This window comes from Chironomus tepperi, unplaced genomic scaffold (genome assembly GCF_022539635.2).
Source record: "Chironomus tepperi strain 1889 unplaced genomic scaffold, CSIRO-AGI_Ctep_v1 contig_74, whole genome shotgun sequence".
Classification (NCBI taxonomy): Eukaryota; Metazoa; Arthropoda; class Insecta; order Diptera; family Chironomidae; genus Chironomus; species Chironomus tepperi.
In genome coordinates, this window is record NW_027226196.1 from 1,258,175 (window position 1) to 1,386,699 (window position 128,525).

Consider the following 128,525-nt stretch of genomic DNA (forward strand, 5'->3'; position numbering starts at 1 on the left):
GTGAAAAGATAAAAGAAAATTTTTGGAAAAAATCTACACGTGCCTTAATACTACTCGAATAAATTTATATGCATAGCACAAGAGCACGTGGATGAATAAAATCGTTGATCTCATTCATAATTTTATGAATGAATACATCTGAATGCTTTTTATGAATTCGTCTGACCATAGTGGACAGAGATCAACAGATGTATTCATAATTCATTGAATATTATGGGGAGAAAAAAAAGAAACAAAAATCTGAGGAATTTCATTAAATCTCGCTGCATGATACATTGAGCTTTATGGGATTTTCTTGTAAACTTTAAGTCTGCAGTTTACCAAGGCAACGACACTCGGTAGGAAATTGAGATTTTTGACTTTTCTCAAATTATGTTCCTTTATGTTATTTTGGTTCCTACAGTCTACGGCAATATTGAATTATAATTGAATCGTCACAAAAAGCCAAAGTTTTGAGAATGGTCTACAGGACAGAAAAATTCAAAGATTCAAGGAACGGGGCATTTATTACATTAAAAAGACGAATTTACTGTCTATACCCCACCTTACAGAACCGTAGACTCTCACTCTCCATTTTAAAAGCGATAAAAATGCTAAAATCTCTGTAGTTTCACAATTAATCTGTTCTGACAGGAAAGTAAGTAAGTAAATAAAATGTGACCGACCCATATATTGGCAGAGCATCAGGCTTAAAGCTCTGGGCAGAGTCGAGTTGATTTCAACTGCTTTGATTTGTTTAGTCGACTTCGAGTTGATTTGAATCGTGTCGAGTCGACTTCCCCGCCAGAAGATGAGGATGTCGACTCAAGTAGACTTCGAGCTCTGAGTCAGGGTATAGCTAAAAGGATTTTTGATGGCTATCTCCTCCAAAGCATTTAAATCTGTTTAATTTGATAGAAATTTGAAACAATAAAGCTCAGACATTCACCTGAAAATTGTTAAATATGTTACAACTTTCAGAACTTTTTGGACTAAACTTGTAAAGAATACTAAAATTCAATAAAATTTATTTTTATTACTGACCAAAGGCGTGGTGCAATTAAAACAATTACACATAATATACCCTTATTAACAAAATCTGCAAAATAATGAAAATAGTAATTAAAATTTATTGAAATTATGTATCAAATACCTCATTAAATTTGATATGGGTACATTCATAAATTACGTAATTAGAGAATGAAATCAGAGTTGCGAAACGGCCTGATTTTATCGGCCGGCCAAAAACGGCGAGCGATAAAAACGGCGGGCCGATTGTTTTTTTAAAACGGCGGCCGATAAAAAACGGCGGCCGATAAAAAACGGCGAGCGATAAAAACGGCGAGCCGTTTATTTTTTCAAAATGGCGGCCGGTAAAAAACGGCGGCCGATAAAAACGGCGAGCGATAAAATCGGCGGGCCGTTTATTTTTTAAAACGGCGGCCGATAAAAAACGGCGTTTAAAAGTTTCAAATCAACGCATATATGCTATAATTAACAATTTTTCATTTTCATAAACAACAACAACAAAAACAATAACACGAATTTTCATTGTTTTTCAGTGTTTTTCAATGTTTTCGATTTTTTTACATTGTTTACTGATCAAAGTTTGAAGTGACTTAAATCTTACTGGATCTTGTTATTTAGGTCTGAAAGTGATCTGGATCCTACTGGATCATGTTTTTAAGGGTCTGGATGTTATATGAATCCTACTGGATCTTGTTTTTAGGTCTGAAAGTAAACTGGATCCTACTGGATCATGTTTTTAAGGGTCTGGATGTTATATGGATCCTACTGGATCTTGTTTTTAGGTCTGAAAGTAAACTGGATCCTACTGGATCATGTTTTTAAGGGTCTGGATGTTATATGGATCCTACTGGATCTTGTTTTTATGTGTCTGGAAGTAAACTGGATCATACTGGATCATGTTTTTAAGGGTCTGGATGTTATATGGATCCTACTGGATCTTGTTTTTAGGTCTGAAAGTAAACTGGATCCTACTGGATCTTGTTTTTAGGTCTGAAAGTAAACTGGATCCTACTGGGACTTATATTTTAAGTCTGGAAGTGATCTGATTCTTACAGGATCTTGTTTTTAAGATTTGGAAGTGACCTGGATCCTACTGGATCTCGTTTTGTGGACCGGAAAGTGAACTGGATCCTACTGGATTTCGTTTTGTGAGTTAGGAAGTGACTTGGATCCTACTGAATTTCATTTTGTAGATCTTAAAGTGAATTTTTAATCAATTACTGATTGCTGGGTCAAAAATGCGCTTAAGTCGCTCGATCAATAACACGAGGACTTTTGTAATTTTTAAAAAACGTTAGTTAATAAAAAACGGCGGCCGATAAAAATGGCGGGCCGTTTATTTTTTCAAAACGGCGGCCGATAAAAACGGCGGGCCGTTTATTTTTCAAAACGGCGGCCGATAAAAAACGGCGGCCGATAAAAACGGCGAGCGATAAAAACGGCGGGCCGTTTATTTTTTCAAAATGGCGGCCGATAAAAAACGGCGGCCGATAAAAAACGATGGCCGATAAAAACGGCGAACGACTGGCCGATTCTCTCGGCCGCCGACATCGGCCTTCGCAACTCTGAATGAAATAGTCAATTTTGACTATTTTGATTCGAACAAATCAGATGTTGTTGCAAAGCTTTACGGTAGGAGGCAAGGGAAGCTGAAATTGCAATTGTCAGCGTTCTACAATTGTCAAACCATCCCTAACATAATGACACCCATCATTAAATTGTTTTTCATTTAATTACTAAAATCTATTCAATTATTCATATTGCCTGACAGATTTATTCAACAAGTTTTCTCAATTAACAAAAGCTTGCTTTTACAGCTACTAAATTTTTAATTTGTATCAAACCAGATCGTCTTCAACTGTCACATTATCCACATTCTTACTCTCAATACTCCCACTTTCATCATCATCATTGTCATTAAATGCGGTTGTTATATTGTCATCCTCATCATTTATGTTTAAAATTTTCGTCTCCTTTATCTGTTGAGTGTGCCTTATTTCAGGCAATAGCATCGACGATGGTAATTTAACAAGAACATTTTCAGCAATTTGCATGTACTATAAATGAGAATATTCGAATAAAAGGTGAAATATCTGTTAATAATAGCACATTCATTAAAGCACTTACTTCATTGGGAACCTTCATTGTCTCGCACAGATTGTAAAAATTGTTTAAATATTGTTGTGACTCTTCGACATTTTTCAAGCACTCGAGGCAAAATATTGAATAATTTAAGTAGATTAATGGGTTTTTAATGGCATCACTCGATAAAATTGATTTGCGAAATGCCACTTGGGAATTTTCTGTGTCACTTAAATAGTACAGACATACTTTTTGATTGCAATTGATGTTTATTTTAATTACAAAATCGCAGAGATAAAAAATAGTGTTATTTAATGTAAAAGTGGAAGTAAATGTGTGTAGGGCTTGTTGAACAATCGGTAGAATCAAGGGCGTATTCAGAACCCCCCTTAAGAATTCAAAACCCAAATTCATGCGATCCATCCACAAAGCGTTCAAACCCCAACCACCCCCACCCTTCATTCAGCCAATCCCCTGACTACACCCCTGAATACGCACCAGACTATGCTCCTCACTACGCCCCTGACTACCATCATCCGATTGACACAAGCCCTACCCACAATCAAGTCTATTTATCTTACTTGCAAGCATCATGAAGCTTTCAGCACTATCAGGACGTAAAGTGACGGCACTAACAAAACATTGAAAAGCTGATGCAAATTGTCGTGCTGTCATCAAAACCACTCCTAGATTATACAATATATTGTAATTCAAAGGGCACAACCACAAAGCTTTTTTGAGGCATGAAACAGCCTAGAAAGATGAAATGAAAATCAATCAATGTTTTGACCATGTTGTACATAATTCTCAGTTTGATATCTTTATAGTTCCAAAAAAAAAGAATTACCGCAATCAATTTATTCTTCCTATAGAAGCATAAGCCAATGTTACTCCATATCTCGAATCCCTCATTTTGGATGTTAGGCATGTTTTTGTATGTATTGAGTGCTAAATCAATGTCATTTCGTGTCTGTTGTATAGCACCGACAGCTAGAATGCAATTTGTATGCTTCGCCTCTGAGGCTAATGCCTCTTGGAGCTTCTCGTATGCACGATCAACCTCATTAATTTTTAAATACATTATTCCCAAATCTGTCAATATATCGACATTGCCTGGTGCAACACTGTTGATTTTAATGTTAATAATATAAATGGATATAACAAACACAAATCAAAAGTACCTCAAACTTCCCTCAAGTAGTTCAATTGCCTTTGTATAATCCTTTTCCTTTCGGTAAATATTTGCTAGGGTTTTGTATGTTTGAATCTGTTTGCCACACATTATTGAACGACGAAAGTACTCCTTTACATCAAGAATGTTTGCTTTTGAATGTTTCGCATTTAAACGCAATAAGTCAGCGATGTAATGGTATACTTCATAATCAGGGGCTTCTAAATATGATTCGGCTTTCAAGAAGATTTCTAAACTTTGATTGTATTTTTTGAGCTTGAAGCTGGAAAATGTGAGGATTTATTTTTTTTTTTGTCAATTTAATGTATTAAGTCAAGATTCTTTGTATTGTGAAGAATTGATGGACAATTTTCAATTTTGAAGGATAATCTAAAGCCAATGTAATTTTAGGACAGCACTGTTTTTGGAGAATATTTGGAATTCGGAGAAGAAAATAAAGAAGATTTGGAATTTCATGGAATTTGGGTTAATTAAGACCAGTGGTGAGTGATCTCCAGTTTTGCACAGCACACCTTGGTGGTAAATCTCGACGAAAACTGTACGTGTCATACGGTTCATAGAGCTATGCTATCTCGCTATTGTGATCTAAATTGAGATTGTCCCAAATTTCGAGAAAGTATAACCGTGGCATTTAGGTTGTCCACCACTGATTTAGACTCTTTTGAAGCAATATTTACGTGTGGTCTTGATATGAATACTTTAAGACACGTGTGACAATGATTAATGCTTGAACCATATGATGCACATATTCCTAGATATTCTTATACAAATTATTCACAACCATACGAAATTTCGTATACTACCTAATGTAAAGAATAGAATTTATAAAATTACATTCTAAAATTTTGTGTGAGACCCGATCAGCACAAATTATTCAAAGCACTCAAGCTGCTGCATTATGACATCTAAGTCGCTACCATATGGCATCCAAGTCACTACCATATGGCATCCTAGTCACTACCATATGGAACCCAAGTCACTCCTATATGGCATCCAAGTTACTGCCATATGACATCCAAATCGCTGCCATATGGCGTCCAAGTCGGTGTCATATAGCATCCAATTTGTTGCCATATGGCATCCAAGTGGCAGCTTTTATGCCAATTTACTTTAAAATTGTTACTTAGATGACATTTGTCCGCCAACTGGTTACCGTATTAATTGATTAAATGATTACTATATTGGAAAAACGTGTGCAGATCAATAAAATATCAATATATCTTGTTTAAATGAATGGAATAAATCAACAAGACCTAAATTGTCAACACAAGCAATAAATTCAAAGTAATAGTCTTGAAAATCATCCAAACCTTCCAATAAGAATCTCATTGAATCTGTTAAGCATAAATTCTTGATATTTATCTAGAATCTTTTATCTTTTTCGCATTTAAACGCTCACTTAACTCTACTTGGAATTAAGGTTCGATTTATTTTTACGTCTTAAACAAAACAAAATTGCTCCACATGTCAGGAAGCTTATCACAAAGTTGAGAATGTAACATGATACTCACAGAGTCTTTCCAATCTCTTTATAATGATTGGCATTTTTCGTATCGAATTCAATTGTGCGTTTAAAACATTTTAATGCTTCTTGGAATTGACCTTCCTCTCTTAGAATTTTACCCTTCAAATAAATGGAAATGGAACATTATTTTAACATTATTATTCATGAATGGCTCGTGTACCTTCATATGAAGTAGAAATTCTTGATTTAATGTCATTTGCATTTGCTGTTCAATGAGCTTCTTACAGAATGTAAAATCACCAATTAAGTACATTTTATGCAATAGCCAATTGAGATTGCTTCCAGACGACGTGATTTCTGTTATAAAAAATTACAAATTAATTTATTCTTTTAATTCATCATTAATTTTATTGTTACCTTTCGTCTTGGGTTTTTCAGCTATTGTTGTTAATGTGTAATTAACAGCATTCTGCTTCGTATTTCCATTTACTGAAAAGTGAACTGAATTCATTGTAATGTCACTTACAAATGCTGCAAATTTTTACTTTATTTTGATTTAATTTATTTTTGTTTCTTTTAATTTTGTTGCCATGGAAACGACTGTAAGGAAGTTTTGGTCATTGATGTATATTTTGATAGAATTTGCTAATGATGTCTAGTATTTGTGTACCCGAAAGGCATACGTCAACGAAAAAGGCGGCATAATCCCGCCCCACGCTGGTCTGTCACGCTGTGTGCCTTTCGGGATATTTGAAGAGCATAGTATAAACATAGCTAGACAATGTAATGGCATAATGAGGTTGTTCAACCAAGACAGCAACACGGTGTCACTAACAGTAATCAAATTGAGTGGACACACATTTTCAAATTAAATTCTAAGTGATAAGCTCTTGTTTTGGATACCAAAATATTTTACTTTATCTAATGAAGTTAAGGGAATGTACGTAAATTACGATACGGTTTTGTAGAACCCAACTCTATGTGTGGTTGAAGTACGTCGGTATTTTTGTCCAAAATTGGACATGCTGTAACTCGTCAAGGAAGCCTTGACAAAATTCGAGAATAAGTTGACGAAATTTGACGATATCATGACTAAATTATAGACAACTTTTTATTTCGATTTGCGATATCATGCCTACGTACTTCAGCCACACCAACTCCATTGCCACTGTCATGCTTTGTACCAAAGTCACGACCCCCTCCATCCCCCAAAGTGCTATGCAATTTACAAACGTTTCTTAAGTAAAAAATGTGGAATTTCGATGAGCGTCACTTATGAATAGACCCATTCATGTTGTTTGATGCATAGGTGCCTCTTCCCCTCTCTAAGTGCGTTACCTAATAACCGAACATCCCCTAATCAAAATTGGTAATAATTAATTAACAATTCAAATAAACTCCTTCAAATCACAAGCATTCTAAAAAGAACAACAATTAATTCAAAAGTGTCCAGAACTAGACATGACTTGACAGATAAAATATTAATTGAATTGCATTCGTGCTCTTAATGCAATCTGCTAATCAAAAAGGTCGAGTGAAATCGTATTATAGCACCTGAGGAAAATATAGTCATAAATAAGTTATTCAATTATAACAAGTGTTGATGGATGCATGGAATTATGTGAAATGAAGAAGTGATTTATTAAAAATGCAGTGTAAGGAGCTTAAGGGTTATTTGAATCTGTTGGAAGGATCATGGACATGTGCAAAATAGTTCTTACTAAGCATGATTTGTAATGGTGAAATTCAATAAAAATTGCATATTCATGAAATGTTTGAATAATTTTCGATGGATTTTCTTAACGGAATATTCGAAAAATTTTTATTTCCGAAAACTTCTGTTTACAAATTTTCTCATGGACATCCTTAGTAAACTTCTTATCAAAATGACTGAAAATTTGAATGATTTTGAAATTTTAATTAAAATTATTCAAATTTATAATTTTTTAAGCAAATCCACATCAACACTTCATTCATAATATTCAAAATTAAATCTCTATAACTCATCAGAATTTCCATCACTAACGTTGGATTAAATAAGATTAGATTAAAGTTGAGATTTACCAAATGAACAATAAAAAGGTTTTTAAAAATCATAAACCTTAAGCAAATAAATTAATTTCTTTGTAATGTCAGCTTCATAAATCATAGTCTAACGTGTATCTGGAACTAACAAAGTGTGTGTAAGTGATAAAGTGATAAAAACATTAAATATTATTGTGAAATTAAATCAAAAGAAAAAAGAAAAATCTTTTATTATGTTTTTCATCAAAGAAACTTGTAAAATGACCTTGCTATAATTCGGTATATGTGAATTAGTTCTAATACAAATCTCAGTCTAGTACAATCATCTCGTGATATGATGATTAGGAAAGAATATGTCACATCTTTTGAATTGAATTGCACGGAAGCCATATAATTACAAAAATTGAATTTTTTTTCAACAATATGCAAATTTGATTCCGAACAATATGAAATTTATCAGCATTTATTCTGCCTTTATTTTCAGCTTTTTTTTCATTATGATTGTGAGGTGAATTGAATGTTTCTTTTTTGACAATAGAACTACGACTTTTTTGAATCAAACTACACCAATACGATAACAACAATATAAAATTTTAACAAAAAAATAAATAAAAATTAGATACAGCAATAGTGTACAGACAAGAAAGAAAAAATGCTGAATAAGCCGCAAAAATTAGGACTTGGAATTTCCTTACTTCTTATTGTCGACATTATATGGGTAGCATCAAGTGAGCTAACAAAGGTGATTGTCCTCATTATGTCATATTATATGTATTTTATATCAATTCATTGCACTTTCAGTATTTGTACAAGGATGAGAATTTCGATAAGCCATTCTTCTGTACGTTTTTTAAGACTTCAATGTTTACAATTTACTTGGTAGTGATGGGAATGATAGCACCATGGCGAGAGGCATGCATGAGAAATGGCAATTATCAGCTTGTGGAACCACAAGATGATAATGAAGGATTTTTTCCAAATGGACTTGGCGATTCAACTTTCGTTCCAATTAAAACACCAGAAACCGAAAGTGACGATTCCAGCATACGAAGTGTTCGTTTCAGTAAACTTGCTGAAGTGCGTGAAATGAACGCAGCTGAAGCAACAGAGGCTCTAATGTCACGACTTTCATATGCTGCATCAATTCGAATTCGTCGTCAAAGAACGCACCATAAAACAGCAAGAACAGCTTTAATTTTTTGTATTTTATGGTTCATTGCTAATTACATGTTTCAATTAGCATTAGATCCAAGCGAAGCAGCACTCGTTACTCTCCTCAGCACCACATCTAGTATATTTACATTAGTTTTAGCTGCCTCATTTCCATCATCATCCGGTGATCGTTTTACACTTTCAAAATTAATTGCAGTATCATTAACAATATGCGGTGCTACAATGGTCACAATGTCAGAAATTAATGAGCCTCAAAGTTCACGTGGAATAATTTTGAGTGTATTAAGTGCTTTCTTTTATGCATGTTATTTGGTGCTTGTGAAACAAAAGAATGACACCGATGAGAAGATTGATATAATTGAATTTTTTGGATTTGTTGGATTATGGAATACATTACTATTATGGCCATTATTTATTGTCCTTAATTTCTCGCAATTAGAATCATTCGAGATGCCCAACAAAAAGCAATTTCTTATACTTTTTATAAATGGATTAATTGGGACTGTTATCTCAGAGGCTTTATGGCTATGGTAAGTGTTATAAATTGGACAATTTTTTGATAATCTTGACGAATTTCATCACGACATCAAACCTTAATCTAATCTCATTTCTCTTTTTTTTCAGGGGATGTTTTCTTACATCATCGTTAATTGCTACAGTTGCAATAACTCTCACGATACCCTTCTCAATGATTCTTGACGTAATCCTAAGAAATAAAGTTTATCCACTCAATTTTTATCTCGGCTCGATTCCAATGTTTTTATCTTTAATATTTATCGCATTTTTAATGAAATATGAGGACAGTGATCCTATTATGAAGGGATTAAAAGTCGTTTACAGAAAACTATGGAATTGTAGACGAACAAATATTGTAAGGTGAGATTCAAGCTTCAATTTTACTTTTTTTAAACTAACTAAATGGCAAATTTCATTTCAGAATACAAGATGACGAGCAAAACGAGTCATTGATTGACAATAGTCATGATAATTAGGAGCATTTGATGGAATAAGGTTGATGAAGAATAAATAAAAACTATTGTGATAAGCGTTCGTTCGCTGAAAAAAAAATTAATTCGCGTACTTCAAAATTTATAAACAAAAAAAAAACATTCTAAGTCGGGTAAATGAAGTCGTGTTGGATTTCTTCATATTAATTTTTATGTTATCGTTTAGAGTTTATTTAAACTGACTAATTAAGATTGTGTGTTTAAATTGAAAATTATTGAGATTTGTTAGTGACAAAATTGATGGAGAATCTTTTAAAGAAGTAGCTTAGATCTGTGGTTGCTTGGGTCAAGGTTCAAACATTCCAATTTACAGCACTAACTATAAGTAAAGTACTGTCCTTTTGGATTGTCCGACCCTTGGCTTGGGTATGTAGATGACAATACTGTCGATGACAATACTAGGTTCCCGATCCTGACTTCCCGGTTTCGATCACGAGATTTGTTCAAAACCGAGAATTTCCATGTTTTATTCTGTCCGATGTCGGAGTCGGATTGAGTCTCGGTCTCTTTATTGGTCTTTGTCTCAGTCTCAGTCTCGAGATTCGTCGGAAACAAAGACTTCGGGAAACCCAATTTCTCACAAAAGTTAATATGAACAAAAGTAGGGTTTCTGACAGCGGTTAACCGTTAACAGCATAACAGCGGTTTTTTACCTGAAAATGCGGTTAACGCAAAACAGCGGTTATTGAAAATTAACCGCTGTTAACAGCATTATTATATGTAAAGGCTTTAAATAAGAAAATTTTGAAGGCTTTTAATAAAAAATTTTAAATTTCTTTCTGAAATCTCTCTTCTTTTGTAAGAAAATGCGAGTTTTGGATCAAAATTTTAGGCTAAAATTCCTTTGAAAAACTTGAAAGATTTTGTGATTTTTTTTTCAAAATCTCGCCATTGTCTTGGAGTTAAGGGCAATTTCTGTCCAGCTTGTCTAGAAAAATTCACTAAAATTTCGGTCTAAGTTGCTACGAAGAGAGTGTTCTTAACTTTTGAATATTTTTGTACAAAATAAACATTATTGCTTTCAAATATATCATCAAACGCCTTATGTTTATGAATTTTTAATAGAAAAAAAATAATTTTGGAGTTTAATCATTAAAAGTTATTATTTTTTTTTCAATTTTGATTAATTTCTTTACTTTTGTAGGTTTACGCAACCTAATTTAACCATACGAGCCAAACAAAAAGAAAATATATCAATGAAAAGCTCATTAATATAGTAAAATTGTGATATTATTAAAAATTCTTAATAACCGCTGTTAACCGCGTTAACAGCTGTTTTGAGTTTTTTCATAACAGCGGTTATGAGAAAACGCGGTTAATCAGAAACCCTAAACAAAAGTTCTTTCTGTAAATTAGCTTGTGATCCTAGTCTAATGACTGTTCTTAAGCTCAACTAAAATGGCACCAACTAAGAATTCCAAACTAACATCAAATCTCAATAATTCTCAAATCATTTTATTATTCAAAATTTTTGTATATCTTACTCCAGTGGTGGACAACCTTTTTATTTTTGACGTCACCCCTTGGTTGTAAGCCTCGAACTGGAACCGAACACGGCATACGGTTCATGGCATTTCTAAAAACATTTGTCGGCACACCAGTGTGCCACAGCACACAAGTTGTTCACCACTGTCTTATTCTCACATAAATTTTTATTATTTATCATATGCAGTATTATCCATGCATTCCTTTTACATTCTGTACTATTACTTTTAAACTTTGAGTGATTAACCTAATTTGTAGTAAAAAGTGTCTTCGTTATTCAAAATTCAGGACAAGTAAATAAAATTGCGCAAATTTACAATCAAAATTTATAGAAAAAAAAAAAATTAAAAAAATTGCTAATAAAATAAATAGATTTAAATTGGAAATGATGCACACCCTTATGTAAAATCGAGGATATATATTTTAGCATTATTATATGTAAAGGCTTTAAATAAGAAAATTTTGAAGGCTTTTAATAAAAAATTTTAAATTTCTTTCTGAAATCTCTCTTCTTTTGTAAGAAAATGCGAGTTTTGGATCAAAATTATAGGCCAAAATTCCTTTCAAAAACTTGAAAGTTTTTGGAAAATTTTTTTCAACATCTCGGTATTGTCGTTTAGTTAAGGGCAATTTCCGTCCAGCTTGTCTTGAAAAATTCAGGAAAATTGCGGCCTAAGTTGCTACGAAAAGAGTGTTCTTAACTTTTGCACATTTTTGTGCAAAATTTACAGCATTGCTTACAAATATATCATTAAACGCCTTTTTGTTTATGAATTTTTAATAGATAAAAAAAATTTTGGAGTTTAATCATTAAAAGTTATTATTTTTCTTCGATTTTGATTAATTTCTTTACTTTTATAGGTATACCCAACCTAATACAGCCATACGAGGCAAATAAAAAGAAAATATATCAATGAAAAGCTCATTAATATAGTAAAATTGTGATATTATTAAAAATTCTTAATAACCGCTGTTAACCGCGTTAACAGCTGTTTTGAGTTTTTTCATAACAGCGGTTATGAGAAAACGCGGTTAATCAGAAACCCTAAACAAAAGTTCTTTCTGTAAATTAGCTTGTGATCCTAGTCTAATGACTGTTCTTAAGCTCAACTAAAATGGCACCAACTAAGAATTCCAAACTAACATCAAATCTCAATAATTCTCAAATCATTTTATTATTCAAAATTTTTGTATATCTTACTCCAGTGGTGGACAACCTTTTTATTTTTGACGTCACCCCTTGGTTGTAAGCCTCGAACTGGAACCGAACACGGCATACGGTTCATGGCATTTCTAAAAACATTTGTCGGCACACCAGTGTGCCACAGCACACAAGTTGTTCACCACTGTCTTATTCTCACATAAATTTTTATTATTTATCATATGCAGTATTATCCATGCATTCCTTTTACATTCTGTACTATTACTTTTAAACTTTGAGTGATTAACCTAATTTGTAGTAAAAAGTGTCTTCGTTATTCAAAATTCAGGACAAGTAAATAAAATTGCGCAAATTTACAATCAAAATTTATAGAAAAAAAAAAAATTAAAAAAATTGCTAATAAAATAAATAGATTTAAATTGGAAATGATGCACACCCTTATGTAAAATCGAGGATATATATTTTAAAAAAACAAAATTGTACAAAAAATAATAAGATTGATAAAGTATATTTTTATGAAGGAACAATAGCGGATATACAACAACAACAACAAAAAAATTGGAAATTAATGATTAATGTACATGTTTTAGAATAATTAATGTTGATGTTTAGTCTTTACGTCATTACTATTCCTTATTTTTACATTGAGAAACAGCTCAATGAATAAAAAGAAATTGGACTTCCGTATTCTAAATCAGAAAATTTCCAGCATATTGACTTTATTACAACAACAAAGAAAATTATTCGATAGCCTTTTTGCAACCAAATGTTATGACTTGGGATTCTCGAAGTCTCGGCTTCGATCAGAGCTTGAAATCGACTACGATTTTGTAAGAAGTCGAGTCAAGTTGAATCGACATTTCCACACAAAATCCGAGTTGACTTTAAGCTCTGGTTTCGACAAATTCTCGAGACTGAGACCGAAATCGGCCAATTTTACTGAAGTCTCGAGATTTGTCTAGACCGGGAAGCCTCAAACTAGGTTTCGAGAATCCCTTAATTATGACCGAATACTAAAATATATTTGGATGATCTCATAATATACAAAAAACTGCGAGATGAAAGTTAAATAATGAGAAATTTATCCTAGCCATAAAAAAATTTCCATATTCCACCCTTAAAAGGACGCTTAAAATTTTTTAATGTAAAGCGTACACTTAAGTTTCTTTATTTTTTAATAACAAACAAGTATATTAATAAAAAGACTCTTTTTGCCAGAGTTATAGTATTAATACCTAACTTAATGTTGATTTATGAATGGTTTTTGGAATTTTTAAGATTTATATTATTTTTCAGTGTCTTCAAAAATGGATAAAATCTCGATCGGCACAAATTATTCATGACAGTCAAGTCAAGTAACTGCAATATCCAAGTGGCAATTTACATGTTAACTTCCATAAAAACTGTCACTTGGACGCCTTGTGTCTGCCATTGCGCTACTGTTTTGCTGATAGTTCACTTAATATACCCAAATATTGAGTAAATTGGAGTATGGAACATGGAGGGGAATAAACTTGAAGCAATACACGGAAAACTTAGAGTTTGTCAAAAGCTGCTGTAGACAGATTTTCAAAAATTTGATGTACTGGGAACCAAATTCGTGGTTTATGCAACAGCATCGAATTTACTGCCTTAGGATGTAATCCACAAGAAGACTCCCTGGAGCTTCAAAATCAGCATGACGTAAAGCGGTTCTAAAAGAATGTCAGCTAGATGTGAGAACGGATAATTTGCACTAAGATTGTGATAAGGCCAGCAATAGATTCAGAACAAAGTCTTTTGTAGTAACATGGACTATACACCAAAACATTGCTCGAGTAGGTAAGTCAGTACACCAACATGGGATCCCAAAAGTATTACTAATAAGCTAGCAACCTTAAACCTACCTTAAAATATCCATACTGCAATTATAACCCACTGGGAAAATCATATTGAAAATTCAAAATATTCTGCTTCAATATAAAGCTTCAATAAGTCTCACTGATCCAAATACATTTTATCATTCATAACCACTTACGATACACTTTTCTCGGTATTAACAATAACTTTATTTATTATTATTTATTTGACACTTGAGTTTCTTTGTATAATAAATACATATTGTACCGTTCTTTACAACCACGTGTAAGAAAATTTGTGAGTAAATATTGGAACTTGATGAAATTTAAATCCAGATAATAAAGATTGTTTGTGTAACTGTTCCCCCTAATTGTTACGATTTCAAGGCACGACGATGTGAAAGAAGTACATTGTCAAGTCTTGAATTGGTAAAGGAAGTCAATTTTCTGTTTATTTACATTTACCGGGAAGCATAAACGTTTAAATAACTTGATGTTTTGCTGACCAATACAACAATCATGCTACACACATGTGTGTTAATGCAAACAAAGATGCAATTCAACTTTATGTCTATATATTGTGGTTTAATATAAAGCCATTATTTTTTTATCATTTTAATTCTGTTTACTTTGGCTGCAAATGTTATTTTTAACCATTTAGTGTTGAAAATTGCAGCAATTTGTCGCTCTGTAGGGTATTGTAAAATTTCTACCGCTTCATATTTAAATTGGAAGTCAGATAATTTATTAAGTTTTATGTTTGATGTATCACATGACTTAATAAATTTAAATTTTGGCTGTTTCTAACCTGTTTCATCAAAATTTTATATTGAAGTGCTGCACAGTGACTAAATTCAATGGCTGAAGTACTTTTAAATGATTTAAGATGAGATTGTATTGTACCATTTACTGATTGATATATCCGAGGAGCACAAGTCGGTTAATCGATCAAAAATTCGGCATCAGGCCGACATGACACTGACTTGGTACTGGATTTGAACCGAAGTGCTCTGATTTGGTGTCGGATTTGAACCGAAGTAACAAGTCAGACTAACGTCGGCGGCCTAGTGATTTTAGATTGATTGCCCGACTAATTCCATTTAAAATACTACAAACTTAACGATCTTTTGGCAATTTTGACATCATTCAAGCCTGCATAAATCAGATGAGATTACTGTAGATTTATTAGAATTCCTACTCAGGAACAATGTTTCAAATGAAAGTTGTTCATAAAATTAGTCGTTTCCTCAATAAAATCCTCATCCGATTAGATTGTTTTCCTTTTAGTGGGCATTTCCAGTTAGCAATAACTTATTTGATGTGACTCAGAAATTGAAATGACACTTTGATATAAAATCAAGTAAGTAACTACTAAATGAAGCTCCAAAAAATTTTTTACATCAATTAGACACAAAAAAGATTAAACTTTCAAGTGCAGACTGATAAAAAAAATTATCAAAATTTACGCAATTATCATTTCAAACACTCATTCTAATTTTCTCAGTATCAAATTTTTACTTTTTACAATCTTTACACTTTACATGCCTAAATGAAGTAATTATTAAGCATTTACGTTCTTGAAATCTAAAAAGTTATTTACATAATTTTACTTAAACTGATTATTCTGTGTGGGGAATTTTCTCTTTGTACATAATGAAGTCACTTGTTTACGAGAATCTTCGTAAAAATAGCTTCACATAGTTAAAAACAGATTCATATTTTGTTTATAGATAATTGCCTCACATAGAGGCTTGCACTTGAAATTGATAGTGATAATATACCCGAAAAGCACACGACATAGAAATACCGAAAAAAATCTTGCGCCTGGCTAATATGACTAAGGGTTGGTATTTGCGACATTCTATGAAATCAGGCTATACATACGTCAGGGTAACGATGGAATGTTGCCAGATTATTTGAGTTTTTTTCACGATATGCATTCCGGAACATGAAATGACGAACATATCAAGTCAAATTAACTCTAGCATAGTGCTGGATGTAAGTACCATAGTGCTGAATGTAAGCTAAATCCGAATCCAAGTCAGAATCGCACCAAGGGGCCGAGGACCATTCACGTTCACTATGGACCATTCACATTCACTATCCATCGCTCTTAGAAATTACCAGAGTTCAAAATCGATTCGGATTTTGTATAGAGGGTCGACTAGAGTCGACTTGATTCCATATGAAATTGAAGTCAACTTCGAGCTCTAGTAATTACATCAAATCAATCAAAAAGTGAATTTTTCGCTTTATGTACAATTTTAACGACTCACAGGGTGGTGTCGGGTTGTTGATCGATTAACCGATTTGTGCTATTCGGGATATTACTATTAAGACTCAAACGACCTTTATAATAGACGGAGCATGGGTACCTAATAGAACTCAATCAATGATATATATCATCAAAATCATTAAACCAATATAAAGTTTAATAGAAAAGTCAAGGCCGCTGATTTCGTTATGACTATTTCTAATATTTATTTATTTTCATCAAACATGTTGCTGAGATGAATCACTGGAAAAAATTGAATTGATAAGCGCCAAGCACTGGGGAGTCATAGTTTTCCACTCGCGCTAATTGTACTTACTTAATGAATCATTAAAAGCCTTTTATCACATTAAAAACAAAAAAAAATTGCAAGAATATTATACAAAAAAAAGTGATAATTTTCACGAGCCTTATCAGATAAGTTTGAAGTCAGGTTGTAAATCAATAAATTTTACACATGTATGCTAGCTGTCAATTCTCTCACTATTTAACGTACTTACCTGAAATGAGTCACAGCAATCACGCAAACATCCATAAAAAAATATGAATTTTTACTTATCATCAACCGCCCCAAAAGCTTGACGCGTGTGAGTGTTGGCAATACATTAACACATGATAATAGTGGTTGTTAGACTGTTACTTCATGTGAAAAATAAATTAAAGCACATTACGTTCAAGCGAGTATTCTCATTCTGATTCGAAAAAGTAACCATTCAAGACGTATTTTTCTGTCTCATATTAATCGGTGATCTGTCATTTAGCAGCTATACCTTAAAAGTGATAAATATATTAATTTTCTTTGTAAATCAAGAATTAATTTAATTAACCATGGGATTATCATGTGGTGCATCCGTTGTTAAATATGGAATTTTTATCTTCAACTTACTTTGTGCTGTAAGTGAAATTTTTTATTTATTTTTTGTGTTTATGGTGCAACAAGTTTGTTGCTGTACATAAAATGAGCCTTACACATGCAAATTGGAAGTGAATTTTTATGCCGGCTTTAAAAAATCTTTTGAACATGCAAAGGATTTTATTGTGATTAAAATGGATTTTTCTAGAACGAATTACTGTAATTAAATGGAAGGAAATTGTAAAAGTTCAAGGAAAAGTGTGCCTAGTTACCGTGACTTAAGAGAAATAATCGTAAAAAAATATAATTAAAATGGGTGGGGTGATGGATGTAATCTTTCTAATGTGGTTATCTGGTTGTGGCTTTAATAAGAAGAAGCATAGGTAATTGGGGTCTATAGAAGTATTTAGAAGAACTTGAAGTCGACATGGATTTTGTGTGAAGTTAAGTCGACTTGATCGGACTGTTCCAAGCAAAATCTGAGTCGACTTCCAACTCTGGAATTTAATTAAGGGAATTAAATTCAATGTATCGTCTTAAAAATGGGTTCAATAGCTCTCACGGTGCTGTCAGAGCACCTCAACCTCTTGACATCATTGGGTCGACGCATCTGTGCCCTACCGATTATATTATGTTGCTAGGGCAAAAATTTGAATCAGGAACCAACCTGAATATCACAAATTGGCTAATCTATCAAAAATCTGGCTCCATACCGGCATAACTCTGGGATGGTGACGGATTTAACTCAGATTCGTCTCCAAGTAAGGGTCATATTGGCTTCTGCCGACCTGATGCCTGCCTTTAATTTAATTAACCGACTTGTCCTATTCCAACAAGACCAAAACTTCATAATTCATTCCTTATAGTCACCCTACGAGGCTTTATACTTTATAACAAATATTATTACAATAAAATTGACAATTAGCCAGTACATAATACAATACATTACAATATATGGGAAACGGACAAGCGATAATCACAAATTTATTGTTATTGCAACGCTTTTAAGCGAATTTTGTAATATTTTTCACATATAAACTGTAAAAACATGACATCAGTGACTTTCTTATCAAGTTTAATGATTTTTGCACTTTTTTTACAGTTTATAAAATGAAAACATTGTGCGCAAAAAAGAGTTACTTTTTCGACAGAATCCAGAAAAATATTTTTCCCAAACTTGTTTTGAGGCTATTGGCCTTTGAGTAAATATTTTATTGGATATAAACTGAAAATGATGTTCAGCGTTCAAGTTCATGATCGTAATTATTTAACGATATGAGGTTAAATTGAGTTTTGTTATTGAATTTTGGACAAAGACTGAGATTTTGTATAGAAAATCGACTTGAATTCATATTCTAAGCTTTTAAGGCTCTACTAGAGCTCATTAATTAGCACCAAATAGAACACACCTTCTTGTAACTCCAACAACTCAAACTTTTATTCCAAATAATTCATAAAACGACCTAAAATTGTCCATTAATGTCAAAACTTTTCTGTATTCTAATCCATAAAAGTGATTGTCCAATTAATTCTAGGAAGACATTTTTCATATTCCTTGTTCTAGTTTGTCATCATTAATATTTGAATCTAAAACTTTCAACATAGGTTAGTTATCAATCGATTTGTACTAATCAACTTAAATGCTTATCGATGCGATGATATCTGCCTTGTCAATAATTCTAGTTTTTGAATATTTAACTATGGGAAAATCCAAGTTAAATTCAAGTCTTTGTTGTTTCTAAGGCACAATAATGGATGAGTTGGGAAAGTTGAGAATGCTGTTTTGCAAGTTGTTGCGTGAAGGAATTTATCCGGAAACTCATGGGGTAGAAAAATCCAAAAATTAGGCGACAGACCTTGTTAAGTCTAGCCTGAAGCTGGTTTTCTGCGAATTCTGAGTTAGTACTAGTTCTGTTAGTAATACTTCATCTAAATTGGCCTGGAATTAGAGTCACGCTGACATGAAGCAGAATTTCATAGAATCTGGTCTAGAGTGAAAGTCATGCTGATCAGAAACCAGATTTTCATGCATTTCTACGCAGTATGCTATCCAGGTTATTCCTGGCAAAGACTCCTATTAGAGGTCATTTGCCAAAAAGCCAAAATTATCATTTTACATTTCTACACTTGACAAAGGATTTTCCTGATTTTTATGCATTTTAATAACATTATTACATCAAGTTCATACTTAGAATCTCTAAATTAATTCAACAAAATTCAATTTTAATTCCAATCAGCTGAAACTCAAACATGACTCATTATTGATCTGTTTGATTGATACACAAACTGATTCATCCAATTAATACAAACAATAACATTTTCAGATTTAAAAAAATTATATCCAGAACAAATTTAATTGACTCCTTTGTTCTTCATTCACAACTTTAAAAGGTGAATCACATTGATCATTTTCCGATTCCATAAAAAGTATGTCATGTCCATCTAACTGGCATAATTTGAAAGCAATCATAAATTCAATAGAAAGGGTGGAAATTCAAACATAAGCGAAATGGAATCTCCAAGGATACTTTCACTATCACATGTGTATGCTTAATTTATAGATTTTTAATGAGCGTTTCCTGGACAATATTTTTTTTTATTCCACCCCACGCTTATAACCTTTTTATATCCATAATTTAAGGCAGGGGTGGTAAACCTTTGAATTTTCTGGGTCTACATTGTCTCGTACAGTGATAAGTCTCGGCCGAAACCGTACACAGCAAGAACCGTTGACAAGATATGTCAAAATTAATCTTGCAGCCCACAGGTTGCCCACAACTGTAATTTAATGCATGAATGAAAATGAAATCGAGTTTGAAAAAATTGTCCTTCTAATGAAAAATTCATTCACTTCCAGTTGACAGACGGGTCAATTCTATTATGCTGACTTAATCGATTGAAATTTTATGATTCATTAATAAATTGTCGACGATTTTTTTACGTTAAAATTCCATTTTGTTCACGAATTAGTCCACCTATATTTATTACTATAAGACCATGATTCATGATCTTATCAGCAGTTCTAGTCAAATATGAGATAAGATAAAAGAAAATATAATTTTTTCAGTTGTTATTTCACCATTAAGACAAATTTTTTATTTATGCTAACAAAGTTATTAATTCAAATTATATTCTTTATAGGTTGCCGGTATTGCGCTTATTGTTGTTGGAGCAATTCCATTGTTTAAACTTGATGACATAAGAGATGCCTTCCCTGAAAACGAGCCAGCCATTGTGCCGATTATTGTTGTCGTTCTTGGTTCAGTCATCTTCATAATTAGCTTCTTTGGATGTTGGTGAGTAGCTGCATGAACATTTTTTATAGGTTCATAAACTTATGACTACTTATTTCCATTACAGCGGTGCCATTCGTGAGAATCAATGCATGGTCTCAACGGTAATTAACACATATAAATTAATTAACCTCCTTAATATGCTAATTTATCATTTAACCCCAACAGTATGCCTTCTTCTTACTTATCCTCGTTATTCTTCAAATTGTCGTTGCCGTATTTGCCTTCATGTACACCGCCGATCTCGCAAATGCTGCAAAAGATGGATTCGGTAGATTATTTGATGACAGAAATAATCCATCAACAGGTGCAGCTATCGATCAAATTCAACGTGGACTTCAATGTTGTGGAACAACCGGACCAGCTACATGGGGATCAGCAATTCCACAATCGTGTTGTGCTGAAGCTACTTGCACATTAGCTAATTCACATCCAAGTGGATGTTCGACAATGCTTTACGATATTGTTAATGGATCAGGACTTTTGATTGCATGGTTTGCAATTATTTTTGCTGGTATTGAACTTGTTGGTGTCATCTTTGCTTGTTGTCGTAAGTATATTTGAAGTTTTGACGGATCAGTTAAAGGTTGATGGATTTTGATGGATTTTTACATGCATTTTTGATGGAATCGAATGATTTACATGCTTTAAATCAGTCCCTTAGTAGAAAGGATGATGGTAGGGTCAGTTCTAGGGGTGTAGTCCTGGCTCAGGGAGGGTCTAAGCTTCTGACATCTCTAATCTCATGCCTCTGGTCAGTTCCTATGTTGTCTGTTTTAAGAGCACAGCCAAAAACAGAGGTTTGGAGCAACAATTTGTTAAAAAATTGGGATTGAAATTGCAAATTGAAGGATTTTGACCTTAAAAAGGGGGTTTGACACAAAAACCCACTCCACTTACCCTGGATATACACTTATTATGGGACATTAAGTCTGATTCATTTTGTCATTCAGCTTTAAACTTGGTGTGAACATGCAAGTTAGCAACATGTTAGTCATCATTCGATCCTATCGTGATTAGATAGATAACAACTCGAAATCCAAAGTCACAACTTTTACTGCCTTAATTTATGTTTGAACCTCGATATTAATGAGCATATCCATTTCTATTTTCAGTTGCTAACTCAATCCGTAATGCAGACAGAAGACAGTATGCTTAAATTAATTCGCAAATCAAAACCAAAGCTAAATAAGAGAATCGAGACAAGAGTTTTAGATTTATGTACAAATTATACATTCTTTATGTCATTTATCAGATAGTATTCGATGGATGTGAACAAAAAAATAATATTGACGACTATTTTGCTGTGTGTTATCATTCCTGAAAACAAAGATACCTATGATATAAAAAATATGTCACCAGACTATTATCTCCATCAATTTTTCTTTTATCATGACTTTTTTTTTGTTTACTTGAATACACGCGAAGCAGCAGTTACGATAATGAAAGTTAAAAAATCATTTATTTAACAAAAAAGTATCAAAAATTAAATTTCATAGTTTTTAAGGCACAAAATAGATTTTTTTTTCAATAAATGTTTCGAAAACTTAACAAAAAAATTAAAATCTTATCGATGTTGTCCTAATCTCTAAATATCAGAATTTCAGGTTCCTTCATCAAAATAATTAAGCCTGTTTCATAGGCACAAGATCATCAGCTATTCTAAATGGACAGCCTGTTGATGCAACAAGTTGTTCCATATTAACATCTGGTGCTAATTCCATAAGGGTCAATCCTTTATCTTGATCAACTGAAAAGACTGCTTTCTCTGTGATTATCATGTCTACACAATTTTTTCCCGTCAATGGAAGTGAGCATTGACTTAAAATCTTTGGTGCACCGTTTTTGCTGTTGTGTTCCTGTAAATGGAATTGAAATTTTGAGTGAGGACGTTAGAAAGAATGGCATTGGAAATAAAACTGAAGGCCTGAGCATCTAAAATGCATAAACTGAAGGCCTTTTGAGTTTGGCAATCAAGTTCTGTCATAGAGTTGGAAAACGGCTGTTTATTGCTTTTCGGCGCTGGACGGTACCGGCATGCCAACTCTGTGACCCGAACATCATTGCAATTGCTGTCTTATACAGTGGCTCATCGCTGTCATGAAGCATGTCTGTGGGTGCCATTGAACAGCCAATGGCATAAAAAGCCGCTCGGTTCCAACTCGGTTCAAAAACAGAAAATGTCTTAAAAGTGATGAAGCTTTTAGGTACGACTGTCATTTCAACCTAATGACATGTCGTATGACACAATTTAAGAGCCACTGGATCATGAGGTTCATCAACAATTATTAAAGAGCAAATAAGTCTTACCATAGTGATAATAGTCTTAGTTCCAGGTGCAGCAACTAAATCCATGGCACCTCCCATTCCCTTCACTAACTTTCCTGAAAAGACATAAGATTTCATTCAATTAAAGCTCTTAATTCCTTTTGGTCAACGAGTCATTGACATGTAGACAGTCTAAAATTATTTCTTGATGTCCACACCTTGCAAACAACTACTCAACTCAGGTAATTCACTCTAAAATATTAAATTCCTACCTGGAATCATCCAGTTAGCTAAATCACCAAACTGTGATACTTCCATAGCTCCTAAAACTGTAATATCAATATGTCCTCCACGAATCATTGCAAATGAGTCGTCACTCGAGAAGTAAGATGCTCCAGGGATCACAGTTACTGTTTCTTTTCCAGCATTAATCAAATCAGCATCAACTTGATATTCTTCTGGATATGGACCAAGACCAAGAATTCCATTTTCTGACTGTAAATGTACTGTAATATCTTTTGGTATGAAATTGCTCGAAAGCATTGGAATTCCAATTCCTAAATTGATATTCATTCCGTCTTTGTATTCGCATGCAACACGTCGGACGATTCTTTCGCGAAGTTGTGCTGCTTTTGACAGTTCCTTCTTGCTGCCATCACTGCTAGGTTTTGTGACTGTCTTTCTTTCGATTCTTTTCTGGAATTTACTACGAATCAGACGATGAACAAAAATGCCAGGAACATGAATCTCATCAGGCTGTAAATCTCCAACTGGAACTATTTCCTCAACCTCAGCAATTGTGATTTTTGCAGCTTTACACATTGGTGGATTAAAATTTCTTGCTGCCTTTCTGAATATCAAGTTACCAAGCTCATCAGCCTTATAAGCACGAACAAGTGCAAAGTCACCAGTTATGGCTTCCTCCATGATATAATGACGTCCATTAAAAAGTCTCATTTCCCTCTTACTGCTTGTAATTTCAACATCTTTGCCCTTTCCGCTGTACTTAATAGGACTTCCTCCTTCATGAATTAATGTAAATGCTCCTGTTGGTGTGAAAAATGCTGGAATTCCCGCACCACCAGCACGTATTCTCTCCGCTAACGTTCCCTATTAACATAATATAAATATGAATGACTTAAAGCTGTTTAGAATATTAAATTAATTCAACAAACCTGTGGAGTAAGTTCAAGTTCCAATTCACCAGATAAATATTGTCTTTCAAATTCCGCATTTTCGCCAACATAAGATGCAATCATACGCTTGATACGGCGATCTTTTAAAAGAAGTCCAAGACCAAAGTCATCAACTCCTTAATAGATAAAAAAATATGAAGGTTTTAAAATAGAAATAGATAAATGTTTAAAATGTCAAATGTACACAATCTCTCGTTCGCTTTTACCTGCATTGTTGCTTACAGCTATGAAATCTTTTCTGCCAGTCTCTAACAGAGCTTGAATAAGATTCTCGGGAATGCCGCATAATCCTGTAAAAAATACAAATTTGTAAGATAAGAAAGTAAATTAAAAACTGCATGTCAACAAACCGAAACCACCGACGAGAAGTTTGGCACCGTCGGGAATGTCGGCAACAGCATCTGCAGCCGATGCATAAATTTTAGACTTCTTAGACTGGTTATGAGAACTGGCTGAAAAATTGCATCCAAAAACCTGTCAAAAAAGAAGATAATTTTAAAAATTTTGCTAACTCATGTGACCTTGGGTCGATGCAAATAAATGCAAATGGAGATGAATTGGAACTGATTTATTTACTTTTACATGATGTTTTGCTGCAAGTCCAACAGAATTTCTCGCTAAAACTGCACTAACACATCTCGATAATAACATATTTTAATTTTTAAAATATTTTGTACTAAATATAAAGAAATTATTTCTTAAAGAATAAGCGAAGACGTATTCACTATACAAACCGGAATGAATAAATGAATGAAAAATGTTCAAAACAAAAATAAAGAATTAATGAAAACAACTTGTTGAAAGCATTGCTGAACGTATGGGCTGGAATAGGAAATTTGTGGCAGAAATTGAGAATTGATAACATTCATATCATGTCATGCATCATATCACAAAGAGAGTTGGATTTAGGTTCCTCTAATAGCACAAAACGGTTAATCGATCAAAAATTCGTCAATAGACCGGCTTGACTATGACTTGGAATCGAATCCGAATTAATCTCGACACCATGTCAACCTGGCCGTCACTCCGACCTGGTATCACATTTCAGATCTAACAACTGTGCTGTTCGGATCCCAAAGAACTCAAACATTCCTTATAGCATTAAATTCTGAAAAACCCCTAATGTGTCTATGATAATTCAAAATTGTTAAGCCATCAATTACTAACTTCTGCAGTAAAATTAGCTAATCAGTACAATAACTGATAAAACAAAAGCATGCAAACATTGACAAAACATTAAAGAAAACATTGAAAAAAACATTGATGAGTTTACAATCATTAAGCTACATTGAATCAACATCTTCTTTTATGTCAAGATGATGTTGTTTATTCCCTGGCGATGCAAGGCTCTTTTTTGGCTGTTTTTTGGAAGTTACATGGAGTTTGGAGTCTATTTGAAATCCATGAACAGATCTTGGCCAATATTTAAATAATTTTTGAGAATTTTTGACATATTTTTGAATTTTATTGAAGTTAGAAACATTTGAATAAACATTACAAATTCATTGCTCTAGAATACCCTACAAACTATTAAGACTACCAGAACAGAGTTGAAACTATGGTACAAAATTCATATTTTTAAATTAAATTAAAAGACTTTAGTAAACAAATTGTTTGTAAACAGACTGAAAATTTGCAGTGCATCATTATCTAAGGATTGCGATCGATTGCCACTAATGACCGATCTATCAATCACAATTCCACTTGTTGAATGTAAAAACTCAATGTTTCAATGTTTTCTCAACATCAAAGCTCATTCAAAATTCCACAAAACGTTACAAAAAGCTTTCTCCAAATTTATTTCCACTTTCTTTTGTCTTTAAATTTGCAAGTGTTTTTATCACATTTAATTATTCAAATTTACACAATTGGCAAAAAATGCAGTAGAACTCAACATTGACAACTTGTTGCTCTATTTTAATAACACAATTTCGATAACAAATTGCATAAAAGTAAAAAGCACATCCACTGCATCTGTATGTGTGTTGAAAACAAAAGTCATGATCAGCACAACTTCTCTTCATACGTAGTCAATCACACACAATACAGAAGTAAAGTTCTGCGGCTCTCACAATGGAAGTTAAATCGCATCAAATCACAAAATGAAAAAAATAAAACTTTTCGCTCAATTTATCAGTGTATTTCATTCAGTTTAGTTTTTCAGTTCGGCCTGTCCACACATAAAACGTTTTGTTAAACTATCGTCCGTCCGGATTTTTTGATTGAATATTAAATTATACTTTTGTTGTCGTTATAAAAAAAAAATAAAGAGTTTACAAAAGGAGAAGTTTGATTAATCGTGAAATAGGAAGCGACACGGTTAGTTGACGAGCATAAACAAAGAAATTCTATCGGATCTCAAATTGAGATTGATTTAAATTCTTTTATAATTTTTTTGTGAGATGAATAAATATTGGCACATTAAACAGATTCTCTGATTGAGGATTAGTGAAGCTGAGCAAGTTGACCTTCAAAAAAAACGAAAATTTTTGACGTATTGAATCCAGTTTGGATAGAATTTCTGCGGAAAGATACAAAAAAAGAATGTTCTGTGTTGTGCATATTTTAAACAGAAATAAAGTGCTTTAAAATTCAAGAATCACAGAACTGTGAAGAGATTCGCTTGACAGAATTATACAGTAGTGCTGTAAACTGTGTATTTAGTGAAATTATTATTATTGATTAATTTGTGAATACGTTCGTACGAAACAATAAATATATATATTAATAAATCTCGATTATATGGATATTTTGTAGGTGCACGGGAAATACTTTAATAATTTATCACAGCTAGCTGTGTATCGATTCGATCTAATAATGCATAACAATTTAGTACGTAGAGGAAAAAAAAAGGCTATCATTGTCGCTTTTAATTGTTGTTACTTGATGTTATTTTTATACTAAGCAATTAACTTGATTCACATGTGCTTGTACAACATGGATTTTTGTTAATTGTTTATTTACATCTTTATTATAATGTAAAAATGCTGATTTTTATTCTAAATTAATATAATGTATTCATACATCACAAGATAGATATAAATAGATATACATCAGAAGTAAAAATAGGCTAATTAGCTAGAAAATCTTGAATTTTAAGATGAAATTAAATTCCTTGATTTCAATAAAATCATAATTTTAGAGCTTTTGTTGCCAAAAAGGACAGAGAAGAGTTCGTTTCAATGCTGTAATTTAGTAGGAAAACAACCAAATTTTCTAATTGGTCGTCACTTGAATTTCAATATACAAACCCCTAGTTTCCGTGGTAACAATATTTCACTATGTGCCGATCGGACTTCATACAAAGTCTGCCAGAAATCAGAAATTTATGGATATTGACTTAGATCGAATTTCCAACTAAAACGTCATTCAAAGCAGAATCCAACATTTCAATAAAAAAATGACAAAATTTGTGTGAATATCAAGTTATTCCTTTAAAGATGTTAGTTAAATTAAGGCAGTTTAATCAAAGACATAAACTGGAATGATACGACAAAACAAACCCAACGACACAAAGTAGATACAAAGGAATTAATTCAGATTCTATATGAAATCCATTTCAACTCTAAACTTCCTGTGATTTCTTAATGACTAATAAATGGAGCCTTATCTCGTTAGGACAAAGATCGCTCGATGTCTATTCATTGTATAGAATCCCTAAACTAATTGCTAAGGCAATATGAATTTTATTCCATTTGATCATGTTGGTTAATATGAGATCGTTTGCTAAAGACAGACGAATTAAGGATTACAAGGGAATGTGGCCCGAACAGATTTCGCTAGGGCACCATTACGTCGCTGGATTTTCATTAAGACGCTTGGTTGCTCTGACAGCATCTTGACGACACCTCGATGGCTTATTTGTTTTCTATGACAATTGCCGTAACTCAGGACATTCAATCAAAGCTCATCTGAAAATTGAGAAGTCTCAGTTATTCTAATTTTCTGAAGAGTGTCTGAACCATTGTCCCTTATATGTTACTGCATTTTTACACATTTTTTATTGCCTTGTTAAGTTTTAAAGATATTTTAAATTCATCAAAACAAAGAAAATAAAAGTGAATTAGACATTGTTTGAATCTCCTCTTTAATTAACGTCAAAAAATATTATTATCTAAAACCCAGCTTTATTTTGAACGATAAAAGAACCCACAAAGCAACCTTGAAGTTATCAATACTTAAAAACAATCCCCAGCAAAGCCCAATTTAATACATTTTGTGCTGATGAAAATGAAATTTCATTTCCAGTGCAAATCCCGCAAAACATCTCTAAAACTGCTTAGTTGACTAAAAAGTCTCAATTCCGGCAAGATTTGCTCAAAATTAAAACAATTCAAATGTATGCAAAGAACGAGTTTAAAAAACGTAAACATTTCTCGCATATGAGTAATAAACATGACCTTTGGAAGAAGAATGAAAAAAAAAGCAAAAACAAAAAATTAAGCTGAGAAGAGGAACTTCATGATAAGAAAAGAATCGTGAGCATTAAGGCATCTCAATTTAAAAAATTAAACGAGAATTTTGATTAATCTAGCATTGACTGTTTGTAGGAGATGTTTGGGGTAATTAATATTAATCAACAGTTTCAGTTTGACGGAGACTCCTGAATCATTACATGCTGAATTTTCGAAATAATTTAGATGTAAATTTCAATGTTAAAAGTGCTATGTTATTCAACATTCTATTGGGGATTTAGCTTGGGGACTGTTCATGACAAATGTCTAATGATGAAATTGGATGTGCTACGAGTGTATCTAAGTGATATTAAGGTCTAATTAATCAACCCAACTAGCATCAAAATTGCCAAATTAACATTTACATGCGTGTCTAGTTGGCAACTGCTATCCGATTATATAGACTTTGATTCAACTGATTAGTCAAGTCAATATTAGTCGTCTTTAGAACTAGACATACAGCTGGTCAAATAATGGTCTATCTACTCAAGTTAGCTTAATCATTTAGTATGGAACTGTCTAATACTATAGAGTAACTCTTGAATACATTAAAAATTTTCGAGAATGAGGCAAAGACTTTCCGGTCTTTGAGATTTGGTAAGACCTAGACATGGAAGCAATTCTTTGGAGTCTTAATCTCGGTTCCAGTCTCAGTTTCAGTTTCGGTTTCAGTCTCAGTCCTGGACTCGGCTCAAAATACTTGTCGAAAATGAGACTTTAGGAAATTTTATTAATTCAGCCATACTCCTAGGATACTCAATCTATATTCTAGAACTCTATGCTCTTTAAGAAGTGCTTACAATGAAACATGTTTTTTGCCTATGAATAGACATGCTTATCCATAGATATAACCCAGTCTAAGTCAAAAACACCCATAATACTGCTCGGCTTCTATCTGACAACTTTGGTATAAAATAATCGACTTCTAAATGAGTGGACAAAAATACGTTAATAGAAGAGATCAACTAGTTAGAAAGGTACAATGTGTAGAAATTACTGAAAATTTGCCCCTAGATCATCTTGAATCTGCCCTGAGGCTGGATTGCGGCGAATCTGACATGACTAGAGTCACTGTGGGTTGGATCGGATTTTTTGGCACTTTCTATGTCATGTACCTTGTGTGCTAGATAATCTTTAACAAATTTTTGTCCACTCGAGTTAAAATTGAAGAATTCAAAACTTAACATCAAGTATCTAAAATCACATTTAATGACCGACATCATTTAAGTATAGCCCTATAAATTTCTCTATTTGTATTACAATATTTTGCATACAAACTAGTGTAATATAGTCAATGACTTAATATGATTATTATAATTAAGATTTAAAATATAAAAATTTCATTAAATAATATTTCGTACATCCAAAGATGAATCATGTTTGAATCATACGAAAGTGAACAGTCAGTGATGAAAAATTATTATTTTTTGTTGTTAGATAACTCTGTACAATTTGATTCAATTTTCCTATTTTTTTTTTTTTGTGAATTTGCTACTTCTTATTTTCGTGTGCTTGCTGTGTTATTTCGGAAAGAGAGAGATGCTCATTAAATAACTGACATAAAAGTGCTTTTTTTTTCTTCATCGCTTTCAAAAAATCAACGAATTTTTTTGGTGAAATTTCTTTTTTTCTTTCTTTCATTCGTTATAGCCGTGGAAGAAGCCGAAGGTTGTTCACAAAAAAAGTAAAATAATAATCGTAACTGAAGAAGAAAATAAAAGTTTACGTCTGTGAAGTTTATATTATTGTATTTCAATGAATCTTGTGATTGTTGTGTAAACTTAACACTAATATGCCGGCGTTAAAGCTTTTTGGACGTAAATGGTAAGTTGATGATTTTGCAGTTTTTCATTTTAGAACATGCTAGAGACTTATTTTTATGGAATTGTAGAAATTTTTAGTGCTTTGTTCTGTTAACCAGTCGTGAATACATATATGAGCACAATGAAAGCTTTATGAACAGTAATTCATGAAATTTGGAGATGAATATTCATATTTTATTAATGAAATTATACGAAACGACTAGCTTGAGCGACCTGACACTCCTATTTGTAGTTTGTATAAATTTCATATGACTGCCTTTGTGCTTTCTTTATCGCTCGAGTTTCTAGAATTCAAGCAATAAATATTCAATTTTCTATAGACTTACTGGCCCTCGATTCATGGCCTCTCTCAGTTGGCATCTAAAACTGGATCTTTCACTGGATGCCCTTTGACTATTTCTACTACCAAGTTTCTATAGACAAGTCATGCTTTATCCGCAAATCACATGACTTAGAAATGGAAAAAAATCCGGCCCAGAACAACTTGTGTGTAGCCTAACGCCAGACTTCGATAAATCCCAGTCATTTGACTCATCACCGTCACGCTGAAAAGGAGTCGGATTTTCCACGATTCCTACACTGTGTGCTTTCCGGGTTAGCATCACATTTTTCACAGTTTTTTCAGAAAATCCAGCACAAAATTGAGTCATAAATTAGCATCATATTTCCTACACTAAGGTGAAATTTCCGATTAAACTTATTGCTATTAATGACTGTCAATTGTATAGATTTTATGGCTGTATATTCAAATTCAATTGAAAAATTCAAATGTTAAGTAATTCTATTGAGTATGGAAAAATTCAAACTTTGACTCATTTCACCGACATCACCTTGTAATAGTCAATGACTGTTTATTGTATCAAGATTTTCTTGAGTCAATTAATTTTCATGACAAGTTTGCAAAGTTGTAAGGATTATTATCGATTATTAATATTACAAACTTGATGCTGCATGTACAGTAGCTTTCTTTGTGCTTCGTAAAATCTTTAGAATAATAACGCCTTGAGGGCTGCAATTTGAGAATTACTGATTTATGAGATATCTAGAACTCGACAGCATAACTTGTTGGCTTGGACAACGTGAGGTGTACGCATTTATGGAAAGACGCAAGGTTGCCCTAGCGGTTGATTTCAATCCATTTTCACGGTGAACAATGCGGTTGCGTGCTGTCTGGGGAATAAAGCTAAAATAAAACAAAGGATACTATTAAGGCTCTTTAAGAGAGCTAGTTTGCTTCTTTGCTTAGTGCATCAGGTGTATATCTAGCGGGGGATCACGGAATATTGAGACAAAAACCCTTAAATTTGAAAATTTTCATAAAAATCTCTTTTAATGCCCAAAGTACATCTATAAATAAAAGTTCATGATCATGAAATTATCAAACTCAATCTCATGGCTCTTACCATGTTCCAGCCTTCTACACAAAAAAAGTGATAAGCAAGATAATTACAATGTCAATATAATTTTTCATTATCATGTAGGCTCGTAGCATCAGATGACATTGTATTTCCATGCATCTTCGAGGTGGTATGGCGAGTAATATAGTAAGCATAAGAACAAAAGTTCAATATTCCAACTCAATATCAAGTCTCATTGTCTTTAATGATTTACAGCATAATATTTACACTGATTGCATTTCAACGCTATTGGGAGTTTTTTCAATCGAATGTAACAACTGACATCGATAGCATCAGCAACAGTAGCAGTAACAGTGATATTGGAGATAATCTCACAGTCAGTCATCACATAAATGATCTACAATATTGTCAACACATCGATGTAGCATTCGTAAAGACTTATTTAGTTGGTATCAATATTATTGTTGCCTTGAACATCCCACTACTTATTGTCATGATATGTAAAGCATCTCGCGGTGCAATTTGTGATGTTCAAGCTAGACGCCATGTCACACCTCTCCTTTATTTGAAGTATGAATCTTAAATGACCTTTACAGCTACAGAAGTAACAAAATTGATGTTTTACATTTACAGGTTGTTCCTAATTTTACCTGAAATCGGAATTAATATTATGGGAACAATGTGGGCATTTACAAGTTGTGTATATTGTACGAATGCAGATGATATGTTCTCAAATACTGTTGTGGAAGGTGAGAAAAATGACACAAAACATAAACAGCTGCGACTTTGCAAAAATTAGTTATTTCATTACCGCGACATTTTGTGAACTTTAGAAACCGCAAGTCATGTGTGATACAATGTGTGATGACTATCAATTTTATTATTGACATAAAAGATATTAGGAACAAGAAGGAATGAATTATTTATTGTCGTGTTATCTGCATATTGCCACCGCCCAGAAATATTTTGAAATGGATTCTTTTATCAAGACAAGATTAATATTATAGCTGAATTATATGTAAACTGGACAGAGGCTTGACAGAGGCTTGACAGAGACCTATTTGTCATACAATGACATTTAGGCTTTCAAAGAAGCTTTTTAAGCGAGTAGCAACTGAATTTTGACAGTTTTGATCCGTTTTGATTAAGTTATGTTAGAAACTTCTAAGCTTGTTCTAGGCCGATAATAAATTGCACAATTTGTTATGAATCTATGCTTTAATTGCTTGTCAGGAATGATATATAGATACATATTTCATTGCTATCCTTAGTTACTCTAGTCACTTTCTGGTACGCCGTTGTAGTTCGTTTCAACCGTGCTACAAGGATCCATTCTGGACATCTTAACAAATGTCAAATGGAAACGAACTCAGTGCGAATAAATGGCTGCATTTTCATTGAATTCATGTAGCTCTGAGTAATATGCAGAAAGTATACCAATCAAATAATGACCAAATGACATCCAAGTGCCAATTTTTATGACAAATAACATGAAAATTGACAATTGCAAGTCTCATAAAATCCACTTGGCTGTCATGAATAATTTGTACATCTCAGTTAAGAAGCCACCATACGTAAAACCACAACCCATGAAATTTCAGCCTACAGAAATATCAAGCAATACCTACCTACTTCTCTTCACTTAAAATTTTACACTGTTTGAACTTTTCAAACTGCTACATATCCCCAAAAATATTTCAAATTTATTCAGTTCTACGCCTTTAGTTCTTGTGCGTCATTACTGGTTGGCTCTGTAAATTACCGTCTTTAGGTAATAAAATGAGATTCTTAATTGGACAACTTAATGAGTTGTTTTTCGGTATGAAATTTTCTAAAAATATAAATCAACAAAATAAGAGTCATTTCCTTTGCAAAAATTATTGAGTTTTTATAAAAACTGGAAATATCCAAAATAAATTACTTAAATATTGATTTGAGGATCGATAAATTCTGAACAGAAAGTGCAAATACAGAGAGAAAATTTTGAATGAAACTTCAATTAGCGTCTCGTGATTCATTCAATCGTATGATGTAACTAATTACTTTTGAAAGTTATTAAAGTTATCGATCAATCTATCGATGGATCATAATAGAAGATTCATCTTGAATTCTTAGATACAGAGGCAAATGATTTGACAGCTGAGGCCATCCCTAAATTTGAATTTGAATTGCTTTGTCAGGGGCGTAGCTTAAAATTGAGAGGGAAAGGAGTAAAGTTTGAATATTCAATGAAAACCGTGGACAAATTGAAGAAAAATGTGTGAAGGAGTTCGGGCTCTATTCTGTATATGTCCAAGCTTTCTGCCCTTGGTTGCTGCGCGGAATGAACGGTTTAAGACGATTCTTCGAAATCTTCTGTCAGTTTGGATTGTTCAGGACTTTAGGGCTCTTTTCTACACATTCAGTCCTGAAATTCTTTGATATTCTTTGTCTCAAACTAAATGCCTCTTTTTACAAATCAACCCAACCTGCTTCCCTCCATTTCCTACCCATTTTACAAAACATTTGCCATAATCTGATTGAAAATCATCATAATTGAATCATAAAAGTGATAAAGCTTAAAATAATTGAGGAGCAGCACTTAAAAAATCCAACTTATTAAGCGCTTTAAATATTCAAAACAGTCATTGCTGATAATCACAAATCACATTGTATTCCAAAAAGTTTGTTTGCAAAATTTTCAATTTGTTTTACACTCTAGGGGATTTTGATTGTAGACTTGCTTAATGCTAATTTTATCATTATAATGAAGTGAACTAATTATTGTCTAAAAAATGATATACGCGCAGTTATTTCCCAATTACTCACATGCAATGTATGTTTAATACTTCCTCTAATAAAATCTCATCTCATTCAGTGACGACAATTTTCTATTGGATTGTACTGAGTCTTATAGTATTTGCAATCATCATCGCTTATGATCCATTAGGTAAGAATTGTAAAGTCATCCTTATTACTCAAACTTATAAGACTTTCTTTAAAACATTAGGTGCCAAAAAATACAGAAAAGTCAAAGATTCAAACGGAAATGAAAATGATCCTACGACTCATCACGAATTTATGCAGTTAAAAGTGTCAAAGCTCTGGCTGCGACGATTCAAACTGCTGTTTTGTTGCATCAATAAGGATGAAGACGGTGACGAAGCCTTTTTACAGTCTGCTGAGTTATTATCGAATTTGTTTACGGGGACTGATTTGGTGCCGTCAGGTAAGAAGCGTTCATGACATATAATATGTAAAATGCATGGGAATTTGATAGGGTTTGTGAAAAACTGCATGCTTGATGCCTTGGACGAACTATAAGCTGAAGTGCGTGTAAAATGCAGATCTGCGATTCATGGTCTAGACCTAGAATCTAAAGCTGCAATAGTTGGTCTAGGGTTTATTCCTTGTCTGGACTCCCATTGTTGCTATACGTCACTTCCCAACCACTCTAGACACACTCATCACCCATTGATTCATCCATTATATTGCATTATATAACAACTTATTTCATTTTTCATCATCTAGACATGATTGCCGGATCAATTTTGATGAGAGTCCGTCAAAAGAAAGAAAATCGAGAGTTTCGTCGAATGCAGATGCTGAATGACATGTCCTGTCCCCGTTATTCAACAGACATATCGCGAGTCTTTAGTACACAATGTCCAACATGGATGACAATTAGAAATGCACAACATTATCTTCGTTTTGCTATATCAAGCTATGGATGGCCAATGGTTTGTGCAATTGCACCTTGTCGGGCTTGCTGTGGAATAATCAGAAAAGTCACATGTTGTGCTGGATTAAGGTGAGTTGGAACTAGATATTAAATAATTATTTTCCTTTAAAATATTCAATTTGGATTGTTGCACAATTATTACTTATGATGTAAATTGCCATTGACCTATATACGTAAGTTGGAGATTAATTGCAATGCTAACATGTAATTTAATTATTTAGAAGTAAATCCAATCACATTGTCGACGACAATTGCTGTAATTGTAATGAAGCAGGAACAAGAGTTTCGTCGAGAGTCAGTGCTGAGGATGTTATTTATGCGTCATTTAAGAATCAAGTTTTTGAGGTAAGCTGGAAATGAAGTTTAAAGACTTAATTTTATTTAATTTAGGCATTTTATTAAATTTGACATTGACATTTTATTCGTCCAAAAACTGTGCACCGTGGAACTTAGAATTGTCTGGCGTATCTTTGATCTTCTCATCCATTTTGTTCTTTTGTATGCTTAATGTATGAATTAGGCTTTTGTCACCAAGTGCTTCACGCTTATCTCTACTTGGAAAAACCAAATTCTCTTCAACTGGATCTTCATTTTTGTCAAAATCTGTTTCTCTTTTTATTGGAGCACTGTCTGAATTGCTATCCACTTCATTATTGTTTAGTTCTCCATCCTGTTCATCATTTGATAATATTGGGAATGGTGGATTGCTTCTTAGTGCATTGAAAGCGCTTCTACTTTCAAATGGTATGGATTGCGGTGCTGCAAATTATGATAAAAGATTGAGACATTTATATTAAAATTTGAAAATCAAAAGCTTGTAAAACCAGACAAAAAGCAACAAAAAGTCTCGTGATTTAAACTATAATTTTTAATTCCCCGTTTTCGCTTGGAAATTCCAAGAATAATTCTAGACTGTTCTATTTTTAACATTAAAATTCCTAAGTCGAGACTAAGCACGACCGACACAAACCAAACGGAATCAAACAATAGCGTCGTTTCCTGTAAGGATTCTTAAATAATTCCTAATATAACACCAAGTAAGCTTCTTGATTCTGGATAAAATATTAATTGCTTTTAGAAGAGTAAAAAATATTGAATATATGCCTTCATATCTCATACGTCTGTCCAAAAATTAATGATCTTCAAGCATTTTAATACCCAAAAAAATTAATCAAACTTCAAAAAGTTATCACGAGTTAAAACTTCACTGACATTCCGTTCATCGATCAACAACATTTTCCCATTTTTCCCCGAAACAAACCTGGATGCACAAAAGCTCGTACGTCCTCATCCTCATGTACGCCATCATCGCCTTTCAATATTTTAAAATCATCAATATCTTCACCAACATTCCTCGACAATGACTTGCCGAAAATTATACAGCAAATAAATGAAAGAAGCAAAAATTTCATTGTGACTTATTCGTACGTTGTTGACAAACTAACTAAATGTAAATAGTAGCAACAAATGACTTAAGTCGAAAGTTCTGTTGATGAATTTATATAGAAATTCTACATTAATTAATTAACAGACAAGTTGTTTAAAACAATTGACACTAATTTTATTATATGAATTAATTCTCGGCGATAAGCGTAAGCCTGACTTAAAGTACACAAAATACTTTCATTCCACCGCACAGTCAAGCATTATCAAAAAGTCATTTAATTCCTTTCCACTTTTTTATTTTTATGTCGCATTTAGATTCCATTTTGTATTCTTGCGGATCATAAAATGAAAAGCATTGTGCTATCAATTCGCGGCAGTTGGTCATTGAGTGACATTTTTACTGATTTAGCTGCAAAACCAGATGAGTTTGTCGCACCGGGATTTCCACCAAATACTTATGTACATTATGGAATGGCAAAATGTTGTAATCAAATTTTAAAGAATCTTGAAGCTGACAAGTTGCTGGATAAAATTATGCAAATGCATCCGGGTTATGAATTAGTCATTACAGGACATTCACTTGGTGCTGGATTATCAATATTAGTTGGTGCTAAATTAAGAGCAAAATATCCTCATCTTAAAGTGTTTGGCTTTGCAACACCGTCTGGTATGTTGACAAGGGAAGCAGCTAAATTTACAGAACAATTTGCATTTACTGTAGTCATTGGTGATGACTGTATAGCAAGAATTAGTGTTGATGCTGTTGAATATTTGAGAACTAGTATTTTAGAATCACTGCAGAGTTGTAGACTTCCTAAGGTATGTAGAATATGTGATTTATTAGCCTGAGTTGAGGATGAAAATGAGGGCTTGATGAGAGTTGACATTTTGGGATGTTTAGTCTGGAATCTGGGTCAGATGGAAAGCATTTTGTAGCAACCTAGACTCCAAGTCGGAGCATGGTTCCAGCAAGTAAGTAAGTAAGTCCGGAATCTGGATTAGGATTTAGTGTTAAAAAGTTAGTCTTAAATCTCGAAGGAACTATGTTCAGTTCGAAGGCCCAGGAAGGATTGTTTCTACTTTAAGATATCCCGAATGGCAAGATGACGAAATCAGCCATTAAATAACAGTCAGAGCGCCCTCACGTCTTACCGTCAACACGGTAACATAGCGGTGACCTAACGACTTCATTGTGCTTCTCGGGATAGAGAATCTGAGAAATCCAACCAAGCGACATTCAGTCCACATTCAGAATTAATTGGATCCTCGCTGTTCATTTAACTGATCTACTCGCGAAGCTCAACTCGTGAACTGTGTGATTAATTGAAGTCTTTGGGCATTCAATGTGTATGTGCTACGAGGTATACGTAACATACCTACAGTTGGATGACTTGTTCGTGCCATTAGGTTCATTACCAGCAACACTAAACAAAATAATACATAAAATTCTATTTTAAAATTCATTCAGCCGGCTTATAGACTTAATGTCAAACTCTCATTCATCTTATTTCAATTGTGCAGCTCAGGTTACTCACATTAGAGTAATTCATTCAAAATATCAGATATTAATCTCTTTTATTTCATTCAATCATTAAGTACCGAGTAATTCTAAATGGATTCGCATATGCTCTACTGGGAATTCCATCTCGAGATTTGGAAAAGACTTGGTATAACGTTAATGAAGTTTCAACACAGTCAAATCATTCATCAACATTGCTTGATCCGCAAATAATTGCGACAATCACTAATGTAAGACGATATTAATCTCCAACTTCATAAAAAAAAAGTAAATTTAATGAATCAATTTTTTTTGCTGATTCATTCAGGAAGCATCGCAGCTTTATGGAAGTTCATCGGACAAATCACGGCCAAAATTATTTATAAGTGGTAAAATTTTGCACATTATGAAGAAGAAAAAGTCAGAAATTGAGAAGAAAACATCACCGACTGTGTATGAAATGAGATGGGCACAACCTGAAGATTTTACGGAGCTTAAAGGTGAGATTTCATGACTGCATAGTTATTAATTTATTTACTTTTTACGTAACACAACTTTTTGTTTCTACTAGTCATGCCCCGAATGATGCTCGATCACTTCCCACAAAATATTATGCATATACTTACGAAAGTTCTGAACGAGAGGAAGAATGGATCAACTTTGTCTGTGGATTGTATCTAGTTATTGAAATTGTGTGACAATTTTTAAGTGAAAAACTGTGATATTTGTAATCTCCAATTTTCTAAGCACATATCGATATTATTTGTATTACTCATTTAACGTACTTAATCATAAGGATTGGTCTTTAATGTTTAACCGACTTTTAGAATTTAAATTTTTAACTGACTTTTAGGATTTAAAATTTTAACTAAATTTTAGAATTTTAATTTTCAACTGACTTTTAGGATTTAAATTTTTCAAACCCAATTTTTAACATTCAAATTTTTTAACGAACTCTTAAAATTTAAAATGTGATTTTTTACAACAAATTTTTCAAATTTTAAAAATCCGTTACATTTTTAAAATTCAAAAAGATTCAAAATAGTGAAATTCCAGACAATTTAACTATCAAAAATCAACAGACAGAACAACTAGAATTCTAGTATGATGATTCCATCATTCCAAAAAGTATTTAATGAGACAAGGCAAGTTTTATTTTGACATCATTAAAAAAATTATAAAAATAAATTTGTTGTGCTGCGTTAGCCTCTTCAACTATATAATCTTGCAGTTAATATCAAATTTCAATGATCTTCGACAAATTTCAATGATTTTTTTGCAAATAAATTCTTGCCTTGATAGAACTACACAATCTAAAATACATAGTATTATGACTTTTAAGTTATTTTTTTTAAAATGGGTCATGTGGATTAAAATAATTATTTTTAATTTTATTATGAAAAAATCTCAGCCAAGTGACAATAAAATGTAAAATTTATGATGAATAAGTTTTTTTTGAAATTTTTGATGATTTATCGTTTTAGGAGCTTCGAAGTTGGGGAATTTTCGTCGTTTTCGAGTTCTTCTTCTGAAGATCCACTGGAATGGTTTTAGAAAATGAATGTTTATGTGTATTAAGGTCCAATTAGATCTTTAACAGAAAAAATAATCGCGACAGTTAAATGTTTAAAAGAGTTTGAACCTTCCATACCAATTTAAGTCCAAAAATTGAAGGCTATAGCCCAAAAAACCCTCTCCTGTGCAATATTTAATCCTCTGAATGCACAGCTTCTCACATACGTCCCGTCCAACACAAATCTACATAGATTCTTCAATTTTTGTGATTCTAACTCCATTTGTGTTATACCGGTCATTTAAGATTTGAATACTATTTATTTTACATAGTTGAAGGCCCCTTTTTGTCTAAAAAAGCTCAGTTTGTTTTTGAACTCCAAAGAATAAACATCAATATAAACAAATAAAATCCGTAAGAAGTTCTTAATTACATCTACATCCAACCACAGTTACAAAACGTTAATCTCCAAAAAGAACCTAGTGCCACCCGGTCTTCAAAATCTATACAGTCAATTTGATACTTACACTTCCTCATCAATATCACTTGCATCACTATATCCAAGTAAATTTCTACATAACGGACATGTGTCTCTCAAATTATTGAAACATTCAATACAATAAGCACCAATACATCCATCAGTTTCGCATCTTATGAGATCATCGTTGCTGGTTTTAAAAGTATTTTTAGATTTATCAATTTACATAAATTAATTAAATTTTTGCATCAAGTCTACTTACTGCTTCATCATTTTACTGCACACCAGACACGAAAGACTTTCGTTATATCCAAAAAGTTTACGAAATATCCAAAATCTGAAAAAATGACTCAGCAGGAATGAATGATCAAATTAAAGCATTAAGTTTTAATGAATTACCGACTAAATTTTGATCTTAAAATTTGCATGCACGTGGATGGACTTTCCCTTGATCTTCCATCACTAAACAGCTTTTCTTTTAATTGCTTTCTTGCAAATTTCGTAAATCCAGTTCGTTTTTTTAATATCTCATGATATAACCAATTGACTCGATCATCAGATCTTTTTGGATAATAATGTTCCATAATAACATTCCTGAGTCTCAAAGAGTATGGCTCAAAAAATAAAATAATCCATGAACTTGCAACAAGCATCGCTATAGCTTCATATTTCTTGAAATTTGGAGTTTCACCGTGTGGGAGGCATGTCACAAAATCAACGTCATTAATATGTGTTAATGGTCGCATTACATTAACAAGTTCTTTACAGAAATCCGCCATAATTCCATGACCAGACACATTGACTGACATTAAATCAACTGAAATGAGAGTGTGAATGAAGTTGATTGTTATGGACTAAATGGGAATGGAGATGCAATTTATGCTGAATAGCATTGAACTTGGCATTGTAAGAAGATTGACTTTAAAAAAAATTGAAATTTAACGGATTTTTGAAATTTAAATTTTAACGATTTTTCAAAATTTGAAATTTTCATCCGAAATGCTACAAAAACACATGCTCAGCAATTCAGATTGTCTAAACAACATGACAATTCTCAAAAAACGTTTTAAAAAAATAGTAAACAAAAACAACAAAACAAAACCAGTTTTCACCATCATTTTCAGCATTTTTTGATGCCAAACTGCCTTGACTTCCGTAAAAGCGTATCATTGTCACAATCCAAAAAAGTGAATAATCAGCCATCACAATGCCACACAAATGCAACGTTGAGAACAACAAGAAAACAGTCGATTTTAGTAAATGACGCCATTCATAACGTGCAAGCTTAATTGATGTCATTTGAATTAAATACTTTCGCTCATTGTGTGTTAATGGCATAACTTGATCCATGCCTAATTCGCAACGATATTTGTCGATTTTTAGAAATTGATTTGATATGAAAATATTTTTATATCTTAGACTTGTCATGTAGCTATTGTGAAATCGTATTGCCCTAAATTATTGGTTATTTTGGATAGAAAGAATGTGTGATGAAGGCAGAGTTGGGAAACAGGCACCTGTCACAAGTAAAAACCGTACAATTGCTTGATAATTTGTATGGTTTTGTTAGAAAAACCGTACAAATTCTTACAAAACCATACAAATTATTAAGAAATTGTACGGTTTTTGTCTGTGACAGATGCCTGTATTCCAACTCTGGATGAAAATGACAAAACATTAAGCAAATGTTGCAGACATACTTAAAATAAATCATGATGAAGTAAAAGCTGAGAAAAAAATTGATATAATCAATAAATTTCAATGCATGGCTTGTTCTGGCTTTTATCTCTTGACTAATTTCAGAATGAATTTCATCAATCGATTTCGACGAATTTGTGTGAAAGTCGAAGTCGTGGTCGATGCTTACAGAAACATAAAACATTTCTTCAACTTTTGCTATGAAATTTTTCATTTCTGTAAAACATAAAAATGGAATTAAATTTACATAGAATATTTATCGAGTGACAAAAACATGCTAGGTTATGTGGTTTTGGATTTTGTTTTTTGATATTATTGCTAGATGTGATATTTGAGGTTGTTTTGAAGGTCATATTTGGTGAATCTATGATATTCTATTTCTAGATTGTTCGGGAAGTATGTTATGCTTTTTGTTCATTATAAAAGTGTCTAGACATGTGTAAAGAAGATGAATGGGATCGAATATGATCAAAAATAATCTCGAAACTTGTTAGACTTAAATATTACCGAGACTTTTAAGAAGTGCAACTCCCCTTGGAGTCTCGATTTCGGTTTCGATCTCGCTCACGTTTTGTCCACTCGGGTAAGGTTCTATTCTGCAGAGTTACAAAACAGGTACCTGTCACGGGCAAAAATCATACAAAAAAACGGCTTTTCTTACAAAACAATACAAATTATTAAGAAATTGTACAGTTTTTGTCTGTGACAGGTGTCTGTTTTGCAACTTTGCTGCTCTTTTTAAGAAGATACTAACTTTTTTCAATAGCTTGAAGAACATCATCGCTTATAAAGTCAATCATTTCACAGAAATATTCAATAGGCTTGAGAAGATAGCAAAAACCTTTCACGACGTTCGTTGATTCACACAGAAAGCTGAATGGTCCAAATTTATCCCTAATAAAAAAGAATCAAAAATATTTATTAAAACCTTACAACAGTTTTTGATTCCTCCACAGAAACCATACAACAGTTTTTGATTCCTCAACAAAAACCATACAATTGTTCTTTAATAAGTTGTAAGGTTTTCATTGACATTACCGGCAACTTTTGATAGATTCATCTAGAGCAGCTTCGCATTTTGCAAACGGAGAACCTTCTTTTTCGTTGCATACATTAACGATGTTTTCCAACCATAAAAATGCCTTTTTAATGCTTCTCACTGTTGATATTATATGCTCAATTTAAGGTTAATTCTGAAATTTAAGCTGATGATTGGAATGCTTACCAACATTGACGATGTTTTGCTTCATTTCTAACAGATTTCCCTTAATTCTTTCAATATTCCTTTTAATAACTGGAAGTAATTTTGCGACCATTTTTTTGGCCACTTTGTATGGCTCTTTTGCAGCATCGAAGAGATTTTTGAGTGCCATTCTTACTTGGTCCTAAATATTAATAAACATTAGCTTTATACAGCTCCTAATAAATCCGAGACATTACCTGCGAGCAGCTCAAACTTTCCGCCAATATTTCACCATTCCTAATCAAATTCTTTGTTGGACCTGACAATGCAATTAAAAATGCAGCAGCAATCAAAAACATTCTTCCCCTTTTGCTGACAATTTGAGGAATAGTCAGCATAAAAATACATTGTGAATATGTATGAAAAGTAATTAGAATTGCCAATGGAGTGATGACGGAGAATATTATAATCCAAGTTTTCAGCAACGAATATTCGAAAAAGTCTTGAAATATCTTGTTAAGGGAAAATGTCAGGATGGCCAATGCTTTTAGACATGATAGGAAAATTACGAATTTCCATTTTTTCTTGTTTTCTTTCTTCATTTTGAAGATGATTACTGTGATGAATTTTGTTGAATTACATTTGAGATCATGGATTTGGAATATTGACGCTCTTGAAAAGGATTGGTCTTCTATTTAGTGACTTACCCGAAAAGACAAGGAGTATGCACTTGAGTATGATAACTAAATTGAGGTGATTATGTGCATTTCCGATACTATCATCTTCTTCTAGTCAACTCTGTGTTAACAAGGACACTCCAGTGTTGGAATCGGATCCTAATAATGGAATTTTAATAGTCTATCATAGGGAGAGCAGCATTAAGAAGGATATAGAACATGCTTAATTTATATATGGCACTTTGTCATATAGTCGATTAACCAGACAGCTTAGAGGCGGGAGCAAGCAAACGGAAACTGTAGAACGTCGGTTCGAGTCCTGAATAGGGATCCGTTGTTCAGAATTATGCAGAAGAGATACATGAACCCCTTTGAGAAATAACCAATAAACTGGTTTTAAATCTGGTTTAATCTAGTATTCCTCAGTAAACCCTCAGTTAACCTCTGCTGTTGCAACAATTTCAATGTTGAATTAACCACTCCATATCACAGACTTCAACCCATCCATCTCCAAAACAAATCCCATATCAAGCTTTCAAAAAAGCATCTGATGTCGAAATTCCCAGCATAATCAAATAATAAACAAATCAATTTTTGAGAGACCCAAAAGTTCATGAACTTGAGTGAATTGAGTATTGATAAGGAGCCATAAATCCCCTCAGTCTCTTAGAGATTCTCATCAAGTGAAGACTTAAAGATGAATGTGAAAATCAAATTTTTATTAATTTTCTTAATTCTAAAATTTTCCACTGCCCAAAAGTGCTCAATTGTGTCAGGAAGACCAAATGAACCAGAATCAGTGCTTTGTCAAAATGTCAATTCCATGAACGATATCGCAGATGAGATAAAGAACACACCAGCATGGCTAAATGTCAAAATAATCAATAAGGCACCAGTTGTGGAATTTACAAACAGTGCAGGTAATTGATTGTCTTATCAGCTGAAATGCTAATTGATTCTAAAGTAGTCAGGCAAGCTTTAAAATAATTTCAATATTTTTGTGTCTATTCAAGTCAATGTTCCTTATCTTCATCTTATACAATCACTCGACTTATGTCGTGCGGGAACACTGAATTTTAGTGACAACGGATTTACTTCGTATGACTCATTGAGGGAACTCGACATATCAAATACAGGAATAAAAACGTTTAAGAACAGCTGGTTCACGAAGAAAAATATTGAGAGTCTTGATATCAGCCGTAACAAAATGACAGAGTTGAGACGCGATAATATGAAGTATTTTCCTAAATTAAAGTTCTTTAATGCATCGAATAATGATTTGGTGTTTTTGGAAGCACATACGTTTTTGGATTCAAAGAAAATTGAAACAATTGCATTGACTAATAATCATATACAGTCGGTGCATTTTGAAAATCTCGATCAATTGAGGACGTTGAATTTGAAAGGAAATGCTTTGAATAATGTAAGTTACATAATATAAATGATGAACTGTTGGAGTTCCAATCCCTCTCCTTTCCTGAATACACTCCTGAGCTTCAGCACCTGATAGTCATTAAGGATCTATCTCATGAAATCTGTTTGAAAATTCGTTCAATTTCTCGATGTTCACCTTAGAGTTTGCTGAAACAAGTTCTGGATCTAAGCTAAGCATCAGCAGAGTCAAGCTTATTTCACTTAAGTTCAGGTATATGCAGACGAATCTGCCAGGTCGAAAATACTATCTATAAGGCAACAGACAGAAATTATACTTTCGCATATGCAGCAAGGACTAAGTTTGATTCCTATATCAGTTAATTGATTAAAAATCCAGACCCACACGCATAAGTCATGCTGACCTATTGCAAGTGGGTTAATCAATTCATAATCCGGCACCAGGATCACGCTGTCCTGTTTGACATGGTACCGAATTTTGGATCAATTAATTCGACATGTGCTATTTGAGTCTGCATCTCAGCTTAGTAATCCCTTCTAATCTCCTTTTTCACTAAGTCTTAAAGACATTATCATTAATCAATTAATATCCAGCGCTTTTGCGTCGTTGCGCTTAATGCTGTTTCATTAGAATCCCCTCAGTTGCACAAAAATAATAATATCTTCTTAATTTTAGATTGGTGGAAATTACGTTCGAATGCCTAAATTAGAGTTCATTAACTTGGCAGAAAATGTTATTCATGGTATTGGTGACCGATGGCTTGAGACACTCGAAAGTCTGAAATATGTCAATCTTAGCAACAACAAGATACCTCATATTGGTGATTGGGTAATCTATAGCTTTAATTTTTATTTATGACATGATAATTTAATTATGGTCATTAATATTTTAGACATTTGGAGGTATGTTAGATTCTTTGGAATTTAGATTGGATTTTTGATGAATTCTGATGCTAATTTATAGGTGGCGAGAAGACAAAACTCGTCGAACTGGACTTGTCGTATAATGCAATTGGAATTTTATATCAAAGTTGCTTTACGTGAGTATTAAAGGATTCCCAAGTGGCACAATGCGAGGAGTCGTCCCGGATCATTGGAGCAACTTCGTGTCTTCCAACACGTTGTGCTGTTCAGGACTTCTATAATTACACTGCATGGCTACTCATATCTTGCTTTAAGTCAAATCGACTCGAATCCCGTTCTCAGTACTTAATACATTAGTGACATAATAACCTTGCTCTTTACAGTCACCTGCCGCTTCTCACTTTTCTTGACCTTTGTAACAACAAAATACCGGAAATTTATCAGAAAACTTTTATGAAGCAGACCTTGCTGCAGACATTGTACCTCGATAATAATAAAATTGCAAAAATACATCCAAATGCTTTTGAGAATAATCTACAGTTGAGGAATCTGGACTTGTCAGTCAATAAAATTAAGACATTTACGGCCGAATATTTTGGAACTAAATTTGGTGGAAATAGATTGAGGAAGTTGAATTTGGCACAAAATGAGATTTCGACAGTTGATGCTAATCTGTTTGCAATCCTTAAGAATTTGGTGATGTTGAATTTGTCGTCGGTAAGTAAGTGGTTAGGTCCAAACATACCTAAATCAGTGCTATCCACTTAGTATGTCGCGGCACAGTGATATACCGTAGAACAAATGCAGACGTGCCGCGTGATAGTTTGAACAACACAGCTTAAGATGAACTAACTTCCTTCTTCTTTCATTCCAGAACAAGCTAAAAGAATTATCCCCAGATGCTTTAAAGAACAATATCAACCTCCAAGAACTTTACTTAGATGACAACGAAATTGAATTCTTGCAGCCAACTTTCTTCAAGAATTTCAATGCTTTGGAGGACTTTAGCATTCAAAACAATCGGATATCCTTTATTCCGGACACTACAAACCTGAAAAAGTATGTGATACTCAAATTCCTTTAGCACTTTATTCCCTTATTATTTAAATTCCAGACTCCAAAGAATATCAATAGGCAAAAATCCACTCCAATGCATCTGCATGAAGGAAATTCTCATTTGGGCACGTACCAACAAATGCAAATTCGTTAATGTCAAGGAAAATATTAAGAATCCAGACTGTGTTGTCATACCTGAAACAACATGTATTAAGGAGCAAGCAAAGATTGAAAATTATGGAATGTATGATCGATTCTTAGATGGAATGCCTATCGAAGTAGGTGATCGATCAAGTTTTGCATTTGAAATGTAATTAAGTTGTTAATAAAGTGTACTGGATGTACAATTTGAGATTACAATTAGATTTTTGAGTTTTGGAAGAGAAGATTGTTGCTTGATTTTATGTTACAGCAGTGATATTCTAGCTTCAGGTTGCAAGAGTGGCGCATCTACTCTTATGCAACTTGATTCGACACCATTGTCCAGCTAGCGTCTATTTAAGTCATTGTCACAACTTGGTGATGAGCCACGATCGACATAACACAGTTGCAGCACACTAGTGTGTCGTGACATCACATAGTGACACCACACTGTGTTGCGACACACAGTTTTAACAACACTGATCTAGAGAGTTAAATCTTGAAGTTGTACGTCCTTAGACCACTGCTAATGCTTCCATGCTCTAATATTTACTTAAATAAGCATTGTATACTTGAAAATCCTAAATAGTAGCCATTCATATCCTTTTCAAAATCGAGAATGTCCAGTAAAAGCTCCGGAGTTGCTCAGAACATCTATTAACCCTAATTAATCCTGCAAGAAATATTGAATTATAGTAAAAAGCTGCAATTGATTTTAGAAAAATATATTTTAATTATTAGCAAATTACAGAATGTATATTTTCTATTAATTTATGGATTCCATGTTGCATTACAAACTTAAAATTTTGATCATTTTTTTTATATACTCGCAGACTTGCAACAAATTATTGTAATAATAATAATAATAATAATAATTATAATATAAAGAATAATAATTTATGTATAAATTGAATTGACTACATTAAATTAATATGTATATACTTCATTTTCAATAAAGTACTTGATCAAGTTTGATGAGCATGCCAATTTGTACTCAATGTGGTACACTATGAACATGCTCATCATCTGACCTTCGTAGATGACATTAAAGTAGAATTAAAATATTAATAATCTGAAAGGGAGTTAATGGTAAAATTTTACACTCATTACAACTCTCTACATGCTGTTCAGGAAGTTCCAAACAAAAAAGTTCCATTTTAAATTAATATTTCCGACAAAAATTACAAAAGTCGCACAGTGTACACGATTCATGGAATTTCTTTGCAAATACCACTATGCAATGTTAATTAAAAAACAACAAAAATGGTGTACAACGTACGACTTTTGATACAAAAGGGGAAACAACATTTTGAATTATGGTCGATTTAAGGGAAGATTGAGGTGTGACCTGAACACACCCATTCACTCCTGTAACTCGATTCCATTACAATAATACTAACAATTTTCTCAAAAAAAGTCAATTTTGTCGGATATACAATTAAGTTAGAACTTTTTTCTCTCATTCCTAAACGCATTAGTAAATTAATTACTGAGGTAATTAACAATGCACAATTTACAGACACAACGTGGATATTTAATCTTTCAAACATTCATTGATTACTGATTTGTTGTGTTTTTTTTGTGTATTAGGTAATTAGTTATTATAATCCCATGCTTGATAGAAACTTAGTAAGTTCATTACATCATTGTTGCTGATTGTTGGAAGTGACTGAATAGCATTTAATGCCGATTTTATGAATCATCGATAATAAAGTTCTTGATTACTATTTATACAGTCACCAAAAAGTTCACAAACTTTTTTACGACTCAAATGACACTCAAATGTCTTCATTCTATGTAACCGTTATGCGACACACAATGTGACACTTTTAGAAATAAATTTGTGATAAAAAAAAACAACTTTATGGGTTTCTAACTTGACGGCGGAAATTCGATGACAGTTATGTGACAGTCACGCAACATTTTATTACTTTTTCGCACTGGATTAATCTTGCGTTTTTTTTTGGGGTGAACTTGATTTGAAAGTATTTTTAGTTAATTTATTCTGAGGAAAATCGATTGGAAATTGTGTTTGTTGTGATATTATTGAACATTGATACTATTTTTATCAAGATGCATAATAATTTAGAGAACATATATTAGTCTAGGAATCTACGTTTCATAGAGCATTAGCATCTAAACATTATAATCAATCCAAACATATCTGGACAGCAGATTGCATTCTTGACTCTGTGTTTTAAGTAGATGAATCGTTAGCATATATCTTGGTCTTCATGACATTCACTTCGGGCAGCATAAAATAGTTGCAAAGACACCGACACGTCGTCGCGTGGCAAGATGTGAAGTTGTCTCGACTGTTGTTTTCAACGAATAATTAAGTTTGTCACATTCAATACCATTCGGTTACATCATGAAGTTGACAAATGTAATTTATCACGACTAAGTCCAACTTTAGCTTTAACTGCTTGTTTATTATCTTTATCTCTTTATTATATTTTATCTAAGTTTATTTGAATCTTCACATTCCAAACTGCGCCCTAGCCATGGAAGTTAGTAGTCCATAATTTGAGGTCGACTCCAATTACGCCGACTCGATCCTAAAATTAGCTCTACACTTGTTCTACTTTAGTCTAACAGAAAATAACTAATCAAACCAAAATACCCCAAAGAACCTCACCAAAAAATCAAATAAGTCCCAGTCACTATCCACAACCAGCAAGTCTTTACGTCACATTATTTTCCCTTAATTAAATAAATTTTTTACTTTTTTTTGCACATAGTTTTTTATCGACATAATTTCTATCATTTTTCCACAGTGAAGTATACATAAGATTTAAACAAAAAAAATAAAAGATGAATGCAAAAAGGTAGACAATAGAAAAATCTCAAATGATCAATTATCATCTAAATTAGTGCAAATTGATTGATTGATTGAATAAGAAAATGATTATTCATTCAGTAATTATTGCTGAGTCGTTGTACAATGAAGAGTTTCTAACTCGATTTACATAAAAAAATGACATAAAGAACATATGAAAAAAAAAACACGGAAGTAATTGAGGCTTAACATGTTTTGTTATGCATTGAGTTGCAATGACTGAAGCTTCTTTTATGTAAAGAATTTAAAAAATGATTTTTTTCATCCACTTATGTTTTTGCTGAAGCTATGAATTGCATATTTATGTCCAAAAACTATCTAAATACAGTTGTATAATCATCTTCGCTTTATAATTATTATAATTATAAATTTGAATAGCAAAATGTTTCATTAAAAAGTTTTCTTTTTTTATCCTTTTTTTCATCCTAATATAATACATACTTTCTATAGTTATCCAAAAAGTTTTCATTCATCATCAAAACTTTATGATTTTTTTGTTTTTTGTATTTTTTTTTTTTTACCATCAAAATAGAAAAAAGCAGTTAAAATCCAGTTTAGAATTCCACAGAATTACAGAAATGGATTTGATTGATTTGGATTCCATCCAATATTATTATTATTTATGGTGTTCTGAAATGAAAATAGAAGAAAATTTGATTAACGATTTGATGCAGTATTTGAATTGAGTTTTGGGTCATAAATATTGCAGTCTTTTTAAGGAATATTAATATTACTTTATAAAACCTTATTTTAAGAAGCTTGATGCCGATTCGGATTTTATACTCAAAATTTTGAGTCAAATTTCCATATAATATCCAAATTGACATCAATCTCTACTTTTTGTTCAATTTTTGTATTAGTCAAAAAGTTCCAAAGCTTTCAAGTTCAAAATTTGAAGCTTTTACACCGAAAACCCACATTAAGTACTTATTCATAGCCCATTGATGAACATGAATGTAAGAATTTTGCATATGAATGACTTGAAAAGTGGAAGTGTGCTGTTATGTGCTTAAAAATTCAACAAAACTAATTTTAGAATCTTAAAAAGTGTAAAGCTGCTTTGCAATGAATGATTTTGTAATTCTTTGCATGTTCACACGTTGTGCATAATCCTTAAGTCTTTGCTGATCATGTGTGATTATATCTAACTTAAATGCTAAGCTGTCTTAAAACCCTTTGAAAATATGCCTTTGATTGGATAAGTGTATTTGGAAATAATCCAAATCCGCAACTACATCACACACATGTTCTATATCTTATTTAAACTTTCATGTCTATATAAAATTTTTCATTGACTTTTTCTAACTTTAAAATTGTTGAAAGCAATTCTAATGAAGGTCATGTGCAGCGTACAAGTTCAAGGTAGAATATATCAAGTTTGTTTGAATTTAGAGTTGGGATGAGTCACTCTCTTAGGTTAATGACAGACTGGACTGTCATTTATACGCAAAGTTCGAAGTTGACTCGAATCTTGTATTGAATTGTCAACTAAACTAAAATCAAGTTGACTTCAAGCTCTGAATCACTCTCAACAAGGAAGTAGCTAGAAAATCCTAATCGCCTAAATTTGTTCCTGACTCTGAGCAATTGTCAACATTGCACATCACTCAGAAGTTGAATCATTTCAAATTCAGCTTAGCTGATCGATTTTAACACGCACAATATATGTCAAATTCATTACTTTTTAATAACTGTAACTATGTAAGGTCAGGAACACAATTCTCAAATTCTAATACAGTTCTAATACAGTTCCTCGTTTTCAGTCATCAAGTGATACTTTCAGGCATATTCCATTCATTTAATGCTTGTTTCCCTCCATACTCCTAACTTTTATCTTCATATACTTCTGTGAGGCTGCAAAGTTGAGTCTTATGTCGTCTTGTGCTGCTATCAAAAATGTATCAATACATTTTATGGGAATTGTTATCAATTAAGCCCTAGTTTCTGATTAACCGCGTTTTTTCATAACCGCTGTTATGCTGTTACGAAAAAACTCAAAACAGCTGTTAACGCGGTTAACAGCGGTTATTAAGAATTTTTAATAATATCACAATTTTACATGTTAATGAGCTTTTTATTGATATATTTTCTTTTTATTTGGCTCATATGGTTGAATTAGGTTACGTAAACCTACAAAAGTAAAGATATTTATCAAAATCAAAGAAAAAAGAATAACTTTTAATAATTGATGAACTCCAAAATTATTTTTTCTATTGAAAATTCATAAACATTAAGCCGTTTGTATGATATATTTGAAAGCAATGCTGTTTTTTTGCACAAAAATGTGCGAAAGTTAAGAACACTCTCTACGCAGCAATTTGGACCGAAATTTTCCTGATTTTTTAAAGGCAAGCAAGACGGAAATTGCCCTTAACTCCAAGACAATCGCGAGATTTTGAAAAAAAAATTCCCAAAATCTTTCAAGTTTTTCAAAGGAATTCTAGCATAAAATCTTTATCCAAAACTCACATTTTCTTACAAAAAAGGAGAGATTTACGAAAAAAATTAAATTTTTTTTTATTAAAATTCAAAATTTCCGTTAAATTTTTCTTATTTAAAGCCTTTTCAGATAAAAATGATGTTAACAGCGGTTAATTTTCTATAACCGCTGTTTTGCGTTAACCGCATTTTCAGGTAAAAAACCGCTGTTATGCTGTTAACGGTTAACCGCTGTCAGAAACCCTAATTAAGCCAAAATAACTTCATTAAAGACTTCATAAAGTAATACGCAATATTTCCATTAAAAATAAATTAATGTAACAAAGTTTATGACCCAAACAGCTTATCAATTATACTAAAAATATTTGCCAAAATTAAAAATAATATTTCCGAAAAAATATTCAACATAATAATCAAAAATAAATTCATATCTTACAATAGAACAAAACATTTTGCATTATAATAAGTAAAGTAAATAAAATAGTAAAAATTCCATGTGAAAATAAAATATGAAATAAACATGTGACGGTGCTGTAACTACTTAAATAAGAAATTAGCGATAATAATAACACTTCGAGAATAAATATTTGTGGAAGGTCTGATAATTTAATTAAAACAAGTGAATAAAAAGGAAAAGAAGAAAAATTATGTAAAATACAAGAAAGTAAATTTTTATGTAATGTGAAGGAAAAAGTATACAAAGGTCATTACCAGATTAATAACCAACAATAATACTATTATCGATTATTTAAGCATCCAACCGCTTCGTATTGCTGGCTATAAGAATAGTAGTAGGGTTGAAAATTTAATTATACATTAAACATGTAAAACTGTTGTTTTGTAATCAATTTGAATTTTAGCGCACTTTTTGGATCATAATTTTCAAATTTTACAAATACGTTGAAGGTTTGAATTTTTAAAAGCTGTTAAAAATTTTAAATATTTAAAAGCCGGTAAAAAATTTGAATCTCAAAAAGTCGTTCAAAATTCAGTATTTTAACATCCGTTGGTAATTCAAATTTTTGAAAGCCGGTAAAAATTTAAAATTTTGACAGCCATTCATAATTCAAATTTTTGAAAGCCGCTAAAAAATCTAAATTTTGACTATCATTCAAATTTCAAATTTTTTAAAACCGTTAAAAATTTAAAATTTTGACAACCGTTAGAAAATTCAATATTTTAAAACTCAATAAACGTTTAAAATTTTGAAAGCCGTTAAAAAAATTTACTTCCCAATCAATCTTATGATCTTCATAAGTGCGCTAGAAATGAATATTTAATATCCAATTTCAATAGCAGTTTTCCCCAATCGAATAGATATTGGAGAAACAATATTGTTTACATGTCCGATGGTGATTATAAAAAAACTTCAAAAGTGATAATGAGCTGAGAATGAATAAGCCATAAAACAAGATACATAATGATAAGTACATTATAGCGACTACTCGCACAACTACTATAATATAAAATAACTTGAAATATGAAAATTCATTTTGAGCAATTATTGCAAAAATGTTTGTTGGACGAGATTTTTTTGCTTTGAAGTACTCACATCATTATCATTGATAAAACATTTAGTATTGTCATTATTATTATTATTACTGTACATGAAATGGTCATCTGTTATAGCGAGTGAATTAGGTCGCATTGGAACATTTTCATGTGTCATACGAATGTCATTTAAGCTTTTGCTATAATTCGTAGCTAATGCAATTGAATTGTCTACGTAATTTGTATTGAAAACTTCGTCATCGTCTGCTGTTATGTTATTAATGTTATTCAATTCATCTGTATTATCGATTGTCATAATAAAATTATTATTATTTAAATCACCATTATCAATATCCTCATAAACATTCGACTTGATCATAGAATTTATTTTAAATAAAGAAATGACGATTTTAAGTAAATTTTCATTGAAGACATTAGTTCCTTTTTATCATAATTAACTTACCTGATTGTTATCATTACTATTGTTTACTGGTGCCCAAGGATCTTTTGATTGAAGTGGCGCAACTGGAAACTGTTGTTGCTGTTTTAATTGATTCATGGACGGATTCTACGAAAAATTACAAAAATTGTTTTAAAATTATTATCTTTTAAATCCATCATCGTGAGTCATATCATTTTACGTCATACCTGAGGCTGATTCTGTTGGAATAAATTCCTTTTCATCGCCGGTGAGTCACTGAATGGATTGTATGCATTATTGTTACTCGATGGATTTATTGGCTTTATCAAATTATCTAGATTAACAAGAGCTGAATTTTCACCGAGAAAAGCTGCAGGATTTTGAGTCTTGGATTGTGGTGTCGTTTTCTTTTGGGCAAGTGGATCTAAATCGAGTAAATCATTAAGATTATTATTTTCACGATTCATCATCATGTCATTTGCAGGCGACGATGATGTCTGCTGCGCTGATTTACTACGATTTGTAATTATATCAAACTCATCCAAATCTGAACCAGGCGTAAGACCAGCTAGAGCACTATTTGTTTGACGTGAAGGTGCTGGAAACTAAATACAAAATAACAGCTTATTAGCAATGATTTTCCAAGAAATTTTAAGGATATACTTACGCCACTAGCTAAATCACCACCACCAGCAAGTGGGGCCCAAGGATCGAGTGGATCAGTTGAAGTCTTTGAATTCCATGGATCAGGCACTTGTTGTGGTGGCTTATTATTAGTTGCCCAAGGATCAGCTTTAACTGGCCACGAATTTAATTCGTTTAATTCGTTTGAAAGTGGTTTTGCAGGCAACACTGGAACTGCATTTGATGTTGGTGGAGGAACATTTTGCAGCCATCCCTCAATTGAGGAACTAGAATTCGCAGCAGGCGATTTCATCCTTGCTTCAGATGTTAAAGGAAATGCTGAAGCTGTGTTATTCATTGGAGGTGGAGGCAGCCATGGATCTGGTTTTGGCGCCGACCATATATCTATATTATTGCCCTGTTATGATTTATAGCAGATATAAAGTAATGTTAATGTCAATAAAATGTATTTTTTTATTACCAATGAACGAGCTGCTGGCTGTGGTGGTTGTTGAGATGATTGAGGTAATCCCCAAGCATCAGTTGAATGTGGTGGACTGGAAATACCAGCAGCACCAAAGGAAATGTCTAACAAGTCTACTAATGCACCTTCACTCTTTTTATCGCCATCCTGTTTCTTAAAGTCTTGTTCGCTTTGGCTAAGAGCAAGCTGCAATCTCACATCATCAGAACGTCTCTTTGATTCCTCCTGATCAGCTTCCTCTTTTGACATTGCAATAGCTAATTGTAATTGCAATTCCTCTTCGCCGACAGTCTGTGGTCTAACAAATTCCATATCATTATAACTTCGTCTATCAGACTCTGGCCAAACTGGCGTATCTCTACTTGGACCATCAATTGAACCATCACTTCCAAATCCACTTGCAGTTCTTGCAAATCTCTCTTTTGCCTTTAATGCTCTCGCACGTTCAGCCTTTAATCGTTCGTCATCTTTCAATAGAATTACTAACTGCTTTGCTTTCTCACGTACATGAACTCCTTGGTCTTTTCCTTCCTCCAAATGCTGAAAGTCTTTAAGTGTCTGAATCGAGAAGATATTCTCCTTACATTGTTGTGCTACTTTTTCTGATCCCGTCTTAATAAGATATTCCAGCAATAATAATGCTTTATAAACATGACGCCAATTCTTTCCATGATCATTTGTTCGTTTCCATATCATTTGCATGATTTCAGAGAAGGCAACAACATTATATGTCAAATCGGCTATTTCAGCCATAATTGTTGACGATGGACCCCATGGATCATTACTTGTCGCTTCTCTCACTTTTACCTAAACATCGCGAAGAGTCGAGAAAAAAACAAAAAAAAATTAAGTTATCAGCCCGTATTTGGCTATCTTATCAGTTCACTCACCTGAGCGTCAGAGTAATTGTGTGCTAAATTCTTTATATTTCTTCGCAGTCCTGCTACGTTCATCTGCATTTTGAATGTTTATTTTCAATTTTTTTTTATTCTGCAACAAAGAAGAGACGAAAAAAGGTTCCATTAGTACACATTTGTGATATATTGGGTGTTGATATAAAAGAAGAAGAATAATCGTAGAAAATTCGCGATAGGTAGTGAATTTGGGCGCATTATACATGACAAAGTAAATATGAAATATTGAGATGTTATCAAGATCGATGACTTCGGGTACTATTATTATTGAATGACACGATCGATTGAGATTATTGGACAATTTTTCCTTTCTTATGTGCCTGTCGCTGTCGTTTTTCCTTTATTATTAATTCAATTAGGAATTGAAAGACAAACATGATACAAAGCGACGTATAACATGTGCAGTACAAGCGGTATAAATGCATGAAGCCACAGAAATTTTCCACATATCGATTTTTCCATATTTAACTAACTACACAAACGCAATTTCTTTTATATTTTTTTCACATGCCATTAACTAATTGCACACCAAAAATAAGCTCTTATATTCCTTATTTTTTTACACACATATTGCTATAGTATTTTTGTTTTTGTATGTGAATATGATTCTGTGTTTTATTGCAGATTATTAACAGGAAAGTAAAGTGGAAACGGCATTTCATCTAGGTAGGTCTCTTTTTTCTCTCGCATATTCTGTGCTTATGAATGAAAGTCGAATAAAAATAAAAACAGAACAGAAAGAAAAAAAATGTTTGTGCGTAAAAACATTCTCTCTGTGCTGTGACTGCTTATGAGTCGTTCCAACTGTAAATATGTAAATCATTTGTAGAATACTTGTAGATATAGACACAATTAATGCACAAGGAATTAATCAGAAATTGTGTAAAATATAAAAAAAGTTTATCTTTGTTTTTCTTTCACGATAATGGTCTCTGTCGACGGGCGCTTTGTTGCCATTTAATACACTTTTTTGTACGTATAGTACAAATGATTCATAGATGTGTGGGAGAAGGAGAAAGAGACACAGAGGAATTATTATATGTGAATGTTGATGAACTTTTGACTCGGAATTTTCACGCAATATTTTTTATGCAATCATCACAAATTCTCATTCTACACATCACTAATTAAGCATATTTACTTATTTACATGTTATTAGCATTAGATTCACTAAATTTATATACCTTTCACAACTTTTTTTTTCTAATCCAAGATGAAATTTTTTTTATTTCGAATGATGACAGGAAATAAATTTTAAGGTCAGAAAAAACTTGAATTTAATGGCTCGTCAATGAAATTTTTATTACGGCTGCTATTTCCTGGACTTTATGAATACTTTCAGACTTTTTAAACAAATAGATTTGATCTGCTTTAACTAGAATTTAGAAATGAATTTTTTAACTTGAATTTCTTGGAGGATTTTTTTACCCGCAACCTGCACGAACTGACTCTTGACTACCCCTGTAATTTATTCATTTGAATTTTCTAAAACCGTTGATTTTTTTCAAAAACTATTTGCGAAATTTTTTGGGATATTCCCAGATTCCTTTGTATTTTTGTGCCAAATTCCTTGTATTTCCCATGATGAATTGAATTTTGAGAAGATTCACTTTGTAAATATTTGAAAAATTATTAAGAAAGGTCCAAAAGGTTTAGTCCGAACGGAATGAACACAGAACTTGAAATTCGAGTAGCCACTGATTGATAAAAACCAATCCGGCAAGTCTAATGATGATAAATATATAAATTTTTAAATCAATTCCGTTATAAAGAGTGTAATTTGTGCAGAAAAAAGAGTAACATAAACCAATTTCATGCCATAACATCTCGTAATAAAGATATAATCACTTGATGAAGAGATTTCACCTGGATAACAAGAAGAAGATTGCAAAAATAATAATCCATGTTAATTGAAATTTTCTAAATAATTTTTTTTTATTTAATGCTTCAGTAGAATTTTCACTATTATTTAAATAGTTTTCATCTTTATCCAGATTGTATTTAATCTAATTTTTTTTTATCAAGACATCATTTTTCTTATATCTTAGACACTTTCATTTTTTCATAACATTTTAAAAAGATTTATTTTTTTTTCTTTTAAATATCTAATATTCTATCAATAATTTCAATAGTAAAGAATTATATCATTCATCTCTCATTTTTTTTTACTTTACTTTTTTTTGCTAAAAACAGAAAATAAAAAAGTTCAATAAAAGCTATAGCGAAGAAGAGATACAATTGCATTAATACACATTAAAATGCGCAATGTGGGGAGGCATTTTTTTTTTATTTGCACGGGATTATCACTTTGAGTACTTGGCTGACTGGTTTAGTTTGATGGAAATCATTAAAAATCATTCAGTCAATTCAAAATATTTCAGTTCAGATCATAATTTTTGAATTTCAAAAAACCGTTATAATACTCAAGCTAATATACTGATTGATCCGGCAAAATTGATGCGCTTTTAAGTCATCCGTCCGTGCGAGGAGACTACTTCCTATTATCCTTGTTGAGATATTCATGTTCCATAAAATCTTTCATTTAATGTTTTTTTTTTTCTTGTTTAAACTTAAGCCTTAACTATTAATTATTAAGTTGTGGTAAATTTAATTTCGATGATATGCCACTTGCGGCTGAAGATCCACTATGATTATTAGTGCTATTATGAGAAGAAACTAATGATAATGTTGATGCTGAATGAACTGATGAAGACATTAAACGATTTAAAGTCATTGTCGATTTACGATTTGGATTCGTTAAATCTTGATAGCTTTCACATTGATACTTATCACCCAATTTTGTTGCTGAACTGTGCATGTGTGCATGAAATGTTGCATTTCCCGGTAAGGATTTTGACTCATCACTGTGTTGATACTGATTATTATTAATATTTAATTGATGTAATGTGTTGTCATAATAAAAGCAATTTGTTGCAATTCCTTTATTATTACTACTTCCACCAGCTGCAACAATTGATGATGATGATGATATATCCTTACCATCATTATTTGCAAGCGTATTATTGGACGTTGTTAATGAATGAGTTTGCTTTGATGCATTATAACTATTACTACTGCTTGTTCCGCTACTTGGAAGTTTCGGTAATCTACGCTTAAACCACGAGTGATGAAGTGCTTGCTCTGGTGTGAGTCTCTTTTCTGGTACCCATTCTAAACATTCATTTATAAATTGTAAAAAATACACATCTTCACATCCATTTAAAGCATTTTTTAATTTTCGTGTCCCTGGCGGACCTCTAACTATTCCACGTCGCGAAAAGCCTTCCGTCATTATCACGGAACCATCATCCAAAGTTTTTGTCGTACAATATCGTGGATATCCTTTTGCATTAAAAAATATTTTAGCACGTTTAGAATTTTCTAAAATGAAAAACAGAAGGAAATGAAAATTTTTAAGTTCATGTTTTTTGCTCATTTTTAATGATTTTTTTTTTTTTGTGTCATTCTTAGCTAGAATAACTATTTTAGGTATGAAAGCACTTAGACTACAGAGACATTGATTTTTTGTGAGGAGGAAAAAAAAAGTCCGCATAACATTTCGTGCCTAAGGCTGACTCTCGATAATTTGCATAATCTTGATTTCATGCAAACAATCAGGTTACTTTGGGTTACTTGTTGATGTAAAGTCAAGCCAGTTACTCTTGTGTTAACAAGGTAGAACTCAATGAGAAGTTTATCTACTTCTATGTGTACATCACATAGCTGGATGTGGTGAAGGAGCAAAGAAGAATTTGAAAAATTAAGTCACAGATTTACCTATAATCTACTGGTTTTAAAGGTTTAACTCTCACTGGATTCTTATAACTCAGTCAACAAACCCTTTTACGCCTTAGCTCCTAAATGTATCATAAACAAGACTGCATTATCCCTAGCTTATCTCACAATTGCACAATACTAGGGTAACAAGCATTTAAGTGCCTCTGTGGAGCCACTGGTAAGTTACTTCACTCGAATTCGGTGTGGTTCCGATTGCCATTAGTTCAAATTCTATCCCACTTCCAAATTCGTGCTTCTCCAGAAGCTTTGATACATCACCAAAGCTTAATATACACGAGATCAAGACGAGCATAAAGCTTTGGGCAACGTTAGATTAAGGAGCTTGTCAAACATTGTAAATCGAAATCAGTTTGGCAAGTTCCGAATCAACACACAATAATGCCATTCTTAAGGATAAGCCATAACATATAAAACCCACGAATTCAGTATCCGAATTGAGCACTTATCCTTGATAAAAATCAAAAAGGACATAAAACTAATTTCTTCCGTTGCTTGCACACCCACACATCATTGATTGATCAATTGCAGACATACAATATTATTATTATTTTCCTTCTCTATGCGTCGATGGCATACATAGTGTTCATAGCAGAATGTTTGCTTGTTTTTTTTTTTTTTTCATGTTTCAAAAATAAACAAATATTTACCTAGCACTTGCTTGGGCGGCATACCAAGCAATTCTATTATACATGCAAGCTGATCTGATTCATCTTCGCCCGGTAATATTGCATAGCCTGTATATAGTTCTGCCAAAATGCACCCTTAATTATGGAATATAATAAAATTTGAGATTTTTTGTAAGATATGACATAAATTTCATTATGATTATTTATTATTGTATTTACCTAGACTCCACATATCAATTGGCATTCCATATTTTCCACCCAAGATCACTATTATTAGTTTTGTGGATGATTGAATTGAGTATATATATGAAAAGAAGATAGAAAAAAAAATCGAAATGAAATATTCAGAAAGGAATATGTGTGTGATGCAAAGTGTACAAACCTTCTGGAGCTCTATAAAATCTTGATTGTATGTATGTATAAACTCGCTGATTCTCATAACATGAACTACCAAAATCGATTACCTACAATGTTTTAAGAGTGAGGTATAAAAAAAAAGAGCGAATGAAGAAAAAGAAGAAATTTAGGAATGGAAAAAAAAGAAAAACATAATTTTTGTGTAAATAAGGAAGTTGCCAAAAATATATACGATATTATTTTGTTTATGGTCAATAAGTGTCTTAGTTATAGCCTACCTTAATTCCCGATCGACCTTGCTGCTTCAGTAATATATTTTCGGGCTTCATATCGCAGTGAATTATTTTGAATTTATTGAGAGCATCTAAACATTGCAATAATGAGTGAGCGAATTTACGTACAAGTTGTAGACTAAATCCTTGAAACTTGTTCTTCTTTATCAATTCATATAAATTTATATGTAGAAGTTCAAAAATTATGCACATGTGATTACGAAATACAAAATAGTCAAACCTTAAAATATAATAAAGATAATAAGAAAAATAAGAACATGAATAATAAGGAAATGAAATGAAGTGAGTCAGCTGATATGAGGCGCAAATATTGAATGAAATTGAGCCCCAAACGAAATTCCCATTATCGACAATTATGTCACGTTCTCTCAACCATTTTTTTAATGCTTTCTAAATTTCAAGCCGTTTTTTGAGAAAAATTTTTGAATTTTAATTTGCGAATGTTTACAAAAATAAAAATTTTAAAAATCACTCTAAATCATCTTATCATTACAATCTTGAGTGTTTATACGTCTGTATAATGATAGTACAAAGTGTAAATACAATAATGAAACTATTTGTGTCACGAATGAATGATTAAATTCTAGAATTTAATTTCAAATCATTTTGTAAACAAAAATTCAAAACAAAAGAACATAAAATTCAAAAATAATATGACAGTTGATGATAATCTGCGCATTATTTCGTTGAGGCTCACGGAGTAGTAACATAAAATAAATGAACCAAATATGATGATGCATAATTAAAAATTAAAAACAACATCAATCAAGTAATAACAATGATAATGAATTTTAAAACATTACTCACATGTGAATTATATTAAAAGTATTCTCCTTATCTTGTGCTCGTAAATGCTTTAAAATGCGAATTTCTTCTTGTGCTTGTCGATGGAATCGCTTCTCATTACGCACCATTTTCAGTGCAACATGCTCGAGTGTTTTGTGGTCATATGCTTTAACTACTTGTCCGAAGCTACCTTTACCAATAATTTTGAGCACTTCATAGCGATATGCAATATGATCGTGTGGTATGTGAATGTATGAGCCATTTTCGTTGTCATAATCATTTGGGCCCGTACCTGAGCGCTTCTTTGCATTAGCACCGATAAAATATATATGCGGATATTTATAAATCTCATGATGCTCATATGGTGTTAATTTATTCATATAGAGCATCATAACTTGATGAGGAGAGGCAACAACTGGGCATTTCATTGGCTGTGATTTACTTTGTTGTTGCTGCTGCTGCTGCTGTTGTTGCTGTTGAGTCTGTAGATCTGTACATTGATTAGTTCCATTTTGTTGATGGAGTAAACTCTCAACGGTACCCGTACCCGTTGCTACCTGTATACACGACGATGTTGTCGATGATTGATTGAGTTTTGTATTTTGTTTTGTTACACCATTATTTAAATCACTACTGTTGCTATTTGTTGTATGATTATTATTAATTAAATTGCTACTATGTGGTAGTGAGTTCTTTCTGCTGCATAACATTTGCATTTGCTCATCTTGCTGCTGCTGTTGTTGCTGCTGATGATGGTGCTGCTGCTGCTGTTGCTGAGTGGACGACGAAGATGATGTTGAGCCAAGAGATTTCATAACTGGCTGTGCCTGTGGCTGATTAAATTGAAATTTTTGTGGGATCACTAAAGGAATTGTCGTTGATGATGATGATGATGATGACTGATTTGTCTGATTATCAGCTGCATAACTTAAATTATTGAGTGTTAGATTCGATGATGAGACAGTATTTCGCAAGTTAGTACTTGATGATGTAGGCAGCGAGGAGACACCAGGTTTAGTAAAATCCCAGAACACAGCAGAAGAAGCGGAAGAATTATCACTATTATTATTAAATTTGAGACTTTTAACAGAGCTCAATTGCTGCGTATCTAACGTATTATATGTGGAAGAGCCCCCAGATAGGAAATCAAATGAGTCTATATATGATGACTTTGTGGCCAAGAATCTATTGTTGTTGTTATTATTTCCTACTAGTGAAAATTTCTCCAAATTTTTATCATTTAATGATGATATTGAATTGATTTTCGATATTATTTTCATATTGGGTGTGTTTTGTAAACTGTTTAAATTGTCAAATGAATGTTTGGAAATGCGAGAACTCTTTTTAAGTGTAGATGCATTTGACGATGACGATAAATATATACCACCCTCATTATTCTTATTATTTTCGCTTGAATTTCCATTCTGTGGCTCACAGATTAGCGATATTTTCTATTAAAAATGAAATAAAAAATAAAAATACATTATTAATTATTAAAACAATATTGCAGCATTATAATTGATTATTTTCGTCCACAAATAGATCTATTTTTTCAAAACTCTTTTTTTTTCTCTTCTCTTTCTCCTTACATTTTCCATTTTCCTTTAAATGAGCTCTTTTGATCACATTTTTATATTAAATTTACATATATGTTTAGCTCAAACATAGCTTAATCTAATGAATTTCATTATTCACTTATAATAATGGCTTTTTAATTGAGAAATATTGCAATTTTACATTTTTTCCATTTTCACTTTTTAAGATTTAAAGCAAATTTTATACTTCGAAATATAAGGTCTACAAAAATATTTAAGGGGTATACGTTTATGCTCAATTATTTTTATGTCTACTTATGTACGAGTCGCATAAACGAATTCAACTAATATTCATGTTTTTAACTTTTATCTATTTTATTGTATGAAACTCTATGAGATTCTTATTTGTAATTATTTAGTTTATCACTTAGATTTCGAAACTTTATGTTGCAAATGTTTACTCTGTTAAATTTTGCATAAATTTTGAATCTTGTTGTAACGGTCAAAATAAATTCAAAAGTGAAAAATATTAATCATCATTATTTTGTCGTGAAAGATTTTGTGATTATTTTAAAATATTCAATTATTTGATAATGCAGTGGTATTCAGGAGATATAGGAGCAGCTGTTAATTTAGCAAGGACCAATAATGCAATTTTTGTTGTTTACTGTGAAGGTATGCTCGTAAATACATTAAAATATTGAGATGAGAAAATTTTTCACAATTTTCTTTATGATTTCTCTTTAGGAAAAGATGAAAATTCACAAACTTTAACTAGTTACATCAATTCAGAAGCTGTTTCATCAAGGCTGCAGTCAAAATCATTTGTCGCTATTAAGATTGAAAGCGATAAGCCTGAATATATTCAGTTCTGCAAAATCTGTAAGTTATATCCAATAAGAATTACGTGTAAAAATTTATTTGTTTTTGTTTTCATTATTCATGCAACAGATCAGTTAGTGCCTGTTCCTTCATTATTTTTCATCAAAAATGGCATTCCTATTAAAGTTGTTACAAGTGCAGTAAAGTCATCTGATGAAATTGTTGAAGCTATTGATGCAATCATTAAATCTCAAAATGATGTTGTTAAAGGCACAACGACAGAAAGTCCCGTAAGTCAGGAAGTTCCAACAACAAGTCAAGAAACAAAGCCTGAGCCTAAATCATCACCAGAAATTGTATGTGAAGATGGAGTTTGTTATAAAAAGGAACCGGAAAAGTTACCAGAAACATCAAGTGACGTGAAACCAGCTGAAAAAGTAGAAACGGAAGCGGAAAAGCAAGAGAAAATAAAACGAGCTATGAAACTAATAGAAGAGAAACGAATTGAAAAAATCAAAGAGGAACAAAGACTCGAAAAAGAAAGAGAAATAAAGCGTCGACAAGAAGGCAAAGAAATACAGAATCTAAAGAAATGGCAAGATGAACAAGAGCTACAGCAATTAAGAGATGAAAGAAAGAAAGAAAAGATGGAAGCTATGGAGGCAAGAAGAAGAGTTTTAGAGCAGATTGAAGACGACAAAAAGGAACGAGCACGTAGATTTAATTCATCAGCAGCATCACCAGAAACCAAGGAGCCTGAAAAGCCAATTCAAACACCAACAACTCCAACAACAAATTCAGATTCCGCAAAAATTCAGTTTAAGAAGCCAGATGGTGAAGCTGAAATTGTCACATTTGACGTCACAATGCTCTTTGGAGACCTATTTTCGTTTGTCAAATCTGACATTTTACAAGGAACTAACATAAAAGATTTTACTCTGGCTACCGTATTTCCACGACGTGAATTTAATTCAGATGATTTTGGCAAGACATTACTAGACTTAAATTTAGCACCATCGTCAGTTCTTTTAATCATTCCCGGAAAAAAGACCTCAAATAATTTTACTCAAAATAGAAGCACCGTCTTGCCGACAAACACAGACGGCAGTTTCTTTGACATGATAAGTGCTTTAATTATGGGTCTCTTTTCGCCAATATTTGCTTTGTTTGCGTACGTTAAAGGCTTTGTGTTTAGAAGTGGAGAGGAGAATGCTGAGAGTGATGTTGGGAAGCGTAAAAGAGATGAAGAAAGTTTGGTAGCTAACGATGCGTAAGTATTAATAGAGGTCACTAGCATACGGTCTCAAAAACTCTAATTTCATATAAATTAATTCACTAATTATCTTCACAGAGCAAAGAAAAGAAACATGAATGCATACAATCAGCCCGAACCATCAACATCAACTTTCCAAACGGGCGCAATACCTAAATCATCCACATATAAAAGAGTTAATCCATCTAGCAATATTCATAGACTACAACAAGACAGCGATTCAGAAGAGGAAAGAAAAACATATAACGGAAATTCAACACAACAAATGTAAAGCATTAGATAGTCAACGTCAGTTACTTTATTGTGCATTTTTAATGATGATTTGTTAAATTTCTGTCTAATCTTTATTATAATATATTTTAATTGTATTTGATTTAGGAATTAAAAATAAAATTAATTCATTTAAAATTTATAAACTATTGTGTAAATAAGAAGCAACAACTATTCAAAAATCGATACATCATGGAAAATCCATATAATGTTGATGGAAAATTAAAACCATAACTAAACAAATTAAGCAGTTATCATAGAGTCAACAAAACACACAAAATATGGTAATAATTCTGACACTTAATATTTGAACAGTAACAGCAGTAGTAATAAATTTATGATAAAGAGCCAATATACACGAATATCATGACTAACAATAATAGGCAACAACCAAACTACCTTTTCAATAATCATATTAAATTATTATTATTATTTTTTTATGTGTGATATATTTATTTTTTTTTATTTTTGTACGTTCGTCAAACACAACTGCTTATTGATTGCTCATTGATGTCTTTATGATTATGTGTATGCCACACACAGTATGCAAAACAGCCACTCTCTTTTTTTTATGTGAAATCAATTTTTAGCTTCCTCAATTTAGCAGTGTCAATAGTCACATTGCTCGCTTATTCATTATTTTTTCGACAATTGGAATATATCACGAAAGTTAATGACGGAGACAACTAGTATAGATGTGTTGAGTGGGCTAGTGTATGATGAAACGCATTTTTGAGGTTTTTTCTTCAATGTTTGTGGATGAATGTTCAACTACGTGACAATTGTGTGGCTTAAGATTCATCAATGTAATGGACGGACATAGACATAATTAGAGTGCATACACAGAAATGCAAAGCTGTGTAATTGTGGACAGTCTAGACTACCCTAGTCGACTGGTTGACGAAAATACGTTAGAACTAGTCATCAACAGAAAATTACCTTATGGCAAGATATAACGACTAATTGTAACGATTTTGGACCACTTGCGGTCATTTCCTGGAAATGAATGTGAGTCAACTGATTTTCAACTAGAAGTTAGCGTTGCGGTTTGATTTACAAATGACGCCAAATTCAACATTGTGTTGTACAACAACAAAGTGTGCGCAACATTCTAACGACACAAGCGCCCGTGATAAGATTTGAATCTACGCTCTGTGCTTCCTGGTCTCATATTCTTACTACTGAGCTATCAGAATCTCATCGACTATAAAGCCAAATGTTGCACAGCCCGAAAAATCTTTGAACAAGCAGACACAGACAAATAGACAAATTGCAGACTACAGCACCGTTGTATCCAAGAAAACACACAAAAAAGAGAGACAAAAATTAATTAATTAAGCGCCATGCCACCGAAAAAAAAAAACGACAAAAAAAAGTTTATCAGAATAGTACAAACAGAATAAATGGTATTTAATTTTCAATTACTGAGGATTAAGATTTTGAATAAATATTTTAATTTCATCTCATCGACTTCGCATAAAGAAGCGAAGCAAGCATGGCACACAATAAAAGTCAAAACCGCCGACTTCTTCTATATACTCCTTACATTATCTCTCATTCTCTCTTGTGTCGCCGAGATTATTGTTCATATATTTACTCTATAAAACCATTAACGGATTGCTTTGCATATTCATAAAGTGCTACTGAGCGGCAGCAACAATCAAAATTGTCAAAGTGAAAGAAATTGAGATGAGAGAGATGAAATAAAGGAAAGCAATTTTAAAATTTTAAAATGGCATCAAGTAAATATAGGTAAATTATTATAACATTAAAGAGCGGTAAGATTAAATTATGAACATTTCAACGACATTTAATTATATTTGCTTTAAAAACATCATTAACGACTAGGTATGGTAGTAAATTTAAATATCAAATGAAGTAAGTGAACGATTCCTACAGCATTCCCGTTGTATGATGATGATGATGATAATTTACAGTACGGAGAATGTCAAACGAGAGATTGGCAAATCAAATAACATAAAACATTGCGAAAGAAGCAAGTGACATTTTTCTTAATCATATTTGCATTCAAATGAAAACGCCGGAAATCTTCAATGAACATCGTCGCATAGCTATTCGTTTTCTAATTTTTTTAGCATCATTTTGTATGAGACATGTACTATTGGTACATTCGGTTTGTTTGGTTTGTAAAAAAATATCATTAATCTTATTGATCATTAAATAACTAAAATTAAATGTCAAATTACTCAATTAAATGTCAATGATTTTTAGGTATTAGTCAGAGTATTAATCTATCAAACAGGTAATTAATCTAAATGATGGAAATGAAAGTTATGTTTGTGATTTACAATTTAGTTTGATCAATATCGATTTGTTTCATTAGTTAACTGAGTTTTTAGTTTGGTTTATAAGTTTCTGGTAGTAGAGATGAAATCTAATTAGGTAAGTCCAACAATTTTTATAATTTTTTAGAGTTTTAAACTGATTTAAACAATTCTTAGGATCAAGAGATTCTCAAACTCATTCTTAGATTACTTATTTTCATAGTACTTTATAGTATACAAAAGTCGATTGAAGTCGACTAGATCTATTCAAATTCACTATCTTAAAGATTTGATTCTATTTAAGATCAGGAATTCATCTTATATCTTAGATCAGAAATCATTTGCCATCTGAAGGATACCATTGATCATAGTTGATCTGTACAACTATCGAAGTAAGCAAATGTTTAAAAAGATACAGGTTCCATAGATTCAAAACATTACATTCAATTTAGTTTTATCTTGAACTCTGTATTATTACCATTTGCTACAAAATCAAGTTTTGAATTGAAATCTTAAGTATAACTCAAATCTTTGCTTGATTTGATAAAATTTAAAGCCTCTACAATTCCTACTTAAGATTCGATAAAGTACACAGTAGGAATGACTTGTATGTTTATACTCACAATAAGCATTTTTCCAGGTGTAACAATCAATGTAAAAATAGCAGCTGAATTTAACTCTTTCATATGTATACACTGTAAGTAGAGCAACCAAAATGTTTTATAATTGTTCACTTCATATCCACACTGGCGGAAGAATGAAACAGAAAATGTAATCAATAAAAATCTTTCAATCATGTGCCGAAAATGAAGAAAAATTAATTCTGTCAATTGGCTAATCAAACGGTAATTGATTGATTGAAGACTTAAATTCATAATTAATTACCTATTGATAAGATAACAAGTCCAAGAAGGTGTATAATTGAAAACAATTATTTCTATTGTTAGTTATGTACCTTATACGGCACTTCGATTCTTTTTCATGATTCGTTAAATGCGTAAATTCGGCAAAATTCTTTTTATTTTTCGACTGCTCAATCGAGATTGCTGTAAAATTTGATACAAAATGAAGGCTTCATTTATTTTTGATTTCATTACAAGGCACATAAAAATTTTCAAGTGGGGAAATAACACAAAAAAGTTTTTTTGGGGAACAAACGTTTCAAATGTTTACCGTTGCTAATTAATCATTAGCGATTGTTCAAGTGCCAATTTCTCTCTTCCCCGAAAAAAAAATACAGCACTCAATCAAATAAAATTTCTCTACCTTTTCATGTATTTTACGCTTGTTTCCCTTATTCAATTAATCATTATTCAGTAACGATGTAACAAGCAGCGGCAGCTTTTTTCCAACCATTTCCGACAATCAATAAGTAGATGAGAAACTTTACTGACATATAAGTGGGAAAAAATGTTACAGTAATGTGCTGCATAATCAGTAGATTTTCCAAGTTGCTTCATCAGCCTAATTAAAGATTAAAATGCCATTCCAAGTGCTGTTTATACCATCATTTAATTGAATTAAATCCTCCCGCTCTCCCCGTTCATCGCAAATGAGCTGGGCAATACACAAGAAAATGAGAATGAAAGAAGAGAAAAAGGAAAATTCATTGCTTGGATATTGCTTAAGTGCCATTAGGGATATATTCTTTTCCTCCATTTTATTATATCCTCTCCTAACCACCCCATTTCAGTCCCATTTAATCTCATTCAATGTTAATCGCTCACATTTTCGGGCGCTGTTTAATGTTGAATGAATAAAGAAAATTATCGCCCATTATGTCATTTCATGAAATTGTTTTCATCCTCTTACTCTTGTGGCATCATTTTTATGTTACGACAATCTGATTAATGGAAATTACTTCCATTTTCCTTCTTGTTGTGTCAAAACTTTCAAATACATCCAAATGAATTCAAGTAATTTGTCTCAAACGAGAAAATAAATTGATATTTTTATTGCCCATTTTGCGATAGATTTGAATTTTGATGTGAACTTTTAAAGTATCCATTTAACTAAGTGCTGTGCCTTGAATAAATTTAAAGAGAACAATAAGAAAGATAACGATCAAATGTGAAAACAAATAAACGAGATGGGTTGGTAGATAAGTAGAGGATTTTTATATTATAACACAGTAAAAAGCTCGTTAGGAGCTTCTATTGAAATAAACAATGAGAACAAGAATATGAGCTATTTAGGAGATGTTATGGGAAATTTTGTTAGAATTTTTATAAAAGTTTTAACCGAAAGTAGAGTTTAAAGTTTGGTTTGATAATCATAATAAGAATCAAGTTTGATATTTCAGAAAATAACATGAAAATTTAGTAGATGAAACCAAGTCTAGGATGAAATGAAGTTTAAAAAGTTATAAACCGAACTAGGTTCTATTCTAGGAAAAAGAACAAACATCAAGAACAACAAAAGTTTCCTGAATATCAGAGCTAGAAGTCAATTCGACTGTCATATAACAAATTAGAAGAGAAGCAGCACTACAATCAGGCTAGGGATGGTTTGGTTTATAACCGACAGTTTCCGAAATAAGCTTGAACAAGAAGAGCAACATAAGGTAAACAAGATTGGATTAAAAACCAAGACCCAACGCAAAGGACAATATTAAGTCAAATAACCAAAGAAAACTAGGGGTAAATTGTCTAAATTGTTCACAAATCCCAAGCTAAAATCATCACAAGGAACAAAACAGCATCAATGTCACATAGAGATGAAAAATTTTTGACATCAAAAATATTGTCACTCATTAGTCATAGTCACAATGATAATGATGATGACGAGATGAAAAACCCCATTACTATTTAGTTTTAATATTTTTCGTTTATTTTATTATGGATACGCATAACGAAAACTTAAGTAGATACAAATTGAAGAAGATTAGTCATCTATATAAGAATATGCTTGTGTTAGAGGCATAATTAATAATACAACGAGATGAGCATAATTAGCGAAGAAAAAGCAAAAATGTTCATTTCTAAACTGAAAATAATTATTAATTATCTCTACCGAAAATGCTTCTGTTGTTCGTTTTTGTTATTTCATTACTGCTGTATATGTTGTCAGATGGAAAAACTTTTTTTTTTATAACACATGTTGGAACGCCCACCTTCCAAAAAAAAGATAAAAACATGAAAACTTTTTTTTTTAATGGAAAAATATTTTCTTCCAGGTTTTTTACTTCCTTGGAATACACATCAATGTACATTTTCTATTACATCCTTAGATTGTCAGTCATCATCACACAAAAGTGTAAATAACGTTCCAATTATCTAGGGCATGATAGATTTAATTTATTTACTCAATAAACTCCAATATCTACTCACTAGAATATGTAGTCGCAATCATCATAAGCAATCTATTTACACTCTTCCATCGACATCCTTTCGTTGTAACGAGCTCCCTAGAATCATTTGAAAAGTATAAAATTAATTCTATCGATTGAAGGGCGGTTGTGTGGATAAATTAGTACGCTCAATTGGATTTTCCTGATGCTAAAATTTTGTTTTTCGAACGAAAAATTAAATTAAATTTTATGTTTATTCACATTCAAAGTGAGATGCGAAGGTAATGAATCGGTAAATAGTAAAATAGCTTATTGCCTATCATTGTCGTTTATATTTTATTGAATTACAAAATTGAATTTAACGCTTAAGTACAATTGATTGACGTAAATCAAATAAAAGCCTTTTTAGTGAAACCACCATTACAAATATAAGCTCTAATGATATGATTGCCATTGACGAAGAATTCAACGTAATAAATTTCCAATCTATGACAATTATATGTTGCGTTTTTTGGATGATATGGATGGATATCCATTGTTTATTAATATAATATAGTCATAAAATCTGGATATATAATTTGACTGCTTCTGATTTTCATTTCCATTTTATTTTTATGATAATATAATATTATGAATACAGCTCATAATGCCGTGCCTCCCAATCATTTATCTTAACCATTTTTTTTGCTTTATTTTGTATAGAATAAGGATGTAGATAATAAAAGGGTGTAAATTCGTTTATTATGCAACATGAAAAAATCTGTTGAACAATTTTCATTCCTCATTCCAATCCAAAAATCCTTTTCTTCATGAAAAATGTATTCTTTTTTTGTTCTGTGGGGATTTCTTTGCTTAAATTTTACAATGATCTGTTTGCTGAAAATCATTGTGAATGGAATATTATATATTTTATGCAGATCAGATAGACGGGTAAGAGGAGATATTCCGAATGTAGATGAGATGTGAATCGCTTTCTTACTCCTTTATAAGAGAAAAATTATCGCTTACAAATTTTCTTCCCTCAAATGCTATATTCACAATTGAATACTCTGATGGTACGTGAATGTGAAAGAGAGGAACATTGCTGTTTAGGGAATGGATACTCTGATTTTTGGAAATGTTTTGAAGAAATTGAAAATTTATTCATTTTAAGGTTATTTTTTTTTCAAATATTAGAATTCGAGATTTTCTGCATTATATCGAAAGAAAATAAGGTTTTCAGAGTCTTAAAACTTAACACCAGATCTCGGAGTAGACTAGAATTTTGAATTGAGTAGAATCGAATTTCTGATGCAAATTCCGATTCGAGCTCTGGTTAGTATGAAGGCTGTCAGAACAGCTTAGCGATCTTTTATACGGCTACTTAATGGTATCCTAGCAAACTCGCTGTTCCGTTTGGATTGCATCCTTTAAGTTGAGCAGTTAAAACCAACATAATTCCTTGATTTTAACCAAATTTCAGCTATTTTAGATTCAAAAATCACAATCTAAAAAACAATATAGATTCTATCCCTGCCAAAATAAGCTAGCTTACATCTCATCCCACGCAAACTTCTGATTCAATGATTTATTCAAATTTCTCTTGTTTCCATCACATAAAAAATATATCTTACATAAAAATGATGTTTTTTTAAGGGTTTGTTAAGACGAATGTGAAAATTTCTCTTTGGAAAATAAAGAAAAATTATTTTACACACATCCTACATTTTCATAATCTTCCCCTTTTATTCAGCTACCGTTCTTGAAAAATTTTCTTGAACAAGCAGAAAATGTTCAAAAAAATAAAAGGATCTTTCAACCATTTTGTGTTGATAAATGTGAATATTTGTAATTTGGCTTGATTGAATTGAATTGAATTTAACGAGACATAAAATCCTCGACAAATAATTTTTCCTCCATTCAATCTATTTTATGGTGGTGTTAAGTGTAAGAAGAAGAAACGAGACGCAAACTTTTCTGTCAAATCAAATTTCTAATGTGATAGAATGAGACAAAAGACAATGAAAATTTATTGACTTTATCGCTTTTTGAGGGTTATCGAAAAAAAGAAAAGAAAATTTGGAATGATATTTTGGGGAGTCATTGAGGCATGTAAATCCTTTAACATGTTTGGCAATTTATATTATTGCTTTAAGGTATTTGAGGATTGATCTCAACATGAACATGATATTTTTACAATTTTTGTTTTTTGATACATAAAACCTTAAAAAGATTGACATTTATTGAGTGCCATGTCCATAACTGCATCTGTAAGATTTCCACACGGAGAAATTTAAGGATTCCCTTAATTCTTTACCTAACTGTTTCTAAAATCAGCTTGATCATTTTATTATTTACATAAAGACGGCATAAATTCTGTCTCCCTCATCTTTTTTTTGTGCTGCTCTCTTGCATGAATTGTTTGTTGTCCCAAGAGGAAGTGCAATTAGCTAATTCAATTTTTCCGATTCTTTTTTTTTTTTTATTTCATTTTATTATAAGTGGCATGAGACCTCTGTTTTTACACGATATTTTTGTACACAGTTTTTAATTAAAACACAAACTTCCACTGTTATCATTTATTTATCATAACAGACTGTATGTAATGTATCTATTAATGTAAAACTACTATCAAATGTCGAAATGTTACCTAATTGTCTCTTCACTCCAATTCGTGTTAATTGATTTTAATTGATTGATAAGATAAGGATATGCTGATGCATAATTAATAAAAATCAACCAATAAATTTAATGGGAATGAAAATTACTTAATGCATATGATAATGAAGCATTGACAGCCACTTAATCTAGCATTTTACTGACTATAGCATTGTTTATAGGTTTGAATTGGTATTGGCATCATTGTGTCCGATTGGCTATTATGGAAAGTCTAAAATACTATGGATATTAATACTCACTACAACTCGATTCCAGGAATGAATTGGAATTACAAAGACCCTGATAATTCATTCCTATTGTGGCAAAATGCGGCAAATTATAGCAGCCACCGTGTCTTTAACGCACAAAAATGGTCAAAATCGATGAACCGTGCCACGGTGTCGTCATCAGCGATTTTCATCTTACTGTTAACTTAAGGTTCTCTAGCAAACATTGGTTCTGGAACCGTGAACAAGACGACATAGCGTGTCACGTTAGTGAGCATGGCGTTAATAAAACGGTTGTCTGCTTCAACCTGTAAGCTCTTTACAATTTTAAACAGTCTTCAAACAGCTATAAATCGTCAAAAATTCGCCTTACCGCATGAAAAGAATTCTTCACTAAATTGGCTTTTTACTTAAATTAACTCATGTGGAAATATTTTTTACAGCATTTTCTTTATGCCAATCAATGCATCAAGTGTGTTAATGCTTATTTGTCAATGAGATTAAAAGTGTATATACACAAAGAGCAGAGCTTGAAAGGAGCGATATAAAAATTCATTCATTTTTGTGCAAAGTGCATTTAATTTTCATAATATATGTGATATTTTGATATTATAAACAACCCCTAATTGAATCCCGTCATAAATAAATTATCGTTCTGAAATGAGGGGTTAATATTTCACCCCTTGTATAGAAAGAGAGATTATCACTATAAGTCATCGTATGAAAAGTAAAAGCAAGAGTACGAGATATATCACTGCAATTAGTATCATTTTCCTTTCGATTAAACATTTTTAGAACCTGTTTGCATTCAATCAAGCATTTTATTGAGAATCCAAATGCAGTTTGCTTTTATTTACATTTAATAGCTTTATATGTATATTTCGAAAAATATGGTCACAATTAAAGCTGATTTCTCTCCCTTTTTGACATTTTTTTTTGGGTTCTTTTTATTTTCTATACCAAAAAAAATTAAACGCCTTGTCGATTAAAAATAATCTTTTTCATGCACTTTTTTTGGCACATATGTTGATAATTGTTGCAATTTTGTAAATTGATTTCCAAAAAATTTAACATAAATTGCATAAAATTTATTGCAATAAAAAATTATTCAAACTGTATTAAAGTTTAAAATTATTAACAGAATTACAATGTTAATCAACGACTTTAAAATGTTATTCCTCTTGATTATTTACACAACATGAAGGGCAATGTTGACAGACAATAATAAAATAATTTTAAAATCAACCCTATGAAAAAATTAAAAATTTGTTAGATAGAAAAATAGCGGCAAGTGTTGATGTTATTATAGTCATAGGGTGATGATTAAACAATCATAATAATAAGAATATAATCCCGAAAACCGATGACACATTTCACTTTTTCCCTAATTTATTGTTATGCATGCTGACTGCTTTTGTATGCATCTTTTTTGATATTTTTATGATTTTTTTTTTGTGTGATGATTTATACTAAGCATTTAGCGAACAATTACCATCAACATCTGTCACACTTTTTCTTGAATTGTCATCATAATTGGTCAAATTAAACAATTATCGATGCGCTTTTTAATATGGTTACTGCTAGGTTATTGTGTGACAAATTCAGTTCTGTACACAGAAACAGTCTGAAGTTGCTGGTTGTTGAGTCAAAAAAGGTCAAAATTTTTCATGGTTTCTGGGAAAATTTCAATTAGTTTTTGTCAAATTTTTGTTTTTGTTTACTCAAATTATGAGTTATCGTTAATTTAAATTGCCAGGATCTGATGACATTACGATAATATGATGTCTTATCTTACGCATTAGTAACTTAATTATCAAAGTTGAGTTTGTTCGAGCTCACAATTGTCACCTTGTTCTGTTCTTGAGTCAACGCTATTTTCCCGGCACGGATGTCTTGACTTCACAATACCAAACAGCCAGCATTACTGCAACTTAAAATCCTTGAACTCTCAAAATTGCCACTTTAAATTTAACATCCAAGCAACATAATAAGTAAGAGTTAATTATCATCATTTTCTAATCCTGTAACTTATTGTCTTAATTTCATTCAAATTACCAATAATAATTACTCTCATCCCAATCAACCCCAAAAAATTCTATATACATAAATGTGATCACCACACAAAATTATGTTGTTATTATAATCGAAATAAATGATTTATTTTTGTTGCCGTGCTAATAAACTCTCGATATTAAATACTAATCACCTTGTCGATGTCAATTATAATTGATTACTCACTCAGTTTAATTTTAATTGATTACAAAGTTTTTTTTTTTGTCACGAGCAATTACAAGAAGCTTGATTTTCGGTGTATGATAAGAATATTTATATTTATAGGTATCGTAAAGAATATATTTATGTTTTGACTTGATTTTTGATATGTGCTCAAGATAATTTGTGGAACATTTTACAAATAAAATGTAAAGCATTCAGGAAAAGTACTTGAAAAAAAAAGAATTTCGTTATCAGATCAATTACGGTAGCAATATAACGTTTCTTCATTCACGTGAAATTTGCTGTTGAAGTTTGCTCTTTAAAAAAATAAAGTCTTATCGTAAATACAGAAAATAAACAAATAAAAGGCTTCTGTGTCTGATTATGACTAAGTCAGTTGCTACTAGATGAACCTAATTATTTTATTGCATACTTGATAATTCTCTAATTGATCAATTGAACACTTGGAATGAACACGATATTTTTGTTTTAAAGTAATTAATGACAGACGTACAAGCTGCTTATTTCCTGATAAGCGGGAATTTTATTGTGAAAAAGAAAATAAAGTCTGCTTAACTGCGTGTGCCGCGGTCGAAATTGTTTCAAAATGTTCAAAATTCATCATATTGTAAACTAATTGCTAAATATCTGTCGAAGGTAGCATTAACTTTAGAATTTGTATGAATCCTAACCCTAAAATTCACCCAAATCCATAAAATATAAACATTAGATTAGGAATCGCGTATAGCGACACAATCGCGACTATGTGCTGTTCCAACACCAAATTTCACATCAAAATTTTCACCCCCTGCAGCAAAATGTTTACCAGACACTGGAATATAAAATCGACACATTAAAAAGTCTAATTATTTTTAAATTTTGATTTATGATCCCTAAAAAAGCGTATCCACTCAATAATAATCAATCAATGTATCATGTTATCACTGAAAAATTTATACATATACATATTATTTCGATACTATTAAAGCCCTTAATGACAGTTTTGGGATTGAGTGGGTCGAAGAAATGTTTCAAATTTATAATTAATTGCTTTTCGATAAGATCATTAATGCTGATTTCAATTGTGTAATTGACTTAATTTCGTTTGGCACTCAATTGCTCATATAAGTGCTTACGCAAAGCAATTTCTGTTGATTAACGAGCTAATGCCGACTAATTGATTGCCAACGTGTGAAAAATCAGTAACACAATGAGTACACGTGAAATTAATTTTCACAAACACACACACACAACCAAATATCCAAAGCAGAAGCACACAAAAAAATCGATGTTGATGATGATAATAGGAAGTTGAATGTAGCTGAATGGACTTCATTTGTGGAGAAATGAACGAGATGATGATGAAAATATAGAAAAAGATTTTTATTATCTTTTATGTTCACAGACAATCGTTTAAACTAAATTATGGAATTATATTCTGTAAGACTTCCAGTCTACCCAATAAGCCACGCCTATTATTCACGCATACACAAACTACAATGGAGCAAAAGTTTTTATACCGGATGGAAAATCACGAAAAAGATGAATATGATGAAGGAGATATTCTTCCTTGATGAAAAAAGAATATCATTCTATTTGTACAATAATTCAGTCTCATTATGAAGCGATAAAAATTTAATCAAAAACACTCTTGGAATGAATTTTTGAAACAACATCAGCACAATGAGCTATTATGTTCTGTAATAACGAGGTTTAATTCAGTTGCTCTTTGATTGTGTTGCGCTTTGTATGTGTTGATGTTAAAGTTGTAGCGTAACAGAACCAGATAAATTAAAATAGAGCGATCATTCATACAGGCGACGTCGTTGCGTTCGGATGTGAAAAAAATAAAACAAAATTTTGTGACAAAAATAATAAAAAAAAAAATCTTTGTGTGAAAAGTTGATAAACAAAAACATTTAAGAAGAAGATGAAAAGTGAAGATTTAGGGGATATACCAGAAAATATTATTTATAGAAAAAATATTGAATCAAAAGATAAGAAAGCAATGAAGAGTTCATTTTTAATTGAATCGTTGTTATCAAACAAATGTTCTAAAAATAATAATTTTGAGGATGATAATTGCGTCAGTGATTCAAATTCGTGCAATTCCTCGATTTGCTCAAGTCCACCGATAAGTCCAGGATGTGAAAATTTAGAAAATAATAGCAATGCATCATACAATATGAAAAATATTAGTCCATCACAGCATTTATTTCCAAATATGCCACCGTTCATGAATTTCCCGCATCATTATCCAAATATGGAAATGTTTTATCATCCACGGCAATTTTACTATGACGGATACGATTTTAATAGTGAGTTTTAAATATGAAAATATTAAACAAATTTTTTAAATGGTAATTATTTTATAGCAGGACATCATGGGCTATTCGGTAAAACAAGGAGGCCTCGCACGGCATTTACAGTAAGTATTCATATTTTTCTTTAAAAATTGGTAATGAAATTTGAGTTTTGACTTGGTGGAAAACTTCAATTTAATTTGAATTATTTTGGATATTTGACAAATAACAATTAAATTCATTTAATTAATTGAACTCGCTTAAAAGTAGTTTCCGTAAAAGTTCTTGAAAATCTAATTCTTAGATTTAAACCGACTTAAAATGTCAAAATCCTACCGAATCCAAAGAAATTGATAAAAATCCAGAACTTTGCCTTTTAACTCAAATCAATTTAATAATTGATCAAAAACGATATCAACAATTTATTAACGATTATCATTATCAAAATTATTTCTTTACAGTCACAACAACTTTTAGAGCTGGAAAAGCAATTCAAACAGAACAAATATTTATCACGTCCTAAAAGATATGAGGTTGCAAGCAATTTACTGCTAACTGAAACTCAGGTATTCTATTTATTTTGACTATTTTACTATTTTTTATGATCTATATCACTCGAGCCTTACGACATACATAAACACACACGTTGAGATAAATAGAAAGTCAGGAGGAAAAGGAGAAGAAAAATGAGATAAGAAAGATAAATATTTTTCATCACGTCATGTCTTTTTCATGTATCATGATTATGACAAATAGCAAATCACATTTTTCAAGCATAAAATGTCCTTTATCCTGATTTTGTGGTTACACAAGTGCTCAGCATAAAAAAAAAACTTTCTTGTTGATTTTTCCCCTTCAAATATTTTTCTTATTTACTTACCAAGGGATTTAAGATTTTACTACAAATATTCTTTTACTAATCCTTCTTATTTTTCTTCATATTAGGTTAAAATTTGGTTCCAAAACAGACGAATGAAGTTCAAAAGGTCGAAACGACCACAAAAGGATTCAGCAAAGAGTTCAAATAAATCAAAAGATCTAAATTCATCATCAACCAGTTCAAAAAATGATCTCGATAGCTTTAAAGCAGTTCCACTTAACATTCATCCACCACATCCATTTAGTCATAGTCATCCATTTGTTCCTGGTTTAGCATGAAATAAATAATTATTAGATTAGATTTTAAGACATGATTGTAAAATATTTTAGGAATAAAATGAGATTAATTTTTACTTATTTGAAAATTTGAATGTTTTACTTGTAAATTGATGGATTTTCAGGTTATCAACTGAATTTTCAGGTTATCAACAAGATTTTCAGTTTTCCCTAAACAATTTTCACAACAAGAAATCACAATTTTTCACAAAACTTCAACAAAAAAATCACAAAAACGTATTTAATCCATAAGATTTATCGCATTCTAATGGTAATATAATTTTCCGATCTAGAACAGAAGAAAAATTTCACTAGCAATGAAAAATTTTCAACCATTATTCAACGTCAATAATTTTCTCCATTTTTACTCTTCCATAATTTCTTCATGCATGAATGAGGAAAAAAATTTCCACAGAAAGGAAAACGCAAAGAAAATGAAAAATATCATTCGCATTGGAATTGGAAGTGAGAATGTGTGAGTATATATTCCAGTCAGTCTACACAACATGACCACGCCCACCGAAAGTCAACTCAATGGAGCAAGATTTTATCGAATGGAATGGAATACACAGCAGAAGCAATAAAAGAAGTAAAAACGAGATGAACAAAAAAAAAAAGAAAATTTCCCTCAAAACTCATTCTATTTGTATAATATTTCAGTCTCATTATGAAGCGATAAAAATTTAATCAAAAACACTCTTGGAATGAATTTTGAAACAACATCAGCACAACGAGCTATTATATTTTGTAATGACGAGGTTTAGTTCAGTTGCTCTTTGATTGTGTTGCGCTTATGTTAATATTCGTTACCACTTGAAAAAAATTCAAGTTGAGAAGAAAGGAACACAAAAAAAAATAAAAAAATTTTATACAGCAGACAACGCACATTCATTGAAGTGACTCTGCTCGGGACAGTCGTAAAACGAAATAATATCGGAAGTAATATTTAGTCGATGTTCTTTTATCTATGGACACTTCATAATTTTTAGTGCTTAACACTGACCTATAGTAACATTCACAGAAGCAAAAAAAAATCAGTTCTTGTGTGTGAAAAATAAAGACAAGACTTCATTTGCATAATCGGTCTATCCTTATTTCATGAATTCTATGCAAATTTTATTAATCATAATAAAAATGATTTTTATGTTGTAATATGTTGTAATGAAAAGCTACAATTGGAGTGAATCATAAGGCAATTTGCAAAAAACAACAGAACAAGTAGCATTAAGTGATAAAATTTATGTAAATGCAGTGATTTGTGGAATATAAATAAATTTGCAAACAATAATGTCACATTTATCGCCAATTAATCAACGTTCGTCATCGCCTGGATCATCAAATGATGATCAAGATCATTCAACACCCCCTCCACTATCAATACCGCCCGAAATACGAATTTTTCAACAAGAAAATGGAAGTGATAAAGGATTAATTAATCATAATAATAATAACAACAATCATGACTTACATCAAACGCCGACGCCAAATAGCAAAAAGTCATTTTGTATTGATGCTTTACTAGCTAAAAGTAGAAATGATGAGAATGGAGAAAATGAATCGGATGTACATAAAAGGATACATAATAATTTTATTAATAATAATTATAAGGATAATGTGATTTCAAGAGATCTCAATAGCAGTCCTGATGACAATTTGTCTAGGTACAGATCACAATTTTTGTGTATTTTAGTGAATTTGGTTATTTAAATTTTGAATTTGGAAACTTAGAATTCAATGAAAGTTTAATCATTTTTGTGATTGTTTGTAAGATTTAAAGCTTTTAATACAGAAACCTTAATAGATAATTGAAATGTTTACGTTTAAAACGTAAATCCGATAGGGAATAGCAATCTTTTTATTCTTCTGTTACAAATTTTACCATCGACTCCAAAAATAACAAGAGCCAGTCTTGTTCCAATTAATCAAATTTATATTATCTATCCCCAGATCAGACTCACCAATATCATCGACAAGATCGAGCCCGCCAATCAGTCCAGGATGTGAAGACCAAAATTTATCGGAAGGTTTTGCATCAGAAGAATCATTTAAACGTCCAATTCCGCCTGAGATGCGTCAACAAGCATTCCCTCCTCAATTCTATAATATGTATCAACCACAATTGCTGTTACCCAATAATTCAGCATTTCATCGTCCTGATGGCAGTGGGAAGATTCCCGTAAGTTACTGTGTAAATCAAAAATCGAATTTTCCATTTTAAAAAAAAGACAAAAAAATATCTGAAATATCACTTTTTACACTTCATTAGATCCCCGGTTTCGTTCCCCATTTATCAAATCTTGAGCTAATACGACAAGCAGGGATTTTCTATCCTCGAATTACGGATTTAACTGGTAAGTACAATGCATTCAATTTATAAATATAAAGCGAAAATTTAAATATTTATCATATTGATTTCTAATTGCATAGACATACAATATCGCTTTCGAAATACTTTCAATCAACATTCAATTACACATACCATCATTTGTGATGATAATATCGATTACGAATTGAATTATTTGCATATTTTCATTTCCATACATGATTGAAATTGTTGGATAAATTTTATTCATGCTGATGAAATGTTTTTTCTGCTTTTATTTCTCTGCTTGCCAATCCTTTTTTCAATCATCACAGAAATATTCCCCACCAAAAATATCTTTCTGTGCGGAGATGATGATTCATCAATGATAAATGCTTAATTTAAAATGAATAAAATTTGCTATAAAAATAATCTAATCGCATAGAAAATTCTTTACAATGAGCAATAAAATAACAAATATAAATCAGATTTCGTCGGTAAGGATCAATGGTTTGGGTTGGAGTCTTTAAGTTTTGAATGAAAATTTGATGTTTTGGGTGACTTAGGGGTTTTGTAATGTTTTTTGGATTTGCTAACAAATCAATTGAAGTTTATGATGTAAATAAATTCTAAAGACGCAGAGTTCGAAGTCAATTCGAATTTTGGATGAAAAAGTCGACTTCGAGCTTTGCTAAAGAGACTTTTGAATTAATGTTTTTCAAACTTTAATTAACGACCAACTCGCGACTCATTTTATATTACCAAACCTAATTTACCCTAGAATCTCAAACTACTAAGCACCCAAACACTTTCATAATTAAGCCATTCATCTTTTCAACAATAAAAAATAAAGTTTCAATTGCATTTTATTTTGTGACAACTTTATTGCCGTTGTTTGCACTCATAAATTTTAAAAATTGGCATTTTTTCCAATCACTTATTTATGTGAGCACAGCATAATAGTTAGAAATTAAATCTAATTTCTCTAAGTATATATCCACTGTGCACATATGCGAAATGAATGTTAAATGATGACAGCGATTATGGCGCAAACTCTTCTTATTATTCTTCTCTATTTTTCCATTGATTAATTTGACAAATAAAAAAATTTTTTCTACACTCTTACGATCCTGATCTCGATGTTTATTTACTACATCTGTTTCATCTAATTGTTTGTAAAGCATTTAATGAAAAATAGTTTTCGTATTATGTAAAGAGGGGGAGGGAAAATAGGAAGGGACGGGAAGTATTGCTCAATTCGATGATTGCATGGTGTCTGAGGTTTTTTGTATTTATTATGCTTATATTTTATTATTTGTTAGGGGTTGTTAGGCCTTTTTTCTGTGCAAAAAAATAAAAAGAATTTTTCTTATGTTTACTTTTTGACGGGTGATGTTTTATGGGTTTCAAGGATTATAATCAACGATTAATTAGCACCCTATGAAATTTTATTTTCTATTCTTCTTCCTCACACTCTTTACTCTTTGTTAAATGATGATACACTTGTCATTGTTACTGCTATTTAGAAGAAAACAAGACAAGTTGATGTAAAGTTGGAAATGATTTGAGAAAGCGCATGTTTTTGATGTCTATCAGTCATTGAGGTTAGGAGAGTTAGAATCTGGGTGTTAACATCCTGTATATTAATAGTAAGAGTTAGCAGGAGTCGATTAAGTCACCTATTTGAACTTTCGGAGACCGGATTCCCAAAGTTCTACCAAAAATTTTAGAAATTGATTTAAAACTTTGGAATCCTAGGTTCAGTATTAATATAACCTCTCGCTCCAATTAGAACTCAGTTATAATGCATCCAGGTCCGTTTCATAAAAGCCCCTAATGAAGTTCAAAATTGCGTCAAGTCTACTTCATCCAGATCGAGTTCAAACTCCTCTAAATCAAGTTTAAATCATACTTTCAGTAACTCTTTTAACATATACAACCACAATATAAGACAATGTGAAGCAATATTCCTAAAATCCCTTTAAAAACCACCCTAAAATCCAAAAGGAGAGGGAGTAATGTCATTAAAATTCATAACAATTCTATGTTGATAATAAATTTCCATAATTAAAAAAAAATTCTTAAATCCATCAACAGGAAAAATCATTGAAGCTAATTTGTGATTCAATATTGATTTTATAAAAGACAGTTAAGCTTGTGCAAACAACAAAAAGAGAAAAAAAGGAGAATTTTTATTTCAAAATGACTTCATTCCGAAACATTTTTACCCATCAGTAGATTCACTCGGGTATCAAATCAAATTATAAAAACCTCCCCACTTACTTTGTCCCAATTAGCAGTCATTTAGGATCATTTAGAAAATGGTTTGAATGTGAAAAGAAAAAACAAATTAAATTTGACTTGAATTACAATTTCCTGTTCTCATTTTCCTCAATTCCTCCTCATCATTGCTATATATACATACAGTTCTATGCGCATTAAAATGAATTAAAAGCTGCTGCTGCTTCTGCTATCACCACATACATATTATACTCCATCCAGAGAGGAAAAATGGTGATGAAAAGAAGTCCCATGTGGAAAAAAAAGTTTGTGATTAAAAAGCTGTGGGTGAGTGAGATGGAAAGAGAGAAAAAAAAGTTGATGAAAAGATAAATTAAGTTTAATTAACGTAGATTACACATTTTCCATACATCCACTTTTTTTTTCGTTCTTCCCTTTTATTTCCACCCAGTTGAACTGAAATTCCATGTGGAATGAGTGAGGAAAAAAAAAGTTTTTTATTTTGTCATGAAAAGCATTAAATGGTAAGGCAATCAAGAGAAATATATATCTCTGTGTTGTCGTAAACATCTCCCATTCTCGTAACGTCAGAGTGTTTTTCAACCATACTTGACATATAATTGCATTAGAGTGAGGGAAAAACCATTTTCTACTGTCTTTTTACTCTATGTTTGCTATTATTTCCTTTAAAATCCATTGCATTATTCTTTACGATCTTTCTACAAGAACTAATGATGAGGGTTTTTCTTTCTTCTGTGCTGTCTTTTTAATGGGATGTGTTATATTGTCTGCATTTCGTCTGTATATTGAGATTGGTTTAATGGATTTTTTGGGTGTATTTAACTTACGTTCAATATCGATATTGGGTAGTGATGTTGAATATATCTAGGAGGCTTTATCTAAAATCAGTGCCTCTGTGGAGTAATCGGTAGGAATTTGGGTCAAATTTAGTGAGGTAACTCAAAGGTGGTCAGTTCAATTCCTAGACATTTCCAAATTTAATTCAGAAGTTTAACCTGGCAATGAGCTTCTTGCCTTCAATTAGTAGGCTGTACTGAAGATCTCGAGAGGCTCTCTTTGATTGTTAGGGTTAGATACTTCATCTGTTTAACATCATATCAAGGCGAAAGTGTTGCTCCTGGGCAAATTTAGATCAATAAAACGTGTGTACAACATGAAGCTTAGCCAGAAAAATCGATACGAGAACCTAAAATAAGTGAACCAGCTCGTTAATAGAACCTAAATTTGTATGACATTTATTCTAATTCAAACAATCTCAAATATAGTTCGGATACCATATTAAATGCGTTCAAAACACCACTCAACCCCAATTGACAAAACAAACTTTTTCCTTACGACTATTTAAAGATGAAAATTTTTCCGACATGTTTCCTTCCTATTAGTAAATGAAATGAAATGAAAATGGGGATAAATAGAAAATTTAATGGGCGTTTCGAATGACATGATAGTTGCTTAGGGAAATTTTAAATGCCTCATTTAATAATTTTGGCCATAAAGTGTATTACGAAAAAAAAAGAAAAAAATAATCTCCATAAAAAATATTTAAATGGATTTAATAAATCATAAAGAAGAAATTTTTCATTTTGTCTTTAAACGTAGCGGAAAAACAACAATATAAATCGTTTGTAAATCTACAACTTTCTCATAAAGCGAGTAAGAAAATGGTCGCTAGGATAAAATTTTATCCAAAGATTTATGCTCTTGTTTTTTTCGCTCGATGGATTCAAAATGGCAAATCAACTTGTGTCTTGTGTATGTACATGAATCTCATGATTGAGACCAAAAAGAGAAGAAGAAAATGTTTTATTGGGAACAGAAAGGCTGAGGAAATATAAAAAAATAATATAAAGTTTGTAGCATATAGAAAAATGAATCATAAAAAATAATTACGCTAATGGACATAGTAAAAGTCATCTAATAAATTGTCTTTTTTACTCGCCAACCGCATCATCAAGAGATAATAATTTCGTATCATTGTTTTGTACATAAAATACATAAAAATCGTTCCTAAATCAAAATTAAGTACATCATTTGCTGGATGAAATAAAAATATCTCGTTAAATTTTTTCGAGAATGAATAAAACAGCATAGAGAGTTTTTTTGCCAGGGTCGAAAAGCTCTTTGGTAAATAAAAAGGCATAACACAAATGGCAACATAAAATTTATATGTGCAGAAAATAGGCAATTTCTACCTATCTTTATGTACATTACATATAACATCATTGATATTGGAAGGAGCACAAAAGAAATAACAATAAATGTTATGGAAATCGTTTGTTCATTATTTACTTGATTTTTCTTCGTCTTCTTGCTCTTTTTTTTGTGCAGAAAGAAGCACATTGGAAAAAAAAGTTTTATTTCCACTGGTAATTCAAATGTCTCTGAAACTTTTTTTGTTTCTTAAACAATGAGTCACATATTTTTAGATCAATGGACGGATAAACGCATTAAAAGTTTTACTAAATTGAATTTGGATTGAATTATTTAGTATTTAATTGTCCAAATTTCGATTGCTTTGTTAAAACGTCCACAACTTAGTCCGTCGAGTAGGATTCGAACCAACACCTTCTTAATTACATGCCCATTGCTATTAGCTACTGAGCTACCGGGAACTGATATAGATTGTGGCCTAATGTTCAATCAAACTTTCTTTCTCTAAACAATTCTTCTTGGGCAGCTCTTATGCTTTTATCGTTGTATTGGATCAAGACACAAAATCTAACAGATATGAACAAGATGAGATGAGCAATGGAAGACTGATTTAGTCAATATTTCGCCATTTTAACCGGCATTTCTGTATGAAAATTTACTTTTAAGAATTGTAAATTAGATATTTCAACATCTTTTAAACTAAATCTTGAACAGACTCGAAGCAAGCTCTAAAATATGCTCACAAAATTGAACATTCTCAACTATATTGATTGAGTCTACTCATAATCACGCTCATTTAGGCGAGTATGCTCATTGTCTATTGAAAAATATATCCAAACTAAAAATGCGTCACCATTCTTGAGTGAGAATACCAACCATACTAATTGTTCACAAACATAGTTCATTTTTTGGCTATTTGTGTATTAAAACAAATTATCCTTACGAACAAAACACAAAAAGAAGAGAGAAAGAAGGAAGATGATTTGAAATCATTTGCTGTCGACTCACGAACAAAAATTTAATGCAACGATTATTTGTCTATATTCGTACTGCTTATTGGATTAAAAGCCATTTGAAAAATAAAACGAGTAAGAAAGCAAACAATAGAGTGGAATAGATTCATCATTATTTACTATTCAATATTATATTTTGTACGGAGAAGTAAAGTTCTTAATGATGCAATCAAAATATATTCGGTATTTACTTTTATCCTAAAATTTAAGAACTAACAGAATTAAAAACTTTATTATTATTATTTTAGTGGGAATCTATGAGCTAGTTATGTGTACAAGTAAAATACACTTAAGCACGTCGAGCGCGTCAAGTGTCTCAAAAATAATAAAAATAATATGAAAATCGATAAATTGTAATAAACCGACAGTGATTATTAAACGTCGTCAACGAAGACCAATGACCGTCATGCTCAAATAATTTTATACGAAAATGCTTTTAAAAATCACTTAAAAATCGGTTTTCGTTTATTTAAATAAATCTTGTGTAAATGAAAATCGTCGTTGAATGTTGATTAAAAGTCGGCTGCTTACTGTTGTTGCTGTTAATCTCTTATGTTAAATGAAATTTATACAAGCTTCTTAATTTTCATTTCATGTTGCTTCTTCAGGTCAACACGGTCTATTTGGTAAGACAAGGAGACCTCGTACTGCTTTTACAGTGAGTATTACTTTCTTTCTATTTTTATTTCATCACAAAATTGTTGATAATGTCCAAAATAAATGTTTTAGTACGCACAGCTGAATATTTATTTGGGCATTATTGATTATTGAGTTAAGCGCGGGTGTATTGGTGGGGATTGAGAGGGTCAAATTCCATTGTATCTATAGCTCATTATTTTGTAGGAATCTGAGGCAGATTCCCGCTTTTAAAATGCAAATATCTTAATCTTTGCAAAGAATGTAGTCGATACGACTAGTTTATATCCTCTACCAAGACATTATGCCTCCTTACATGGAATCTGAACCTCTAAATACACCCTATACTTAACCAACTGATCTACAATAATTCACTAACGATTATCATTATCAAATTTATATCTTTACAGTCACAACAACTTCTAGAGCTGGAAAAGCAATTCAAACAGAACAAATATTTATCACGTCCTAAAAGATATGAGGTTGCAAGCAATTTACTGCTAACTGAAACTCAGGTATTCTATTTATTTTGACTATTTTACTATTTTTTATGATCTATATCACTCTCGAGTGAGCCTTACGACATACATAAACACACACGTAGTGATAAATAGAAAGTCAGGAGGAAAAGGAGAAGAAAAATGAGATAAGAAAGATAAATATTTTTCATCACGTCATGTCTTTTTTCATGTATCATGATTATGACAAATAGCAAATCACATTTTTCAAGCATAAAATGTCCTTTATCCTGATTTTGTGGTTACACAAGTGCTCAGCACGAAAAAAACTTTCTTGTTGATTTTTCCTTCCTTTTTACCATAAAATATAATGTGTCTTTCTACTTAAAGTAAAAAGAAAGTTCTGCTAAAATATTTACATGAAATTTTCTCTGTTTTTCTACCCCATTCTATATTAGGTGAAGATTTGGTTCCAAAATAGGTAAGATTAAGCCACAATAATGTAATTCGTCCATTCCACTAATTAATCTTTATTAATTTTATTCATAAATTAGGAGAATGAAATGGAAGAGATCAAGGAAAGCACAGCAGGAATCGAAAAACAAAGACGGTAGCAATAGCGACGAGAAAAGTCCACGTGAGCGTTCCTCATCATCATCCCAAAATCAATCATCCTCAAGAAACGGAACGAACGAGAAAGTCATGACAAATTTAACGAATAGCAACTTCCACTTTCCAAAAAATATTGATCCTCATTTATCACAGCATTCATTATTGCCGACAGCACATCCAAGACTTAATCTCACAAACAAAGAAGTCATGCAGAACGGTATTGATGAAAGTTATTCAAGCAATCTTATCAGTCGAGTGCAACCAAATGTGTTTAGTAATGATGGAGATGATATGATTTGGAGAGTAGTTTAAGCAATTAAATGATTTCATTTTGTATATATAGAAATAAAAGCTAGTCAATAAACTAAGGACTCTCTAAAATAATTTTCTTTAGATTTGCAACTTTTAGGATTGCTCAAAATGCTCTTGTCTAATGAACCAATGGATCAATTCCTATAAGAACTCATTGTATCTTATAAAGATCCAGAAAGTTGCAAGACTATTGAATATACGTGTAAAATTGAAATTATCGATGAATAAAAAATAAATATTTAAATGATAACTGCCTGTTTCATTTCAAACACTACGAAGAATATGTAGATTGACTTACCAATGATCATCTGTAACTTGAATAGCCAAATTTGAGCTTATTGAATTTGAAACTGGATCTTGAAAATTCTTGATTTTATTTCACATATCAAAACTTCTTTTTCATAGCATTTATTATTTGAACATAAAAAATGGTCTCACCGCAACATTCAGTAACATAAAGCTCTTAAATTAAGAGAAAATTTAATAATTCAAAGAAAAAATTATTTGGAATGCAGTCTGACTTTCACTGTTTCGTTGTAATATGATTCATGACATTGCCAGTAAACTTCTCGATTTTCTTTAGATCAGGCTGGATTTCCGTTTTGTATTGTATGCACTAAGGATTAAAAAAGAATTCATTGAAAAATTTGCAAAAATATTGGCACATTAAATTCCTATACCTTTTGATTGTTCGTCACTTTCAGCACTAATTTTTGTTTATTGTGTGTGTATTTCATGCTGTATCTACATTTATCTGGATTCTCCATAAGCATAGCTTCGGCTGCAATCTCGAAGTCCTCCCATGTTTTAGCGAACACCATGATTTCTTTATATATTTAAGTGAGCTGAATTATTTTTGGACCTGTCAATTTTGCCAACAACAAACTAGTACAAATGGCACGTGGAATGTGGTTGTGAGGCAATAAAGCGCATTTAATATTTTTGTACAGTTTTAAATTTTTTCGGACAAAATTAGGGCTTTAATGTTGATAACAAAGCAAGCTATGATTACAATATTTCAAAAATCAGGCGAGAAATTGTGAAAATTGTGGAAAATCGCGTAGTCGGACAAAATGTCGTTAGATATTCACAGATTTAAAAATTTGTCAAGGGGGAATCAGAAATCCGAAAAAATATTGACATTCATACCCCTTAATAGTAAAATTATAGAGGAGTTAGTTCTTTTAGGCAGGTTGAACGTAAAAATATGAATGAAGTTACTAAATTTATTTAATAATCGGGAAAATCGTGAAATATGTCTGAAATTAACGAAAATCCGCGTGAATTAAAGGCCAACGAGGAGGATAAATGCAATGTTGATAAGAATAATAAAAATAATACATTGAAAAATGTAAAAAGAAAAATCCGCAAAACTTTTCAAAGGAAATTTAGTGGTGATGAAGAGAAGCCCAAAAATGATGCAATTAATGACGAGAAAAGTGATAAAGTGGTCATAAATAATGATGAAAATATAGATAAAGGAAAATTCACCCTTAAAAAGATCTTTAGGAAATCCTCGTTTCGCAAAATTATTGCAAATATACAGCAAATTACAAATTTTACCGTGAGTACATTTTTCATTCATACTTGCGATTCTTATGGCATATAGCATGACATGGTAAGAGGAAAAGAGATGGAAATAAAAATTGTCTATCGTAAGAAATGAAAAAAAAAAAATAAAATAAAATTGGACTCGCTCGAATGATTCACAAAATTGCTTTAGACTGTTTTTCTCCATTTCATTCGAAAATCAAACTAACTATTTTGTGTGCTGTTGTTCCTATATATTTCACCATTGTAAAATTATCATAATTGAGTACGTGATATGTTGGTGAAACAAGAGCAAAAAAAAAAAATAAAAATAGCTTAAAATAGCCCAGTATACTAAGTCATCATCATCACATGCTAATTCACACCAACGATTTTTGAATATGTAGTATTTATCATGTCATAGTTATTTATCATACAGAAGCAAATATTCGCGTTGCATAAACGTCCATAATGTAAGATAGCGATAATGATGTCGATAAAAAAAATGAAACAGCATAAAGAATGCAAACACTGGAGTTCAATGTGATTTATTTTTTTTTATGAGGAAATAATTGAAATTCCAAAGTCAATGAGAAATATGCGAGAGAGAAAACAAAATGCATCAAACAAGCTTGTTTATGAATAACATACATTTTTATGTGCTGATTGTGTATTTGTGAGAGATGCCGCCCAAAAAAACACAAAAATATTTTAAGTGATTCCAGTTTCTCGACGTCGTCTCTCAATGAAAATGATATTTACATATTCATTTATCTGTGTATAATATTGGTCAGCAACTAAGTCTGCCTGCGAAAAAAAAAAAGATGTTTTAAGCCACAGCACGAGAAAAAAATTCTCTAAATTAAAACAATCATTGTCATTGATAACTATTAATTGAGCTCAATGTCACGAGATAAAAATTTATTGGGTTATCGCCTGATTCATCTAGCTTTGTCGTAAAACGCGCGATATTTCATGGAGCAATAGATAAGCATAGATCATAAATCTGCCATACACAATGACTCGCGATTCTTGTTGTCGAAATATTCACAGCACCTTAAAATCATGCTTCGTAATTGTAAGAATAATCTTTCATTCATCGTTTTATCGGACGTTCATGCTTACAATAATTAAATGATGCTGATTTTGAGTTCTCATTGTTATCTTATCAAGTCACGGTTGTGTCTATTTTCTTATTCGTTTATTTAAATGAAACTTTACTTTTTGTTACGTCTCCTGTCTGCAAATATTTACATTCTTATCTATATTATTATTACAGCCAAACAATGCCAAAAATGATCGGGTACCGCCTTTGAATAATTATGTACATTTACCAGCCGACTCAATTCCGGGTGTTATGGGCATTAGAAATCATGGAAATACGTGCTTTATGAATGCAGTTTTGCAATGTCTAAGTCATACAGACATTCTAGCCGAATATTTTGTCCTTGATCAATATAAGGTAAATGAATGTGTTACAAGCTTACTGACGCTTTCATTTTGCTCTATTTCAATTCAATGCCATTTTTCATTTTATTTTGTGTCTGTTTTTTTGCTATTTTTTTCTCAAATTAAAGGCTGATTTACGAAAGCGAAATAAAATCAATTCAAGGAAATTCGGAACAAAAGGTGAATTAACAGAACAACTTGCATTAGTGCTGAAAGCATTATGGACATGTAAGGATCCATCGGATTATAGTACAACATTTAAGGATGTTGTTGAGCGCTACGGGTCACAGTTCAAAAATTCTACACAGCATGATGCTCAGGAATTTTTGTTCTGGCTGCTTGATAAAGTTCACGAGGATCTGAATACAGCGACGAAGAGAAAGTATAAAGCGATAAAGAATAATTATGGACGATCGGATGAGATTGTTGCGGCGGAGACACTGGCAAATTATATGAGATGTAATAACTCATTTGTTCAAGCTGTTTTTCGTGCACAATTTCGTTCGTCGTTGACATGTCCTCGTTGTCATAAGCAAAGCAACACATTTGATCCATTTCATTGTGTCTCAGTACAATTGCCTCAACTAACATTACAGTCAGTCAATGTTAATGTTGTTTATAATGTTAAAACACCAAAACAAGTTCGTATGTCACTAAGTGTATCTCAAGGATCATCCGTTTTAGCATTAAGGGAGCAATTACATGCCGATACTGACATTGAATCAAAACGTATGATTCTCACTGAATGTACGTCATCTGGATTTGGGAGATTATTTTGTGACTCACATCCGTTATCAAATGTAAAAACTGATGATTGCGTTTACTGCATTGAACTACCCGATAAAGTCGAAGACTCACAGGTTGCATTATGCTTTGTAAATGCTAATGTCAAAGAAAGTACCACCAAACGATTCGGTAAGATTCCATTAATACATAGTGCTATTTTCTTTGGAACGACATGCTTGAAGACTGTAAGCAGAATTTGATTGTATTCCAAAGAGGAAGCGCATACATAACTTTAATGGCGATATTTATTGCCATATTATTGATAGATTTATAGATAACTCATAAAAAACTTTTTATGTATTTTTTCAGGTTCCATATTCTGCATGAAAATCAATCGAGATGTCTCTTTTACTGAGCTACAAAAAGCTTTATTAAAGGAAATGTCATCGGTGCTAAAACCAGAAACATTTAGTTATTCTACACCAATCAATGAAATGTTTAAACTACATCTACAGGAAGGATCAGCTGATCCAAATACGTATCTTGAATCCAAATTTGAACATCCACTATTAACTGATATGGTTGATTTAGCATTGTCAGTACATCCATCAGATTCTGGTCCACAACACATTAAATTATCATTGGAATGGACAGAGCCTGAAAAATATTTTTCTGATATGGAAGATCATGTCGTTGAGCATGGAAGTGTAAAGGAAGAGAAGGAAATTTCACCAGAAAGTAGTCAACTAACATTAGAGCATTGTCTTGATCATTATACAAAAGCTGAAACATTAAGTACTGAAGACGCTTGGCGTTGCCCAAATTGCCAAAAATATTTACCAGTCGTTAAGACATTAGGCCTTTGGTCCTTACCCGATATTCTAGTTATTCATTTTAAGCGATTCCGTCAACAACAGTTAAAAGGATCTCAAGTATCAAAGCTCACAACAATGGTTAAATTTCCATTAACTGGATTCGATATGTCAACTTGGCATCTCACCAACGACGGTAATACATGTAGCAACAGTAGTAATAATAGCAATTGTGGAAGTTTGTCACGTAAATCCACAAAATCATCGAGCAAATCAGGAACATTAACGAAAACATTTTTACATGAGGACCATAAATATGACTTATATGCTGTCTGTTACCATCAAGGTGATACATTAGAAACAGGACATTATACAGCAGCATGTAAGAATCCATACGATCAGCAATGGTATAAATTTGATGATCAACGAGTGTCACACATAAAACCTGAAGAAGTGCCAGAAAAAATTGTTAATAATGAAGCTTATATGTTATTTTATCAACGACGAAAAGCTAATGAGAATTCTGATAGTTCCGGTGCCAGTACAAGCTCTGGTGAACATTGGGTATCAAAAATAGTCACAGCACCGCCGTCCACAATACCAACATCAACAATAACAACAAATCTTGTCAAAAATGCTAATGCTTTAAAAGTGGAAGAAGCCACTGAAATTAGTGCCGATCCACCATCATCAGAACCAATAATAATTGACACCAAAGTAGACGAAAGTAAACAATTAGAAGCAATTTTAAATATCGACGATATAAAGGCAATTGACAGTGACGACATTCCAGAAGTTACGTCATGTAGTGAGTTAATTAATCAACCGATTGATGGAGAGATTGATGATAAAATAGAAATGACTGAGCATTCCATAAAAGTCGATAATAATGAAAACAGTAGCATAATAAGTAGCATCAGTAGTAATGACGATGTTGATGAAAAGGTTAAAGAAGAGAATGTAAATGAAATTATGGTTAACGGCAATAATAATAATAATAATAATGTTGATGTTGATGACTATGATGAGGAACGAATTGTAGAGCAAAAAATTGAAGTGAAAGTTGAAATTTGCACAAGTTCACCGCCTCCAGAGAAACAGCACCACAATGGCTTCCATAAAATTGATGAAGAGGAGAAGGAAATGATAAGGAATGAGCGCGATAAAATTGAGGATTTAATGTCGCAGCATAAAATTAGCAATTTACTATGGAATGATCAGAATAACAATACGAGCAATCGACATAGCGATATTGGAGCAATAAAAATATCCGATTTATTATTAATGGATCGTATCGAAGACATTTCATCAACATCATTACCAAAAAATTACATGCTACATGATACAGATAGAATGACATCAGCATCAACAACAAATAAGGATTACCGAATCAGAGGTGTAAGTTCATGTAGTAAAGATACACTGTTGTACATAGATCAACAAAGTTTATTAGATGATGACTCATTACTTGAGAATCGATCGCATTGGGTGAGTCTTAGCTTATTGAATGTATAAATTTCTCTTTTTTGGCGCATTTTCCGAGTTCAGGAGATTTTGTGTCTATTCTGTCCGTTAGTCGTACTTTTCATTTTATAGGTACTGTAAGCATATGCTGTCTAATTGTACTAAAATTTCGACTCAAAAGAAATTAAACTTGACATGACAGTTGCTTGTCAGTACCTAAATATGGACCTCAAATTGTTGATCTTTAAAGGATATACCTTGAGGATGTCTGTGTAAAATTACGGAAAATGCGCTTTGATCCCGCAACTAATGCGGACTTTTTAACTTGAACATTTTTCATTGACGAGGTCTTTTCCATTTTTAATAGATCTCTCCTGTGACTCCTCATAAATTAATTACAGTTTCTCCAAAAAATTAAAAAAACACACAAAACAAAGTTCATTAATTCTAGTAAATAATAATTCAATTATTCATCTTGAAAAAAACAAGTCAAACACATTAAAACCTGCATTTATTATCACAAGAAAAACAAAGAGAATAGATTATAGATGAACAATTAGACGTTGGAAGGACAATGATTTTTTATGGGAATCGATTGCCTTTCGTCTCTTTTTTAAATGTTTTTTACTTTACAATTCAGAGTTGCTATTAATGGCAATTTTTTTGTCGCATAGATTGAAAATTATATTGTATTATGAGGCATATTAATAGTTAAGAAATGATTGTGCAAAAACGAATTGCTTGATTAAGTGACTGGATAGAGCTTGTAATCAATTTGTGGAATATGTAAAGTAGTTCTGTAGATGATGACTATTAAGCTTATGACATTGTGATGCTCAATAAAATTCACATGAAAATGTGATTTTCATGATCATTTTGTTGAAATTGTAGTCGATTGTAGCTAGTTTGTCATCATTTAAGTAAAACTAGTTTTGAGATTAAAAAAATTTCTAGGATTTGTTCTAACGATTTTTCAGAATTTAAAAAATAACGTCAGAAATTATTTTGAAAGATCATTCATCTGGGTAGTTAACGACTTTTCAAAATTCAAAAAATACCGGAAAATTCAGTCATCTGGGTAGACTTTTTCAAAATAATTTCAACCGTTATTATTTTGAATTTTGAAAAGTCGTTAAAAATTAAAATTCTATCAAGAGGTTCTAGTCGCTTAAAAATCAAGTAAAGAACTGAATGAAAAGAAAATAGCAACTCTGAACTTTTAATTCCTATATACTAAAGCAAACAACTGTCCAATTTTTCTAATAGACTTGATGCAAGAAACAAAAAAAAAAGAAAAAGTTTAGAAAAAATCAAACAATTTTTGATCAGGATTTTTAGAGAATATTATTTATTCGTATAAATCTTCTTTTATATAAACTACTAGTTCTACAGTTATTTCAAGACATAAAAACAAAAACAAAAAAAATGAGAGAAAAAATGAAGTCTTTTTAAAAACCAATTTGATATTTTACAAAGTGGAAAAGAGGAAATTTTTTTATTAAAAAACTAAAAGAAATTTTAAATGAAAAATATGCTGTTAAATATTTAAATAATTTTATTGACAAAAAAACGAAAGAAAAATTTCACGTAATTGTGATGCAATTTAAAAAAAAAAAAGAATATTTTAAAATTTTGTTATTTTGTTTATATTGGCGGCTAAAGATTGATAAATTAAGAAAGTATGTAGCTAGTAGGTTAGATTAAAATTGAAACGTAAGCCATTCACAGATTAATAACAAACAAAAAAAAAAGTTGAATCAAATTAATGAAAAAATAATAAAATCTTAATTAATCAAAAAAAAATGTACGAAGGAAAACCTCAATGAGAAAAATGTATAGATTAAATTATTTAATATGATTAAAATTGCATTCCTTTTTAATATTATTATTACACTTAATTAAGCAGAGACACATGTTATGTTACCGCATTAAAATATGCTTTTAAATTCATCATTTATTTTCTTATAAATTATATTCTATCAGCTGACTTTTTTTTTCTTTAAGCTTAGCATTATCTATACTTTTATGTGCAATTTTTGCATTAAAAATATTTTTATTGTGTATTAATTAATTAATTTATTTCAAAGCATGAATTTTATGTGAATATTTAAAAAGATATTGAGAAAAATAAAGCAAGAAAAATTTTAAAAGTAATTCAGAAGAGAAAATTTTTATTGTTTTTATGTTGTTATGTTGTTATTTAGGCCAAAATCATAAAAAATTATGCTCATTTACATTACAACATATTGTTGTTTGTAACGGTCGTTTTAAATTTGAATTTGTGGTGAATTTTGAATTTTGAGGTGAATTTCAAGATTTAATTTACAAATAGTGAATTTTTCAAAAATATTTAATTAAAACTCGTGAATTACACAAGAAATTCATGAAATAATAAGACATCTACAGACATTAAGCATTCAATGGTAAATTCCACATGAAATACAGTTCAATTAACTTAAAATTTATGCGAAAATTCAAATTTTCTAGAAAAATGGACAAAAACTTAAAAACAATTGGTGTTACAATTTCAAACGATGACATTGTCTATCCATTCAATTTGCAAGCTTATGATGATCTTTTAATCCAACGTATGAAGTTTTCATGTGAAGTATTTTCCTATAATCACGATAATATAACGCCGACAAATATTCAATTGTCCAGCACTAAAACACCAAAGCCGACTGAATATCCACAACTAAGCGTCAATAAGAATAAAGTTTACGACAGTGCTGATCACAATGAAAAGAACTACATCATGATGCATCCGTATTTACTGCCTGACTGTACATTAAGAAATACTCATTATATGAAAAGTGAAATGTCGCCTTTTGCTGAAAAGACCGGCTACATTTTGGCATGTCTAACTTCATCAGGACTGATTGAGCTTTATAATTACAACGATGATACCTGTGAATTAAAGAGCATTGACGTAAATTTCTCTGAATTGAGAAAAAGTTCACTGAAAATTCCTCCAAGAGACATCATAAAACTGGATGTGCTTCGTAAAACATTAAGTAAAGTCACATTCAGCAATTTTGAGTGGTGTGCGATTCCTTTTGAAGACTATAAACTCCTCATTTGTACAACTAAGAGTGATGACTTGATAATTTATCACATCCAGGATGATACAGTTGCTGAAATGAAGTCAATAAAGATTGAAGGAATTGGCAGAAACAAATTGAAGTGGATGGATATGAATGATCAGCATTACATTGTCTGCAGCACAGATAAAGGAGATTTAGTGCGATATTCTGTAGAGATTGAAGATGATGGAATTGTTAATGACATTCAGAAAGTTGATGTGATTGAAGGGAAGCTAAAACAGCCAATAAATTACATTGGAATCGACTATCATGAGACATCGACCATATTGTTCTGCTGTAAAGGACATACACTTGAAATTTTCCATTTAAAAGAAGACAAAGTTGAACTTGTATGCAGCAAATATGTCGATATGACAATAACTGGATTTACTCTCTGTGATAATCTTGAATACATGCTTTGTACTCTCAATTCTAGAGTATATCACATCCAGTTGACTATCGAGAATGACCGCATGATGTTAAGTACTTTTAACAGACTTGAATTTGATTCTGCGATGGATGATTTGGACATATCCAGCAATTATTCCTTTTATGGAATCGGTGCTTCTAAGAATAATGTGCTGATATTCCTGAGTTGTTATCCACAGAATGTAAGTTGCAGCTTAAATTAATCTTAGGATTAAAATTAATCCTGGGATTAAATTTAATTCTAATTATTTTAGATCACACAATTCGAGACACTTAACTGCAATTTAAACTGTAACTCAATACTTTATTCCATTCACAGGCTTACGATCATCTCATAAACAAACAACCAAACCACATTTCAATTAATTTATTCGTAAAACATGATCCAGTACAAATTATTTTGAACAATCCAACATTAAGAATGACTGATTACATTGACTGCATTGAAGCTATTCGATTCATAGGATCAAATAAGCTAGAAACGCTTGGAGTTTTGGAACAGATGGATTATGACATTGCTATGAATTACAAGTTCCTTTACTATCTTAAGATTCAACTGTTGCTGATTAATATTAAGCTGATTTACTATCAAATGAAATCCAGGAACATTTTTGACATTATTGATCAGTCAAAAGAATCAATTGGTGAACTTATTCGTGTAATAAATACAGAATTGCTGCTTAATGCCATGTTCAAGTCAAAGACATTAACTGATGCCCACTATACAGTTATAAGAAGCCTTAAGAAACTCATCATTAAATATTGCAATTCAGTCCAAGACAAGGAACCATTTAATACTGCCTTAGAGACACTGAAGCCACAACTCTTTGAGACATTGAATATCTGCAATGAAAAATTGAAGGGGAAGAAGGTCCAGCCTGAAATGTGCAGCTTCTGTTTTGAAGAAATCGGTGATGATCAGCTAGAATGCAGTTCAAGCCATAAATTGAAGCGTTGTGTCACAACTAATTTGCCTGTATCACTTGACTGTACAAACTTCTGTAAGCAATGTCGGGAAAGTGTTACGTCATTGGAGATTTTATCATTAATCATAGAACATCCATTAAAATTTGATATTTTCTTATGTCCACTGTGTGACTTGAAATTTGTATTGAACGAATAAAACAGGAACTTATTCATTGGACATGATGACTTTCCTCAACATTTTAGCTGTGCTATTCTTTAAATTGTATGATAAAGTCGTAATATATTGATCGTCCGTAAAGTCCACGCCAAGTGCTTTATTCTGTAGGATATAAATGTAGTTCTTGGCTAGCTTTAAAGTCTCAATTTTTGGCAAGTGTTGGAAGTCGTTTGATCCATTTAGTATTGAAGTCTGTAGCACACTTCTGAGGTATATTAATGCTTTATTGATGGCCAACATCCTTACACGTTCACGTTGTGCCTTAAAGAACTTTCTATCACCTTTCCTTTTTGTAAGCCTCATAACTAGATTAATGCTTTGTGAATACTGTTTAGGTATTATTTGCATAATTAAATTGGTAAATTTTCTGATAACATGAACAGAAGCGTATCCATTAATTTTTAGAAACTATAAGTATGAACAATATATGGAAAATTGCTAAGTTCACCCCTATTAGTAGCTTATCATTTTATTCATATTAGGGAAAATTAGATAACAATTATGATTCCTATCAATTAATATTTGGGGAAGTAATTAATGCGTCGAATCAGCCGAACTTCTTATCAATTGACTGACGATTTATTGGAATTGCTTAGAAATTCATGGACATTCTCATGCTTGAATTGTAGTAAAATAATACAGTTAACATTCAGTCCTTGATTTTAAGGGTATGAATCATATAGCATTTTCTACTCAAATTAAGTTCCCTAAATTAAGAATATTGATTATTTCTAATAACGACTTTTTGATATTCAAAAAATCAACGGCTATTAAATTTTCAAACCAATATTCTTAGTTGCACACCACTTTTGTTTACAAACAAATTCAACAATAATCGTATATTCTCCTCAAAATAATTAATTTACGTCTTCAAAATGGACAAAAACTTTGCATTTCTAATTGTCACTGGAGCGCCTGACTATACAGAATTTGGAATAGATCTTTTAGGTAAAGTATTGCTTTAATTAAATTAAAAACACGAATTAATAAAAAAATTCTTTAACTTACAGCAATAAATATCACACAAGAGTTTAGAGGAGTTAAGTTTATTCCCCAAGGAGTTCATTTCGTCTATGCCTCATCAAAGGATCAATATGGAAATCCATCAGTCAGCAGAAGTGGATTCGTGCATTATTTCAAAAATGGTGAAATTTTGGTAAAGGAATGGAACCGCGAAAATGAGGAACTACAGAATAGGACTAAAGGAGACGTCGAGGTGGAAAAACAGAGAATTAGGGAGAATCTTAAAAATTTAGACAGGTAATGCAAATATGAGTTATTTTAAGGACTTCCAATTAATTTAATAAAATAAATTAGATTTCTAGCAATTTATGACTATCAAAATATCGGAAAATGGAAAAACCTAACAAATCTGCTAACTGAGGAATCAATAAAAAGGATGTCACCCGAAACTGGTATTATAAGGAACGAAGTTGAATTCAAATCATGTCCAGATAAGGATCGTCCAAGAGGAAGTAATGCAACTCCAATAAGAAATGTCAAAATTCGTTCAGTTGACGATGAGTCAATGTACTTGCCAAATATGGAAGTAATAAGTGAAACGCAGCCAAAATACTCAAAACTACCCGAACGATACAATCAGTTTTCATCACCAGAAGAGAAGACATTAAATAATGTCGACACAATTAATTTAATTGACAAGCTTGTCAATGAAATCACAACAAAATCTAATTTATTAGAGGAACTGCAGTTTTCCTTTATCGTCTACCTATGTACATTATCAATTGAATCGTTAGCTCATTGGCGTCAAATTGTGTCACTTTTATGCAATTCAGAGCAAGCTGTTGAGAAATACAAGCCATTTTATAGACATTTTGTGAACATTATTAGACATCAAATTCCTGAAATTCCAATTGAATTTATAGAGCAAAGTTCAACAAACACAATTTATATAGACATAAAAAATTTACTTAAGAATCTGGAAATGAATGGCTGTAAAGATATATCTGATTCACTACAAAAACACCTAGATGAAGCAATTTCATGGACATTTGATGATCTTCTCGAGGAAGATCCAGAAGATTTACCACAAGTTGTGGAAATTGATACTTAAAAGTATTTCAAGCTAAATTGTGAAATAAAATGTTTTAATTATGCTTTTAAAGGATGTCTTTTAAATCACATGGCAGGAACATTTGGTGAGTTCTGTGGTGAAAATGGTAACGGTCAAAATAATTTTGAAATTTCTCTGGAGCCAACTTCAAGTTGAATGTTAATTTGAATTTTCAAATAACGGTCATATGAATCTTTTAGCAATAGAAATTTTGTAAAATCGGAAGGAAGCAAGAAGTGAATAGCGAATCCAAAAACTGTCTAAAATCACCTGAAACTCCTATAAATCATAAGCAACTGAAAGAAAAAAAATCAGGATTCCAAACAATACATTTTGTCTATTCAACAGCATTAAGCCATAACGTCCTTTACTTTATGGCATTAAATTGCTGCCATTGAGTTAAATAACAACACAATAAACACGATAACTGATGTGAATCTATTAACACAGAGACTTAAATTGGTTTTGTCTTCAGAATTATAACTTTAAAAACAGAATCCACATCTCCAGAGAGACATAACTAAACTTTTAAAATAGTTACAAGCTAAAACGATACAATGTGAACAATAGTATGAACAAACTAAGTTAAGAATAGTACAATTCTCGGGATAAATAGGATACAATTTACAATTCTTTATATCTCTCTTGTTGCTTAAATTTCTCAGGATCTACATAATCGTCCCACTCGTTCCACTTAAACGTCCATTCAGAATATCCTGCTTTGTAGTTACGTACACTGTAAGTGGGAATAAATAAAAATAGAAATGAATGGAACTAACAAATTGCAAAAAAAATAAATTTATATGTCATGCAACATGTATTACTTTTTATATCCAATGCTTACGGCTTCCTCGGCTGCTGTTTGGGACAGATCACCAAACTTACAGTAGAAAATTAATTTGTGTGATAAGCCTGGCTTATTTCGTTGATATTTTGCAACGAATGCAAGTCTCGAGAGTTTTAATTCCTGTGGAACTCTTGCAACTGTAAAAAAAATGGGACATAAAATACAGATACTTACTCGTGAAGGTATTTGGGGGTCGTTTATAAATGACGTCACGAAGAAGGTGACCATGAATGCCAAAATTTGATTTTTGACCTACAAAATGAGACAAAAGCAGTCATCTAGGCAACTCAGGGACACAGAGGTACTCTACCGACTGCATTGTGCTCAGTCAAAAAGTTCGGTACCTTTGGATTCGGACGTCATTTACAAACGACTATAATAATGACTATTAACACTTTTGGGAAGACTAGGTGAGCATTGCAGTTGCGAGACATCAACATGAATTGTGTATGAGATTTCCCATGTACAGTTGTCATTTTAAATGATACGATGACATGAAAAAATTAACGGAGCTTTGTCCGTGTGGGACACTTCAACAAATCTCATTTTTGCACATAAATGACACTGTCATCTACGTAGCTGCGACTTTCTATTGTTAAACGGTAGCGATGTGTCAGTATCCTGGTGATTGTGTTGAGTCGCATGGTGTTAAGCTCTCAAGAAACTCAGCTTAATAGTCATTCATGATGGTTAGTTCTTATTGATCCGCTGTGAGTCGAAGAGCGGTAATTAGGAGGTTAAACAAGTTTCTGTTGCAGGCTATTTTCTTTTTTCTGGCTCTAGTTCTCATTGAACTATTTCAAAATCTTCAAACAGCTTAGAACCTTCCGTCTAGAACCTTCCGTAACCAAAAAAACCAAAGATCCAGTTACATACGTGGAATATTAATAGATGTAGGAATAGATCCCGTTGCAGCAATTTCCTGAGGTTCTCTAACATCTATCAACAACACTTCCTGGTCAACAATTGCTTCAATAATCTCATGATAAGTTGCAACTTCAACATTCATTTTAAAATAAATAAAAATATTTTCTTCTGTATAACAAAGGAACAGCCGCTTCTAACAAAAATCAACAAACAATTGACGGCATTCGATAATTTTTTGGCAATTTTCACACTTGATAGCAACCAGCAAAACTATAATAACATGAATAAGTAGTTTTATGTATAGGTCATTGATCAGAATATTTTATGGATTGTATGTTATGCCTTAATACTGTTTTTGTACATCCATGCTAATAAAAAAATGGCAAAACCTTAGCAAAATCTTAATGCATCTCATTAAAGAACTATTTGGTGCCGAACACACAAAAAATTCAGCATATATGCATAAGTAAATCGCATAAAAAAAATCCAGCCATTCGCGTGATATGGTGCTCTTGAAATAGCTTCCATGGATGACTATAAATTATATTTTTTTGTCGCAGCAGCGTAATAGGACATGTATGAATGTGACTGGCTTAAAAAGGAAAAAAAACATCATAGATGAAGTCATAAAGTGAAAAAAGCTTGAAAGAAGAAGGCAAAAATTTATGATTTGTGACTATGTAGCATATGTATGCTGTAAATTTAATGAAAAAGGTTTTTGAATTGGAAATTAAAGCTTTAAAAAGTTTTTAAATTTTTTAACGAGCTTTTTAGGGATAGGAAACGTGTTTGTGTCATTATGAATTTATGATGATTTTTAAGGATTTGAAATTTTAATTGCGTAGGTATATTTTGAAATATTTAGTTCAAATGTGCGTGATTAGTTGGAGTTAACATCTGGAGTGGCTTTAAAAGTTATCATTCTTATTCTGATTGTGGAGCTGAAACCCTTTAGGCAGGGTAGTTTGAATCTATCATTTAAAGCACACATCTCGGCACCGAGCTCGGTCGTTGGCACCAAAATTCCCTGTACCATGAGAAGAAATACACTCGACAATTCAGAACCAACTTCACAATTATACTTTGACTACCCCTAATCTCCAAGGGCTGAAAAATCAGTAGCTAATCATGAGGAGTTGTAACACCTTTTTCCCCCTGGCAAGCCCCTACTCCAGTGGTTCACAACCTTTTATTTGCCATGACTCTCCTTGGTAATAAGCCTCGACCGAAACCGTACATGGCACATGGTTCAAGGTATTACCAATGAATGTTGACGGCACAAAGGTTGTCTATCGCAGTCCTAATTCAAATCATTTAAACACCCACCTTTAAACAAACACTAAACCAAATAGCCAAAAAATTCCACCAGATCACAAAAATATGCATCGCGGAATTGCAATACATACATTCAAAAATAGCACATCAATCTAGCTGCCACAATTCAATTTCATATATAAATGAATTTAACCACATTAATCAGCTAAAAATTAACATAAATCATTGTGATTTTTGTTTTAGTAAACAACAGATACGAAATTAGCAGCAACTGGATTTGGATGCAAAAGTCTAGATTGAAAAGCGGTTTATTGTGCAATCTGTTTAATTATCATAAAACATCACATCACAATCATGATATATGCTAGAGAATTGGAACAAAAAGTTTTGAAAAGTTAAACAGTTTTTGTGGTTATGGTCTGAACTGGATCTAACTGGATGTTTGTAATTTTGGATATTTTGATTAAACAAACAGGGTTTTGATTGGGATTTGAACCTAGGGGTTTATATTAACACTTAATTTCGTGATCCGCAACTTGCTAACTGAGCTATTAAGGCACTATTGCTAATTGAACTTATCAGCTGGATCATCTAATTCCTAATTCTAATTCTAAATGAAAAATGGATTGAATTCCACCTTTACAGTGCCATCAGAGCAACCTCGCGTCTTACTGTGGATATGGCGACTAAGCGCTGTCCCTACCGAACACATTCTGCTGTCCAGCATTGAAAAAACTACAGTAAATGATATAATTAAATTAAATTTTTCAGACAGCCTATAAAAAAGTGCAAAAAATCGATACCGCAATATTAAGCACCATGAGTGATAACAATGATGAATGTCATTAATTGTATGGTGTTGAATTCAATTACATAATAAAAAAAAAGAAAAAAATTTAATTACGGATGGGTAACAATTTCCATAGTTTTTCATTTAAGCGACTAATTCATTTATTCATGTCGTGACACATTCGGTAAGGGAAACTTTTTTATATTTTTTGCCTTTTTTTTTGTGCTGTTGGTGGGCATTTGGATGTGATGTACAGTAGTCAATGATATGGAGGATATGTAATTGGATGGGAAGAGGTGGTGAGTCATGGATCAAGTCATTTTACGGATTCGTGTATTTCCTGGTTGTGACCCTAAACCAAGATTTTAAAGTTACAAGGAAGGTCCTACAGCTGTGAGATAGGGAACAATCTTGAGATATACAATTTACTTCGAAAATGACCAATGGTTCTCAATTCGAAGCGAATCCTCGTATTTCCGACTACGTTCTATGTAAAAGATTGAGGCTTCGGATGGGAATCGAACCAAGTCCTCACAAAAGGTGGTAACAAAGATCCAGTCTACCGTTATCTGTTGCCTAACCACTTAACACAACCTTCTCTGCACCGACAGATTCGCCTACATTTGGCTTCACTCCGAACCAACAAGACACGACATACGTCACATATGAACAAACCCCCACATTCCCATTCCTCACTTTAAATTTCCAACATAAAAAAAATGCTTTGAGGGTGAAAAAACTCGATTTTTATTTCGCTTTTGTCCAAGGATGAATCGTACAAAAAGTAGAAATAAAGCTACAATATTTCACAATAAAAGCTCTCTTTTTGCTGCTTACCATACTTATCTCCCCAACGTCCACTTTTTTTTGTGTGTCAAACAAAGTGATGAGGCTACAGAAAGTTTCATTAATTAAATTTAACATTTTTTTCTTTATTTCTGTGTTTTGTGTCTGAATTTTTATTTCATTTCATTTTTCATTCAATTTATAGCTTTACCTTGTTCTGATTTATGTGACTAGATACTAGATTTTAACTAGAACTGAATTGATGATACAACAAATTGTTTTTCTTTGAGTTTATAATAAATTTTGGACACCCACACGGAAATTTGTTGAGGAAATTTAGTCAAAGCTGCAGTTTTGTTTAGAATTTGACTTAAGAATGTATCCATTAGAGTTGCTGGAAGTTTAGACTGTATTCTGGCTGTATTAGCTTTCTATTTTGGTTCCAGACTCGTAATTGTAGCTTAATTTAATTTCAAGAAATTTTAAGAATATCTCAACTGTCGTTTAATATTCAAATTATATTTGCAATAACATTTAGTTGATTTTCCCCTTTTATAGTTGTTGACCCCTTCATATAAATAATTCAGTCTGTTTTCTAACTTCAAACAATAAACAATTAACTTAAATCCGTAAGGAAGTTCTTTAATTATAATTATTTGTAAATAAACATTGCTGATTTATCTCCTAAACAATAAAACAAAGGCACAGTTTTCCAAAAACTGTAGATACAACTACATAAAGCTGAATTTAACATCGACTGAACTACAACTTTAATCTCATCTTCCCATAAAATTAAAACAATTCAACTCATTAAGCTGAAAGTACTTAAGGAAAGTTTTCAATTTAATTTCGCATAATTTTTGTTTTGCTGAAATTAGCAAATACTTAAAAAGTTGTCTTAAGAGAAGCTCTACGAGCCATTACGATAAGCTATGGCAAATGCAATAACCGTAATGATATTTTCCATTAAATTAAATTTCATTTCATTTCAGTCATTATGCAGCTTTTATATTTTTAATGAGAAAGGTGCCTGTACAGACATTTGCTGGAAATCGGATTATATCCAGAATTACACAAAGGAGGCAATGGCAGCGGTATAGAATTCATAACAAGTTCCGTGTATCTACAAATGGAACCTTTGTGGTGAGTAGCTAAATATTTCTAGAATTTTTCATGCTTTTTATGCAGTTTTGAGCTATAAATGTCTGTCATAAAGACAGTCTACAACATTGACAGACTAAAAGCATTTTCAACCTTAAAACCAACTTTTATTATCAAGTGCAAATTTCAATTTAAAAATTTTTCATTGCCATTGAGCTTTTGTAAGCGACAAAGCGAAGAATTTTCCATGCTTGTGGGTATCTAATACCCCTGACAAATATCTCATTTCAACTGCAATGTTTGTTTTAAAATTGCTCAAATACAGAATTTGTTTTATCGCGAACTTTTTCCAACCATGCTTTAATTTTGGTACTCCTTCTTATTTTTGCAATATCAACAATTTTCATTTTATGAAAGAAAAAAAATTTTTCATTGAAATAATTTTTTTCTTTGTATTTATAGAAGCTAATATTGTCTTTGCACTAAATAAATAAGTAAGGAATTTGGTTAAATTTTATTTGAAGCTACTCTACTCGAGCGATGCAAATGAAGAAGGGTCTGTCATGGAGCTGTTAGGGTCCGCAAAAGCATTCTTATTAGCATCAAATGGAAGGCTTTTGCATATAACATCCAAAAGGCTGCTACATTCGGTGTTTATAAAACAGCTTTAGCAGAGCCTTCTTCATTTGTGTCACTAAGAATTTTACTACTCTAGTTATTGATTTCTGTAACACGGATTGTCTGAAAATAATCAAATTTAGGGTATCGAGTCATAGTTAACTGAATTTTTCAATTTGAGTCAATCAATTTGGTTCTAATCTTTACAACTTGGTTCTAATCTTTGCCTTACATTAATTCATGATACAGACAGACCACTACGGTACCTAAAAACGATCTCTTTGCCTGTAAGGGTAGGCAACTGTCGACAATACAAGTTTCTGTATAGCAGAGTTCAAAATTGATCTGGATAACGCTCATACGAGTGGGGGTTGGTCTACGTCAGTGGTGGGCAACCTATGCCTTGTGTAATTTCGATTGAGGCTTTCGGCTAAGGTGTTCCGCGAGAAACAAGAGTTTGTGCATCATTAGTCTACGCTCCTAACACTACTTTATGTTCCAAAACAAAAGAAAACCTTAAGTAGCCATCAATTAAATGCCTTAAAAGTCAAAATGACTTTAATTAATCAAAAATATTCCAAAATCAGCGGCAAATAATTTCCTTCAAAAGAACAAAACAACTTTTCGCTTTTTGTTTTACTTTTCGAGAACAACAAAAGAAAAACTCGAAAATTTTCGTTAACAACACGAGTTGGGGTAAAAATAAGCATCAACTCGAGAACATTCACACAATTTCTCATTAAATTTTTCCACAGAAGTCTTAGTATTTAAATACCTACATTTAATATGCGTTCAATGACTTCCTTCTTTACATTTTTGTTCCGGTAAGGAAAGGTTCTTTCCACATTTGTGCGTGACAAAGTCAAAAATTGTTTGTTGTTGTTGTTTTAGAAGTAAACATTCACGTTAAGTGGCTGTTATAGTACATACATTTTTATCAAATTGAAATCACTCGTGGTTCCTTTACATACACGATCAAAAATAAAAATTTCTTCCTCAAATACAGATTACGTGAAATCTGAAAATTCAATAGCACACGACTTCATATTATCAGGAAAAGTTTTGTCGTATTAAAAATTGCGCTAAAACGTGCATATCGACAACAGGAACAAAAATCATTGAGTATTGTCGCAATTTGTTGATGCTCGTTATCAACGTCTCTTTGTTCCTTAACAACATTGAGATGTGCTTTTCGTCTACAGTATTGTAAATAACCAATGAGTGCTCTTTTTGTGATGGAATTTTCGGTGGGACAATTTACTGAGATTTGAATGCTTGATTTTCGAATCTTGTTTTAGTCACGTATTGAAGGATGAAATTAGATTTTTGGTTTGATTCTGAAGTAAATAAACAGTTTGTTCACTTTAAGGGAATTAAAGACTAAACTCTAAATGGATTTGAATGTAAATAATTGAGAAAAATAGGGAAAAATGTTTATTCTTTGGAGTTCATAAACAGACTGAATTTTGTGTGAAAAAGGGGTTTTCAACTATGAACTGTTAATAATATTCAAATTTCAAATGACCGTTATAACAGATTTTAAGTTTAAATCCACAATAACATGAAAAGGGGTTTTCAGCTATGAACATTGAATATTATTCAAATCTCAAGTGACCATTATAAGATTTTTAAAGTTCATATCCATAATAATATCAAAAGGGGTTTTCAACTATGAACTTCAAATATTATTCAAATCTCAAACGACCGTTAAAACATCAAAACAATCCTTGAAATTGGAAAAATCGCATTTATCAAGCTGTTTACAATCTTTTTCATCTCGTGTTTACAAAATCGTACATTTTATTTAATATTTCTATAAACATTAATTGCTCGTAAGACATAATTGTAATGAACGGATCATAAAATGTAATAAAATTAGTAATTAAAGTAGTAAGTGTAGATCTTAATTGCTATCTTCCATTCAATTTTAATTTGTTAGTTCCTTTAACCAGCAATCTTAAGTTCTGCTGTATCTTAAATACTAAACGGAAAAGAAATAACGATAACAACAGCTGTTGTGTGAACCTGCGGTGTGCTTTTCTTTTTTTTTGTTTTTCTACATATTCAGCATACTTACATTTATGGTTACAAATCGGATACAAGCATGTATGTAGATTGTTATTGCCACAATGAGATAAAGTTTTAAAAAAACATTATCACTTACATGGAAACTCCTTCGTTGTGTTTTGCTCAGATTCAAAATTCATTTCATAAAAAATTCATAAATTTTTATTTTTTTTTTCATCCAATTTTCATCTCAAATTCCAATCCACATTATTAAAAGCTTTTTTTCTCTTCTTCATCCACACCCACCAAAATTTTTTTCTTTTGTGCTGTAAATTTAGCATAAAAATTTATTATCATAATGCTCGAGTAACTGTGAAGCATGGATGATTGCACATTCGGTTTCCATACATAATTTCCCATAAAATTCAGATGCAGAATGGAAAAGGATTGGATTTTCTTTTTTTTTTTTGTGGGAGGCTGAATTTGAAATTTTGATGTGAATACATTTTGCTAATGAAAGTTTCAAATTGCATGGCATGGCATTGAATGTAATTAATGCTTATATTATGGTTGATTTAAATATAGTTTGTTACCGCAATGCTGTTGATATGGGAATTTTGGATTATTAAATTGAATTAGAAAATTAGTTTTAGTTTTAGCCTGTTTTAGGGAGTCAGGGATGGGAGGTTGGTGGTGATGGGAAGTTACTCGATCCAAAATTTGGCACTTTATCGACGTGTCTCTGGCATAATGTCCGATTTGAGTCAAATCCGCCAACAATTCAGATTCACATCAGCCAATTTGTGCTTTTATGGACTGGATTAAGGTTTGCCATGATAAGTACAGTTAAGATATTTCAATTCTAGCCTAAATTAAAGCTTTTAATCCCATAAATCTAAAAAAATTTCAGAAAGGAACAAAATAACGATCAAAACTTTTTTAAAAATTAACGGTCAAAATTTTTTTGAAAAAAAAAACGGTAATTAAACGTTTGAAAAATCTGTCAAATTTCTTACAGAACTTAAAGTTGACTAGAATTTCATATGAAGTCAAGTCAACAGTTGCAAACACAAATCCAAGTTGACTTCGACGACCTTTTAGTTCATTTTACAGCACATGTATGTGAACAACCTTTAAGATTTCAATATCTCCTTCCTCACTTAATCATTGTCATTCTGAACATCCCCAACACACACCAAAACAATCACATTAAATCTCCACAGAGATTCCCAATTCTGCTTACAGAAAATTTCCCCCTAAATCAATTCTATTAAAAGCTATTCACGGATTTATCATAAATTATTTACAGATCATGAAATTACATAAAGCAGACTAATAATTTACACATATCGTAGTCATTAATAATAATTCCATAAATCTGATTTATAATTTATAAATAGAACGTGGATCGTTTATATTATTTTCACTAATGGAAAATTTCATATGCAGAATCAGAGACACTTATGGATTATTTAATCTAAAGCAACAATTAATTATGTAAGTTATCCATATTGAGGAACATAATGATTAATGATTGATGCTGTTCATCATTGACATTAGTTGTCATTTATGTATGTCTTAAGGCATTTGTTACATACAACTGCTACAAAGTTAAAAATGAATCTAGACTTTAATGAAATTTGAACTTCATGCAACTTGCATAACTTAATAAACTTTTGCACGGTTGCATCCCGAGCGATACAAATGAAGAATGGTTTATTATTGAGCTTTTAAGGCTCCGCTAATGCTTTTTTATTAACAAAAAATAAAAGCCGCCTATCTACATATCGATGTCGTATGACAGTGTGACAATGAGACATTGGGAGTGTGACAATGTGCCATTTGCAGTGTGACGTTAATATTGTGACAATGTGACATTGGCTGTGTGACAATGTGACATTGTCATATGGCATCCGTTTAGAGGCGCAGAGGCTTCCATTTGGTGTAAACTTGGTGGAGTCGTAAATTCCCTTCTACTTTTGTATAGCTCGGGCATCTCTGAAGCTTCTTCAACATTACTTTTTATAAATTACATAAAACAAGTGCTTGCAATGCTTTCTCGATTTTTAAATAAGTTAACTTCAATTTTGCTTCCATTTTTTATGAATGAACTTTCTCATAGTTGCATCTCGTGTAAATAAAGAATTTATGACTTATATCGCTAGATGCCATAAATTTAATGTTTTTGGATTTTTTAAGAAAATTCAAAATGGATCAAAGTTTTAAATGGATTAAGTCTTAAGAAAATAGCGAAAATCTCATTCTGGGGTTCAGGCATTGATGCTATGGAAGTTGGGATTTGTTAAATATTGTCCCAAATTGTGGGCGAAATGAAGGATTCGTTTCGCATGTCCGTGACCAAGACTTTCCATTCTCGGTCTCGAAATATGACGAAACTGAGACTTTAATGAAGTCCATAGTAGTCTTGCTCCCGATCTCGAAAAATCGTCTAAACCAGTGATGGGCATCCTCGACTGAAACCGCAAACAGCTTACTTGTTGTGTTTCGCAGCACACTTGTCCCACTTCTGATATAAACTGAGCTTTCAGGAAATCGTATTTCGATTCCCATTCAAAGCCCATCTCTACCCAATACGATACAGTCACTGAAAACTGAATAGTTGCCATACATTTTTTAAACTAGATCACATTGAAATTCAAGCTTTATTTATAAAATTAATAATAATCATATGAAGTAGCTATTCGAAACGTCACAATATGTTGCTATACAATGCTATGACCCGGAAGCACTATGATCCTTATCGAGCTTTAAACATTCCAAAGATTTTTATTAGAGTATCTTTACCTTAATCCTGCTTCCATGCTCTATAAAAAGAAATAGCATCTTTATAAATATTTTGCATCGTCATGGTTGTTGGGAAATATTATCATAACGTTCATAGTTGCTATAGAAATGATTTCTATTTGAAATAAGCAAGAATTTAATCTAACTAGGTATTGCAGTTGAAAGAAAAGTTAATCCTTGTACCTGGAAATTTTAATTTAAAATTCACTATCAGATTTAGCAGAATACTTCACTGAATTTTAAGTATGCAACCGTGGTTTGTGTTAAACAACATTTAGATTGATTGTATTATTGAGATTATGTTCAGCGTGCTTAATCTTCATACTTGCAGCATAGAGTTCAAAGAATTATGGAAAGTTGTTGAGAACAGGTCAATTTTATTTAATTATCTCACAACGTAGTAACAGCTTAAAAGCGTGAATGATTTCTGGAAATCTGATACTAATTAGGTGTAAATAATACTTGCTGCATGTTCATGCAGTGCATTTTGCTAATTACTGATTCAATTTTCATTTATGTACTTATTTTTGTGTAAATTGTTGAATAAACTGCCGTTTAATATTTAAATCATATTTGCTACTACAATTAGTTGATTTTCCCCTTTCATAGTTGTTGACCCCTTCATATAAATATTTCAGTCTGTTTTCTAACTTCAAACAATAAACATCGAACTTAAATCCAAAAGGAAGTTCTTTAATTAAACTTATTTGTAAATAATCATTGTTGCTTTATCTCCATAGATTCAAAGTACACATAGAACAACGTAGCAAGCTTTTTTTAACATCAAAAAAACAATGAAGCGTATTCAACAGATCGGAAGCAATTAATTTAAGAAGATTTTAGCAGGAAAAAAAAGAATCAATCAATTGTTATTTGATCTATTTGCTATGATTTGATTAATGTTGAATCCTTTGAACTAGATCAACGATTCAAGCTTTTCATTTATTCATCAAACAAAAAGAAACTTTGGAATTTTCATTAGTGACAATAGAATGTGGAATAAATTCGCAACAAAAGTGAGATCATGTGTTTCTGATAAAGGAACAGAATGAAGACTATGATCGGATATGATGAATTACATCCATGGAAGGAATAAGACGAGGAAAATAATTATGCTTAGTAATTATTTATAAATAAATAAGCTACAGAATACATGCCAACTCTGTTTCCATTATCTTAAAAGAAGGAAGAATGACAAAATAATAATGAAGTGGATGTGGACTGTGTTAGCCAAGAACGTGAGTTGAATTTTATCTCCTTCACCTCATTTCCTTCCATTGCTTCCTCGCCTTCGTGACAACATCAATGATTCTCTTTTTTCGTTATCATCATTCCTCATCATCATTATCACCATCGAGAAATCTGCTTATAGAACTCGTCCTGCCTCATTTTTTATTTAGTCCTTCCTTTAACATCCTCAATTTTCTTTGTTCTTTCATACTTTTCCTTGCACCGTCGACTTTTTTTAATTAAAAATAATCTGTTATGGCATATTGAAAAATTAAATCAGCGCAAGCATTTGTATCCAAAAAAGGAGACTCGCTAAATATTTCCTCTCATTTTCCTTTGTGTAACATAAGGAGATAAAGATTTTTTCTCATTATTATAATGAATGAATAGGGATCAATTTGAATAGTAAGGAATCAAGCTTTAAACGCTTCATTGTTTGAAGACAATAAAAATTTGAGGGACTTCCTGTAATAAAATATTACAATAATTTGCAGACTGTGCCACTCTGGCCCGATCGGTATAAGTTTTTCATGGCAGTTAAATAGCGGCTACATGGTGTCATGCAAAATCTACATCATGAATCTAATAAGGCTACGTTAAGAACACAATTATTAACTTCAAATGAGATCTGTGTGGCATAATGGCTGTAATGACTTTGGAAACCACATGAAGGCAACTGTTGTCGAGACAGTGTTGCACTTGAATTTCGAAATTGGGGGACGAAAATCGGCGATAGAAACAGCTTAAGTCGTCATCCAAGGAAATCCATGAATCACAATTAATCAGTTAGGTCAGCGACTTGAGTATGGAGTTCACTTTTTACATAATAAAAGGTAAAAACACAGTGTAATGAGTAAATGACCCCTAATGTTGCTTTTCTGTCATTCTGGAATGACAACTTCATTCATACATTCCTTCGACATTCGGGATATCCTCAGCAACAAAAAAGACTCACTCAACTTATGAGACAATAAAAACTAAACTTTATATGATTACTAATTAATTAAATTCATTTTTAATTCACTTTTATTCACAATAAAAAATTGTCATTAAGTGAAATTTTTCCTTATAAAATTGACATAATCCATTCATTATGTTATGTCATTCAACGAGATATGGAAAAACTTAAATAATTGAATGGATAGAAAAATTTTTATTATAAAACATTTATCACAAACATCTGTGCTGCTGCTGTCTCTCGTCATCCTGTTTATTATTTACAATAAATCGAAAACATTCAATCAGAAGTTTAAAGGACGTAATGGCTAAGAATGGGAAAGTTTGAGTGGATGATGATGTGAGGGTTGGATTATGTCTGTCAGTCTTCATTTTGGAACTGGAATTCTGACAAGTTTTAAGTTTTTCTGCAAATTTTAACTTCACTGGATCTTACTGGATCTTAAAATTCAGAAATTTAAATGAAATTGTCTATAAAATCCAACAAGATCAGCACCAAAGTGTCAAAATATTTCATCAGATTATTCCATCGCAAGTCAAGTAAGCTCTAAAGTCATTTCATGCAAAATGCAGAACTGCTCCTATCCATTCATTCAGATTTGAATAATGCTTCGATATTGAATGATAAATTGGAAGATTTAAATAACAAAATTGCACGTCACGGAAAATTGAATCGAATATCGTAGCTGTAAAATATTTTTTTCGTTGTGATTTTTCATTCATATCCACAAAAAAAGTACAGCACACATACACGAAAAAAAATAAGTCAAAAAATGTGTGCCACGACTTGATCATAAATCACACAACGAAAAAAAAAAGAGCTTTTTCCGTCTATTTCGTACATGACGATTTCTTTTCGTGTGTTGCGTGCAAGCGTTAACCCATTCAATACCTCCTTTTTTATCGTTGGAAATACTTGTTCTACATAACTTGTTATGACTTTTATTGGAACAATTCTTAAGCGTATAAAAGTAAATCAAAAATTTCCGTCGTCTTTTTGATGATAAAGGAATTTAGTTGGCACGAAAGAATGTTAAGCTAAGATTTATGGGACAGTTGAAAATTTTAACGGTCGGTCATATTTCAAATTCACAAATTAATTGACAATAAACACGAAAGTTGCACGAAAGCTCTTTTATTGAGCTTTTAAATGTTGAATTATGATATTTTTCAAGAACTATCGGTGATTCAGCTATGTCTAGTATTGGAAGTATACTTTAGTTAGGTATAGCACAATTTATTACATTCCTAACAGTACAGAATGCAACAATATTGATGAAATCCAGTTAAGCTCAGTTAAATGCCAAATTTGTATATTTTCATCATTTTTACATCACTGGATAGCTCTGGATCTATCAATTTCAAAGCTTATAGTAAGCAAGCACACAAAGATCATTAAAGAGATTAGCGTACAGCATAATTTAATAGAAAAATTCAACAAAAACCAAAAATTTCAATTTTAAATGTTTGTAAGCAAAGAATTAAACTTCAAAAGCTCATTCAATCCTTAAAAAAGCTCAATTGAGTATACATTCAATATCTTAATGGCATAATAAACCAAGAAGACATCATAAACTCTGTCATCATCATCATATCAAAAGAGACTGTCCAACATTTCAGTAACTAAAGAATAAGAATCGTCAAGGACAAAGAAGAAACTTTTCAGTGCCAAGACTTGTCGACTTACTGAATACTTCTTCTTATTTCAATTGATTTTTTTATTATTTTCATATCGTTGAGAACTAAAGCGACCGTGAAACTAGCATATGATTACAGCGAAAATGATATTCATGTGAAAAATGTGTAACATGCCGTTGATGTCTGATCCAATGAAAGGGAAAATTATTGGAAATGAGATAAAAATAAAAAAAGCAATTTTGTTGATGATGACAACAGCAATTTTCAATCTCCTGTTATTGACGAACGAATTAAATGTCAATGCCAGTCGAGCTTTTAATCACAGTGCACAGATATTTCCATAGAAATGAAATCCTGACTTTTCATACTTCCCGTAATATATCGGATACGAGATAAAGAAGATTTGTGGTAATAAATTTCCATAAAATGATTTTTTTTGCATTCGACGGCAAATTTTTGAGCTTTTTGCTGTGCTTCTATACTGTATTCATGCCGTGCAGCATACTCTTGTCCCTCAGGAATTGTAATTTTATCATCTCATATCCAATATGATCTGAATGATACTTGGGAATTTTTATCTCTCAGGGTTAACCCTGGTCAGGGTTGATTTGTGTGATTTGTGGATTCATAGTGAGGTACTGTCGTGTCAAATCGTCAGCTTATTATCTTAAGACTGCGAAAGGTGCTGTAAATTGCGTTTATACTGCATATGAATCGAAAAAGAATTCTCAGGCCGAGTTTCGAACCCATGACCGCTTGGTCGGTATCATAATAATTATGTACCTAAGTACGGAGCCATTCCGCCACCGAGGCACCTCAACTCACTACATCAAAAGTCAACGACCTTCCAATTTCAACCAAATCAGCCTAAGCTTCATTAAACAACTCAACATTCACCATCCAACTCTGCCTAATATAATGTGATACTCAACCGCATTTGGTTCATGTGATGGTATTCCTCACGACTGAATCATGACTTGCATATATGATTATGTGAAGATGAAGTGATGTTCTGTACACAATAAGGAAATCATCAATATTACGTACATCAGATATGTGCTGCTTTTCATACCTATATGCTTCAATGAAATCTAAGATCAGCACATCATTGTTTGATGTCAATGAGCAGCTATGAATAAAAATATGTTTAGCTTTGTGAATTTTAGTGCTAGAATGATGATAAATTATAGACTTTGATGTTTAGCTACTTCCCATCTTATATATTCCATAAATGCTATCCCATGAATAACATTATCTTCATCTTTTTTTCCCTTTCCCTCCTACTCCATCTATCATGCTCACACAGCTGGCTTGAAAGTTTCATGATGTTGCGGTTTTAGCATTTAATTTTATCGAGTGCTCGTTAGCGGACTTAGAAACGTAAAGCCGCAAAGGAGAGAGAAAATTATTATTATTATGCCTTCTTTCGTCCGCATTAAATCATATTAACGAAAATAAAAAAAAGGGATGAAGTCGGAAATTCACTTGAAAATTCAGGGTGGGTCAATGTGTATTTACTGGATCTTTTAAAATGCTAGATAGATGATTGTTTAGAATGTCTAAAGCAATCAAATGTTAAATATTCTGGATTAAAGTACTTAAAAGATCCATCAAGTTCAAAAAGAAATCTTTAGAAAATTAAAACCAAATAGAATTATTTTTGACAGTTTTTACAGTTCTGGATCTTGTAATTATCAATTAATTAGCTTATTAGCATGTACATGCATAGAAAGATCCATTTAAAGACTAACATTAAGCTTTATTTACTGTGAAATTTCCAAAAATTCAAAAAAATTCAAATTTCAAATGTTTGTAAACAAAAGTTTTGAATACTTAACCCGAAAGCTGGAATTAAGCTTAAAAAGCACTTAAAAAGGTGCATATAATCAAGAAAGACACAAACTCAGCACATTACTGTCCATCTACCCATCCTTAACTCGAAAGCAGAGTAATTTTTGTAATTAAATTTTTATGTTTTGTGACTTCTCGCTTAATGAAACATGAGCGTCACATCTGATGCTGTTGAAAAGGGAGGTAAATGCAATTTATAAATTTATTATACTTAAGCTGAATAATCTGAAAAGTTTTGTTCCATTATTTCTCATCTTAAAATTCACAAAAAGTTTTTGTCTCACTTTTTCATCTGTTGCATTTTTAATTGTAAAAAATCTTGGCACTGACGTCGTGCTTAACGTGTGAAAACCGATTCAATGTCATTGCATTGTGTTGATGTGATGAAAAATTAATTTATAATAACAGAAAAAAGTCAATGAAATGGAATGAAATTGGGTAGCATTATTATAAAATCAAATCATATGTCCGTAAAGCTGTGAAGTCATCGGGAAAAATGACAATATTGTCATGTGATTTTGTGCTCTATGGTCGGGTTTACCTTAAAGATTTGAGTTTATTATATTCACATACTTTTTTTACCAATCCACAATTTTCTGACCTTTTCTTCATCGATTTTTCTTCACTTTCACATGTGCTTCCTTCTTCTTACTTATTTCATCTATGGAGTGCAGTAATTTTCGATTCTATTCTGCTATGTCGTGCTTCCATTTCTTATTTTTTCATCTTCATCTTTATTTACCATCTACCTTTAAACGATGGAATGTACATTTTTTGCTCCTTAACAACATGAACATGCATAAAATGGCATACCTGTGTACATATAACATGCTACAGCAAGTATAATTCAAAAAGATGTAAGGACCTTTTATGCTCAAATGAGAATTGTATCAATGTTATTTGACTAAATGAAATTGGATGCAAAATGAGATTGAGAGAAGGGAATGATTTAATGGAAGTATCAGAGTGTGGCTTTCTCAAAAACTACCGTTAATTTTTTTCAAAAAAATATTTTTTTCGTTAATATTCAAAACATTTTTGACCGTTACTTTTATTTTTCTTCGTAACGGATTTTTATTTTAAAATAAGTAGAGTTCGAAATGTTCAAATTTTTCGACAATATAATGTCGAAAAACTCGAATTTGAGATGGCCACACTCTGGGAAGCATTAAGTACGAAATGACATTTTCCTGTAAATTATACTGTAAAATGATTGGAATGGAATTTAAATTGATGACTAAATTGCTGTGTACACATGGTCAACCTTTGAGAGAGGATTTCTATGTAAAGTTTGTCCAGGTTCACATTTTTTTCTAATTGCTCTTTAAACATTTACATTTACATTTCTAATTTAGTTACTTACTTACTTACTTTGTTGGCCGTAAAAGGTCAGTTGTGATCCTTGAACTTTCATAAATGTTACCTGAAGCTGGCTCTATCGCTGACAGTGCAAACACTTGCTATTGGTAAAGGGTACTTTGAGGGAGCTTGAAACCCACACAGATGATTCTTCATGCGAATTATGAGTTGATTCAAACAGAGTTGCAAAACAGGCAACTGTGGCAGACAAAAACCATACAAATTCTTGATAATTTGAATGGTTTTCCTTACAAATCCATACAAATTAAATAAAAATTGTACGGTTTTGACAGTTTCTCCCTGGGATCGAACCCGGGTCGTTAACGTAGATCGACCGACGCTCTAACCACTTGGCCACTGCTGCTTTTTGGCTTCCAAAATCATTCTAACAAAACACACTTAAATGCATACAAGATACCACCCTAACAGTCAAAAAGACAGTTTTTAGGTACTGGAGTGGTCTTTTTACTCCATAAAAACATTTTTGCTTTTTAGGGCCATTGGCACACACAAAATAAGATAATCAACCGAACTCCTCCACACGTTGAACGAAACATCTGAAAAAGAATTGAATCCTCAATGCAAAATGTTTAAATTGAAAACTGAAAGGATGAACTGAATGGATGAGATTTAAAGACATATTGATTGAATGGTGTCTGCAATAGACTATTAGAAAATTGAAATTTCACATCCGTTGAGATTCTCGTCAGTTGATTTTCTAAACATTTGCATGTTTTTAAATCACTAAGTGATGAAACTTAATGGAGCTCATAAAAAATTCTAGTGCAATCTGTTGATTGGATGAGTTTTCCGCAAACATTTGCATTTAAAGTGGATGAAATAGATGTGGATGTACGCAAATATTTGAACAGCAGCTGGAAATGAGTACAAAAATTTAATTTTAATTATTTTTAAATCGATTTTTTTCATTTTTATTTCATCTTAAAACAATTATTACAGCTAAAATTAGTTATTGACTCAAATTATCAATTCACATGATTTTTTTTTATTATGTCTCGTTTCATTAAAGGATAAAAACAATATTTACAGTTCAAAAATATATATTTTATCTTAAATTCCTTTTGATTCATGAAAATGTCATTAATTATTTCATATAATTCGTCATTGCATGTTAATTAATTTTTTGAATTAATCAAGTTTAGTCAACTTTGCACAAAATGGATGTCTGAATATTCGACAAATTTTACATGCTGTGAATTTGAGTACTGACATTAAAACGGTTAATTTCAAAATCGCGTGAAGCTTGGTTTATTTTTAATTAGACTTTTGTTCCATAAACTTTTTGAGGGTTCAGCATAAATTTTGAGGAGTTGACTTAAATTTTGTTCGGAATCATTAAAATACAGTCAAAAGTCGGGCGTCACAAATGATTATTTTTCTATAACGGAGCTTTTAAAGCTATATTCGAACCCTCTTCTTAAGATTTTCACTCGCATGCTCCAACCACTGAGCTATTGAAGCTCAAAGTCGACTCGGAATTTGCATTAAAAATCTGCTTGAGCCGACTGGAATTCTTAGGAATTTCGAGTCAATTCTTAATTACTTAAACAGTGAATTCGGTCAATAGCACAACTCAAATCGCTCTTTAGAATCATTAGAAATTCAACAATCAAAGTTGACCAACCTTGAATTTGCTTAATAAACTTTTTCATTCATTTCATCAGCATTATTTGTTTTTAATCTGCAAATTGAAAACTTTCGAATTAATTCGTGATTTTTGGTTGTGATACCAAATTTTCAGGGCTTTAATGCTCTGCATATTCAAATACATGGAAAATTCATATTCATCTACCCATATGCTTATCTATGTATTTTCCCCAACACAATACCCACAAAGTAGATCATCATTTGAATGCCATAAAAATAAGATTCAAAAGCCTTTTATCCCGAGCAGCACAGGATGTTTGATAGGGCATCGATATGCGGAACCCGAAGTTGCCCTGGAATTTGTATGGATAATTCGGCTAAACTCCATATAAAATTCGAGTCTACTTAGATTTCTTTCGGTTGGTCACCGTTCTAACTTTAAGACGCAAGGATGCTCAGACGACACCGTGACAGTTGATCCATACTCGAGCTTTGTCCGAATGACACCATCAGAGTGTGGCCGTCTCAAATTCGAGTCTTTCGACATTAGTTTGTCGAAAAATTCGAACATTTCGAACTCAACTTATTTTAAAATAAAATTTACGTTACGAAATAAAGTAAAAATAACGGTCAAAAAAAATTTGAATAATAATGAAAAAAAAAGCAGTTCATCACATTGTACTGCTCGGGCATGACTGTATAAGAACTGGATAAGAACGACCAAAAAAAAATCGATAAACTAGCAATCGACACTAAAGCCCTGCTATTTGTTGATCAAATATAAACATGCAGAATTGAAATGAAAAATCACATATGATTGAGAATGTGCCTGACAGCCGAATGAAGAAGAAAGAGGGAAATGGGATTGAAATTGGTTTATGATTGGTGACATCAATAGCCTTTTTCACAGATTTACCATTTCACTGGTGTCAACCCAAAAAAAGAATAAAACGAAAAATCCAATTTTGGAATGTTTTTGCATAACAAAAAGAATTTCCTTCCGTTTTTTATTTCACACATTCTTCGGTACGGGCCTTTGAAATATGTGTGAATGCCTAATAAACACTTAAGAAAAATGAAGAAAATTCTTGAACAAAGTAAATTCCTTTTTATTTATGATATTTTTATGGCTGCGCGAAATTCAGCAAATTTAAGCTGTGGATGGAAAGAAAAACATCCTTTAACACTGATATACATACACATAATTCACTTTCATGTCGACTCTGTGTAATTAACATGAAATGAGTTTTTCCCTTTGTTCTTTTAAGCACGTGCAAAATAACAAATGAGTTAGCACAGAAGCTGACTAAAGCGCATTTTTGCGTCAATTGGCATTCTAATCTAGTCATAATCCTCTTATTTATGAGCTTTCATATTCTTTTATGTCATTTAATAAAGTCACTGCTGTTATTACATTCAGTTCCATCAATAGGACAACATCTTTATATGTGATTTTATGTATATGTCCATTTAATCCATTTATAGACAATAATCTTATGTAACATATTGAAATCAAAACAATGAAATAAAGAAACAAAAAATGGAACTTTTATGGAAATGATTCGTTGCTATATTTAGATCTGGCTGTGATTTGGTGACTTGGATTTTGTTGGATTTGGCTTTAAGAGATGGGATAGAGTTTGAATATATTGAAGTTTTTGAATACATCCCTATCAATCAGGACATTTTAGAATTGGGAATTGAAAATTCAGACATGAAACGACAGTCAGCGATGTAGCTTGCTAAATGCAGAAACTAGAATAGAGCATGAATCATAACCAATGTTAATCAATACTTTCAACGAACCTATAATATTTAATTGGTAAGGTCGAGTAACGCTTCGTGGTTTGACGTTGTTTAACGAGGGTGGGTTTGTCAGGGCTCATGCTCAATCTTAACCTGCTCCGTTAGTACCGTACCACTTGAGCGAATTGGCATAGCGAGGAATGCATAGCGAGGAATGCACCACGGGGAGGTGGAAGTAGATACTTGGGTAGGATAGGCTGAAGGGCGTTTTATTACGCGTCACTACCCTTTGCATGGGCCCCCGTGCGCCCCAATCAAGGAAGTTAGTAAAGTCGAGTAAATTTCATTAGAAGGATTCTGAAAAGAACCGAAGTAGTGCATTTCCTGTGTTTTAATGTGCTGGCCTGCAGTTTTAGACGAATCTTAGTTAATAAGATCAGAGAACGATCTAGTACAGTCTGATCTCTGAATTGAAAACCTAAAATGAAACTTATCATATGTAGACATATGTGTAAGATTAAGCTCAAACTGACAAGGTATCCAACTAGTTGTGTGTTAGTCGTTAGGACGACTAAAGTTGTTCGACTTTAGCAATAACATCAATCTAAAGAACTAGATAGAATTGCTACTAGGGAGGGCCTGGCACTAAGGAAAGTATACAGGAACGAGAGTTTTTTTAGATGTCGAGAGGCGAAAAGCCTCAAAGCCCCTGATGGTACAAGTTAAACGACAGACTATAAATCCGCTTTTATTACAACATGTGTTCAATTCTCACAAGACTTTAACCTTCCAATAATAACATAAAGTATGATTGAATCATCAAGTACTTGCACAATGTTTAAGACATCATAATTAGTTTAAATTACACAAAATTGTTCAAGATTCTCTTTCCAAATTAATTTACACACTTCAATTAATATTGAACAAATTTATAGAGCAATAATACAAATAATTTAAGAAGTTTGAAGAACTTCAAGATAAATTCAGATATTCATCATCTTCTCAGTTTCCACAAGATATTCCATCGACACCATTAAAACTTTCCAACTTGAACTTTATGAACAAAACCCCAAAAAAGTCATCACGAAACATCCTTAACAACAATATAATGAGTTTTTGTGCTGCACAGAGATCAATTGCGGTTTTTAGACGAAATAACCCAAAAGAAAAATCTTTTTTGGTCATTTGAGTGCCCAGATCTCAGATTTCTTATTTAATTACAAGTTGACAAGGCAGGATGATGACTTTAAACTTATTTTGGGGATGTTTTTGGAAATAAAATTAATTATTAAAACCACAAAGTGTCCCTTATGTCATTTTTATGTTGTTTTGTGACATTCTGAGGCAGTCAACATGACGGAAATGCAATAATTAAGAATTAATGACCAAAAAAAAGTTAAAGGAAAAGTGGATTATAATTTTTTAATTTGCGACGAGGGTTTGAAGCTTCCGTTCCTTTTATAAACGGCTCAAAATGTCAATTTTGAATGTTGTAAGAAGTCTTGACTTGCTTTCATTTCCTAATTTAGTCGGTTGATTTTGTATTGTGTTGCGTTTATTGAGGAGTGTATGGAGCAGAGTTGAAAAGGTATGTAATAAGCAAAGAACAAGCATTTATGATACAGAAATGCCACTGCAGTGTCTTAAAGCGCTCTTTTGCCCTGTTTGGGGGTGTTGACAAGAATAAACAGCATTTTGTTAAATTGTGCCAGATTTTGAGATTGTGGAACAGAACAATAACATTCCCGAATGCACAAAAATACGTAAGAACTAGTCATGGACTGGAACTTATCTGGTCATCAACTTATATCAACCAGGGTCATATCTAGGTCCAGCTTTCCACTCCTCCTCTTGCACCATCTCTTTTTTTGGACAAACTTGTTCATTTTGCTAGGATGCACTGACTTTCTATACAAAAAAGAAGTTAAAATTCAAACCCTGCCCCAATAAATGTCTCTCTATGCTTTTACTATAGATTCCAAAGAAGGACAATGACTCAAGATATCATGGCATGCCTTCAAAAATAGTCAATTCTGAGTCATTTTCTAAAATTAGCTTCGACATAGAATTTTATTTATATATCCATTTTCCTCTATAATCCGACAATCTAGCATACTTATTTAGTTGCCAGGTCATAGAACTAGTCGAACATGAAGTAGCATAAAATTAATATAAACGGAAATCGAAATTTCTTCTTCCTTTAATTCACATTTCCTCTATTAGAAAAAGAAAATTAAAGAGGAAAATGAAAAAATTTTCTTTTTTTTCATTCCTGATAATTCAATTTTCATAATTTATTTATGCTATCTAACTTAAACTCAACATTTTTTATTCATTCAACAATTTTTATTTATACAATCCATAATGGATCTGGATGAAGAAGAAATTGCCGATAACATTAACTAAATCATTACCAATTTTTCTTATTTTTCCACACAATTTTCCTATCCATTCCGTGATAATTTTTCCATCATTTGCGAAACTCATCAATCGAAAAAAAGTAAGTGAGCAAAGAAATCGGATACGTTAACCTTGGAACGATGATAAATTGAGTAAGTGTGGTAGAGCAGGATAATGTTTGATGGAAAGAGACTTTTATGTGATGTAGACAGCACGAAATAAATATGAAACGAATGGATTAAAATATTTCAGAGTTGCAAAACGGGCAACTGTAAAAAAAATGCAAAAACAATACAAATTCTGGATAATTTGTATGGTTTTCTTACAAAACCATATAAATTATCAAAAAATTGTACGGTTTTGCCTTCTTTTTTTTACAAAACCATACAAATTATCAAGAAAATGTAACGTTTTTTATGTTTTTCATAAAAACCATACAAATTATCAAGAAATTATACAATTTTTCTCATAAAACCATACAAATTACCAAGAAATTGTACGGTTTTGCATGTTTTTCTTCCAAAACCATGCAAATTATCAAAAAGAAATTGTACGGTTTTTATCTATGAAATGTGCCTGTTTTGCAACTCTGAAATATTTTCACGTAAACGAGCAACGAATGGCATTTAATTAACTTTGATGCTCTTCGTTTGTTGTTGCTGTGCCAATGTTATTTTTTGGGGATCTGAGAATGCTTTAACCACACGCCATTAAGTGCATGAAATAGTATCAGCAATGGCATTTGTTCCTTGAAATTTTTCACATGCAAAGCAAATTCACAATCTTTTTTTGGGTACACTGATGACTTACTTATCTCTTTAACAAAATAACATCAATTTTTCCCCTTTTATGGTATAAAATGCTATTTTACGCACTTACTATAAAAAGCTACAGAAATTTTTTTCGTCAATGTCATTTGATGAGTCTCATTTTTATTTGTGTCAAATTTTATGGAGGAATCAAGTTTTTTGTGACTTATTCTGACTGTTTGGCTTGATTTGAATTGAAAATGTGCCTTGTTTGCTTGGACATTAAAGTTCAAAATTTACATGTAAAAATTAAACAATTTTAAGTGATTTTACAATTTAAAATGAAATTTTACATATCAATGTTCGTTAACATTTCAAATTTCAAATTATATTACATATCAAAATGTAACTTCACTTATCAAAAATTCAAACTTTTAAAAATTTGTTGTGAATTTACAAAAAAATTGCCAAAATTCATGTGTAAATGATGTGTAATTTTTACACATCAAAATTTCAAATCTCAAAAAATCGTTAAAAATAAAATTTTCAAACTTATCTGAAATAAATCATCAAAAAATCTAAAATAAAAATGCTCCTCATCGAATCCAATTTTTATTGAAACATGTCAACTTCGTTTTTCAACACTTTTATCATTAGCATCATTTGCCTTGTTCACATTTTTGCTTATTTATCATCTTCTTGTTTCATCTCTCATTTCTCGCTACAACAATAACAGATAAAAAGTTCTTTTTTTTGCCACATCACATTGTTATAGATCACTCACAACATCA

The 128,525-nt window shown here is 31.8% G+C and overlaps 17 protein-coding genes across 19 annotated transcripts; 10 read left to right on the forward strand and 7 right to left on the reverse strand.

Annotated features, from left to right (window-relative positions):
• Positions 1 to 2,754: 2,754 nt before the first annotated feature.
• On the reverse strand, positions 2,755 to 6,258 carry LOC139101069 (BBSome complex member BBS4 homolog). The gene is made up of 8 exons (XM_070653937.1): positions 6,165 to 6,258; positions 5,968 to 6,104; positions 5,794 to 5,906; positions 4,272 to 4,544; positions 3,938 to 4,214; positions 3,672 to 3,843; positions 3,136 to 3,338; positions 2,755 to 3,065 (listed from the first exon to the last, which is right to left on the reverse strand). Exons 1-8 carry the CDS (start codon positions 6,256 to 6,258, stop codon positions 2,847 to 2,849), a joined length of 1,488 nt encoding a protein of 495 aa, XP_070510038.1. The 3' UTR covers positions 2,755 to 2,846.
• Positions 6,259 to 7,802: 1,544 nt separating this feature from the next.
• LOC139101099 (solute carrier family 35 member F5) lies at positions 7,803 to 11,844 on the forward strand. The gene is made up of 5 exons (XM_070653975.1): positions 7,803 to 7,930; positions 8,257 to 8,514; positions 8,574 to 9,475; positions 9,570 to 9,821; positions 9,883 to 11,844. Exons 2-5 carry the CDS (start codon positions 8,425 to 8,427, stop codon positions 9,935 to 9,937), a joined length of 1,299 nt encoding a protein of 432 aa, XP_070510076.1. The 5' UTR covers positions 7,803 to 7,930; positions 8,257 to 8,424; the 3' UTR covers positions 9,938 to 11,844.
• A 5,544-nt stretch (positions 11,845 to 17,388) lies between these two features.
• On the forward strand, positions 17,389 to 22,379 carry LOC139101101 (23 kDa integral membrane protein-like). The gene is made up of 5 exons (XM_070653977.1): positions 17,389 to 17,603; positions 20,704 to 20,858; positions 20,923 to 20,959; positions 21,024 to 21,405; positions 21,971 to 22,379. Exons 1-5 carry the CDS (start codon positions 17,538 to 17,540, stop codon positions 22,012 to 22,014), a joined length of 684 nt encoding a protein of 227 aa, XP_070510078.1. The 5' UTR covers positions 17,389 to 17,537; the 3' UTR covers positions 22,015 to 22,379.
• Positions 22,290 to 25,057, reverse strand: LOC139101100 (succinyl-CoA:3-ketoacid coenzyme A transferase 1, mitochondrial-like). The gene is made up of 7 exons (XM_070653976.1): positions 24,896 to 25,057; positions 24,670 to 24,793; positions 24,526 to 24,609; positions 24,299 to 24,435; positions 23,396 to 24,233; positions 23,166 to 23,239; positions 22,290 to 22,714 (listed from the first exon to the last, which is right to left on the reverse strand). The coding sequence occupies exons 1-7, from the start codon at positions 24,968 to 24,970 to the stop codon at positions 22,481 to 22,483; spliced, it is 1,566 nt and encodes a 521-aa protein (XP_070510077.1). The 5' UTR covers positions 24,971 to 25,057; the 3' UTR covers positions 22,290 to 22,480.
• A 1,412-nt stretch (positions 25,058 to 26,469) lies between these two features.
• LOC139101082 (diacylglycerol lipase-beta-like) lies at positions 26,470 to 39,975 on the forward strand. Its single transcript, XM_070653951.1, has 13 exons — positions 26,470 to 26,638; positions 30,424 to 30,597; positions 32,078 to 32,140; positions 32,210 to 32,524; positions 32,588 to 32,703; positions 34,812 to 34,883; positions 34,944 to 35,162; positions 35,465 to 35,744; positions 35,897 to 36,020; positions 37,377 to 37,880; positions 38,658 to 38,810; positions 38,888 to 39,059; positions 39,131 to 39,975. The coding sequence occupies exons 2-13, from the start codon at positions 30,566 to 30,568 to the stop codon at positions 39,238 to 39,240; spliced, it is 2,160 nt and encodes a 719-aa protein (XP_070510052.1). The 5' UTR covers positions 26,470 to 26,638; positions 30,424 to 30,565; the 3' UTR covers positions 39,241 to 39,975.
• LOC139101083 (uncharacterized) lies at positions 36,051 to 37,151 on the reverse strand. Its single transcript, XM_070653952.1, has 2 exons — positions 36,937 to 37,151; positions 36,051 to 36,434 (listed from the first exon to the last, which is right to left on the reverse strand). The coding sequence occupies exons 1-2, from the start codon at positions 37,085 to 37,087 to the stop codon at positions 36,094 to 36,096; spliced, it is 492 nt and encodes a 163-aa protein (XP_070510053.1). The 5' UTR covers positions 37,088 to 37,151; the 3' UTR covers positions 36,051 to 36,093.
• Positions 39,976 to 40,551: 576 nt separating the features above from the next.
• LOC139101070 (DC-STAMP domain-containing protein 2-like) lies at positions 40,552 to 44,033 on the reverse strand. The gene is made up of 9 exons (XM_070653938.1): positions 43,689 to 44,033; positions 43,474 to 43,633; positions 43,287 to 43,407; positions 43,003 to 43,142; positions 42,431 to 42,464; positions 41,663 to 42,003; positions 40,950 to 41,367; positions 40,813 to 40,887; positions 40,552 to 40,740 (listed from the first exon to the last, which is right to left on the reverse strand). The coding sequence occupies exons 1-9, from the start codon at positions 44,031 to 44,033 to the stop codon at positions 40,596 to 40,598; spliced, it is 1,779 nt and encodes a 592-aa protein (XP_070510039.1). The 3' UTR covers positions 40,552 to 40,595.
• A 728-nt stretch (positions 44,034 to 44,761) lies between these two features.
• On the forward strand, positions 44,762 to 47,779 carry LOC139101094 (leucine-rich repeat-containing protein 15-like). The gene is made up of 8 exons (XM_070653971.1): positions 44,762 to 45,028; positions 45,122 to 45,531; positions 46,177 to 46,329; positions 46,394 to 46,403; positions 46,465 to 46,540; positions 46,748 to 47,081; positions 47,239 to 47,423; positions 47,479 to 47,779. The coding sequence occupies exons 1-8, from the start codon at positions 44,806 to 44,808 to the stop codon at positions 47,732 to 47,734; spliced, it is 1,647 nt and encodes a 548-aa protein (XP_070510072.1). The 5' UTR covers positions 44,762 to 44,805; the 3' UTR covers positions 47,735 to 47,779.
• Positions 47,780 to 48,270: 491 nt separating this feature from the next.
• On the reverse strand, positions 48,271 to 58,237 carry lqf (epsin homolog lqf). 2 transcript variants are annotated; one of them, XM_070633730.1, is made up of 7 exons: positions 57,958 to 58,237; positions 56,750 to 56,849; positions 55,857 to 56,666; positions 55,419 to 55,793; positions 54,979 to 55,356; positions 54,794 to 54,898; positions 48,271 to 51,030 (listed from the first exon to the last, which is right to left on the reverse strand). In XM_070633730.1, the coding sequence occupies exons 2-7, from the start codon at positions 56,816 to 56,818 to the stop codon at positions 50,971 to 50,973; spliced, it is 1,797 nt and encodes a 598-aa protein (XP_070489831.1). In that variant the 5' UTR covers positions 56,819 to 56,849; positions 57,958 to 58,237; the 3' UTR covers positions 48,271 to 50,970. The 2 variants fall into 2 exon arrangements, with proteins under 2 accessions (XP_070489831.1, XP_070489832.1); XM_070633731.1 differs by lacking the exon at positions 48,271 to 51,030 and adding an exon at positions 53,512 to 53,616.
• A 495-nt stretch (positions 58,238 to 58,732) lies between these two features.
• On the reverse strand, positions 58,733 to 64,401 carry LOC139085638 (putative dual specificity tyrosine-phosphorylation-regulated kinase 3 homolog). The gene is made up of 7 exons (XM_070633729.1): positions 64,223 to 64,401; positions 62,655 to 64,084; positions 61,833 to 62,067; positions 61,580 to 61,661; positions 61,417 to 61,464; positions 61,219 to 61,332; positions 58,733 to 60,154 (listed from the first exon to the last, which is right to left on the reverse strand). The coding sequence occupies exons 1-7, from the start codon at positions 64,229 to 64,231 to the stop codon at positions 59,358 to 59,360; spliced, it is 2,715 nt and encodes a 904-aa protein (XP_070489830.1). The 5' UTR covers positions 64,232 to 64,401; the 3' UTR covers positions 58,733 to 59,357.
• A 310-nt stretch (positions 64,402 to 64,711) lies between these two features.
• Positions 64,712 to 66,661, forward strand: LOC139101093 (UBX domain-containing protein 4). Its single transcript, XM_070653970.1, has 4 exons — positions 64,712 to 64,843; positions 64,916 to 65,050; positions 65,120 to 66,260; positions 66,342 to 66,661. Exons 1-4 carry the CDS (start codon positions 64,762 to 64,764, stop codon positions 66,532 to 66,534), a joined length of 1,551 nt encoding a protein of 516 aa, XP_070510071.1. The 5' UTR covers positions 64,712 to 64,761; the 3' UTR covers positions 66,535 to 66,661.
• Positions 66,662 to 78,969: 12,308 nt separating this feature from the next.
• LOC139085610 (homeobox protein Hox-C4a-like) lies at positions 78,970 to 80,732 on the forward strand. The gene is made up of 4 exons (XM_070633697.1): positions 78,970 to 79,503; positions 79,561 to 79,613; positions 79,950 to 80,054; positions 80,434 to 80,732. The coding sequence occupies exons 1-4, from the start codon at positions 79,116 to 79,118 to the stop codon at positions 80,644 to 80,646; spliced, it is 759 nt and encodes a 252-aa protein (XP_070489798.1). The 5' UTR covers positions 78,970 to 79,115; the 3' UTR covers positions 80,647 to 80,732.
• A 703-nt stretch (positions 80,733 to 81,435) lies between these two features.
• On the forward strand, positions 81,436 to 90,639 carry LOC139085609 (uncharacterized). Of its 2 annotated transcripts, none has more exons than XM_070633695.1 (7): positions 81,436 to 82,304; positions 82,591 to 82,831; positions 82,910 to 82,994; positions 88,980 to 89,029; positions 89,418 to 89,522; positions 89,924 to 89,946; positions 90,020 to 90,639. In XM_070633695.1, exons 1-7 carry the CDS (start codon positions 81,931 to 81,933, stop codon positions 90,387 to 90,389), a joined length of 1,248 nt encoding a protein of 415 aa, XP_070489796.1. In that variant the 5' UTR covers positions 81,436 to 81,930; the 3' UTR covers positions 90,390 to 90,639. The 2 variants fall into 2 exon arrangements, with proteins under 2 accessions (XP_070489796.1, XP_070489797.1); XM_070633696.1 differs by having other exon boundaries at positions 82,591 to 82,819.
• A 934-nt stretch (positions 90,640 to 91,573) lies between these two features.
• On the forward strand, positions 91,574 to 98,349 carry Usp15-31 (Ubiquitin specific protease 15/31). Its single transcript, XM_070633655.1, has 5 exons — positions 91,574 to 91,953; positions 93,199 to 93,381; positions 93,497 to 94,283; positions 94,464 to 96,394; positions 96,738 to 98,349. The coding sequence occupies exons 1-5, from the start codon at positions 91,645 to 91,647 to the stop codon at positions 96,786 to 96,788; spliced, it is 3,261 nt and encodes a 1,086-aa protein (XP_070489756.1). The 5' UTR covers positions 91,574 to 91,644; the 3' UTR covers positions 96,789 to 98,349.
• Positions 98,350 to 98,733: 384 nt separating this feature from the next.
• Positions 98,734 to 101,044, forward strand: LOC139085579 (uncharacterized). Its single transcript, XM_070633664.1, has 3 exons — positions 98,734 to 98,793; positions 98,858 to 100,064; positions 100,202 to 101,044. Exons 2-3 carry the CDS (start codon positions 98,862 to 98,864, stop codon positions 101,003 to 101,005), a joined length of 2,007 nt encoding a protein of 668 aa, XP_070489765.1. The 5' UTR covers positions 98,734 to 98,793; positions 98,858 to 98,861; the 3' UTR covers positions 101,006 to 101,044.
• A 790-nt stretch (positions 101,045 to 101,834) lies between these two features.
• Positions 101,835 to 103,151, forward strand: LOC139085580 (protein AAR2 homolog). Its single transcript, XM_070633665.1, has 3 exons — positions 101,835 to 101,974; positions 102,037 to 102,286; positions 102,344 to 103,151. The coding sequence occupies exons 1-3, from the start codon at positions 101,902 to 101,904 to the stop codon at positions 103,098 to 103,100; spliced, it is 1,080 nt and encodes a 359-aa protein (XP_070489766.1). The 5' UTR covers positions 101,835 to 101,901; the 3' UTR covers positions 103,101 to 103,151.
• Positions 103,152 to 103,645: 494 nt separating this feature from the next.
• LOC139085636 (rhodanese domain-containing protein CG4456-like) lies at positions 103,646 to 104,975 on the reverse strand. Its single transcript, XM_070633728.1, has 3 exons — positions 104,824 to 104,975; positions 103,925 to 104,084; positions 103,646 to 103,836 (listed from the first exon to the last, which is right to left on the reverse strand). Exons 1-3 carry the CDS (start codon positions 104,954 to 104,956, stop codon positions 103,725 to 103,727), a joined length of 405 nt encoding a protein of 134 aa, XP_070489829.1. The 5' UTR covers positions 104,957 to 104,975; the 3' UTR covers positions 103,646 to 103,724.
• Positions 104,976 to 128,525: the final 23,550 nt, after the last annotated feature.

What these genes read in the sequence shown, in the direction of transcription:
- LOC139101101 (XM_070653977.1), top strand. Translation starts at nt 17,538, where the DNA reads ATGGGATTATCATGTGGTGCATCCGTTGTTAAATATGGAATTTTTATC. An exon ending in TCTTCAACTTACTTTGTGCT is followed by an intron (nt 17,604 to 20,703) that starts GTAAGTGAAATT and finishes TATTCTTTATAG; the next exon opens with GTTGCCGGTATTGCGCTTAT. An exon ending in ATCAATGCATGGTCTCAACG is followed by an intron (nt 20,960 to 21,023) that starts GTAATTAACACA and finishes TAACCCCAACAG; the next exon opens with TATGCCTTCTTCTTACTTAT.
- LOC139101069 (XM_070653937.1), bottom strand. Translation starts at nt 6,258, where the DNA reads ATGAATTCAGTTCACTTTTCAGTAAATGGAAATACGAAGCAGAATGCT. An exon ending in TGAAAAACCCAAGACGAAAG is followed by an intron (nt 6,105 to 6,164) that starts GTAACAATAAAA and finishes TTTTTATAACAG; the next exon opens with AAATCACGTCGTCTGGAAGC. An exon ending in AAGCTTCATGATGCTTGCAA is followed by an intron (nt 3,339 to 3,671) that starts GTAAGATAAATA and finishes GCAATCAAAAAG; the next exon opens with TATGTCTGTACTATTTAAGT.
- lqf (XM_070633730.1), bottom strand. Translation starts at nt 56,818, where the DNA reads ATGCAGATGAACGTAGCAGGACTGCGAAGAAATATAAAGAATTTAGCA. An exon ending in ACAATTACTCTGACGCTCAG is followed by an intron (nt 56,667 to 56,749) that starts GTGAGTGAACTG and finishes CGCGATGTTTAG; the next exon opens with GTAAAAGTGAGAGAAGCGAC. An exon ending in GTGGTGATTTAGCTAGTGGC is followed by an intron (nt 55,357 to 55,418) that starts GTAAGTATATCC and finishes TTTTGTATTTAG; the next exon opens with TTTCCAGCACCTTCACGTCA.
- Usp15-31 (XM_070633655.1), top strand. Translation starts at nt 91,645, where the DNA reads ATGTCTGAAATTAACGAAAATCCGCGTGAATTAAAGGCCAACGAGGAG. An exon ending in TTGTCCTTGATCAATATAAG is followed by an intron (nt 93,382 to 93,496) that starts GTAAATGAATGT and finishes CTCAAATTAAAG; the next exon opens with GCTGATTTACGAAAGCGAAA. An exon ending in TTGAGAATCGATCGCATTGG is followed by an intron (nt 96,395 to 96,737) that starts GTGAGTCTTAGC and finishes CATTTTTAATAG; the next exon opens with ATCTCTCCTGTGACTCCTCA.
- LOC139085609 (XM_070633695.1), top strand. Translation starts at nt 81,931, where the DNA reads ATGTCACATTTATCGCCAATTAATCAACGTTCGTCATCGCCTGGATCA. An exon ending in TACTGCTAACTGAAACTCAG is followed by an intron (nt 89,523 to 89,923) that starts GTATTCTATTTA and finishes ATTCTATATTAG; the next exon opens with GTGAAGATTTGGTTCCAAAA. An exon ending in AAGATTTGGTTCCAAAATAG is followed by an intron (nt 89,947 to 90,019) that starts GTAAGATTAAGC and finishes TTCATAAATTAG; the next exon opens with GAGAATGAAATGGAAGAGAT.
- LOC139101083 (XM_070653952.1), bottom strand. Translation starts at nt 37,087, where the DNA reads ATGAAATTTTTGCTTCTTTCATTTATTTGCTGTATAATTTTCGGCAAG. An exon ending in ACGAGCTTTTGTGCATCCAG is followed by an intron (nt 36,435 to 36,936) that starts GTTTGTTTCGGG and finishes CATAATTTGCAG; the next exon opens with CACCGCAATCCATACCATTT.
- LOC139101082 (XM_070653951.1), top strand. Translation starts at nt 30,566, where the DNA reads ATGCCGGCGTTAAAGCTTTTTGGACGTAAATG. An exon ending in GACTGATTTGGTGCCGTCAG is followed by an intron (nt 35,163 to 35,464) that starts GTAAGAAGCGTT and finishes TTCATCATCTAG; the next exon opens with ACATGATTGCCGGATCAATT. An exon ending in AGATTTTACGGAGCTTAAAG is followed by an intron (nt 39,060 to 39,130) that starts GTGAGATTTCAT and finishes TGTTTCTACTAG; the next exon opens with TCATGCCCCGAATGATGCTC.
- LOC139101099 (XM_070653975.1), top strand. Translation starts at nt 8,425, where the DNA reads ATGCTGAATAAGCCGCAAAAATTAGGACTTGGAATTTCCTTACTTCTT. An exon ending in CATCAAGTGAGCTAACAAAG is followed by an intron (nt 8,515 to 8,573) that starts GTGATTGTCCTC and finishes TTGCACTTTCAG; the next exon opens with TATTTGTACAAGGATGAGAA. An exon ending in AGACGAACAAATATTGTAAG is followed by an intron (nt 9,822 to 9,882) that starts GTGAGATTCAAG and finishes ATTTCATTTCAG; the next exon opens with AATACAAGATGACGAGCAAA.
- LOC139085579 (XM_070633664.1), top strand. Translation starts at nt 98,862, where the DNA reads ATGGACAAAAACTTAAAAACAATTGGTGTTACAATTTCAAACGATGAC. An exon ending in TGAGTTGTTATCCACAGAAT is followed by an intron (nt 100,065 to 100,201) that starts GTAAGTTGCAGC and finishes TTCCATTCACAG; the next exon opens with GCTTACGATCATCTCATAAA.
- LOC139085638 (XM_070633729.1), bottom strand. An exon ending in ACTTTTAATATAATTCACAT is followed by an intron (nt 62,068 to 62,654) that starts GTGAGTAATGTT and finishes TTATATTTTAAG; the next exon opens with GTTTGACTATTTTGTATTTC. An exon ending in AAGGTCGATCGGGAATTAAG is followed by an intron (nt 61,662 to 61,832) that starts GTAGGCTATAAC and finishes AAAACATTGTAG; the next exon opens with GTAATCGATTTTGGTAGTTC.
- LOC139101100 (XM_070653976.1), bottom strand. Translation starts at nt 24,970, where the DNA reads ATGTTATTATCGAGATGTGTTAGTGCAGTTTTAGCGAGAAATTCTGTT. An exon ending in ACTTCTCGTCGGTGGTTTCG is followed by an intron (nt 24,610 to 24,669) that starts GTTTGTTGACAT and finishes TATTTTTTACAG; the next exon opens with GATTATGCGGCATTCCCGAG. An exon ending in AGCTGTAAGCAACAATGCAG is followed by an intron (nt 24,436 to 24,525) that starts GTAAAAGCGAAC and finishes TTATCTATTAAG; the next exon opens with GAGTTGATGACTTTGGTCTT.
- LOC139085636 (XM_070633728.1), bottom strand. Translation starts at nt 104,956, where the DNA reads ATGAATGTTGAAGTTGCAACTTATCATGAGATTATTGAAGCAATTGTT. An exon ending in TACATCTATTAATATTCCAC is followed by an intron (nt 104,085 to 104,823) that starts GTATGTAACTGG and finishes TTTTTTTTACAG; the next exon opens with TTGCAAGAGTTCCACAGGAA. An exon ending in GTAAGCATTGGATATAAAAA is followed by an intron (nt 103,837 to 103,924) that starts GTAATACATGTT and finishes TCCCACTTACAG; the next exon opens with TGTACGTAACTACAAAGCAG.
- LOC139085580 (XM_070633665.1), top strand. Translation starts at nt 101,902, where the DNA reads ATGGACAAAAACTTTGCATTTCTAATTGTCACTGGAGCGCCTGACTAT. An exon ending in ATTTGGAATAGATCTTTTAG is followed by an intron (nt 101,975 to 102,036) that starts GTAAAGTATTGC and finishes TTTAACTTACAG; the next exon opens with CAATAAATATCACACAAGAG. An exon ending in AATCTTAAAAATTTAGACAG is followed by an intron (nt 102,287 to 102,343) that starts GTAATGCAAATA and finishes AAAATAAATTAG; the next exon opens with ATTTCTAGCAATTTATGACT.
- LOC139101093 (XM_070653970.1), top strand. Translation starts at nt 64,762, where the DNA reads ATGCAGTGGTATTCAGGAGATATAGGAGCAGCTGTTAATTTAGCAAGG. An exon ending in TTTTGTTGTTTACTGTGAAG is followed by an intron (nt 64,844 to 64,915) that starts GTATGCTCGTAA and finishes ATTTCTCTTTAG; the next exon opens with GAAAAGATGAAAATTCACAA. An exon ending in AGTTTGGTAGCTAACGATGC is followed by an intron (nt 66,261 to 66,341) that starts GTAAGTATTAAT and finishes TTATCTTCACAG; the next exon opens with AGCAAAGAAAAGAAACATGA.
- LOC139101070 (XM_070653938.1), bottom strand. Translation starts at nt 44,033, where the DNA reads ATGAAGAAAGAAAACAAGAAAAAATGGAAATTCGTAATTTTCCTATCA. An exon ending in ATAGCAAAAGTTGAAGAAAT is followed by an intron (nt 42,004 to 42,430) that starts GTTTTATGTTTC and finishes CCAATAATTTAG; the next exon opens with GGCAATACGATTTCACAATA. An exon ending in TGCAGTAAAATGATGAAGCA is followed by an intron (nt 40,741 to 40,812) that starts GTAAGTAGACTT and finishes TTTTAAAACCAG; the next exon opens with CAACGATGATCTCATAAGAT.
- LOC139085610 (XM_070633697.1), top strand. Translation starts at nt 79,116, where the DNA reads ATGAAAAGTGAAGATTTAGGGGATATACCAGAAAATATTATTTATAGA. An exon ending in TGACGGATACGATTTTAATA is followed by an intron (nt 79,504 to 79,560) that starts GTGAGTTTTAAA and finishes ATTATTTTATAG; the next exon opens with CAGGACATCATGGGCTATTC. An exon ending in GGCCTCGCACGGCATTTACA is followed by an intron (nt 79,614 to 79,949) that starts GTAAGTATTCAT and finishes ATTTCTTTACAG; the next exon opens with TCACAACAACTTTTAGAGCT.
- LOC139101094 (XM_070653971.1), top strand. Translation starts at nt 44,806, where the DNA reads ATGAATGTGAAAATCAAATTTTTATTAATTTTCTTAATTCTAAAATTT. An exon ending in GGAATTTACAAACAGTGCAG is followed by an intron (nt 45,029 to 45,121) that starts GTAATTGATTGT and finishes TGTCTATTCAAG; the next exon opens with TCAATGTTCCTTATCTTCAT. An exon ending in GACACTACAAACCTGAAAAA is followed by an intron (nt 47,424 to 47,478) that starts GTATGTGATACT and finishes TTTAAATTCCAG; the next exon opens with ACTCCAAAGAATATCAATAG.